This window comes from Alnus glutinosa, chromosome 5, assembly GCF_958979055.1.
Source record: "Alnus glutinosa chromosome 5, dhAlnGlut1.1, whole genome shotgun sequence".
Lineage (NCBI taxonomy): Eukaryota > Viridiplantae > Streptophyta > Magnoliopsida > Fagales > Betulaceae > Alnus > Alnus glutinosa.
The window spans coordinates 7375952-7517926 of record NC_084890.1 but is presented as its reverse complement, the minus strand read 5'-3'; the positions used below and the strand labels follow the sequence as shown (position 1 = coordinate 7517926).

The following is a 141975-nucleotide window of genomic DNA, read 5'->3' as shown; positions in this document are numbered from 1 at the left end:
TGGTCCGTTCCAGATTTTGCAGAAAATTGGTCAGGTTGCTTATCGTCTGGATCTGCCGGTGGGGTCCCTTATTCACCCTGTATTTCATGTATCTCAGTTGAAAGCTAAACTGGGTCGATCTTCCGTTGCAATTCCTCATCTTCCTCCCGTCGACGTTCATGGGGTGATTCAACCGGAACCGGAAGAAATTTTGGATCGTCGTTCTCGGAAGGTCAAAAACCGTGCTATGGTGGAAATTTTGGTCCGCTGGAGTGGCCAGAATCGGGAAGAGGCATCATGGGAAGATTATCACCGTCTGCGAAATTTATACCCACACCTTGTGGGCAAGGTGTTTTAATGGGGAGGGTATTGTAACGGCTATATTGGCTGGAAGGGTTTTTATGGAACTTTGAAAAAGAGCCGTTGATGGAGGGATACAGTAGCGTGCTGAGAGGAGGTGTTAGGGTTTTCAAAGGAGAAAGGAAGAGATGAGTCACAGCAAAGTTGTATGGAAGATGGGCGTGTGAGAAGGCCAAGGTGACAGCTAGAGGAGGGTTAGATGTGGGTTACAGCTGGAGTTAGTTGGCATCTAGATTCATTGTATTTGGAGTCAGTTGAAGGAGACACGTGGATGCATAATCAGGTGTGTGGATTCGAGCTTATTGGGCTAAGGAGCACATGGGTTGAACGGCCAAACTGAATGGGTTGGGCGTTAGAAGTTTGTTGGGCCAGAAACCTTGTATATAATGCAATCCTGTAGAAGTTGGAGGGCATTCAGAATATTGATGTATAATGATAGCTTAGTTCCTGTTAGCTAGCTTAGTTGATAATTGGAGGCCCGGTCTACCTCAAATCAGACCAGTTCTTGTAAAAGAATCATTCTATTCTCAATCAATGCAATTCAGTATTTCTCATTGAGTTCCATTGTTGATTTCTTACAAAAGTTACAGAAAAGCCATATAAAAATAACTGAAGTGTTACATACTAATCTTTTTTCTTCTCAATCCTATCTTCCTTTGACTAAGCTTTTTTGCAGTTAAATTCTCATTAGCTCTTTTTTTTTTTGAAATAAAAATTGGATATATATTTTGTTCAATATTTGTTTCTTTTCCTTCTTAGACAATGGAGAGAAGGCAAAAGAAAAGTTCAGAAAGAAAAAAAAGAAAGATAGATATATATCATTCTCGTAGAAAGGCACAACTTCATTTTCATCTAAAATTTAGCAGACAACCAAGTTTCTTTCTTATTCCTTTAATAGAAAGGAACAATTTCATCAAACATTTAGCAGACACAACAAAGTGTCTTTCTTATTCCTATAATAGAAAGGCACCATTTCATCTAACATTTAGCAGATACACAATACATGCTCTTCTGACAAAACGCTCAGGACACAGACCAAACAATCCTAAAGGATAAACATGAGGACCATAAACCTTACTCTATTCCAAACCCCTTATCTTCCTCAAATCCAAGACAGACTCATAAATCTTCTTCTGGTCAGGAAGAGACTTGGCAACACTCTCCTTTTGCATGCACCTCTTAGCCCATGCAATAATCTTGGGGCACTCTGTCTCCATGTTGAATTTGCCAAAAGTCTCATACACATAGAACCAGCTGTAGAAGGTGATGAGGGCAATGTCGACAAGCCCAAATTTTTCACCCCCAAAGTAAGGCTTGTCACCAAGCTCTCTCTCCAATGTCTTATATATTTCCAAAAAATCCTTCTTTGCTGCCTCCTGCTCTTCTCCATTGATGGCCCATAACTTCCTTGCAGGACCATACACCTGCATTTTGCACTCGCATGAAGTGGTCAAATACAGAGTAGAGTCATCATGCTAAATGAATCTTTCCTATGAAATAGTAAATTCAAATAAATAATCCAGTTATTCAAATCAGAATTTTTAAAATTTCTTAAGTAATTTCATAGTAGAATTATTAACATTTTAATAATTACTCTTAATTAATAGTTTAGATCTTATTATCCCACGTACATATAAATTCTTGAAATTCTAATCATTATAATTAAATAGTTCAGATCTTATTATCCCAAATTCAACAAAAACGTAAGAAATAATGAATTAAAGCTTTAGAACACAGTTTCTCAAGAGCAGTTTGAGGCAATGAAAAAATACCAGTTGATGGGGAAGAGATTAGGAGGACAATTTTTGAGATGAGGAACAATGAGGCCCCAGGTCTAGATGGATTTACAGTAGAATTCTTCAAGAAAGCTTGGCCTATCGTGGGTGGTGATGTGATTTTTGCTATAAAGTCTTTCTTTGAGTCAGGTATGTTGCTTAAGGAGGTTAATGCGACTATTATTACTTTGGTTCCTAAGAAGCTTAACCCTTCAACAATGGGGGATTTTTATTTAATGCTGCAATCTTATGTACAAATGTATCAATGAGATCTTGGCAAATAGGCTGGTTCCTTGTTTTGATGGGTTTATTAATTTGAATCAAACTGCGTTCGTCCCTAACCCAAGCATTTCAGAGAATGTATTTTTGGCTCAAGAAATTCTTAGAGATTATCATAAGAAAGAAGGGAAACCTCTATGTACTTTGAAGATTGATCTCATAAAAGCTTATGATTCTGTAAATTGGGAATTTGTTTTGCATTACCTTTTTTGTTTTGGGATTCCTATTGAGTTCAGCAATTGGGTAAGGTCTTGTATTACTTCTCCTAGGTTTCCGTTGTTAAGTGTCCCCTTTCCTAAGGTGTCTTAGAGACAGGATTGGGCTTTTCCTCCCGCTGCCGCTCTGATGCAATATACGTGTTCGGACAATAGTGACACACGTGAAGGAACGCGTGTTAAGTGTCCCCATTTTCTAAGGCGTTTTTTGAGGATGAATAAGATTCAATGGACTTTAACATGGGCCCATTGATACTCTCAAAAAACGCCTTAGGAAAGAGGGACACTTAACACACCCCCTCACATGTGGCACTATTATCCAAACACGTGTATTGCATCAGAGCGGCAGCGGGAGAGAAGGCTCAATCCTTTCTCTAGGATGCCTTAGGAAATGGGACACTTAGTACGCCCCCTCACGTGTGGTACCAATGTCCAAACACGTGTATAGCACAGAGCAACCGCGGGAGGGAAGGCGCAATCCTCTCTCTAAAACGCCTTAGGAAAGGGGGACACTTCACAATCCCTCATGTGTGGCACTATTGTCCAAACACGTGTATTGCATCAAAGCGGTAGCGAGAGGGAAGACCCAGTACTTTCTCTAAGACGCCAAGAAATGGGAACACTTAACATCCGTGGCTTTAAATGGTATTCTTGAGGGTTATTTTGAAGGAAGGGGCTTTGGCAAGGAGACCCCTTGTCTCCTTACCTATTTGTGATTGCCATGAAAATTTTGACTTGTTTGTTGAAGGAGTGTGCTGAGGAGCAAAGAGGTTTTTAAGTGTCATCCTCGTTGTGCAAGTCTTAAGCTAACACGTGTGCTTCGCAGATGCCTTGTTAGTCTTTACTGAAGGTAATCCCGAGTCTGTAGCTGCTGTGCAGAATGTGCTTACTGAGTTCTGAACTCTTTCAGTTTTGAGATGCAATCTAGCAAAGAGCACAATTTTTGTAATGGTGTTTCTCAGAATATGAAGGATAGAATTCTGGGGTGCCTTCAAATGAAGGAGGGGAGATTGCCGGTACGTTATCTAGGGGTTCATCTAATTTCCACTGGGTTGACAGCAGCTGATTGCTCTTCATTGTTGGAGAAGATAACTAGGCGAATTGACTCTTGGATGTTTAAGAAGTTGTCGTTTGCTGGCAGATTGCAGCTTCTTATGTCAGTCTTATATAGCATTCTAGTGTATTAGACATGTATTTTCAATCTTCCAAAAAGAATCATCAAATTGATTGAACAAAAGCTTTGTCAGTTCCTTTGGAATGGGAACGATGAGGGTGTAGCTCGAGCTAGAGTAGCTTGGAAGTTATTATGTTCTCCGAGAGGGAGGAAGGCTTGGGAAATTAAAAAGTTGGAAGAGTAGAACCGTGCTTCAATTATGTGGGCACATTTGGAACTTGTTTGCCACAGCAGGCTCTCTATGGGTTGCTTGGGCTCATAGTAATATGCTTAAAGGCCGTAGCTTTTGGCTTGTAAATGTTCCTCAATCATGCTCTTGGTTTTGGAGGAAGTTACTGAAGTTAAGAGTGGAAGCAAATTTTTTTTTTTTTGAAATTTCATGTAGGCAATGGTAGGAAGATCCATCTCTGGACTGACTGGTGGCATCCAAGTGGTGTTTTGCTTGATAAGTTTGGTTATCGAGTAATCTATGATGCTCATAGTCGGCTTAATGCTAGACTATCTTCAGTTATAAGGGATAGTAACTGATTTTGGGGGCCGAGAAGGTCTCTGATTCTCTTGTGGAAATTCAAAGCAAGCTGTCCATGGTGGCTTTAGGTGATAATGATGTTCCGAAATGGGTGGTTTCTAAGTCTGGGACTTATTCTAGTGTTGATACTTGGGAAGCTCTTAGAGATAGTCATCATCCGGATGTGGAGTGGTGGCAGATGGTACGGTTTCTTCAGCAATTCCAAAGTATGCATTCATTTTGTGGTTGGTTATATGCAGCCTATGCATACTGCTTAGTTGGGGTCAAGGGGAGACCAAATGTATGTAATGTTAGGTAGGTATGGAGTAGAACGACCTGGGGGTCCATTATGCAGCTATGTGGTATGGCTAGTCCTCCTGTTTGTTGGGATGATGTGATTCTTGAAGGGCTAGCCTGCAGAACTGGAGAAAGGAAAGCTTTTAAAGCTCATGTCTGTAGGCTAGCTTTTGGAGCTACTGTGTACCCTATCTGGAGCAATAGAAATGCTCTAAGACGTGGCAATAAGCCTATGTCTGAAGAACAGCTGCTGCAGAAAATAAAATGGGATGTAAGGTGTCGTGTAATTGGGAAAGGCAAACTTAAAAGGAGTAAGGGAATTGAGAGTTGCTCTGTTTTCTGCTGTTTCAAGTGTAAAGAGTTTTGGTTGTGGTTATGAAATTGGCTCATTCATAAAAAATATATATAAAAAAAAAAATTTAAAGTTATAAGGGAGGTAAATATTGAGATGTTTTATCACTATAAATTAATCAATTACAAAAAAAAAAAAAATGAGCTTCACTAATTTGGGATGAGTTTCTTCGGTTTGAAAAAATTAAAATAACATTAGAAGAAAAAGAAAAGAAAGAAATTGCAGAGACTTTCTACCTTCTGATCAACAAAATCAGCCCAGAACTTGGCGTGAGCTCTGTGGTAAGGATCGGAGGGAAGCAACGGAGACTTGTCGTTCCAGACTTCGTCTATGTACTGAACGATGATGAGGGACTCACAGACCGGCTTCCCATTGTGGATGAGAACCGGGATCTTCTTGTGAACCGGGTTCATCTTGAGAAGCAGATCGCTCTTGTTCCACAAATCGTCCTCCTTAGACTCGTACTTGATCCCCTTCTCAGCCAGCGCGACCCTGACCCTCATCCCAAACATGCTGGGCCAGAAATCAAGCAGAACCACCTCGTCCGCCATTGTCACCCTCACACACCTCAAAAAGATTGAAGCAACTTGGGAAGCAAAGAGAAGTGGGATGGAGCAGCCAAAAAGAAAGGGTTTTGTTGGGCTTTTACTTGTATGAAAGGTTTGCAATGAAGGCGGGTTGTCTTGGGCTTTTCCTTACTTGTGTCGTTTTCTATGCATTTTCTTTCCCAGTGGAGGATTTTTTATGGTCTGTACATCTTTCTAAGCCGTTCCGGCGTGCTGGCGAGTGGCGACGTCAGTGGTTTCGTCATATGGCAAATGCGTCACGTAAGCTTTGATACAGTGCTGCGTGGGGTTTGACCGACGAGAAATGATAAAATTATAATCACCCACAAGTACTATCCCACAATCTCATGACATATAGCAACATTTCTAGACGCTTCATTTTTCTTCCCCTTCATTTTTTCTAAATGTAGGGAATAAAACTACTTTTTACTTCCCTATTAAAAAATACCCCACAACTTCTCTTCATTTTTTCCTATATCATTAAAATTTTATTTTGTTACTTTTACTTTAATTAAAAGTAAGAAAAGAAAGAGATAAAGTAAGAGAGAGATTATATTTTTAGAATAAACAATTGAATGGGAGGTGAACAGATAATTGTAGGGAAGCTGCTGTGGGATAGTTTTTTTGACTTTCTTAAAATTTTCCCTAAAATTTAGGGAACAGATCCCTTGTAGGGAAGCTGCTAGTAATGCTCTTAGATAAGATCCACGTGCATAAATTTGATGTGTCTTGATTGTGGGATAGTTGACAAATATGAATTGTGCATGAATCACTTCTCTTGACCGATTGCTTTTGTTTTTGGAAAAAGATTTTTTCATAACAATTTGGTGTATAATCTTTGCACAACAAGACTCATTGGTGAAATTTATACATGTGAACCCATATGCATGGATCCCACAAATAAGTTTTGTTATGCAAGTGTTGTGTACCAAACAATTCTTTTTGTTTTTTGAGAGCTTTTCCTTTTTTGGGCAAGTAGAAAAATGGTTTTACAGATTAAGAGTCCGTTTGTGTTTTTAAAAACGCAGTTAAGCATTTGGCAAAATCGCAGATTAGCATTTAAAATTCTGCGTTTTAATAAAAAATCACTTTGCATGCGATTTGAAAAAGCAGAAAACCGCGTTTTCAAAACACTATATTTTTAAAACGTAATTCTCAAACGATTTATTTTTTACAATTTAATTTAAAATCACACCTTTTACTTACGAATTCGCAATCTCAAACGCACCATATGAATCTTAGACAAATAAGTTGATTACATCACTACAAAAAAACTTGGTTTTTAGCCACGTGGCTACAGTACCCCAGTACTGTAGCCACGTGGTGATTTTGCTATGTGGGTAATCCACCACGTAGCGAAATGCTTTGCGTTGGTAATTAGCAACGTGTATAATTTCCACGTCACCAATTAGCCACATGGCAAATAAGTCACGTGACTAAAATATTCATTTTCTTTTCTTTTCCAAAAATTGAAATTTTTTTTGAATTTTTTTGAGGTTTGAAATTTTAGAAAAGTGGTTTATTGGCCACGTCACCAATTGGCCATGTGGCACATAAACCATGTTGCTAATTTATTAAAATTATTTTAAATTTTTTTTTTTTTTAGATTTAAAATTTTAGTCATGTGGTTTATTGGCCACGTGGGTAATTAGTTCCCTCCGATCCATTTCTAATTTCCCCACACTCCTTTAACTTTTCATTTCCCCCAGCCCCCCTCCCTTCTTTTTTTTTTTTTTTTTTTAAAAAAAAAAAAAAAAAAAAAAAAAAAAAAAAATTCCCCCTTGCCCCCTTTAACTTTTCTTTTCATTTTCATCTTCTTTAATTTTTTTCTTCCTTCTTCCCCTTTTTCCCATGGACGCCTTTTTTTTTCTTTTTTTCTTTTTTCGCTCGCACATACAGGGAGATGGAAGAGGGAGATTGAGAGAACTGGAGCGATTATGAGAGAGAGACGTGGTCGATGACGGATTTACACGTTGCTAAGTAACTACATGTATAAAAATACATGTTGCTAAGTGACATTTAGCAACAACTAGATTAAGTACGTGGGACCCATGCGGCTAGCAGTTAGCAACGTGGATGAGCCTCATCCACGTGGCTAATTGCATGTGACTAAATACGTGGCCCCAACCAGCATGTTACTTGTTAATTTTGCTTTGGTTTTGAAATTTCGAGGGAACATATTGCACCGTTGGTCTCTGTGTAGTATGCCATAATTATTTTTCACTCCCTATGATTTGAAAAGTGCATGGGAGGTCCTTGTGGTATGCAATAATTACAAATTGATCACTGGCGTCAAATTCTGTTAAAATTGTTAACAGATTCCGTCAAATGTCACGTCAGCGACATAGGTGTCTGGGGGTGGCGCGTGGCCACCCTTTCAGCTTCTTCTTTTTCTTTTTTTTTTTTTTGAATTTTAATTTTAATTTTTTTTTTAAAAAAAAATAAGTATTTTTATTTATTTTTTAATAAATTTATATTTTTTTTATTAAGATGGACACATGTTGCCATCTTATTGGCGACACGTGTCGCTGACGTGGTATTTGACAGAATCTGTTAAAAATTTTAACAGAATTTGACGCCAGGGATCGATTTATAATTATTGCATACAAAAAGGACTTCCCATGCACTTTTTAAACCATAGGGAGTGAAAAATAATTATGGCATACCACAGGGACCAACGGTGCAATTATCCCTTAAATTTATTCTAAGGAAAAAATATAAAAAATTGTGAATAGTGTATGACACTTTTGTAAACATTGTGAATAGTGATTTTTTTAGGGACATGTAATATATATATATATATATATATATATATATATATATATATATATATATATATATATATATATATATATATATATATATATTTATTTATTTATTTATTTTTTATGTATATGTATGAAATATATTCAGTCTAGAGTTATGGCATTCAAATTATGTTTATATATATAACAGGCGGTAAGTTTGTGGTTTCAAAAGGAAAAAATAATTATTATCTTTTCTCCTTTTAAACTATCATTCATTTATGCATTGTTCTTATAAACTATTACCTATTACACTCAACCTTCTTAAACTACAATTTTCTTGTAAAAAAAACCCTTGTCGTTAGTCAAAATCATTAAAAGGACTTGAAATTACAAAAATATCATAAGTATAGAAACTAAATTTACTTAAATACTTTAGAGTTAAAAGGTTCGAAAAAAAATAGGAAAAAACCACCAAAAGATTATTTTTTTAAAGGTTGAAGTTTTATATTTTTATTTAGATTTTATTATTTTTATTTAGTTGTTGATTTTTGTTTCTATTTGAGGTTATTTCTATCCTTTTACTTCTAAAAACGCATATTCTGCTTGATGAACAACCTTGACTATGTTTCAAAAAAAAAAAACCAATCTTAACTAAAGAAGTACATTTTTTGCCAAGAGATGGTAGTTTTGGACGGTTGAGTGTTACATGCATGTGATAGTTCACGAAGGTAATGTTTAAACGAGTGGTAGTTTTGGTGGGGAAACGTAATTAACCTAAAAAGAAAAGATAAACTATTTTTACGCAAGTCTTCTATCAAACAGTATAATTTCAGTTGGGGAATTACATCAACCATATATGAACAACCCTTTTTCGGCTACTGAGGGTAGTTCAATCACATACAAATGTCAGGTTGAGGATGACTGAACCACCCACCTTGGCCACTAAAGATGATTTGACCATAGTGAAGATTTGATCATTTCCAAAGGACAAGTTGGGAGTGGCAGAACCTCTCCCTTGACTTTTAAGAATGATTCAATCAAACGGGAAGTTTGGCCACCCAGCCAACCCCCAAAGGCGAGGTTGGGGATGGCTAATCAACCATGACTTTTGGACATAAGGATTGTTCGGCTACTGCAAATCCGCCCCTTGGGGCAACCCCAAAGCAACTATAACCATCCTATTGTTGCATTCTAAATATTGCACCTGATATCAATCTGTTTTTCCTTATTGCTTCCCAATTCTCGTTTGACTAATCTTTTTTGCACTTAGATTTTCATTAATTCTATTTAAAAAAAATCAAAACTGTATCTCGAGTCTCTTAAAATATTTGTTACTTTTCCTTCTTAGACAATGGAGAAAGGGCAAGAGAAAGGGCAGAAGAAAAGTTCAAAAAGAAAAGAAGATAGATTCTAAGATATATATCATTCCCCTAGTAGAAAGACACAAATTCATTTTCATCAAACATTTAGCATGCGTGCACGTACAACAAAGTGTACGTATTTCTTATTCCAATGGTAGAAAGGCACAATTTCATCTAACATTTAGCAGACACAACGACGTATTCAACGATAAGATCCGTGATATAACGCATAACGCTCAGGACACACATGCACTAAACAATCCAACAAGTTCAGACTTCAGTGGATAAACATATTCACGAGACCACGACCATAACAAAAACCATGCAAATATAAAGCAAGCACTTTTATACCCTATAATTCTGGCCTGCTGAGCTTACTCTAATCCATACCACTTCACGACAAGCTCATAAACCTTCTTCTGGTCAGGAAGAGACTTGGCAACACTCTCCTTTTGCATGCACCTCTTAACCCATGCAATAAACTTGGGGCACTCTGCCTCCATGTTGAATTTGCCAAAAGTCTCATACAGGTAGAACCAGCTGTAAAAAGTGATGAGAGCAATGTCAACCAACCCAAAGTTTTCACCCCCAAAGTAAGGCTTTTCGCCAAGCTCTCCCTCCAATGTCTTGTATATTTCCAAGAAATCATTCTTTGCTGTCTCCAGCTCTTCTCCTTTTGAGGTAAATAACTTCTTTCCAACAGCATACACCTGCATTTTGCACTCGCATTACATAATTTACATTATAACTATTAATTACTACTCTCCGATCAGTAGATTATAAATTGTCTTCAATTCCCAATACTTCGTTGAGAATCCAGAAAGAAAAACTCATCTCAGAAATATGGACCGGACACTTTATAGCATTCAAGTATATATATATTGGACTAAAATCTTTATCTTGCCGATGAAGGCAATTAATTAAATCCATTGAACAAAAATTCAGTAGGTTTCTTTGGAATGGGAAATTAAGAAGATTGAGTTTCTTCTGGTTTTATGATGTACTTTCTGCAGAAGTTGTAAGTAGAGTTGTTTGCTGTCTGTGTTAGAGAGTGTTTAAATGCTGAAGGGTGTTAGTTTATTTATTTATTATTATTCCTAATCCTTATTAATATGGTAGTCCTATAAATTAAAAAAAAAATAAAAAATAATAAGTAAATAAACTAAATTATTTGAGATTGGTTTCTTTGGTTTGAAAAGGTTAAAAATAACATTAGAAGAGAAAGAAAAGAAAAGAAATTACAGAGACGCACTACCTTCTGCTCAATAAAGTCAGCCCAAAACCTGGCGTGAGCTCTCTGGTAAGGATCAGAGGGCAGCAACGGAGACCTGTCGTTCCAGACCTCGTCTATGTACTGAACGATGATGAGGGACTCACAGACCGGTTTCCCGTTGTGGATGAGAACCGGGATCTTCTTGTGAACCGGGTTCATCTTGAGAAGTAGATCGCTCTTGTTCCTCAAGTCGTCTTCCTTAAACTCGTACTTGATCCCCTTCTCAGCGAGCGCGATCCTGACTCTCATCCCAAACATGCTGGGCCAGAAATCCAGAAGAACCACCTCGTCCGCCATTGTCAAACACCTGAAAAAGATTGAAGCAAATTGGGGAGCAAAAAAAAGTGAGACAGTACTCCTCGGAATTCTAGCTCGCTTAATATGTGAAACGGGTTGCGCTGGGCATTTACTTATAGTATTGCATGAAAGGTTTGCAATGAAGGCGGGTTCTAAATTGTGTCGTTTTCAATATTATTTTATTTTTAATTTCTAGGGGTGGCTTTTGATAGTGTGAGTTTTGTGCACTGACTACGTCGTTTCGAAGACCTGACCACGTCAGCTGTTACGTCAGATTTTTTTTTTGGGCAGGTAGGAAAACGATGTTGGATTTTGAAAATGGCGACATCGATCTTCGAAGCAACTAGCAAGTGCTGCGTAGGGTTTGAATGTTGGAATCCATTGCTTTTTGCTTTTTTGTTGCAAGCAAGGAAAAAAAAAAAAGTGGATCTTGAAAATGGCGACACGAGACATCTTCTTCTTCATCTATTTTTTTTTATTTTTTTTTTATTTTTTAATAATTCAAAAAAAACTTAGGAAACTCATAGAAATAAAGCAAGATGCTTTAACAAAATTAAGTTGCGAATACAATTATGAATTTCTTTCATCTATACTTTGATCACTCTAACTTGTTTAACAATTATTTTGACTAATCTATAGGCAGCAGAATTTACCACTCTACTAACTTGGCCAATCTGTCAAGATTGTATACAATTAAGCACTTCATGTATATCATCAATAATATGATCATAGTTGCTCCAATTTCAACCTTAAGATTTGATAGTATTCACCACTTGAAACTTATCACATTCTAAAGAAATATTAAACTGAGTTCTCTGTTGAATTCGATTGCATAAAAAGCCGCCAATGCCAATGCATTTAGTCCGGCTTCTAGCTGCAATGACAAAGCCCTCGTGATCCTTCACTATAAAACTCATTCCCAATTGACCAGTAGTAATGTCCACCACAACATCCTAATTTACCTTTAGAATGCCTATAGGAGGAGCTTTCCATCTAAGAGAGAGCATTTCATCATGCTCTATTGGCATCAGACATCTTCATAGCACGTACTATGTGGTGTTTGATTGCTTTCTCTCTCTCTTTTTTTTTTTTTTTTTTTCTTCTTCTTCTTCTTCTTGCAAGTAGGAAAAAGACTTTGGAGGTTGAAAATGGCGATATCTTCTGAGGGCGTTAATAGAACGGAGACCTATTTAAGAGTCTGTCGGAGATTGTATTAAAAAATATATATTTTATAATTAAAAATGTTTAATTTCTAAGGTTTTTTTTTTTTTTTTTTTTTTTTTTTTTTTTTTTTTTTTTTTCAAAAGTTTGTTTTTTGCATTTTTTATAGTAAAAAAATAAAAAATAAAAATTGAGGTTTATACCAAAGAGATTTATTTTTGCTTTACACAATATATCGTTATTCTCTTTTTTTCATTTTCTTTCCTCTTTTAAAAAATTTAATTAATTATTTACGTTTTAAATTTTTAGGTTTTATATATTTATATTTTTAATATATTAATATTTTTTATTAAGAGTAACACGTGTCATTGTTTTATTGGTGCTGACATGGCACACTAATAGAATCCGTGTGAAGCGTTTTGACAAAATTGGACTGCAGACATTAAAATGTTATTTTAGCTTAACACAAGTATTTTTGAATAATTTTTTAAATCAGAAGAAACAATTTATAACTTAAATAAACTATATAGGCTGATTTTACTTTTATCCTTTTAGATTTGGATAAGAGTGTCCACATTTTTGCCTAAAGAAGTTACTCGGATATGGACACTAACTTCCAGAGGAATTTGTTTACTTTTTTGTATATATCAGAAAGTAAATGCCGTTTGTTGATTGCCATTGAACTTAAGATTTTAAAATATTATTCACTACAACAACTACAATTTTCAGTCTGCAACTTTCAAGAATGGCCCCATTAAAATATAAAGCAATTCCTTTCAAAATAATGGGCTATTATTATATAATATATGTCAATTGTATTATCTTCTCCTTTTAATATATCATTTTAAATATTTAGACATGATTAGACCAATGTGTGTTGGAGTTAAATAGAAGGAGGAATTTGTATACTTTTATATATAAAACTCCAAGATTTGTAGTTAATTTCTGAAAGTAAATGCCGTTCGTTGATTGCCTTTGAATTTCTGGTCTTAAAATATTGTTTACTACTACAACTACAATTTTCAGTCTCTTAGTACTGCTATTTAAGCGGCCAACCCGTTTTCGCAAACTGTGTGCCTGTGTGTTTGTATGTTGAAATTGTTGAATACCATTGCTTATCGATCAGTATTTGCTTGTTAAAATAATTGTTTCTTTTCCTTCTTAGACAATGGATGGAGGGCGAAAGACAAGTTAACAAAGAAAAGAAGATATGTCATTCCTCTCGTGTAAAGGCACAATTTCATTTTCACCAAGCATTTGGCGGACACAACAAAAAAACATGCACATCTATGCTCTTGTGATTCTGGCCGGCTGAGCTTGCTTTAATCCAAAGATCTCCAAAACAAACTCATAAAGCTTCTTCTGGTCAGGAAGAGTCTTGGCGACACTCTCATTCTGCATGCATCTCTTAGCCCATTCAACAATCTTGGGGCACTCTGCCTCCATGCTTAATTCGCCAAAAGTCTCATACACATAGAACTAGCGATAGAAAGTGATGAGAGCAATGTCAACAAACTCGAATCTTTCACCCCCAAAGTAAGGCTTGCCGCCGAGCCCTCCCTCCAATGTCTTATATATTTCCAAGAAATCCTTCTTTGCTGCCTCATGTTCTTCTCCTTTTGTGGTAAATAACTTCGTTTCAACACCATGCACCTGTATTTTGCAATCCCAATATTACATTATAATTACCACTCTCCGTAGATTTTATAAATTGTTTTCAATTCTAAGAGAAATAATTTTTTTATATTTTATTACCTTACATTAATCCTACACCAAGACACATAAGGAGTGTGTGTGACTCATATATGTGGGTTCTATATACATGAGTCCCACACCCAATATGTCTTGATCTAAAATTGATGTAGGATAATGTGACGTAGGAATAACACATTCCCAATTCCAAATATTTCGTTGAAATAGTACCAAATTCTAATAAATATACTATTCACATATCAGAATTTTAAAATTTTCTTAAGTAATTTCACAGTAGATCGAATTATTAAAATTTTTATTAACTATTTTTAATAAATAGCTAGTTCAGATCATATTATCCCAATTACAACAAAAACGAGCGCAAGAAACAATGGATTAAAGTTTTAATGGAGGCAATTATCACTACAAAAAAAACTCAATTATTTATGATTTTTTTCTAGACGGTTTTAAAAACCGTTTAGAATTAAATTTTTACAAACGGATTTTTGAAAACCGTCCCTAAAAAAATAAATTATGACATTTCAATAAAACAGTCTGTAAATCTACAGACGATTTAGATTAACTGTTTGAAAATTCAAGATTCCAGACGGTTTCATTGAAACCGTCTGCAATTTAATTTTTCAAAATACCACTCATCTGTCCAGGTCATGGATCCGCACCACAAAATGAAGTTCACATTTCAACCGTCTCTTTCAAATTTATCAACGACTCATAACACCCTACAATCACACAATCTCTCTCTTTACTTTATTCACAGACTTGGCCAAATAATTCCCAATTTATCCACCTTCAGGACACATAAACCAGATATAATTAAGCAATATTTCAAAGAAAAAGAAAGAAAAACAACTTAGAAACTGCGGGATCGAGACGACGGGAGAGAGTGTCGGAGATGGAGTGCTGGATCTATCAAACTGGCCCACGTTGGTGTGCGTGGGTTTCTGGTTGGATTTGGCAAGGTCGTCGGAGTTTCCGGCCGGATTCGGATACAGAGAGAGATCCGGCCAGAATACCACGTATTTCGGCCGGTTCGCTCTTCCTCTCCCTTTCTTTGTTGTCGGCCAGTGTACGTGGGTGCCGAATCTCAATTCCTCTCTTTCTCTGTCGCCGGCCGAATCTCTCAAACCATAATTTTTTTTTTTGAAAGTTATGATCAGAGCTTCAGACCATCTTAATATCAAAAAAATAATTATATTGATATTAATGATATAAATATATATAAATAAAAAAAAAATATTAATTTTGGATGGTTTGGAAAACCGTTCAGAAATTTTGTAGTGTATTGAGAATCTGAGATGGTTTATCACTTTATTAATTAATCAATAAAAAAAAAAATAAACTAAAATATTTGAGCTCCTACTAATTTTTGATCATTAAGATAGAGATAACAGAGGCGTACTAACTTCTGATCAATAAAGTCAGCCCAGAATCTGGCGTGAGCTCTCTGGTAAGGATCAGAGGGCAGCAACGGAGACTTGTTGTTCCAAACCTCATCTATGTACTGAACGATGATGAGGGACTCACAGACCGGTTTCCCGTTGTGGATGAGAACCGGGACCTTCTTGTGAACCGGGTTCATCTTGAGAAGCAGATCGCTCTTATCGCTCTTGTTCCTCGAGCCCTCCTCCTTGTACTCGTACTTGATCCCCTTCTCAGCCAGCGCGATCCTGACTCTCATCCCGAACACGCTGGGCCAGAAATCCAGAAGAACCACCTCGTCCGCCATTGTCAAACACCTGAAAAAGATTGAAGCAAATTGGGGAGCAAAGAAAACTGAGATGTGGGATAGTTGTCGGAATTCTAGCTTGCTCAGTTTGCCAAAACGGGTTGTGCTGGGCTTTTACTTGTAATGCATGAAACGTTTGCAATGAAGGCGGTTCTAACTTCTAAAACCCCAAGTTTGGTAAATGCCGTTTGTTGATTGCCTTTGAACTTCTGGTTTTAAAATATTGTTTACTACATGCAACAACTACAAGCTGAGTTTCAGTCTCCAACTTTCAAAAAAGGCCCCTGAAACTTTTAACTTGACCAATTTTACGCTCCTATATATTTTGCTTGAAGTTGCAATCAAGACCACCCCCGAGATTACATTGGCACAAATCAATGAAAGTTCAATGCACGAGACTCCTAATACTATTTAAGTGGCCCCCTTACTTATGACTGTTTCTAGCCTTAGAGAGAGAGAGAGAGAGAGAGAGAGAGGCCTTAACGAAACAACCTCCGTGCATTCGTCGATGGCTTTTAATTATTCACCAACGGTAAGAGTGTAGTGTAACTAAGGACAGGTTATAACCGGTCGAAAAACTAGCTTCGTGCACTAATTGGTTTCGGGTAATCGAAAAACCAGTTTGGTACCCAGTTATTTATAACTGATCGAGTTGGGTACCAGGAGTTGAAGTTGGGTATTAATTTTCTAGACACCTGATTATAATTGTGTAACAGGCTCCAAGTGTATATATATATATATATATTGTACATGAGCTTTTCCTTTGAATTAGACAAATGACCATACAATTATTCAATTCTTTGGGCTTTTTACGGTTTACAACACCAATATCTGGAAGATTCAAGAAAACTTCATTTAAGGTTTTTTTTAAAGTTCTGATATTTGATATTCTATTTCATAAAAAAAGAGTAAAAGACGGAGAGTCGAGACAGAGGGAGAAAGAGAAACACAGAGGAAGCCATGGATGATAGCTGTGCGGTGTGCGCCGAGTCCCTGGAATGGGTGAAGGCTGAAACATTTTCCTATTTTTGTATTTTCTTTCCAAAGAAGTAATCGCCATTAGTAAATTATCTAGTACGCACCCAACATCATATGCTCTCATATTAAATAAAATTGAAATAAAATCAGTCACTCAAAATAATGAAAAGTAAAAATGGAAATGAGCAAAAGTTGTTGGACAAATTAGTCTTCTTTGTATTGAGCTTTATTGACTTCAATGCTGAACATGCAAATTTAATATAAGTAAATGTTATTTAATAGCTTATATAATTGTTATAGTATCTCTAATTATTATTTTCTTGGATCATCTAATGCTACCCTGATTTTTTTGATAGGCCAAAAGTGGAATTTGGCTTTTTAATTTTTTGATTAATTTGTCTTGTGTTAGGATTTTATTTCTGGTTAACAAAACAAAAAGTGCCTTAAAACGTAGGGTGACTGTCGTAAAAAAATATTGTATTATAGTGAAACTGTACATTTGTTTGGATATAATATCTAAAAGAGTAAAAGTACAATTCATACAATGACGGAACGACATTAAAACTAAGGAGTATCCAAATTAAAATTTTCATAGATCTCGTAGTAATGTTTAGGCACTATAAATCTTTAATAGATAAAAAGACTTATCCTTATTGTCTTCATTATTATTATGTTAAATACAAGTTCTCTCATGTTCATTTAAACGAGAAGTGTGAACTTTGGTTATTTATTATTAATATATAAATAATAGGGAAGAAAGAGTATGGTGCACATATATTATCAAAATATATAAACATTTATTGAATTGAGTTGAGCTACCTTCACTTTCGGTTTATTTGGTGTTTGTTTAATTTTTTTATTTTTACTTTCATTATATATACATTATATAGGAGAATATATTTAGTTAAAGCCCTAGATCGATTCTACTACTTTGGCTCATCTAATATCTAGACACATGATTTTCAATCAACATATATATTAGTATTATACTATTATTAACGAAAAAATAGACATTTCAATTAAATAAAGAAGACTTTCTCATTCACACTAAATAGTTTGAGAATGAGGCACATAGAGTGCTTTTGGTTTCTTTAGGAGTGGTTGCCCCTCTTTGGAGCCAGTGTTTTCAAGCTTTTGGATGGGTTAAAAACTATGTCAAGGACTATGATCACATGAAATTAATCAACTGGTAGGTAGTGACGTAGGGATATTGGGAAACTAAACAGCCGGGCTGGATGAAATTAAAACGGTCATGCTTGTCAAAGCAAAAGAAAAATATATCGATCCTACTATATATATAATTATAATATATGAAAATTAATTAAGCATGTTAATTACCAAGTAGTCATAAAATAGAAGCTAAACGTTTACCACCTAATACTCCTCGCTTTGGTTGGATGATGACCAAAGTTTCCATTATCTTCCATCATAATTTAAAATCTAAAAGCAGCCTGCAGTTGATCATGTTTAATATTAATGATGAAAAAAATAATGACCTTCTCAATATGTTGTTTACTTTATTTTGTTACTATTTTGTATTGTACGTAGAGAAGAAGATGGACAAGACTTGGATGACAAAGTCTAGGGGTACGAGGGAATATAGAGATGGGTGTAGATTGTTTGTTCACTTCGCAGTTAGTAACTGTAGAATCCCCAATGGAAATATACACTACACTTGTAAGTCGTGTCGAAATAACCAGCGTCACCCGCCCGATGTCGTACTTGCCCACATGACAGGGAGTAAGGGAATAATGACTACATACACTACATGGTTTTGGCACGGTGAGAAGCATGTTCGGGGTCCTGTTGCAGGTTCTTACTCGAATCGCTCAGCCGCAGATGTGGTTAGTGGAAGCACAGAACAGGGTGGCGACATGTACTCAATGTTGCGTGATGCATTCGGCATGCACGAAGTTAGAGAAGAAAATTGTGAGCCTGAGGTCGTGGCTCAGGGAGGTGAAGAAATTGGGTGGAATGGAGAATCAGTTGAAGGGAACGCTCAGAAGTACTACGACATGCTCAAAAAGTCGGAGAAGCCACTTTATGGGGGTACTAAACATAACAAGCTGAGTTCTACTGTACATTTGTACAACTTGAATTGCGTTGGCAGACTTGGCCAAACAACTCCATAAACAACTTTATTTATTTATTTTTATCGTGAACTTAATGAATTACTAAAATTTACTACATTTCAACTTTTGTTGGAAAATATGAAAAATGTGATGGCTAGAAAAAGATAAGTTTTAAAATTTTGACAGCAGAAAAAAGGACAAACTTTCTAGAATCGTTGCAAAATCTTCTATAAAAACTATTTGTTGGATCTTTCCATTCCGTACTTTGCATCTTCTTTGGTTTCAGTATTAGTATTTTGTCTTCTTTTCATAACTGAGCAAAAACTGTTCCTACTCTAAAAGTTAAGATACAACTCACATCAATAATGACAAATATCTCAATGAAAAGATATTTATTATTGAAGATAATAATAACTAGACAAGTAAAAAGTTCTCATGATACATTAAATACAAAATATTAGAAGATGTAAAGTGAGATACGAGCTGAATAATTGTAACCATTTATAATTGTAGTAGGAATTGAATAGTTGTGTAGTTGTTATAAATATGAATACAATGATCCCACAATATTCACGAAAAGAAATATGTAGTTTTTAAATCTTACTAGCTAGATGCATGGGTTGGGGTTTTATTTTATTTTATTTTTCATTTTTTGAACCTTGCATTATCTTTTCTTGTCAGTACGTGGAAGAAAATCACTAATGCACAATTAATAGAAGAAAATCACTAATTGTGTAGTTGTTATAAATATGAATACATATTCCGACGGTCATAAAGCACCAAGAAAACTAAAAAAAAGGTGCCTGTGCATAAGCCGGCTTGCAAACGAAGTGTTGGAAATGAACAAAAGCAACGTATAAATCCATCGCCAAAAACTATTAACAATAATTGGCGCATTTTTTTTTTCAATGTTAAATATTTTTTTAGTACATGAATTTTGACAACTTTATTTTTTGATATTTGAGTTTCAATTTATATCGCAGATGGTACTTGACTTTTGAGAAAAGACGGACTTGGTACCTACATTCATTTTTTGGTCCAATATTTTAATAGTCCGCCACGTGTCAACTTTACTAAGATGACATGTGGCACTATATAAAAAAAATCTTTAAAAATTAATTAAAAATAACAAAATAATAATTTTTTAAAAAAAATTAAAAAAAAAAAAAGTCAACCCCTTAGCCGGTTTGGGTGGCCGAACCACCCCAATCTTCTTTCCTCCCCAATTTGCTTCATTCGTGGTTCTTCTGGATTTCTGGCCCAGCATGTTTGGGATGAGGGTCAGGACGCTGGCTGAGAAAGGGATCGAGTACGTGTACAAGGAGGAGAGCTCGAGGAACAAGAGCGATCTACTTCTCAAGTTGAACCCGGTTCACAAGAAGATCCCAGTTCTCATCGATCCACAACGGGAAACCGGTCTGCGAGTCCATCATCATCGTTCAGTACATAGATGAAGTCTGGAACGACAAGTCTCCGTTTCTGTCCTCTGATCCTTACCAGAGAGCTCACGCCAGGTTCTGGGCTAACTTTGTTGATCAGAAGGTAGTGCGTCTCTGTTATCTCTATCTTAATGAGAAATTAACAGGAGCTCAAATATTTTAGTTTATTTATTTATTTTTATTGATTAATTTTATAGAGTGATAAAACGAGTCAACCTCTTTTTTACTCCATTTGGTTTGACTTTTTTATTTTTTGCTCTACGTGCTTCAATTGATATTACATATGGTACTTGTGCTATTAGAAAAGGCGAAAATGGTACATCCATTCAAATTTCTATCCAAAAAACTAAGGTCTACTCTCAAGTGTTGACATGTGTTTTATGCATTAAAAAAAAAATTTTAAAAAAAAAAGCTTTAAAAATTAATAAATAATAATAAAAAAAAAACTTAAAATATTAAAACTCAAAAAAAAAAAAAAAAAAAAAAAAAAAAAAAAAAAAGAAGAAAAGAAAAGAGAGGAGGAGCCAACCCCTTTTGCCAAAATGGAGGTGGCTGGCCATCCATGGGTAACACAAAAAAGGATCATGGTAGTTGCAGACATTGACAATGAAGCCCACCTTGGCCCCAACCCCCTATAACAAGCACTCAACCCAGCTTCCTTCACCAAGTTCTGAATCGCCGGCACAACCTTCAATGGCCTTCTCCGCCCATTTTCCTCTCCATCCAAAACCTATAATCTTGTCTTATGCTCCGTTTGTTTCGGCGTAAAATGATTTTGGTATTTTACGGTTGGTCAACGAAAATCGTTTTCAGTTTGACAGTAAAAGCTTTTTTAATTTTCGGAAAACGATTTACGATTTTTAAAACCGTAAATTGTTTTCCGAAATTAAACTCTTCGTTCTTACACGCATGTTTGATATCCAATTGTCAAAATTTAGCAATTGTTGATAGTCGGAATCCAACCAACCCCGGAGTTCGACAATATCCGGTCACCGGTATCCTGCCGGCGACAGAATCTGGCTACCTGCGCCGGATTCCGGCCAAGCCGGCTGGATCTGGCCAAAATGGCCGGAATCCGGATCTGGCCAAAACAGCCGGGATCCGGCCACTGATCAGGCCGAATATGGCCAAAACGGCCGGATCCGGCCAGATATGACAGGATTCTGCCATTGATCGGGCCAGATCTGGCCAAAATGGCCTGGTTCCGGTCAAACTGTCTCGCCGGAATCCGGCAACGGCGACCGGACGATTGAATATAGCTGCACTCCTGTGGGCGTAGGCAAATTGCCGAACCACGTAAATCTTGTCTTGTTTTTCTCTTTTCGATTCCTTATTATTAATCATCGTTGTGCATGGTAACAACAGAGAGTTTAGAGGTCTTGGCATTGGATTACATCAATTTGATTGGGTGGATCCTAGATGTTCTCTACTCATTTGCAGGATTGAGCCCAGTTGAGAAATCTCTATTGTATGAGTTGCAATTTGGTGAGTTCGTTACTGTAACGCCTTGCCTTTTACAAAAAGGAGTAAGTGAAAATTTCGATTTTCATGTGACATTGCGACATCATCAAAGTTAAATATTGGCAGCAGAATATATTTTTTTTCTTAACAATAAGGGAACATAACACAAAAGAACTGATGAAATTACCTCATTATATTAAAATATGAACCATGTGTTCTAATATAATAAATACACTCAAAGTAAATCATATGTGCCACATGCGACACTTAATAATAAAAACTATTGTTTTATCCAACATAATAAATATTACATATTAACATAAAAAGTCTCAAATAACATTATCATAAATATCAGCAAATGGTTCCATCCATCCTGCACAAACTTGTATGTGATTGTGGTTAACACTACAATTCCAAACTTTCATCAAGTGAGTCAACAACTCTCAATAACATAAGAAATATTGCTCTATTTAAAAGTGCACTATACAATCGAATGATGATAGTCATATATCCATAATGCAATGACAGTTCATAAACATAGTCTCATATATTTTCTTCTTGCATTCATTCATACTAAAGCCATGTGCATGGTTATTGTTAATCTATGAGCATTATGCCCATTTAACTGTTGAGCCTTGTACTCCTTTAAGCGTAAAGCTTATTGGTCTTCGAGGCCTTGTGCCTCGACTGTGAGTCTTGTGCACGCCAGTCTATTACTATTTATAGGGTCCTTATGCTCCCACTGTGGGCCTTGTGCCCGCCAGCTTTATTATTATTAATCTTTTCGGGGGCTTTGTGCTCTTACTGTGGACCTTGTGCCTGCCAACTTTTTTATTAATCCTGCATACTAACTATTCACCACAGTACGCAACAATCCAAACAAAACATGTTACACATAACTCATGTCAAATGCCAAACAACTTGTATACAATTAAATAAAACAAAAATCACTACGCTAAAGAAAATAATCACATATCATCCTCAGTGAATAAGAAATACTCATAGTTTTTTCTTGCTCCAGAAAGTGTTTCACATACAAACGTTCACTGCAATGTAAATTAATTCAAGCGATAGTGAATTAGTATAATTCATTAAAAATACATTTTAACTCTATTCTCATTTCTGACTTTTTAAACCTTAACTTAATCTCCTATTTAAACATTATCACGGCATATAAAATATGTTTAATTATAATGCCACATATTTTATGCGAGCATTATAACAGTATTTATAAATAATGACCAAAATACCATTTTTTTATTTTTATTTTAAAATGGTTATTTACATAAGGGTCGTTTCAAAAGCATTTTTAATCAATAAAATAACGGCTATTTATATAATAGTTATATATCAAATCGCATAAATATCATAATATCCTTAATACAATTTAGGCGGCGTGTCGGCACTTTTAAAAATAATTACTTTTTACTTGGACATCACAACGATGTATTTATAAAATATTTATTTTACTTTGAAAATATCACTTTTTAAACACAACATTAAAACATCAAATATCAATAATTCATGAAGTAACAAACATTATAAATCAAAGCTATGGGAGAAACTTACTAAAAAATAGATGACTTATATTTTAACCGTGTGTGTGTGCATAATGTGTTAACAAAATAATATAAGTGCAGAATTTAAAAGACATAAGAATTTTGTTAACTAAGTGGAAACTCAATCAAGAGAAAAATCACTCCGAGACAGTCATACCCAGGATATCCACTATTCATAAGACAAAGTTAGTACATAGACACACTACAAAAATTGAAGTAATTTGTGACCAATGTTTAGTGGCCTTTCAGGCACCCTGAAAGGCCACTAAACATTAGTGACATATGATTAGTAGCATTTTTAGAAGGCCACAAATCAGTCAGTCAGCATTTCTGACTTTGTGGCTTGTCATTGGCTGACACGCCACAAATTAGTGGCGTGTCAAACGGACACGCCACTAATTATGGTATTTTTTTTTTTTAAAAAAAAAAAAAAACATAAAAATCCTGCAATCCAAAAAACCTGTAATCCGAAATTTTGTATTGGTTTACAACAATTCTATCAATCCATAATCAACACAATTGCAACAATTTGAATTTTTATCAACAATCACAACTACAAAAAAAAAAATTATTCCAAAAGTTTCACTAAACATATATATATATATATATATATATGACATAGATTCATAATACTCAAACTAAAACTTACAACAAAAAGTCATTCCAAAAGTTTCAATAAAAATGTCATAAATTCATAACAATCAAAACAAAGGTTTCAATAAACAAAATATATAATCAATCTTTGTCATAGATTGATAACAAAACCGAAACAAAAAAAAAAAAAAAAAGGCAAGTACATATTTGCCAACTAAAATAAACCTAAATGTTACCCAATATCAATTGTCAGCAAGATTTTCATGATCGGGTAACTGCATAGCATTTTCCGTAGGATCTGCGAATGATAAAACAAATATAGTATGTTAGCAAACAATATGATCAAATTATATAAAGTCCTAAGCATTTAACAAAGTGTGAATTTAAACAGACGTAATCATACCACGAAAAAAAAAAAAAAAACCCATTAATTATTACCTGATATGCTATCAACAGATGACACATTCATATGATGTGCAGAATTTTTGTCTGGCACTATGTTATCATGAGAGACTCCAGGCACGGATACTGATTGGCGCCACAATGACTCCATTTGGTTAAAACGGGACATAATCTGAGATTGTGCTGCCAACAGCTTATCCATTTGTAACTTGTGTCATGCCCGCTCACCCTCAAGTACTCTCTTGATCTCAGAAGCTTGTCTTGCCCGCTCAGCCTCGAGTGCTCTCTCCATCTCAGAAGCGTGTCGTGCCCTCTCAACCTCGAGTGCTCTCTCCATCTCAGGAGCAAACATTTCTTGCGGAAAGACGGCGTGCCCTTGATTTTGTGAATGCGGCTGTGATGGTGTATGGTAAGAGCGTATGGACCCTCGCACAGGCCAAATATTTGGCCCAACCTACCTAACTCTACCGGCGTACTCTGGCTTGTTGCCAAGCGCCTGGGCATACGCATCGTCATGTCTCCAACGTATCGCTCTTTGTGTTACGCTTGACGAATCGACAAAGTCGGTTGGCATTAGCATCACCATCCTTTCCTGCATGTAGTATTAAATGTTGGTGCGTCAAACTAATGTGCATCGTAAATAAATAATTATACATATAAGTAAAACAATATATGAAAGATGAATAACATACACATCTCTCTTTTACTATATCATTTGGATAGATTCCATCCTTCTTCGTTTGAGTTTTTATATACGCTTGTGCTCGCGTAGAAGGAGTGTCATCCTTGACAGTCTGCCAAAAGAATAAAACATTATAACACATGTTTATATATATAAAATGTTTACATTTATATGTATGGAATAAATTGGTGCACATACTTCTTCGTGTGACAACCTCACATAGCTTTTGGTCCCCGTGCAATGAGAAGTATTTTGCAATGCTCGTAATTGCTTCATATGGTCAGCATACTCCTACACAATTAACATTCTTATTATGTAAACACTAACACAACTAAATGAAATTAATGAAACTACACAAAATAGTAATGTAATTCATGACTAACCTGATACTCTTCGTCACACCATTTATTCAACAACGCATCCACGTCCTCGGGGCGGTAGTTGGAGAGTCTTCTTGCCCCTACTCTTGCTCGTACCGTCTCAGGAGTATCGCCCCGTTGAATGCTTAATTTAACTTTTGTGTTGTGTCTCCAATTCTTGAGCTTTACACCCATATCCCGAAACGCATCTTCTTTTACTTTTTGTAAATCATAACTTGGTGGGATGTAAAAGTCCACCTACACAAGTTGGAAGTTGATAAATAAAAATTAAAAAAAATAATTTTAAAAAAAAGTTTGACTGTACGTAAAAGTCCACTTACCATCAGGGCTTTCCATATATCCTCCTTTATACGAGCCGGTACATGCACCTAATCGTCCCGTAAATGCACATAGTTTCCGCTCCTTATTAGCTTCTCGGTTTGCTTTCTAAATTTATTGGCGCTAAATCCTACGGGTTGTCAACCTGGATTATAATCCATCACGACCCTCTTTCCCGCGGGGATCTCTCATGCCTTGTGCGGGTCCGTAATGGTCATAACTTCAAAACAAGTGCTGCCATCTGGATTAGTACCTATAACATTAATAGATATTGATGTTAATTATTTCGAAATGAATATAAAATGCAAAACAATAAATACGTATATATCCTTTATATTTATAAAAATATGTACTTACTTATCGTCCGGATCTGATTCACGTCCAGCACTTGTGTAGCAAGCTCATCCTCAAGCTGTGCATCATGTAGGCCCTCCGCGGGCTGTGCATCATGCAAGCCCTCTGGAGCTTGTGTCTCATTATAGTTTGAAAGATGTGTCTCCGTATCATGAGAACCCGACATGCTGTAGTCGAATAGCTGCGCCACGTGACCAGGGGAACACGCCTTTAATTGGCTCACTGTCTGCTGCATATGAGGTAGATGACCAAATGTATTATCTTCGATGTTGTATTGGTATCCTGAGTGATCATCTGCGAATACTAGTCTATACCCTGCCTCTGTATGCGTAGGGTCGCTCTCTGTGTGCGTAGGGTCGCTAGATCTCGATCCTTGGCCCTTATTCCTCTTCATAACTCTTGGGATTCTATAACTCATTGTACCCTGCAAAATACATCACGTATTTATACATTATATATCAACCATATGCACTACAGTATTTAAATGAGTCACATATTTAACAATCACCAATCAATGTAGAAATAAATATTTTAAAATATCAAATAGATTTTTATTTTTTTTTGACACATACACTAGGATCGGATCTAAGTCAGGTCGGATGTGATCGAAGTCATCTCGTAGATCATGGTCATTATTACTGGTCAATAGGAGCGGCTCGCACACGTGGTAGTTAGCTCATGCATCATCATGCCCTTCATCACCAACATCATATACGTTCCTAGGTTTAGTTCTTACAGCGCAAGCCTAACCTGGGTCCCGTTCATCTTCAACGTAAAAAACTTGGTCAACTTGTGTGGTTAGCACGTACAGCTCATCAGTGATCAACTTTCCCGTGTGTACAAGTTTTTTGAAATTGACAAGCACTAGCCCATACTCATTCACCTTGTACCCTATGTCCCTCGTGGTGTCCGCCCAATCACATTTGAACAAAACGTACTTGGTCCTATCGTAGTACTCGACCTCAATTATTTCTGTTAACTTCCCGTAGTACATTTCGCCATCAACGGTCGGCACACACACACCGCTATTCTGAGTCCTCTTTCCAGCATCATGTGCTCGAGTGCGAAACAGTTTGTCATTTACAACATATCTATTATATCTTATAGCTGTCTCTTTCGGCCCTCTACAATACATTACCAATTTGTCACCTATTTCCTTCCTACCTCAATCGTCGATTCGATCGACCTACGAGTATATTACGTACAATGTAAAACGCACAAAGTTAGTTTGGTTAGTTTATATGATGTATAAGTTCAACATTTAATAATTAAACATAATGATAATTTGTACATATTCACGGTACCAATCGCAGAACTGTTCATGATGTTGGGCTTCTAACTGACCATCCGTAGTTCGCCCCCTATTATGTGATCGCCTAAGCGTATCCATGTGCATCCTACAATTGGAAATTAGTCGCATTATTATTCACCCTAAGGCTATAACATAATTGAACATACATATTTATGTAACACAACTTACGCTCAGAGCTGAAAGAACTCGTCAGAGTTCTTCGTAATATATCGATGAATCTGTGTCAATGTGATACGGTCGAGGATGACTTGTGTTCCCGCCCCCTTTGAACCATCGGGATTTCTTTGGATTTTGTTGTGAAATGTTGGTACGTTATCTAGATACCTCGAGCAAAATGTCATCAACTCGGTCGCTATATAGCCTTCCGCAATGCAGCCCTCAGGAGCTGCTTTATTGCGTACACTAGATTTAAACCCCCCAAGGCTCCTACATAGGAACATCATTCAAGTAGTGCTAGTTAGCAATTGTATTCTAATATCGCAAAAATTAAAATAATTATTAATCATGCACAAATTTTACCTCTTTGCTGGATACATCCACCTATACTGTACAGGTTCCCCAAGTCGACATTCACAGACAAGATGCACGACCACGTGAACCATGCTAGTAAAAAAATCGGGGGGGAATATCTGTTCCAGCTTGCACAAAGTGACACAGACGTCACCCTCTAGTCGGTCCATATCCTCTTGTGTTAAGTTTGTAGAGCATATCCCCCTAAAGAATGCAGACATCTCAACAAAAGGTCTAACTACGTTATTTGGCAGTGATCGGCGCAATGCAATAGGGAGAAGTTGTTGCATCAGTATATGGCTGTCATGACTCTTTAAGCCTGATATTGTACATTCTTTAAGTTTTACACAATGAGAAACGTTAGAAGCATATCCGTCGGGCACTCTCACATTTCGAATCACTTTCAAAAAATGTGTTTTATCATCTCTAGACATCGTGTGGCATGCTGCGGGCATATAGGTTCTACCATTATCGACCGTGAACGGATGAAGTTTATGTCTCAAACCCATTTCCATCAAGTCTGTGCGGGCTACAAAGTCATCATTTGTCTTACCTGGGATGTCAAGAATTGTGCCAAGTATGTTGTTCATCACATTTTTCTCTATATGCATAACATCAAGGTTGTGCCGCAATAAATTATATTTCCAATACGGCAACCTAAAAAAAATACTTTTCTTCTTCCAAATTACATTTTCAGTCGATGTTTCTCCCTTCTTCCGCTTCCTCCTTTTTTTCTTTTTATCCTTGTTTGCCATGCCCGCGCTCTCATCCCCAAATACCATACCCTCTAATTGTCCCAGAATTTCTTCTCCACTTTGCACATGGGGGGCACATTCTAATTCTTGGATTCCGTCAAATGTTTTTTTGTTTCGCCTCCACGGATGATCCATGGGCAAGTATCGTCTATGTCCCATATAACAATGTTTTTTACCGTGTTTTAACCGTTTAGACCGTATTGAATGCATACAACAAGGACATGCATACTCACCCTTGTTAGGCCATCTGGACAAATATGCGTACGCCGGGAAGTCATTTATTGTCCATATCAATTGCACTCGCATCACAAAATTATTTTTCTTCGAGACATCAAATGTGCGTACCCCTACATTCCATAGTTCTTGTAACTCCCCAATCAATGGCTGAAAGTAGACATCTATATCCATTCCTGGTGAACTTGGGCCCGGGATAATCAGAGATAAAATGAATAATGTTTGTTTCATGCACATTCAATGAGGCAAGTTGTATGGAACAAGCAGGGGGTCGAGAGGGGCCACATGCATGCCCCCCCTCAACCTCCAAAAATGTTTCTTACCCGTGGTAGAAAATCTTCTAAATGCCCTGTTTGTCCCCCCTCAATTGCAAAATCAAGGACAACTGAAACTCAATCACCAAACTTCAAGTGCAAACTTCAGCTGCGGCCTACAGGGATGTCTAAATTTATTTATTTATTTATTTATTTTTTTCTGAATTCTAGGTTTAGGTTAGATGAAAATGGGGAAGAAGAAAATGAGTACTTGAGAAGCACGATGCCCTTTAAATACACCGTTTCAATAAAGTTGTCGTTAAACTGTTTGTGGGCCACGTAATGCCTTAGCTTCTTTCTTCTTCTTTTTTTTGTAATTTCTTTTTGTAAGTTGCATTACCTTGTTTCTTTAGGCGTTAGTGGGCTTAGGAAAAAAAAAAAAAGGTTTGTGGGCAATGGATTTGGTTGAGAGTACAAACTTCAAAGACTTTTCAAAGGTTCAAAAGTTTAAACTCTTATAACAACACAGTGCCAACAGGCTGACACCATTAAAAACAAAAGTCTAAACTCTAAAGCAGATACATAAAAAATAAAAAATAAAAAATAAAAAAGAGGAAAGAAAGAAGAAGAAGAAGCACAAAATAGTACTATATTAAGGCCTAAATCTAGAAGGAAAAGTTGAGCAATAGATAAAGGTCATTGATAGTGAAAAACAAAATTACAAATTGAAAACTGTGATTTTGATTTTTTTCAAAATTTTGAAGTTTTTCTTTCAGTTTGCCAATTATTTTTTATTCAAGCCTTTAACAATTCAAATCAATTGCTTTTTTAAAATTTCCCATTTCTTAAAAAATTCCAAGTATGCAATCAAACTTTAATTTTGATTAAGCTTTTAAATTTAGATTGCTCAATTAAATTAATTGTTATGAATATATATAATTTTTCTTACATATTTTAATTGTATGAAATATATAATTGTAGTTATATGGATTTATGAAAAACAACGATAATTTCATTATGCTCCAATCAAATTCTCAATGAGTTCATGCTGAGGTAGATTTAACAAATATAAAAACATATCTTTGCTTAAGAATTTTTCTATTAATTACGAAGACACGTCGAAGATAATTGAATAAAGTAAAAGGCTAGGATATGCATAACAGAATAAATTGTATGTTACCTTCATATGTTTTAAACAATAATTGAATTTTTTTTAGTTATATTTTGAAAATTTTTTAATTAATTTTTGTTTAACTTTAGTTTTTTTTTTTCATAAAAATATAAAAAATTAAAACATAAAAATCTTGACCCCCTGAACCAAAATCCTAGCTCCGCCACTGCCCACATGTACCAAATATGTCTTTAACCCTTTAAAATATTGTTGATGGCCTTCATGTTGGTTTTTAATTATTTTTTTTATTTATTTTTAACATAATAACTCTGCATCTTCATTAATCAAAAACGTTGAAAAAATTGATCCCAAAACAATAAGGATCTAAGAACAGAGCTTCCCTAAGAACAACGTTGAAAATACTCCTAGGAATATCCTCCAACAAACACATGCACGTCAATCTTATTACAAGCAACCTCTTTAGCTTGACTTTGGGATGCCGAATTTTCCTCTCTAGATACAAAAATTAAATTGCAGGAACGTAAACAGCGCTTCTCCGAGTGAAAACTTTCAATGAAATTGCCAATACTAGAGAGATAAGGTGGGGCTCGAATTAATATCTGAAATAACTTGAACTGCATCCCCTTCAAAAATAGCATAAAAAAATCCAACCTCCTTACTGACTTGAACGGCCCGGTGCAGCTATTGTTTCAGCCAGTTTAGCATCCACCCTTAGCTGATGAAAGCGACTTCGAGCCCCCAAGAATTGTTCCATGTAATCCCTAGCAATACGCCCCACACAGATACACCCATCCTGTTGATTAATAGCAGTGTCCCAGTCAAATTTTATAAAACCAGAGTGGGGAGGGTGCCATACTGCATTCACGTTGCTGGTAGCCGCATTTGCCAATACCTGGTGCACGGGTTGGTCCATCTGCAAGCAAGCTTTATACTAAGTAACTGCACAGCACCAGTATACAAATCATCCGTGTGAGCAAACTCCCCTTCAAACACATATTTATTTCTACGAAACCATATTGCATGAGGCACCACAGTCATTAGTTCAATATTCTCCTTGCTAAACCTCTGAACACAGTGTTCAAATAGCCCCATGAAGTTCAGAACCTCCCAACTACACTTTTGAAAATGAGACAATTTACTGCCCCACACATCATGGGCTGCTGGACAAGTCCAGATGGCGCAAATTAGATTTTCTTCAGCACTCTCACAGCAAGGACAGATTGCAACCTCCACCATCTTCCTTTTCAGCAAGTTTACCCGTGTAGGCAGCACATTATGACCGGCCCTCCTCATAAACAACTTCACTGAGTTCAGAACTTCCATAGCCCACATTGCCTTCCATATGACCTAACCTGCACCAAAGTTTGAACATTGAGCTGTCATTCAGCCATTCTATAAAAAACAACTTCACTGAGTTCGGAACTTCCATAGCCCACATTGCCTTCCATATGCCCTAACCTGCGCCAAAGTTTGAACATTGAGCTGTCATTCAGCCATTCTATAAATCCACCGCCAAAAAACATTGACAATTATCAGCGCATTATATGTTTATCTTATAATATATTTTTACATTTATACACGCATAAAACAACTCATATCTAAATTTAGACTCACAATAACAATAATTCAATTTATATCTATTATATTATGAAGAGCATTTTTTTTTTTTTTTAAATACTTAACATGTTCTCATTAAAAAGTTAAAAATAATAAAAATTGAGTTATACGAGCTTATATGAGTTTATACGAGTTGAACCGAGCTTATACGAGTTGAGCCTAAATTTTTTGTTCAAGCTTTGTTTGTTTATTAAACGAACTGATTCCAAATTGAATCGGAACATATTCACGAGTAGCTCTGCTCGCTTACGGCCCTACTTCTAGCCTTACACAGAGAGATAGAGAGTCCTTCATGTGTTTCGTCTAATGTTGTTTTTTAATAATTCAGCCGCCGCTGAATTAAACGTCGACAAAGTATTTATCGGCATTTGATGACCATCGGTAAATTTTTTCTAAAAAAAAAAATGCGCTGATAATTGTTAATATATTTTGGCGGTGGATTTATACGTTGTCTTTTGTTTATTTCTGACACTTCATTTGCAAGCCTGCTTCTGTGCAGGCATTTTTTTACAGTTTTCTTGGTGCTTTATGACAGTCGGAATATGTGTGTTAACACAGATTCTGGTAGGTGACGTGTCGATCAGTAATTCGCCGAGGTGCTCATTTTTCAAAACCTGCAAGCAAAAGCTGCGTCGGGGGGGTGCCGACAATCCCGCTCTGATGCTTAAGTAAGTGATTTGTTTGAGAATAAATGCTCAGAGTAATGTTAAGGTGATCAAGAGTGTACCCCAACCTTTGAAGAGATCCTGGTATTTATGGGGACTAAGGAGCAGTTAAGATAGTTCCCTGTTCATGCGGGAATTGGTAGTTGAAGAAGACGTGGCTTCGGGCGCATGGATATTTCGGGTCCACGATCACCTATTCTTGGGCGCACGATCCTTTAGGGGTGACATGTCATTGGTGAAGCTTCGGGCGCACGATCTAGATTTGCATCGTGCGTCGTGCTCCTTTGATCCCAGGTCATCTCGAGATATACGCGGGCGTAGGTGTCACTAGGCACCCAGGTCGGGTGAACCGGTTGGGCCCAAATGAACTTGATAGGCTTTTAGTAATTGAAGGTGTGACAAGTGATTTTTCTCGACTGGTTTGGCCCGGTTGGGTGGACCCCCATGGGCCCGTCTAACCGGGTTGGGCCCAGTACCCGAGGAAAGCGATATTCTCCCTAACTGTTACCCCCCAATTCTCTTATGCAAATTTTGTGCGTAAGTGAATTTAGGTACAATCACCCAATCTCAACTTGCGTCGGGGGGGTGCTGACAATCCCGCTTTGATGCTTAAGTAAGTGATTTGTTTGAGAATAAATGCTCAGAGTAATGTTAAGATGATCAAGAGTGTACCCCAACCTCTGAAGAGATCCTGGTATTTATAGGGACTAAGGAGCAGTTAAGATAGTTCCATGTTCATGCGGGAATTGGTAGTTGAAGAAGACGTGGCTTCGGGCGCACGGATATTTCGGGTCCACGATCACCTATTCTTGGGCGCACGATCCTTTAGGGGCTACGTGTCATTGGTGAAGCTTCGGGCGCACGATCTAGATTTGTATCGTGCGTCGTGCTCCTTTGATCCCGGGTCATCCCGAGATATATGCATGCGTAGGTGTCACTAGGCACCCGGGTCGGGTGAACCGGTTGGGCCCAAATGATCTTGATGGGCTTTTAGTAATTGAAGGTGTGACAAGTGATTTTTCTCGACTGGTTTGGCCCGGTTGGGTGGACCCCCATGGGCCCGTCTAACCGGGTTAGGCCCAGTACCCGAGGAGAGCGATATTCTCCCTAACAGTTACCCCCCAATTCTTTTATGCAAATTTTGTGCGTAAGTGAATTTAGGTACAATCACCCAATCTCAACTTGCTTTGGATTTAAAATTGGGTTGAGGACACGTTGCCGAGAGCTGTTGAGAGGCCCTTACTTTATGTAGATTTCAGAACTGACTCGGCGGCATACCTGGAAGGTTTCAATTCGTAAGCCGTTGCTTCACCCGAGGAATGTCGATCCAAGAGCCTCTGGACGTTCCTTTTGAAAAAATCCCACACTTTTCAAAAGAATCCCGCACTTTTTCAAATTCAAATTTCAAACTTTACTTTTAGGATCCCGAGTTTTGGGATTTGCTGATGTAGGCGACAGGTGCATTCAATGCGACTCGACGCCGGTTCAACTTTTGAGGTACATTGCGGCTGTCAGGTGTGAAACCGGAGACCCTTCAGCTGCCGGTTTAGAGGAACGGAAACTGGGCGAGTCCTTTTAGTTCTCGGTCACTGGTGACCGGCGAACCCAGGTCACCTCCTAATATAAATACCCATCCTTCCGCATTCAGCTTTCCCCACTCTCAACTTTTCTCGAACTTGTGAACTTCTTTCTCTCAATCTCTTCTAAAACTTTTCCACACATCCTCCTTTTCTTTCTTACAAAATGTCCAACGCGGAAGAACTCCAAGTGGTCGACATCCTGGAGCTTGATGAAGAGGAAGTTCTATCCGAGGATGATGATGTACCCGATTAGGATGACGATCCGGCTCAGGGAGAGGTGGCTCCCTAGCCCCTTGTGTCTCTCGACCGCCGAGGGGCTTCTAAGATTTGTGTTGGAGATGAGTTTCGTCTCAAGAACAACTACGACATTCTTCCCTCGGTACTCCTTCACTTCCATAACCCAACTACCCGGGAGATTCGTGGCGGTGACATTGTTATCCACGAGCGGATGCTACTGGCCAGGCTTTAATTCCCTTTTCTGGACATTGCTCGGGAGGTATCTCGGAGTCTCCCCGGGTCAGATTGCGCCGAACGCGTGGAGGTACTTCTTTGCATCCTTCATTCTATGGCGCACGGTACTGGAGGCCTGGATGACGATCCCATAATTCTTCAACGTGTACCGGGTGAATTATAAAAGGGAAGGTGTCGTGGAGTTCACCGTCCGGGCAAACCCAAGCTTCATCTTCCTTTCTCTGAATTACTCAAACAATTGGGGGTGGAGATCCGAATTTTTTAGGGTCTCGGGTGAATGAGAGTCAGCTGCACCAGTGGCGGAGGATCAGAGGATGCCCCGGGAGTGGAGACCCCTTCAAATCGATTTGAGGGAGGCCCCAGCCCTAAATGCAACCGGGAGGAGGAGGGTTGCTACCATGTTGACCTTCTCTCAGACCCAGGCAAATGTCTTGAAGATCGACTACGATAACATTGTCATCGACAAGAACATGCGAAGGGTTCTCAAATACCAAATTCCCACCGGCAAGGTTTGGTACGACCGAAAGGGGAAAACATTGGTGAAGAAGTCCAGGAGCGAGGCAGCTACTACCCCCCGGGCCAAAGAAGAGCGTTAAGCCAAAAACGGACACTCCTAAATCGAAAAAGTTCGGCAAGCAGGCCACTATCCCAAGAGCGATGGTTATGCCTCGGGGTGACCATACCCCAACCGTCCATGCCAAAGTAACAGAACCCGAAAGCAAGTCAACTAGAGATTCCGACTGCTTCTTGAGGTAGCACTTGAACCCGCTAAACTTGCGAAGGAGTTGGCGGAAGCATCCGAGAAGAAGGCTCCAAATGCTTCGCTCGGGGATCGCCCTGCTGGAATCACCACTGCACCCGGCTCTGATGTGATCGAAATTGTAGACGAAGCTAAAGAATCGGCGATGGAGACTCCCTTGAATCGGAGTGAGGCCAAGCGTAAAGGGAAGGAGAAAGTGCAAGGGTCCCCGAAAAGGACCCGCTTCGCCTCGGACCCTCGAGAGTACATGCTCACTCGGGTCAGTGAAGCCGAGCTTCTCTTTGGTCGACCGCTTTTCGTATTGCCAGCGGTGTCGGTTACACAGGAGACCCCGGCAAAGCCCTCCCTTCCAGACTCCACCAGTTTAGCCGCGCCAATTACAAGGGAGCCCTTGGATCGTCCCCGATTGCAGAGACCGAGGCCCGCTTGGAGTCTGATGGTGATTTGGTACTCAGAGGCCAACCACCAGCGGAGCCCGAAACATCCCTAAGACCTGGGGATGGCTTAGGGACCGAGGCTGCAGATTTGTTGGAACCGGTCGAAGAAGGCTTAGATTCAACTGAGGTGATAGATTCCCTGGGAGCCGAGAGGCTTGAGGAACACCAGCCCGAGACTCAAAACTCTTTGCTGAGCTGCGAGGAAGCCAGTACCTCCCGACCGGGAGCATTAATTGGCTCTCTAAGGGAGGATTTATTGGCTTGTCCCTTGGAATCTATGATGAAGATACTCCCGGAGGAGTCTTTGTCTGCAGCCGGGACTGGGTCGTCGGGAGAACTCGCGGAGGCGATACTTCATACCCAGCTTCAAGTAAGCTTCATAAGTTAACAATAATCTCTTACTCATTATTTTTCTTCTCACCCCTTCTTTTTTTTTTTTTTTTGTAGGGCAAAGTAAGGTCGGTTGCCTTGTGGCGAAACCACTGGGGAGATACCGTGAGTCAATCTTCTCTGAAGGCCAAGGTTGCCGAGATGCAGTTCCGGATTCAGGAGTTGGAATTCGAGATATCTCGGACCGAGGATTTGGATTCTGAGATCGAGGCCTTAAAAAAGGACATTCAGATCTGAGATCGGACCATTGAGGCTCGGGATAAAGATTTGGCTTTAGCTCAGAAGCTTGTGGAGGAGGCTCGTGCCAAGCTCTTGAAAGTGAGAAGACCCTCGATCGGGTGTTGACCAACCTGACTGAGGCTAACTAAGCCAAGGCAACTCTGATAGGCCCGGGTACCCGAGGTGCAGTTGGAGAAGGACTTGCTGGCAGCCGACAAGTTAGCAATAATCGAGAAGCAAAAGGAGGCTCATGCCCGGTACAAGAAAATTTGGAAGAAGAGCCACCATTACAAGTCTAAGTCCAAGCGCTTGAAGGAGCAACTTGCCTTGGTCGCCTGGCTCCGAGGACTCAGCTGGGGCCGAGGATCAAACTAGGGATTCGAGAGCTTGAGAACTACGCTTCTCCACCCGGAGGTTTTTGAAGTCAATCCGAAGACCGTGACTCCCGATCTTATCGGGATGCCAGAGACTGCCACCGATGAGCTTCAGACTTTGGGAGTGGAGCTTTTTCCGGACGTGGAGGACTGGACCGAAGATGCCCCAAATCGCTATCGAGATGACTTGACATCTGGGACTTCTATCTCGGACTGTACTCCCAGGAATGAAGAAACCGAGGAAGTTGAAGTTGGGGATGAAGGGGAGCCCGGCTTCGTAAATTTTTTTATTTTTTTACTTGGTTGTATTTTGAATTGAGATTTTGAGTTTTACAACTCGGTTAACTTGTAACTAAGAATTACTATTTTCAATTAAAATTATTGTTTAATTTGAATGTGTTGATTGATTTGATCTGGTTTAATTTGAACCAAGTCACGCCAATAACTTAGACAAATTTGAAAATTTGTATGAGTCATTATCGAGGAACATGACCGATGCATGTGTTCCAAGCCGGTTGTGTTTCAAACCGAGTGAAAACAACACTTTGATTTGATTGGTTTGATTTGAACCGAGTCACACCCCAATGACTTAGACAAATTTAGAAATTTGTATGAGTCATTACCGAGGAACATGACCGTTGCTTGTGTTCCGAGCCAGTTGTATTTCAAACCGAGTGGAAACAACACTTTGATTTGATGAATATCGCTCTCCACGGGTACTGGGCCCAACTCGGTCAAATGGGCCCATGGGGGTCCACCCGACCGGGCCGAACCAATCGAGAAAAATACTTGTCACACCTTTAAGTACTAAAAGCCCATCAAGATCACTTCAACTATCGATTCCTGCATGAACAGGGAACTATCTTAACTGCTCCTTAGTCTCTATAAATACCAGGATCTCTTTAGAGGTTGGGATACACTCTTGATCTCCTTAACATTACTCTGAACATTTATTCTCAAACAATTCACTTACTTAAGCATCGGAGCGGGATTGTCGGCACCCCCCGACGCAAGTTTTGAAAAAGGAGCACCTCAGATAATTGCTGATCGACACGCCACCTACCGAAATCTGTGTTAACAGATATTTTTTGTAAAGTTCAAATTTCAATTATATATATCATTAAAAAAAAAAAAAAACTAATAAAGTTAATTAATTAGCTCAAAAAATATGGTAAATAGACTTTTGGTAATCATTTGTTTCTTTTTCTTTTTCTTTCTCTTTCTCTCGGATTAAAGGAATGCTAAAGTTTTTTTTCGTATTCTTTTGATATCCATCTGGATATAATTTTATAATTTTTTATTATATTTTTTTTTTTTTAGATGAACACTAAAAAAAACTATAACATTCTTCCTTTCAACTATGGATAAAGGGCAGAAAAGTTAAAAGTCCAACTAGGAGACGTAGGATTTTCTTCCATTAGTTATGAAATTAGTGATTTTCTTCCATGTAATGACAACTGACAAGAAATAATAAGGGGTAATTACATTTTTCCCCCATGAACTACCAAAAAATGCGCAATGCCCCCATGAACTACCAACTCGACCAAAATAAAGCATTCAACTACCAAAGACAACCATTTTCCCCCCTTCCGTCAGTCAAAGGGGTTAAAACAAACGGTCAACGGGTCATGTGCCGTTTTATATGTGGGCATGTTGGAAGATGATGGTAGTTCATGTGGGGAAAAGAGGAAGATGGTGGTAGTTCATAGGGAGAAAAGAGGAAGAAAATGAGGGTAAAACAGCGTGTGACTGACGGAAGGGGGAAAAATGGTTATCTTTGGTAGTTGAATGCTCTATTTTGGTCGAGTTGGTAGTTCATGGGGGCATCGCGCATTTTTTGGTAGTTCATGGGGGAAAAGGTAATTGCCCCAAATAATAATGCAGGGTTCAGAAAACGAAAAAAAAAAAAAAAAAAAAAAAAAAAAAAAAAAAAAAAAAAAAAGAAAGAAAAAAAAGGGTAAAATGTAGTGAATTTCCCCATTAAGTTCACGATAAATCTTACATCCGGACGTGGTGAAAAACCCTTTATTTACAGCCCTAATTACAATTTGACACATCAACTAAAACCACCAAATACAATACCAGTGAAAACACTGAATCTTAACCTAAAACAAAAATCCACAAAAACCTCTTTTCGCTTTTAATCAAACCCAACCGGATCACTTACAAAAAAGAAAACCCAACCAAATCTGCTTAAAAAAAAAAAAAAAAACCACCAGATCTACGAAACCCCACCGGATCTATGGGAGGTTGAACCACCCCACCTATTTCGCCAGGCGCCGCCGCCGCCGCCTCCGCTGGAATCCGCCCAAGGTGGAGTAGCTCAATGAGTGTTCCTCTCTCTACCTGTCTTTGCAGGAATCCAATCCCAACCCCACAAAATATCTATATATTTTAGTCGAATAATCCATTTGATCATAAAATTTTGCAAGATTGTCTTGTTAAAACTGAAATGAATGGGGAAATCTTGCCAGATGGGTACGCAAACAAGAACAGACTCTGTTTTTTCTGCTCTCTCCCCAACTGCCTCTTCTGCCTTTTTCTCTGCCTCCGCCGGCGACCGAGCTAATTAAGCTCATGTGGGAAGCTTCTTTGCATTTTCGCTTTTGATTTTGCGTTGGCTGCTGCTTAGCGCTGTAAATCGAAAGGTAAGCAGCTCTCTCACATCTAGGCAGGGGATGTGGAAATCTGCAGCAATCAACGCGGTAGTAGTATCATATGGTTCTTCAGGGATAGAGGCCAGGGTTTGGTGATGAAAGTATGCATGAAATGTTCAAAAAGTGCAAGATTGATGGATTGTTCCAAGAGTAAGAGTTAAATTATGGTTGTTGAATACCGTTACTAATCAGTATTTGCTTGTCAAAATAATTGTTTCTTTTCCTTCTTAGACAATGGATAAAGGGTGGAAGAAAAGTTAAGAAGCAAAAGAAGATATGTTATTCCTCTAGTAAAAAGGCACAATTTCATTTTCATCAAACATTTAGCAGACACAACAAAGTGTCTTTCTTATTACTATGCTAGAAACTAGAAAGGCACGTACAATTTCATCAAACATTTGGCGGACACAACGATCAAACATGCACTTCTATATTCTTGTACTTCTGGCCGCTGAGCTTACTCTACTCCAAACCACTTGACCACTCCAAAAAAAGCTTATAAATCTTGTTCTGGTCAGGAAGAGTCTTGGCGACACTCTCCTTGTGCATGCATCTCTTAGCCCATGCTACAATCTTGGGACACTCTGCCTCCATGCTCAATTTTCCAGAAGTCTCAAAGACATAGAACCAACAGTAAAAAGTTATGAGAGCAATGTCGACAAACCCAAATGTTTCTCCCCCAAAGTAAGGCTTGTCGCCAAGCTCTCCCTCCAATGTCTTGTATATTTCCAAGAAATCCTTCTTTGCTGCCTCATGCTCTTCTCCTTTTGCGGTAAATAACTTCTTTCCACTGGGATACACCTGTATTTTGCACTCCCAATATTACATTATAATTACTAATCTCCGTGGATTATAAAGTTTAGTCAAATACATATATAGTAGAGTTATCATTGCTAAATGAATCTTCCCTATGAAATAGTAAATTCTAATAGATAATCTAAATATTCAAATATCAGAATTTTTTAAAAATTTCTTAAGTAATTTCAAAGTAGAATTATTAAAATTCTAATAATTATTTTTAATAAATAGTTTAGATCTTACATATTATCCCACGTACAAATAAATTCTTGAAACTATAATAATCATTTTTAAATTAAATAGTTCAGATCTTATTATCCCAAATACAACAAAGACGTAAGAAATATGGAGATGTTTTATCACTCTACACACAGAAGTTAATGATTACGACCTCAAAATTAAATTATGACTAATTAAATTATCCTAATCCTAAGTAATACAATATTTTTTTAAAAAAATATTGTTACCAAAAAAAATCAAAATGGCCGAAACATAATACACCCATGAAAATCTATAAATTAAACAATAAATAAATAAACTAAATGAATTGAAGTCCTACTAATTTGGGATTAGTTTCTTTGGTTTAAAAAATTTAAAATAAAATTAGAAGAAAAAAGGAAATTGCAGAGACTTACTACGTACCTTTTGTTCAACAAAGTCAGCCCAGAACCTGGCGTGAGCTCTCTGGTAAGGATCAGAGGGAAGCAACGGAGACTCGTTGTTCCAGACCTCGTCAATGTACTGAACGATGATGAGGGACTCACAGACCGGTTTTCCGTTGTGGATGAGAACCGGGATCTTCTTGTGAACCGGGTTCATCTTGAGAAGCAGGTCGCTCTTGTTCCTCAGGTCCTGCTCCTTGTACTCGTACTTGATCCCCTTCTCAGCGAGCGCGATCCTGACCCTCATCCCAAACGCGCTGGCCCAGAAATCCAGCAGAACCACCTCGTCCGCCATTGCCAAACACCTGAAAAAGACTGAACCAAATTGGGGAGCAAAGAAAATTGGGATGTTGGACAGTCGTCAGAATTCTAGCTTGCTCAGTTTGCTAAAATGGGTTTTGCTGGGCTTTACTTTTATAATGTATATATGAAAGATTTGCAAATTACAATGAAGGCAGTTTGCTTGTCGTTTTCTATGACTTGTTTTTTCTTTCCTAGGGATCGCTTTTCGTCGTTTTCAATAGGTTGCGCATCTTTCTATGATTCTACGTGGTTCCGACTTCCAAGTCTTCCGACGTCCTGACGAAAGTGCTTTCGTCATATGGCAAAGGCGTGACGTAAGCACTGACGCAGGAGCTCTTTTTTTTTTTTTTTTTTGGGTCAAGTTTTCGTTCGACCCTAGACCACGTGGTACCATTTTTTTTAATATTAAAAAATACAAAATTCGTAGATTTTTAGAAAAAGTAATTTCCCCTTCCCCTCATTTCAGAAATTATTTTTTCCAAATTTCAAAAAAAATCTTCCAACCAAAGACTTTCCACAAACGTCGCTGCCACTCACCCCCGTAATTTCTCCCTCTCGCGTTGCGTTATGGTTGTTACCACTTAAAATTAAAAAAAAAAAAAAAAAAAAAAAAAAAAAAAAACCCGATTTGTGTCCGTAGAAAGACATAGAGTAGAGTACCACAAGCATTCACAGTAACTTTCCAACTATTTATCCTAAATATAAAGAATAAAATTAATTTTTACTTCTCTATCATAAAACATATTCCAATAGCTTCCTTTCACTTTTTCCTACATTAATTAAATATTATTGCTTTACTCTTTCTTTATACTTTTTTAGTTATGATTATTTATGTGAGAGGAGAGAGAACTTTTTTTTATGATTATAATAATGCTTGAGAATCTTACATGCTTCTTACATGCATTGGGAAGCATTGTAGTATTCTCAAGGAACAAAAAAATATAGAGAAGCTGTTGTGGGTAGGGGTGAAAATAACCGTCCGTAATAACCGCCCGCTAACCGTCCCTAACCGTTAACCAGATAACCGTTAAAACCGCCTAAAAACCGGTAACCGGTAACCGCCTTAAAAAGGCGGTTACCGGTTTTAAGAAAGCCGGTTATCGGTTATAACCGGTAACCGGCTTTCTTATTATATATATATATTTTTTTAAAAAAATTTATATATAAAACGGCGCCGTTTTGGTGTTTAACACCGAAACGGCGCCGTTTCAATTCAGTCTAATAGGCTGACTGGCTGAGTTTCACACTTTCACGCGTTAAGCATTAAGCAAACCCTAAGTCCCGACTCTCTACTCTCATTGCACCCGTGCGCCGCCTCCCTACCTCAGCCCTCAATCTCTCCGAATCTCCCTTCTCGCAACACTCTGCCACTCGCCGACCTTTCTCCGCCACTCGCCGGCCTCTCTCTCTCTCTCCGTACAGAAGCTCCAAAGCCACCATCGACCTCTATCCGCTACTCTCCGTCCTCTCTACGACTTTGCTAGTAAGTTTTATTTCTTCTTCTATCATTAGACTTAATGGTGTCTTCTTCTTCCTTCTGTTCTCGTAGTTATCAATTTTGCGTGAAATGTGTGTTTTGTGTTTGGTGAGTTAAGTGTGTAACACTAGGTGTCAATATGCCTGACTTGTTCTTGTGGTCAGTGTGCAAGTTTGTATTTTAATAAGCTTTTACTACTATAGACTATAGTGTATTGTGTCAAATTTGTGGTGTGTCTGAAGAGACAACTGCATTGTGTGTAGAGTGGCTGTCTCACTCGTTCGGCACTATGTACCTTGATCTAGCATGCGGTGATTTCTCTTATCTGATGGGTTTACCCTCTGTTATTGCATTTACTATTAGCATTTCTTAAGATGTCATTGCTGGAAGAATATTTAATTACTGCAATTTCACTCGCGTCTCTAGTGGCTTACAATTGTAATATTTAGCTTATGTGTGATATATGGACCTGTTTTTTTGTGATGCATCTGTGATAGCTTAGTACCGAACTTTAGGGTGAGCATCTTGTCTTATAAACTTGTTAATTGTAACTGTGCAATGTAATTGCACTTTGAAAGGGTTAGTTGGACTTAATTTTTGAAGACTATTTTGGTATGTTTAGTAAATTTTATGTTTGTAAATATAGACTTTTACGGGTATTCACCTCTACCTCTCAAAACTATGATCTGGGGCTGCCTTTTGAAACTTGGATGAGTGTCGTGTGACCAGGAATTCTCCCACTTTTTCCCATTTTTTCCCTTTTAAGTAACATAAAAATGATGCGAAAAAAAAAAAAACCATGCGTGTGGGTTTTTGAAGTTTGAACATAAAAGATTACATAATATTTTCTCACTTCTTGGAATCAAGTTATAAATCTGATAAATGCCCATTCTAATCCTTCCACAAATATGGTGTACGAGGAGCTGTCTTGAAGGAAATGTCACAAGACATGGCTTCTTTTATCTATGAGATGCTTATTGCATGAAGAAATCATTTTGTAATTAGATCAATGAAGATTTATATTTTTTAGCTTTTTATTTGAGATGAGATTTACTTTTTTTTAGGTGTGATTGAGTGATTCATCTTTCCTTTGGTTATTAAATAAATTTTATTGTTTATCTAATAACAGATGACAGACACTTTGAGTGATGCAACCACCCCTATTATGGTAGATGACAATTCTGAAACACCTTTCACTGCAAATGTTGAAAGCCCCACACCTTCCCAACAGTCACAATGTAAAAAACCACCTGTGAATCAATCCATTGTGTGGAGTCACTTTAAAAAAGTGGAACCGATCGATAAGGAAAACCCTAAAGCTATGTGCAACTATTGCAATAGGTTAATAGGGTGTCATTATAAGAGGAATGGCACTTCAGCCATAATGCACCACCTTACCTATAATTGCCCAGACTCTCCACTTAAGAAATCAAAAGATTCAACACTACCCAAAAACCAAACAATGTTACAAATGTCATTCAAGAAACCGGTAGAAGGTGGTAGTGGTAACCAAATTGGATTCATGAAGTATGATTCAAACAATATAAGAAACTTGATTGTTCGATATTTCATCAAAAGTGAGCTGCCTTTTAGGCATGTGGAGAGTGATGGGTTTAGGGAATTGATAAATGGAATTGAACCTAGGTTCAAAGTGCCATGTCGTATCACTTTACAAAAAGATTATTTGAAACTGTATGAAGAAGAAAAGCTTAGGTTGAGGACTTTTTTGAGCGGTAAAAGGGTATGCATCACTACCGATACATGGACATCCCTGCAAAATATAAACTACATGTGTGTTACCGCTAGCTTCATAGACTCTGATTGGACGATTCATAAAAAAAATTCTCAAGTTTAACCAAATTCCCAATCATAGAGGTGAAACTATTGGAAGAATGATAGAGAGTGCATTGACCTAGTGGGGGATTGATAGTGTGTTCACTATTACAGTCGATAATGCCTCAGCCAATGATGTGGGGATTGAGTATATGAGAAAGAGGATGAAGAACAAAAGTCATACTGTTTTAGGAGGAGATTTTCTTCACATGCGTTGTGCCGCTCATATTTTAAACCTTATTGTGCATGAAGGCTTGAAAGACTTAGGTGACTGTGTTACTAATATAAGGAACGCAGTGAGATATGTGAGGTCTTCACCGGAGAGGATGTCAAAGTTTAAAGATTGTATAGAGCGGGAAAAAATTAAATGTAAAAAAATGGTGTGTTTAGATATTCCAACTAGATGGAACTCTACATATTTGATGTTGACCACTGCTGAGAAGTACCAAAGAGCTTTTGACCTATTGGGGGAGGATGAGCATAATCATTTTGTTGTTCCTCAACCTATTGATTAGGAAAATGCTAGGGCATTTGCGACATTTTTGCAAACTTTTTATGAAGCTACATTGAAGTTCTCTGGTTCAACTCATGTCACCTCCAATTCATATTTTTTGCAACTTTGTATTATTCAAAATACTTTGAATGATGGTTGTCTCAGTGAAGATCAGGTCTTGAGTTCTGTGAGTTTTAGTATGAAACAAAAATATGAAAAGTATTGGGGGACTATGGATATGATCAATTTAATGTTGTATGTTGGTTTTGTTCTTGATCCACGCAACAAGATGAAGGCATTGGTGTTTTGGTTGAAAAAATGTAATGGGCCTATGTGGGCGGATCAAATAGAGGCAAAAGTGAGAGACCTCCTGAATCGTTTAATTGAGCAATACAATAAGTTTCATGGGAGGGGAGTAGGAGAGTCATCTAACATTGTTGAAGATACAAGAAGAGTAGATGTCAATCCTATTTGTGGTGATGAAGATAAAGAGACACAATATAGGAATATGTTTTCCCAACACCTTGTCGCAGAGAATGACTTGGAATGTAGGTCGGATGTGGATCAATATTTGTTGGATGGGTGTGAAGCAAATATTATAGATTTTGACATGTTAATACACCAAAATATCCTACTCTCGCAGCCATAGCTCGTGATGTATTGGCCATCCCTATTTCCACCGTTGCCTCTGAGTCTGCCTTTAGCAACGGAGGACGTGTATTGGATACCTTTAGGAGTTCATTGTCTCCGCTTACCGTTGAGGCCTTGATTTGCACACAAGACTGGTTAAAGAACCGCCCAATGATCTATGAGGAAGTGTTTCAGGACTTTATGGAAAGCTATGATAAACCTGGTAAATTTTTATGAATTAGTTATTTATAAATTCATTTCATTTACTTTTCATTATTTATTTATTTAACTCAAACTTTTTCTATTGTAGATAGGCCTAAGAATCAACATTCTCATTCAATGACGACTAACACATCTTATTCCTAGAAGAAGGTTATCATTTTTTGACTTGTCATTATATTTATATTACAATGCAATTGCTTAGTTTGTCAATTTTTTAAGTTTATAATATTTATTGTTGTTATCTCCACAGGATTTTGCTAGAAGACTGAATAGGAGTTGTGTTGTTATTTCCACAAGATGGTTTTGTTCTTGAGTGTGGACTTATGGACTATGGATATGGTTTGATAATTGATGGGTGTGGGTGTGTGGACTTATGGACTATTTGGATATGGTTTTTTTTTTTATGTTGTGAATCAAACAATGTTGTGAGTGTGGGTGAGTGGACTTGTAGACTATGGACTATGGACTATGGATTATTTGAATATGGTTTGATTTTTTGATGTTGTGAATCAAACAATATTGTGAGTGTGGGTGAATGGACTTGTAGACTATGGACTATGGATTATTTGAATATGGTTTGATTTTTTGATGTTGTGAATCAAACCATATTGTGAGTGTGGGTGTGTGGACTATGAACTATTTGAATATGGTTTGATTTTTTGATATTGTGAATGTAGGGGTCTAAGAGGTGTGTTGATAGTTGACTTGTGTTTTGAATATGGTGTGTCCACTTGTGTTTTGAATTTTTGATTTTATGTAAACGCATAATTGCTTGCAAATTGATTTTATGTAAACGCATAATTGCTTGCAAATTTGTAATTTTGTATTTTAAAAAATAGCCTAATTTAACAAATTGCATAATAGAAAACTAGTAAAAAAAAAAAGGTTCAAAACAAAACAGGTCCAATAACTAAAAAAGAAAACAAAAGAACCAAAAAATAAATAAATAAATAATGAAAAACCGGTTCCCGGTTACCGGTTGGCGGTTGGCGGTTATTTGAAAACCGCCAACCGCCTAGGCAGTTGGCGGAGGTTGCCCAACCGGTTACGGTTGCCGGTTTTGTCCAAAAACCGGTAACCGTAATCGGCTTTTCACCCCTAGTTGTGGGTGGCTTTTTATGACTTTCTTGAAATTTTTCTTAAAATTTAGGGAACAGAATCCTTAGAGCAGTAGCAGCAGATTTCCTACTATTTTTCCAAATTTAGAAAAAAATTAAGAAATCAAACCACATTTTTTTTTCCTATACAAAAACACCTCACAACAGCTTCTCTTTATCTTTCCTTATGTATTAAAATAATATATATATATATATATATATATATATATATATATATATATATATATATATATATATATATATATATATATATATATATATATATATATATATATATATATTTTCATCTTTTCATTTTTTTTTTCCTTTTTCCTTTATCTTTATTCCAAACATCTCTATGCATTTCGGCCTCCCCTGCAACTAAAATGATCCCCTCTCTTCTCCACCTGATCTCTTTGCCCCCCACGCACAACCCACCTCCCAAATCGGTCCAGAGCTTGGGGAGCATTGAAATTTCCGACATAAAATCAAGAACCTCATCTGACATCAATGTAGTTACAAAAGTTGAGATGTATTTGAAAATGACATTGAAGACAAAAACACATGTAAATTTAAGAATTCAATCAGAGAAAAACTTTAATCGCAGATAATGGATAAGTCTTTGTTTATTGATGAGAATCATGCTACTACAATTCTTCGCTTGCTTTGCCTTGAGCCTCTTAATGAGAATCTCCAAGTCATTGACAATCTTCCACGTGTCGTCGAAGACGATCCCGTGGTTGGGCGAGATCGCCCACACAGCAGTCCTGTGGTTCACATCGAATTGCTAGAAAATCCTCTTCACCTTCTCCGATCTACTACTTCTCGTCGCCATTTTTCCTCCTTTCAAGCGACAAACCAAACATTCTCAGGTCGTCTTTTTGTTTGTGGATTTTATTGTTCTTCTCGATGATTTTGTTGTTGCCATTAAAGCAATTGCAGTAGTTCCGGTCGTACTTGGTCGCCCACCATGCCGCTTCGGCTCTGGCTCAACGGCTATGCTCTGCAGTGATGAGGATAGAAGGGAATTTGATGAATTCTTGAGGTTGAGGGTCGAGGATGTGTGAAGAAGAGAGAGTCAGAGAGAGAAGACGTTTTTTTTATTATTATTAAAATAATGTATTTGGTAGCTACAGTGTTACCCAATGTCTATCCAATGTCTATAGCTACCCAAGGATGAAGCCCTAAAATAAGGCAACTGTTGTGACTTGTTTTTTTGTAACCTTTTTCTTATTTTAGGGAAATGAACAATTTAGTGGGCATTTGCTACTAGTACTCTTATAGGGAAGCTGCTATGAATGTTCTAAGCAAGAAAGAAAGGCAAAGTACAAGGGTTTTGGAAATTATAAAAATGGAGCTACTTTTTGGCCTGTGGTGGTGGTGGTTGATGATGTATCCAATCCAATGGCATGTCCTATAAAAATAGCGAATTATTAGCTCATCTTATTTCTTTCTTATGATAAGATATGTATGTTTGTTGTTTTTTCTCTCTATTGGGTGATATGGCTGCTTTTATTCAAATTTACTGAACAATGATAGTTGGTCTTGGTGCTTTAGAGATCTTGCCAAATATTTGATTTGCATATATTATATATATTTTTAGTTTCTACCATATGCTCTATATTTTCTCAAGTGATTAAATAAAATTGAGTCAATTGACTAATTAAACTTTTTTTGAGGAATAGCTTTTAGTTGAACTTGTCACAACCGGCCTTGATTTCACAATGCAAAGATGATTGTTCGTTAACACACGAACAATTTGATAATGTTGTGCCCATCGAAATAGATTCTCAAAATGGTATTAGACATTTTATTTTTACTTTTAATTTTTGAAAAAAAATATCTTAGAATAAATATTATTATTTATAGTTGGGTTCTCTACGCTATACTTGTTAAAATAATTATTTCTTTTCCTTCTTAGACAATGGATAAAGGGCTGAAGAAAAGTTAAAAGAGAAAAGAAGATATATCATTCCTCTTGTAAAAAGACACAATTTCATTTTCATCAAACATTTAGCGGACACAACGAAAAAACATGTAAAGTTAAGACGGAAGAGAAGATATATCATTCCTTTCGTAGAAAAACACAATTTCATTTTCATCAAACATTTGGCGGACACAACGCAAAAACATGCACTTCTATACTGTTGTAATTCTGGCCGGCTGAGCTTGCTCTAATCCAAACCACTCCAAGACAAACTCATAAACTTTCTTCTGGTCAGGAAGAGTGTTAGCGACACTCTCCTTCTGCATGCATCTCTTAGCCCATGCAACAATCTTGGGGCACTCCACCTCCATGCTCAACCTGCCAAAAGTCTCATACACATAGAACCGACTGTAGAAAGTGATGAGAGCAATGTCGACAAACCCAAATGTCTCACCCCCAAAGTAAGGCTTATCCCCAAGCTCTCCCTCCAATGTCTTGAATATTTCCAAGAAGAGGGGTGCTACACATGCACCCCTCATCCACCTTTCATCCTCCATTTATTATAAAAAAATTGATTTTAAGCAAAAAGGTGTCTCTGATGTCACATCAGAGACACTTTTTTGCTTAAAATCAATTTTTTTAAGCAAAAGAGATGGACAAAGGGAGGATGAAGGGAGGATTTTTAGCATTTCCCTTCCAAGAAATCATTCTTTGCCGCCTCCAGCTCTTCTCCTTTTGTGGCCAATTAAATACGTAGTAGAATCATCATGCCAAATGAATCTTTCCTATAAAATAGTAAATTCTAATAAATAATCTAATTAATTATTCAAATATCATATTTCTTTTTTACAATATCTTAAGTAATTTCACAATAAATTATTAAAATTCTAATAATTTTTGATAAATAGCTTAGATCTTATTATCCCATATACAAATAAATTCTTGAAATTCTAATAATTAAAATTAAGGACTTGTTTGGGTGTACATATTTTTTTTTTTTGATGAACAAGGGTGTACATATTTTTGTATTGTATTATATTCTTTACTATATTCAAAATTTTGAATACCAATAAAAATTTTTCACTCTCCCATAAAATATATATATATATATATATATATATATATATATATATATATATACCAAACAGTGTCGTAGAAGTTTTATCACTCTACATTAAACAATAAATAAATAAACTAAATGATTTGAACTCCTATTAATTTGGGATTAGTTTCGTTGGTTTAAAAACAATTATAGAAAATTAGAAGAAAAAAAGAAATTGCAGAGACGCACTACCTTCTGATCAATAAAATCAGCCCAGAACTTGGCGTGAGCTCTCTGGTAAGGATCAGAGGGAAGCAACGGAGACTTATCGTTCCAGACCTCGTCTATGTACTGAACGATGATGAGGGACTCACAGACCGGTTTCCCGTTGTGGATGAAAACCGGGACCTTCTTGTGAACCGGGTTCATCTTGAGAAGCAGGTCGCTTTTGTTCCTCAGGTCCTGCTCCTTGTACTCGTACTTGATCCCCTTCTCAGCGAGCGCGATCCTGACCCTCATCCCAAATACGCTGGCCCAGAAATCCAGAAGAACCACCTCGTCCGCCATTGTCAAACACCTGAAAAAGATCGAAGCAAATTGGGGAGCAAAGAAAATTGGGATGTGGGACAGTCGTCGGAATTCTAGCTTGCTCAGTTTGCGAAAACGGCTTGTGCTGGGCTTTTACTTATACTGTATGAAAGGTTTGCAAATTGCAATGAATCGAAGGTAGTTTGCTTGTCGTTTTCTATGCATTTTTCTCCTTTCGTTCCTAGGGATGGCTTTTCGATGGTGTCGTCATATGGCAAATGCGTCACGTAAGCTCTGACGCAGTACTGCTGCGCGGTGTTGGACTGCTTTTCCTTCTTTTTTTTTTTTTTTTTTTTTGGCCTAAATTGATTACATAAGTGCCCAACTAGGTCGGCAATTTTGACACAATTCGATAATCCGATACGAACACGATACGAAATTAGTAAATTTAAATTTATCTTAAACAGATTTAGGTCATAAACGGATCAACATGTTTATCTTGGCTTGACAGGTCGTGTCACAGCCAAACACGATTTTTTTTTTTAAAAAAAAACTTATTATTATTATTATTAGCTGAACCAAAAAAAAAAAAAAAAAAGAAAAAAGAAAAAAGACTTCTTTTCTTTTTCCTTCAACGCCGCCTCCTCTTCTTCTTCTCCTCGTCTCTATGTTGCGCTGTAGTCCTTGTCGTCCTCAAACCCCCACGGTCTCCCCAATGTGTCCGTCTCTGCTAACTCCCCTCGTCGATCGTGGTCTCTGTCCTCCTCGAACTTGTTCAAGCTTAGGCAACACGAAGAGCTTGGAGGTCAGCGCCACCTCGGTGCTCGAGAGCACTGGCGAGAGTGTAGAATCCAGCAGATTGTTCAAGACGTTGGAGACTTGGAGCTCAGGGAGTTGTTTGGGCTTTGGTACCTCTTGGTCCTATTCAACATCAACTTCAATATCTACAAGAAGCATGTGAAGTTTCTGATGGATTTTGCGATTTGATTTTGTTTTGACTGCTGAAAGTGAAACATTTAGTTGAAATTTGAGGTGCTGATTGTGGATTTTGATTTGGTTTTGAGATAATGGCTTGCCCTTAGCTTTGAATGTTCAAACGGGTCGTGTCGGGTCGTGCTGACTCGATACGACCCATTATACTAAACGGGTTTTATGGGTCGTGTTGAATAACTCGTGAAATTATCGTATTGTGTCGTGTATGGAGCCCGACCCGTTAACATAAACAGGTCGTGTTTGGGTCTAGCTTAAATGGATTGTGGGTCTTAACGGGTCGTGTCGGACACCCGTTTTGCCAGCCCTAGCCCCAACCGCCCGCATGGCATAAAAAACCCTTTCCAAAAAAAAAAAACTGCTCCTGAAATTTATGCGGGGTAAAATTAGAATTTCAAGGGAGAGGTGAAGCTAAGAAGCTTCGGTGCTTCACGCTTCAAACCAATTATTCTGAATAATAATTGATTTGTTTCGAATATTATTTTGAATAATATTCTACTTTTTTAAAAAATAAATTATATTTTATTCAATTTTTTAAATTTTTTTCAAATTTTATCTCACAAAGTCAAACTTCATAATTCACGCAATGAATTCGAATTCAATACCCAAACGGACAGTAAAAGTTTTTTTTCAAAAGTCTGACATTTAGACACGGCAAGTAAAGCTTGCCGTGAAAAAGAGAGGGGAGAGGCGATACTAAACAGGGCCTCAAGCACACTACCATGAAACCTTTTGTCAAGTTATCAAGCTCACAACTGTTAGAGTTCTCTTTGCTCTTCTTGCTTCCAAGAATTGGCATATCCATCAGATCAGTTGTATGTCAACAACGCTTTCTTGCGCGGAGATTTAAACGACATAACAAATAAATTACACTGTTTAGTGTTGCTTATTAGTATCATTTTTGGATTAAAATATATATATATATATATATATATATATATATATATATATATATATTATTCATTTAATGTCGCGTTTAATGCCCCTTCTATACGGTCATGGCAAAAGGCAAGAGGTTTATGCCCACCAATAATCGATCGACACGTCAGCTAAAAACAAAAAACTGAAATGATGTTGAACTACTGGATCACTCTCACAACTCCCATGTTTACCTTCCAAAAAAAAGAACTCCCACACGCCCAAATCAAGATCGGCTAAAGAAAAACTCCCCAATTGGAAGATCTGCAACATCATCGCCCAGGCCGGAAAGCCGCCGCCACCACTGGGCCGGATGCTACAGCCACCGACTGGGCCGGAAGCTACCGCCACTGCCCGGACTAGACCACGCTGAACCCCAACTCCACCGAACGCTGCTACTCCTCCACCGGTAAGTCTCTCAGTCTCAGTTTTTGTCTCTATCTTTCTCTCCCCTGCTTATCACGACTTGTTGGATTTTTTTTTTTTAATTAATTCACTCTTCTGTCCTGATTCAAGTGTAAAAGAATATTTTCATAAGTTTTTGTATAATCTAAAGGAAACAAAAATGCAGATCACACACAAGGTGTATGATGAAATGCCTCAACCGCTTTTTTCAAACGTTGCTTTTTTCTTGCTGGAAAAAAAATGTTGGATGTGATGTTAGAACATGACATGAAAATGAATTTCTTTTCTGGCTATCAAATTCAGACTCCTAAAATCAGGTTCTAGAAAGTGAATGATAGGGTTGGTGCCATCCTTAAAGCTTTCAACTATGCCTACATGGAACGTGAGAATTTGTTAGTTATAAGGTTGTGTTTCAATGTCTAGTAGTTTAAGGTTGTGTTTGTGTTGGTACAGTTTCCGGTATGGTGACGTGTCGCCTAAGGATTCGCTGCCTGATTTTCTACTGAACACTTCAACCCTGCAAAGAGGAACAAACAACTCGCCGGGGGTGCCGACCACGCCCACTCCGATGCCTAAGTCAGTCTAAAAAGTTTTCTGTAGAGAATTCTTAATCTTAATCTCAAGAGCTTAGAGGGTTTTTTTTTTATACCTGGTGTGACGGTCTTTATTTATAGGCCGGACCCTCTTGACATTGAGTTGGATTAGGAGTTTGAGTCCTAGCCTGGTTTGAGTTTTCATCATATCTTCTGGGAATTTGAATAGGAGTGTTGAATCCGCAGTTGATCGCGTTTGTACTTCTTTAAATTCGATTCCATGTCAATAACCATCTTATCCCATAAATCATGGATCTGTAGTTTATCCCTGATCTCCTGGGATTCTATCCTTATCGAATTCTGAGACGGGTGTGGCGCATGGCACCTTCTTAGGAAACTGTAGCACATTTCAGCTGACCTCCGAGGTGATGATATCCGAGACGTTTCTGCTTTTACCTGGAGATCTCGGGATATATCCGCACCATAACAGGGTTGTGTAAGTCCGAGATGTTTATACTCTGAGATGTTGACTCATCCAATGGATATCACCCCGAGAAGATACCGCACCGACTCGATATCATACCGAGGTGTTATTACTCCGAGGCACAAATATCCGAGATATGTTCACTCCATCTTGGCTGGGAGATCTCGGGATATTTTACATACCGTAACCTGGAATGTTAAGACCGAGACATCGTCATATCTCCGAGATGTCTTCGGACCTAAACGTCCTTCCCTTCACTGGATAGAACCATGCGGAACAAGTAGCCGAGACATAACTCCGAGATGTCATTGGATCCACGTGTCTCTAGGGTTGATTTTATCCCTAACAGTTACCCCCCTAATTCTCTAATTTCAGAAATAAACGGAAATAAGAGAATTACTTTCCGGCTGCCAGTCTGTATCTGATGTTTGCGCAGGGCGCGTCTTTTCAACAGTTCAAATTTTGAATTTGACCGCTTCTTTTCCCAACGTCGACGTCATCTCTGCACAGCCGCCTTTTTGTCATCATTAAATGGTATCGTCGAGGCAGCGTATTTAATGCTGAATTTACGGAAGGCGCGCCTTTTCCCCTTCGGAAATTTTGAATCGACAGCGCCCTTTGGCATTTCGGACACGTGGTAGTGGAGGCGTTTAAAGTTGGGATATTGTACTGTTCACTCACTGATACTTCTTTTTCTCGATACTCCATTGTCGTCTTCCTCCCCAAACTTTTCCTTTCTCTGTATTTTTCTGTTTCTGCCTTTCTTCTTTCTTCCATGGCTCCCAAGAAAGCTGTCTCAGCCTCGTCTCGGGCTCGGACAAAGAGACCCGACGGCTCTGTGGATCTTTCTCCTTTGGAGAGCAGGGTCGATTCCATCATCTTCGCGAAGCATGAGGGTGTCCTTCGCTCGAACTATGAAATTTCTCCAACTGTGAAGATGTTCTATCAGGCGCCTGGAGCTCGGTCCATTAATGGCGGCGATATTACCCTTTATGAGAGGATGTTTCTTGCTGGGCTCCGATTACCGTTTCCGGAGATTGCTCGAGACTTCGTTCTTTTTCTGATGATCGCGCCCAGTCAGATAATGCCAAATGCTTGGCGGTACCTGTTCGCCTCTTACATCCTATGGAGGCTTGTGTTGAAGAAGGAGATGAACATCCTGCAATTCTTCAACATCTATAGGCCGAGGCAGACTGCAGAGGGAATGATTGAACTCTGCAGCCGTCACCCGCCTGTTTTCATCAAGCTCAAGAGTGGGCTGACGAACAACAAGTTCTGGGAGATGCAGTTTTTCAGAGTTTCCGGGGAGTGGGAATGCCCCGAAGGTACTCTCCTTCCTGAAGATCGTATGATGCCTCGGACTTGGCAGTTGTTGCGACCTGACCGAAGTGACCCCCCTTCGCTCACTGTATCCGAACTGGAGGATGTTAAGGAGATAAGTGGGTGGTCCGCTGCCAGAGTCAAGGCCGACAAGTTTGAAGAAGTCGATTTTGACAATCTCGTCACCGAGGAGAATATGAGGCAGTTTCTCGGATATGACATTCCGAGAGACAAACAGTTAATCACCAAGAGGGGAGCTGTCAAGAAGAGGAATGAAGCCCCTCCATCCCCGAGACCTATGACTAAGAAGAGGTCACCTGAGGAAGTTCTCGGGGATGTTCCTGCACAAAAGAAACAGAAGATTCCTTTGGCCGCCTCGGGTGCGAGGAGAACTCCTCCTTCGGCTCCATCACCTAGGGTAAGCGTTGAAGAGGGGTCTGCCAGCTTTCGGGGTTTCATTCCCGAGGCTAGTCCTGCTCCTTCCTTTGTTTCACGGGATGAGTCTGGCTCCGAGGCTTCGTTCCATGGTGAACAATGTGCGGTACCTGAGAGGTCTAGAGAAGGAGAAGGAAATGTACCTGAGACCCGAGATGTCCCAGTTGCGCGTAGGGTAAAGCATCCGGCCAGGAAACGGAAGCTTACAGGCCAGGACCGAATGGCTCAAAGACTCGCGGACGCCGGGCGATTGTGGGGTAAAGCGGTTATAATACCTTCCGACAAAGAGGAAGTGCGTCAAGAGCCTGTCGCTTCAAGTGGTGACTTTCTCGAAGAGATGGATGAAGAAGTCGGCACCCCCCGAGACGAGCCTTTGGCTGAAGAGTCTGAAGCAGAAGGTACTCCCCGAACTCCTTCTTTGGAACGTCCAGAAACACCACCACCCCCTGAAGAAAATCGTGAAACGGGGTACTCCACCCCCCGAGTTTCATGTTCTGCGCCTATACAAACCGAGACTCCTACTGGACTGTCCGAGGCTGAGGACGTTGAAGAGCCTTGCCCCTCTCGGGAAGTGATTGATCAGGGGGTGCCGGGATCTGCTCCTGGAACTCAAAGTCCCGGTCAACCCGAAACAACTCCCCATGTTGGAGTGGCTGAGGAGTCTCGGATCGATTCCGAGAACGTTACTCCTGAAGCTGGCGTGCTCCCCGAGACTTCTACTAGGAGCGAGTCTCGTGCTGAGGCCAGCCCAAGCACCGGGGCTGTACCTCAAGTGGGTCCTAGCTCTTCCTCCAGGGTCTCGGCCGGCTTCGAGATTTTGGGCAGGGGTCTTCTGGGTCATCCGATGGAGGCCATAAAGAACTTAATCCCCGAGGGATATCTGGGGAATGCATGGGCGTCTTCTCCCGAGAAGATCGCCCAAGGCATTCTCATCTCTCATTATCAGGTAAGTTTCTGGAGCTAGGACTTTTTATTCTGTTTGCATCCCGATTCTGACTTTGCTTACTTTTTTCTTGACAGCTTCTTGTGAAGATGACTGCCCTCTGGCAGAAGTGCGAAAATTGTCCTGCGTCTCCGCCCACTCCTTCCTCCGAAGTTCAAGCCCGCATCTCGGGTTTAGAGGATGAAGTTGCGGCGCTGAAGTCTCTTCTTCAGTCCAAGGACGAGGAACTCGCGTCCCGGGACTCAATTATATCCGAGATGCGTTCTGCTAACGCTCGTTTGAGTAACGAAGTGGCGGAGGCCAACGGTCGATACGCTCGCTCTATTGAAAGTCTTTCTTCCGAGCTGGATCGTGCGGATCAATTGTCTATCCGTTTGTCGGCTGTGCAGAATGAATGCTCCGAGGCGTGCAAGAATGCGTTGAGTGCCGAGGCTGAAAAGGACAAACTCAAAGATGAGGTTGAAAGACTTACAGCCGAGAGGGATAAAGCTCTCAAGGCGCAGGATCACTCGGAGAGTCTCTTGATTCGTCTCAGGGCTAGATATGACGCCGATCGGGCAAAGCTTAAACGTTATCAGAAGCAGTTGAGCTATGCGCCTTATCTTCGGGATCAGAGTTGGGGTCGGGGTTGTCATTGGGGTTTCGAAAATTTTCGAACTTTGGTGACAAATCCTCAATATAAATTTGATCCCGAGACGGTTGATCCGATGTTGGTGGGTTTTCCCGAAGAAGCCATTGATGAGATGGAGGAGTTTGGTAAGGACTTCATGCCCGACGTTCCGAATTGGGGTCTTGACGCGCCAGTTCCCGAAGAAGACCCTCTTGACGATCCTGCTAGCTAGAAGCTGTTTTCTTGAATTTTTATCTTCTCTTTTCTTTACCTGTACATTTTTCTTTGTATAAAACTTAGAATATGATATCTTTTGAATGAAATTTCTACCTTTTACTTAGGCATTTTCTTTTCTGTTTTCGGTGTCGGACAAACCGAAAAACCTTTTCTGCTCTCGGTGTTTGACAGACTTTCCTGCTTACCTTAATGAGTTACCCCCCACAACCTTAGTCTGCGACCGCAGGCTAAGTCGTTTGAGGTGGGTAGTCAGGTTGTTGAGCTTTACCTTTCTTTTAATTTCTTTATCTTTGAAGGCTTCAATCTTTCAACATTTGGAGACCTCCAACCGAGAGGTTTTCTTGTCTTAGTGTTCTTTTCATGACCACTTCGGGTTGTCTAAGGAAAGGACGTGGGCAGATTCTTTCCTGGATGCTCTTGTCCTTCCGAAAACCTGCAATCCTGCATTGATAGCCTTTATTGGACTGACCTTTAGGTTTTCCTTGCTCTCGGTTTTGGAAAGACCGAGAGACTTTTCCTGTTCTTGGTGTCGAACAAACCGAGAGACTTGTCCTGCTCTTGGTGTTGAATGACCAAGAGACTTTTCTTGCTCTCAATTTTGGACAAACCGAGAGGCTTTTCCTGCTCTCGGTTTTGGACAAACCGAGAGACTTTTCCTGCTCTCGGTGCTGAGTGACCAAGAGACTTTTCCTGCTCTCGGTGCTGAGTGACCGAGAGACTTTTCCTGCTCTTGGTGTTGAATGACCAAGAGACTTTTCTTGCTCTCGGTGCTGAGTGACCGAGAGACTTTTCCTGCTCTCGGTGCTGAGTGACCGAGAGACTTGTCCTGCTCTTGGTGTTGAATGACCAAGAGACTTTTCTTGCTCTCAATTTTGGACAAACCGAGAGGCTTTTCCTGCTCTCGGTTTTGGACAAACCGAGAGACTTTTCCTGCTCTCGGTGCTGAGTGACCAAGAGACTTTTCCTGCTCTCGGTGCTGAGTGACCGAGAGACTTTTCCTGCTCTTGGTGTTGAATGACCAAGAGACTTTTCTTGCTCTCGGTGCTGAGTGACCGAGAGACTTTTCCTGCTCTCGGTGCTGAGTGACCGAGAGACTTTTCCTGCTCTTGGTGTTGAATGACCAAGAGACTTTTCTTGCTCTCAATTTTGGACAAACCGAGAGGCTTTTCCTGCTCTCGGTTTTGGACAAACCGAGAGACTTTTCCTGCTCTCGGTGCTGAGTGACCAAGAGACTTTTCCTGCTCTCGGTGCTGAGTGACCGAGAGACTTTTCCTGCTCTTGGTGTTGAATGACCAAGAGACTTTTCTTGCTCTCGGTGCTGAGTGACCGAGAGACTTTTCCTGCTCTCGGTGCTGAGTGACCGAGAGACTTTTCCTGCTCTTGGTGTTGAATGACCAAGAGACTTTTCTTGCTCTCGGTTTTGGACAAACCGAGAGGCTTTTCCTGCTCTCGGTTTTGAACAAACCGAGAGGCTTTTCCTGCTCTCGGTTTTGGACAAACCGAGAGACTTTTCCTGCTCTCGGTGCTGAGTGACCAAGAGACTTTTCCTGCTCTCGGTGCTGAGTGACCGAGAGACTTTTCCTGCTCTTGGTGTTGAATGACCAAGAGACTTTTCTTGCTCTCGGTGCTGAGTGACCGAGAGACTTTTCCTGCTCTTGGTGTTGAATGACCAAGAGACTTTTCTTGCTCTCGGTTTTGGACAAGCCGAGAGGCTTTTCCTGCTCTCGATTTTGTACAAACCGAGAGGCTTTTCCTGCTCTCGGTGCTGAGTGACCGAGAGACTTTTCCTGCTCTCGGTGCTGAGTGACCGAGAAACTTTTCCTAAGTATATAGATCGGATTGATTCTTGGATTTCTGTGATTGTCAGTAGATACTGGAGATAGACATTCTTTATTGAATATGAAATTGTTTGTAAAAAACTGAAAAGAGAGAACAATGAACTACATGAAATATTTTTTTAGGTGCTCGGCATTCCATGATCTTGGAAGTATCTTTCCGGTCTCGGTCATCAAGCGATAAGCTCCCTTCTGATGGCATCCTATTACCTTGTAGGGGCCTTCCCATCCGGGTCCCATTTTGCCTTCCGTTGGATCTTTCGTCATCAAGCTCACCTTCCTGAGTACCCAATCTCCGATTTGGAACTTTCTGGGCACCACCTGTTTGTTAAAGTACCGAGCCGTTCGATTCTGATATGCCGCCCATGTGACATGAGCGTCGTCTCTTTTCTCCTGCAACAGGTCCAGGTGTATCTTAGCATTCTCGTCGTTGAGTCCTGGATTGTAGTGAGCCACCTGGAAGCTTGGAGATCCTACTTCCACAGGAATCACCGCCTCGGTTCCATATGTAAGTGAGAATGGTGTCTCGCCCGTTGGAGTTCTTCTGGTGGTTCGGTACGACCACAGCACCTCCGGAACGTAATCAACCCATGCTCCTTTCTTCTTATCAAGCTTTTTCTTCAGGATCTTTACCAAGGTCTTGTTTGTCGCCTCTACTTGACCATTCGCCTTTGGGTATTGTACCGAAGCATAATGGTTTCGGATACGGAGCTCCGAACACCACTTCCGAAACGGTTCACAGTCAAACTGCTTCCCATTATCTGTGACGAAAGCATGTGGAATCCCGAACCGGCACACCACTGACTTCCAGAGGAAGGTTATGGCATTCGCAGTGGTTATAGCTGCTAATGCCTCTGCTTCCGCCCATTTAGTAAAGTAGTCTACAGCTGCAATCAAGAACTTCCGTCCGCCTTTTCCTACCGGCATCGGACCAACTATATCCACCCCCCATTTTGCAAATGGCCATGGAGAAGTGAGGGGGATGAGCTTCTCGGGACTTGCTTTCATGATTCTTGCGAATCTCTGGCATTTATCACAGGCTTTGACAAGAAGAGCGGAGTCTTTTTTGATCGTGGGCCAATAGTAACCCGCTCGGATGGTTTTTTGCGCCAGCATCCTTCCTCCTGAGTGGTCTCCGCACACTCCTTCATGAATTTCCCTGAGGACATAATTCGACTCGGCCTTGGAGAGGCATTTGAGAAGGGGTTCGGAATATCCCCTTTTGTACAGTGTCTCCCCGAGAAGGCAAAACCGTGCTGCTTGTATCTTCACCCTCCGAGCTGCAACCTTATCTTCGGGCAACAACCCATGTCTAAGGAACTGGATAATGTCCCTAGCCCACTCTGGCTCCTCCGGTGCTGAGTCTACTTCCATAACCTTGGTCCTCGGACCTATTGAAGGCTCGGTCAGAACAATAATTTGCCTTCTTGATGCTTCCATCTCTTCCTCTGTTCCCGACGCGATTTTTGAGAATTCATCAGCTCGAATGTTTTCCTCCCGAGGTATTTTTGTGATGACAAACCTTTCAAAATAGGAATGGAATCTCCGTACTTCTTCCAAATACCTGGCCATTCTATCTTCTTGTGCTTCGAATTGCCCTTGGACTTGGCCTACGACCACCTGAGAGTCACTCCGGATTTCGACATTGGTTGCCCCCATCTCTCGGGATAATGCCAAACCTGCTATCACCGCTTCGTACTCAGCTTCATTGTTTGTTGTAACGAAGTCCAGTTTCACAGCAAAACCGAACTCTTGCCCTTCGGGATTCCTGAGGAGGACTCCTACTCCGCTTCTGCTCTGTGTAGAGGAGCCATCTACAAACACAACCCAGGTTGACTCCTTAGGAAGTTCTTCTGCTTCAGGAATGTTACAGAATTCTACCAGGAAATCTGCTAGAGCCTGTCCTTTAATAGCCGTCCGAGGATGAAACTCGATATCAAATTGTCCGAGTTCCACCGCCCAGTTGACTAATCTTCCCGAGAGGTCAGGCTTTTGCAACACCTTCTTCATTGGATACTCGGTTAAAACTCGGATAGCGTGAGCTTGAAAGTATGGCCTCAATCTTCTGGCTGAAATGATTAAAGCGAACGCCAACTTCTCGATCCGAGGGTACCTCCCCTCCGCACCATGAAGTGCTTTGCTTGTAAAGTAGACCGGTTTCTGAACCCCTGAATCTTCTCGGACTAGCACCGAGCTTACTGCTGAGGGAGAGACTGCCAGATAGAGATAAAGAATCTCCCCTTCGGTTGGGCAGCTCAACAGTGGTGGGTTGGCCAGATATTCCTTCAATTTTTCGAAAGCTTCTTCACAATCCTCACTCCATATAAATGCTTTTCGTAAAATTTTAAAGAAGGGAAGGCACTTATCTGTCGACCGTGATATGAAACGGTTCAAGGCCGCAATTCTCCCTGTCAGTCGTTGAAGTTGTTTTGTTGTTCTCGGGGCCTCCATCTCGAGGACAGCTCTGACCTTCTCTGGATTAGCTTCAATGCCCCTTTGTGATACCATAAACCCCAGGAACTTGCCTGAAGAAACTCCGAAAGCGCACTTTGCAGGGTTGAGCTTCATGTTGTATTTTCTTAGAGTCCGAAAAGTTTCTCGGAGGTCTTCTATGTGTTTGTTTGCCCGAACACTCTTAACCAGTATGTCATCTACGTATGCCTCAACGTTTCGGCCAATTTGACTTTGAAACATCCGGTTCACCAGTCGTTGATATGTGGCTCCAGCATTCTTCAATCCGAAGGGCATCATCTTATAGCAGTAGAGTCCTCGGTCTGTGATGAAAGCAGTTTTCTCCTGGTCTGTTTCTTCCATGCAGATCTGATTGTACCCCGAGAAGGCATCCATGAAGCTCAAGAGCTCATGCCCGGCCGTCGAATCCACCAATAAATCAATCCGAGGCAGGGGAAAGCTATCCTTCGGACATGCTTTATTCAGGTCGGTGAAGTCTACACACATCCTCCACTTCCCGTTAGACTTCTTTACCAGCACTACATTGGCCAGCCACTCGGGATAATCCACCTCTCGGATGAATCCAGCTTTCAGCAACTTCTCTACTTCTTCAGCAACTACCGTGTTTCGTTCGGCAGCAAAAGCTCTTCTTCTCTGCTTCACAGGGCGATAATTTGGGTCTACATTCAGCTTATGGACTATAACCGAGGGATCAATCCCCGGCATGTCTTCATGGCTCCAGGCAAATACATCTTTGTTGCGCCTCAAGAACGCCACCAGATCTTCCTTCAGGGGTTGAGGGAGTTGTGAGCCTATATGAATTTTGTTTCCCGAGTCGCCTATCTCGAACTCCTCCAAGGCTTCCACAGGCTCCCCCAACGGTGATTGCTATTTTCCATCCTCCTTAGTTTTCTCCCCCCGACCGTGCTGCCTCGGGGTATCTTTCAAGGACAGATTGTAGCATCTCCTAGCCTCCTTCTGGTCTCCTTTTACCTCTCCAACTCTTTCTTCTGTTGGAAACTTCATGCTGAGATGTGGTGTTGAAGTCACCGCTTTGAAATCGTTGAGAGCCGTACGTCCTATAATTGCATTGTAGGCCGAGACCTTATCAACTATTAGGAATTTCACCATAATGACTTTTTGCCTTGGATAAGTCCCGGCTGTCACAGGTAAATCGATAGAACCGAGAGGCAACACCTTCTCTCCGGCAAAACCCTGTAGCTGGCACGAGACCGGAACCAACTTCTCTAATGGAACACCCATGTGATCGAAAGCTGATTTAAACAGAATATCAGCCGAGCTCCCAGTGTCAATGAGGATCCGCCGGGTCTGATAGTTTGCTATGGTCAAGGTGACCACGAGGGCGTCTGTGTGCGGAAGCGAGACTCCAGCATAATCATCATCAGAAAACCCTATAACCAGAGGGTTATACTTCCGAGATTTTGGGGGCCTCTGGACCGAGTAAACTTCGAAATCATCGAGCTGCCTGGCGTATGCTTTTCCGAGCTGAGTTGGACTCGCCTCCTCCTCCGAATCCTCCCGAGATGGTGTGGATGATAGGGATATTGCCTTGCTGTGCCCCCCGAGGCCTGCTTCTACTTCTCTCCCTTCTTTCATCCCTCCGAGGCCGAGGTGCTGGCTCTCGGCTTCTTTCTCTTCTTTCATCTTGTCTCGGTTGATAGTTTCTTCTATTATCCCGATCTTCTTCCCTCCTAGGCCTCGGATAGTGATCTCGCTCCTGTTGATTCCTCTCATTGGCGAGGAATCGGACTAGCTTCCCATTCTCAATGAATTTCTCGATCAACTGCCTCAATGAAACACACTGCTCGATCAGATGACCGTGTGAATCGTGGAAGGCGCAGTACTTGTGAGCCAAGTACGGAGGGGGATTTCCTTGAATGGGTCTCGGTTTCTGGTAATTCGGATCTTTCTTGAGTTCCATGAGCACCTCGGTGATGGAGGTGTTCAACGGTGTCCACTTATAACCTCCGAAATTTTTCTTCACCTTCTTATATTCTGCGGGACCAGCATCCTGTACTGGCTCAGGATTCTTCTTTTTCTTAGGCTTCTCGGTGGACGGCTGCTGTTGTTGCTGGGAATTACTGAGGAGGGCTCGGAGCGTTTCTTCCTGGTTGATGTACCTGTCCATCTTCACCATAAAGGTTTGAAGATCTTTCGGCGGTTTCAACGCCAATTCCGCCATCAGAGGTCCATCTTTTTTCAAGCCTTGAAAAATTGCACCGTAAATGAAATCGTCTGGTGCACTCTCTGTGTTCAGCTTCTCCTGGTTGAACCTCCACAGATAGTCTTTTAGAGACTCATTTGGTCCCTGCTGCACAGAGAGTAAGTACCCTCGGGGTTTCCTTCTAGCTCTCCCGGATACGAACTGGGCCAGGAATTTTCGTCCAAGGGTGTCGAAGCAATCAATCGACCTTGGTGCGAGATTCCTGAGCCAGTCTCGGGCTTTTCCTGACAGGGTGAGAGGAAAAGCTCGGCAAGCCACAGCATCTGGTGTCTTGTGCAGGGAGACATGGGACCTGAAATTGTCCAGATGCTCCACTGGATCTTCGCTGCCTGAGAAGACAGGAATGTCAGGTACCTTGAATCTTCCAGGTAAGTCGCAGTTGGACACTTCTTCGGTGAATATGGATTCCTTGTGCTGGAAGAGGTTGTCAACAAGGGACTCCTTCCCATCACGCCTCTGGTCAATCGTCTTTGACAGCATATCATATTTCGCGCCCAGATCCTGGACCATCTTCTGCAACCTCCTTTCTGCCTCCGTGGGTGGAACCGGATTGATGGGCTCTCCACGATTCTCGTTCCGCCCGGCTCTCTCTTCATGGTTCTCGTTCTGCCCGTCATGATTCTCGTTCCGCCCGTTTCTCTCTCCTGAACCTTCGTGGTTTGTCCCATCGGCTACATCATGATTGGGCGGCGGAGTTCGTGCGGCTAGGAGCACAGCGTTCTGAGCCAACAAATCCTCCACATTCTTCTGCGCCTGGGCTAACTGTTGACTCAGTTGGGTTATCCGAGCCTCTGGATCCGCAGATTCTGCTTCTCCACGAGCATCGTCTCGGCTGGTTGGCGGCACTTCGTTTAAGATCGATTTGGAACGTCTCGTCGTCACCATTGCGGATTTGTTTTTTTTTTGTAAGAACAATTGATCGTTCCCACAGACGGCGCCAAACTGTTGGTACAGTTTCCGGTATGGTGACGTGTCGCCTAAGGATTCGCTGCCTGATTTTCTACTGAACACTTCAACCCTGCAAAGAGGAACAAACAACTCGCCGGGGGTGCCGACCACGCCCACTCCGATGCCTAAGTCAGTCTAAAAAGTTTTCTGTAGAGAATTCTTAATCTTAATCTCAAGAGCTTAGAGGGTTTTTTTTTTATACCTGGTGTGACGGTCTTTATTTATAGGCCGGACCCTCTTGACATTGAGTTGGATTAGGAGTTTGAGTCCTAGCCTGGTTTGAGTTTTCATCATATCTTCTGGGAATTTGAATAGGAGTGTTGAATCCGCAGTTGATCGCGTTTGTACTTCTTTAAATTCGATTTCATGTCAATAACCATCTTATCCCATAAATCATGGATCTGTAGTTTATCCCTGATCTCCTGGGATTCTATCCTTATCGAATTCTGAGACGGGTGTGGCGCATGGCACCTTCTTAGGAAACTGTAGCACATTTCAGCTGACCTCCGAGGTGATGATATCCGAGACGTTTCTGCTTTTACCTGGAGATCTCGGGATATATCCGCACCATAACAGGGTTGTGTAAGTCCGAGATGTTTATACTCTGAGATGTTGACTCATCCAATGGATATCACCCCGAGAAGATACCGCACCGACTCGATATCATACCGAGGTGTTATTACTCCGAGGCACAAATATCCGAGATATGTTCACTCCATCTTGGCTGGGAGATCTCGGGATATTTTACATACCGTAACCTGGAATGTTAAGACCGAGACATCGTCATATCTCCGAGATGTCTTCGGACCTAAACGTCCTTCCCTTCACTGGATAGAACCATGCGGAACAAGTAGCCGAGACATAACTCCGAGATGTCATTGGATCCACGTGTCTCTAGGGTTGATTTTATCCCTAACAGTTTGTATTTAGAGATTTCAGTAGTTATAGTTGAAGGATATTGTTATCCTCTTGCAAGATCGCTAAAATTTTGTAGTATTTGTAAATCCATTTTAATGAGTAGTTACTTAATTGTAGTTGAAGATTATATTGTTTGTGTTAAATTTTTTTCAACATAAATCTATTTTTACCCTGCTAAATTCTTTCGAAATATAAGTAAGGGACACAACACTTGCTTATGCAACATCCGTATGCAATCCATTTTGCACAAAAAGAATTGAGCTCCATCTACCCTATAGCGCTCAAATTATCTACCCTTTACCTTTCCAATATATAAGTGCTAATAGAGCTCTTGAAATTGTAGATCACTTGATATGATTGACTGAATTGGAAACAAACTTTTATTTTTATCTTTGTTCTCTTGTTTGAGAAACCCTTATTTAAGGTCCTTGATTGTAAGATTCGCATTCCAAAAATTTGCTTAACTTGGAAAGCTTGTGATGCTCTTGTAGAAAAAACAATGAAAAAGATGTGGTTGCAAAATGAATTTGTTTATGTTAAATAGCAAAAATTAACAATGTAATTGATGGTCCTTAAGATCTCTCCCTCCCTCTCTCTCTCTCTCTCTCTCTCTCTCTCTCTCACACACACACACACACACACACAAACACATTTCTTAGTGTTTGTGAAATGACTTCTATGCCAATCAGAAGATGTGAACCTGTATTAATTTGAGTTATATGCATAGTTTTAATCAAAAAAGAAAGAAAAGAAAATATTAGATTATAGTTGAAGATGTTAATGACTGGTTGACAACACTTAAGTAAGCTAATAGAAGTAAGGACTGTTAAAACAGATATTCTAGACCTGCTTTTCTTTCATGCTTTCCTTGTCTCTTCCTATGGGGGACTGCGAAGGATATTTATGTATGTTCCTGCTGCTATGGTAAACTTATTTTCTGGTTAATATGCAGGAATTGGGTTCAAGAGTGTCTTTCTAGTTACTTCTCGGCCATACATATTCAGCAATGGATATAAGATACGGCTCAATGAAGTGCCTTGCCCACATTGCAATCTTGGGTACGTAGTTCCTGAATGGGTGGAGGAGAGAATCCAACTCTTTCTGACATCAGACAAATATATGGTGCTACCACTCTTCCAACGACAACAATAGTCTCACCTCTGAAGCCTGATTAGGTCAAACCTGTGAAGCAGCAGCTCTCAAGCATTCATCCTGAAGTTCTGTTGTTCCTTTCAAAAATTTTATGAAACAAGTTGCTTAATTCTTTGAAAACTGTTTCAAATTCAAATAAATGAAGAAAAGGACATGTACCATTTGCAAGAAAACAGGACATGTGAGAACCAATTGCCCTTCACATAAGCAAACATTGTATTCTTATACATTTTTTTTTATTTACAACAATTTACATTATTATTGTGAATTCTTATTAATGATAAACTCATAGTATAATGGCCAAAAAATGGCATTAGACATACTGCACAATGATTCTTTAGAGAAGACTTGTTTTTTTATTTTTTTTGAAGACTTGTTTGATCCTTGATAAAACATGACAAATCTTGTTGCCTTTTGTGCTACTCACGTGAGGGCCAACATACACCATTAATGTTTTACAAGAAAAAAAATGCTTCATTGCATCTCAGAGCACCCAAAAGAACTACTTCGCTTCATTCCTCGTTAAATACACAGATTTCTTGACCAAGATAAAGACTAAAAAGCATCAAAAAGATTTTTTACAAATGCCTGAAAGAAACGTTTGTTTCGTGGACGACCATGATTTCAGCTTACACTAATGCTAAGCACAATGACAAGGCCCTGGAGTTCTTGATAATGATGCTTAGACAAGGCGTCATGCCTAATATGTTCACTTACTCTTCGGTTTTGAGAGCCTGCGATGAGCTATCAAATCTCAGCCAATTATGAGAGTAGTTCATGGGACCAAGCAAGCAGGCACCATAGCAGGCACTTACTCTTCGGTTTTGCTGCTTGATTCCATACCAGCAAGCAGGCACCAAGCAAGCCACAATACTGAGAGCCTTAAAGTTCATGGGAGTAGTTCTTATCAACTCAGCATTGGATAAAGAGAGGAGACCCATGATAGACAATTATAGACAATTATATAGATTCATTCCTCTGTAATACTTGAGTCATAAATACAACAGAGCCTCCCATAATTCGGCAGATTGGTTGAGGCATTTCATCATACACCTTGTGTGCAATTTGCACCATCAGATCTCTGATTCGGCTACTAATGGTAGCGAATGCGTGTGTCACAGATATCAGAGAGTAAGTAGCCCAGATTGTGTTCCTTTGAGCAGTGGAAAAAAGTCCCAACATCAGTGGCAGAATTCTCCACACAACTACCAATATAGCAGGTGCAAGAACAATGTGAGTGGCAGCGGCTTTTCTACTTTGGAAGGCAAAGGCTACAGATTCCGATCCCCATCTATAACTCACGACAATAATAACCTTGAGGCTGCATCCGCTTCTCCCAACTCTGAGAACCACCACCACCATGATTCTCCACCTCCTCAACCAGCAGCAGCAAAGAACCACCAGCGCAACAGGAGTCCGAGTCCCAGCCCCAGCCGTGGTGGTCTGGGCAGCGTTCGTCTGGGGCGGCGTATGGGAACAATGGCATTCGGGCGAATCGGGCCGGGTAAACGTTGAAGAGGTAATTAGGAGAATGACAAAGAGGGATCGGGTGTTCTGATTCTATTTGATATTTTGTTCCAGGCTTACGTGTCAAATTATCATTAGTGGGCAAAAAAGGCCTAGATTCTGCCCTGGCCGAATAGAAGTTATACTCTTCACCTTAAATATGCTCATGGTAAAGCTCATAGCACAATATTCATATTAATTACCTATTGGAATTGCTAGCCATTTGAACTGCGAATCCTTGTCAAACTTACTCTCGTTCATCTCTACCACAAAAGATCATAAACTTTCTTCTGGTCAGGAAGAGTGTTGGCGACACTCTCCTTCTGCATGCATCTCTTAGCCCATGCAATAATCTCAGGGCACTCTGCCTCTATGCTGAATTTGCCATAAGTCTCATACACATAGAACCAGCTGTAGAAAGTGATGAGAGCAATGTCGACAAACCCAAATGTTTCTCCCCCGAAGTAAGGCTTGTCACCAAGCTCTCTCACCAATGTCTTTAAGCTTTCAAAGAAATCCTTCTTTGCTGCCTCCTGCTCTTCTCCTTTAGTCCTCCATACCCTCCTTGAAGCATCATACACCTGCATTTTGCACTCACATTTCAACCAGTTTTAATATTTAATCTAAACATGTTATATATAGTTTAGCACTATTAGTAAATTTTAATAAAGTTTATTAAATATGTATTAATATATATATATATATATATATATATATATATATATATATATATATATATATATATATATATATATATATTCTTAAATTTTTGGAATAAGCATAATAAGAGTCGTCTGAGTTTGGGATAAATGATAATTTACCTATACGTACGATGCTAATTGAATCTTTTGTACGGAATTGATAAATAGTCTGCTCATTAACATGATGCTTTTTTTTTCTTCATAAAAAATAAAATTGAGAGCTGTCTACCAATAATTAAACCTCTTACCAGAGCTCTTCAAAAAAAAAAAAAAAAAAAAAAAAAAAAAAAAAAAACCCTCTTACTAGAGAAATTATCATTCTCAAAGCCCAAATAAGCCCATGACCAAGCCTATGAGCCCAGTTGGTATATTCAACCCAAAAAAAAGCCCATGAAGATTGTGTTGGTCATAACTATCTCGGATACTCCTTACAAAAACTTATGAATATCCTCAGCTATCAGAGCCAGAGATAAGCATAGTTGATACCTCTTGGAACCATCACTGTCCCGAGGACATGAGAATAATACGCACAGAATACTGATATCACGTCGGAAGCCTTATCCCAGAATTATAGCAAGAGGTTATGGGAAGATCTGATCCATAATCCTTGAAAAGGGGTAGAAGGACTCTATTCCAAAATTTTCGGGATAACCTCTTATCTCACAAGATATGGGATAAGAGACTTGTTTGAATTAGACTGAAGACTAGTCCTACCTAAACTGGACACCTCAATAGATAAGGTCTAATCCCATACGGTCTAGAGATTAGAACCCTAATTGAAAATCAGAGCACTCATAATGTATTAGGATTACATGCTTATACATAGGCTGCTACCTCAAGTATCAAAATTCTTTGACTTTACATTGCTCTTATTATATTCCTTGATATTTTGTCTAAAAAAATGCAACAGAGTGAGACCCATCAGAATATTCAACAAGCTCCTGTGTTTAATCTTAGACCCATTGGCATACCTGACAAGCTCATGTGTTTAATCTTTTTGTCTTGTAAGTCATGGAGAGAGTGCATCTCAAGGCAACACCGTAGAAGAAATTGTACCAACACCACTTAAAACTAAGATGGCCAAAAATATGTCACACCCATGAAAACTGAGAAATTTAAAAATAAATAATAAATAAACAAATAGACTAAACTCCTTTTAACTAAATGGATCACTATTGGATCGCAGATAAGGCATAGAGTAGAGTACTACGAGCATTCACAATAACTTTCTAACCATTTTTCCTAAATATAAAGAATAAAACTAATTTTTACTTCTCTATCATAAAACACATCACAATAGCTTCCATTCACCTTTTCCTATATTAATTAAATATTATTTCTTTACTCTTTCTTTATACATTTTTAGTTATGATTATTTATGTGAGAGGAGAGAGAACTTTTTTTATGATTATAATAATGCTTGAGAATGTTACATGCATTGAGAAGCATTGTAGTATTCTCAAGGAATAGAAAAATATAGGGAAACTGTTGTGAGTGGCTTTTTATGACTTTATTGAAATTTTTCCTAAAATTTAGATAACAGAATCCTTAGAGCAGTAGCAGCAAATTTCCTACCATTTTTCCAAATTTAGAAAAAAATTAGGAAATCAAACCACCTTTTTTTTTTCCTATACAAAAACACCACACAACAGCTTCTCTTTATCTTTCCTTATGTATTAAAATAATATATATATATATATATATATATATTTTCATCTTTTCATTTTTTTTCCTTTTTCCTTAATCTTTATTCCAAAAATCTGTCTGCATTTCGGCCTCCCCTGCAACTAAAATGATCCCCCCAACGCACCCCCTCTCTTCTCCACCTGATCTCTTTGCCCCCACGCATAGCCCACCTCCCAAATCGGTCCAGAGCTTGGGGAGTGTTGAAATCTCCGACACAAAATCAAGAACCTCATCTAACATCAGTGTAGTTGCAAAAGCTGAGATGTATTTGAAAATGACATTGAAGACGGAAACACATGTAAATTTAAGAATTCAATTAGAGGAAAACTTTAATCGCAGATGATGGATAAGTCTTTGTTTATTGATGAGAATCATGCTGCTGCAATTCTTAGGACCTTTTTTTTTCTTTTCTTTTTTTTCTTTTTCTTTTTCCTTCTTGAGACGATTATGAACGTTCTTGAATTCTGTTCTCAATTTCTCTCTCTCCAACGCAAAAACAAACCACCATGGAGACCTTTGCTTGCTTTGCTTTGAGCCTCTTGATGAGAATCTCCAAGTCATTGACAATCTTCCACGTGTCGTCGAAGATGATCCCGTGGTTGGGCGAGATCGCCCACACAGCGGTCCCGTGGTTCTCATCGAATTGCTAGAAAATCCTCTTCACCTTCTCCGATCTGCTACTTCTCGTCGCCATATTTCCTCATTTCAAGCGACGAAACCAAACATTCACAGGTTGTATTTTCGTTTGTTGATTTTATTGTTCTTCTCGATGATTTTGTTGTTGCCATTAAAGCAATTGCAGTGGTTCCGGCAGTTTGGCAGCCCACCATGCTGCTTAGGCTCTGGCTCAACGGCTATGCTCTGCAGTAATGAGGATAGAAGGGGATTTGATGAATTCTTGAGGTTGAGGGTTGAGGATGTATGAAGAAGAGAGAGTCAGAGAGAGAAGGGGTTTTTTTTTTTTATTATTATTATTAAAATAGTGTATTGGGTAGCTACAATGTTACCCAATGTCTATAGCTACCCAATGATGAAGCCCTAAAATAAGGCAACTGTTGTGGCTTTTTTTTGTAACTTTTTTCAAATTTTTCTTATTTTAAGGAAATGAACTACTTATAGGGCATTTGCTACTAATGCTCTTATAGGGAAGTTGCTATGAATGCTCTAAGCAAAAAAGAAAGGCAGAGTACGAGGGTTTTGGAAATTATAAAAATGGAGCTACTTTTTGGCCTGTGGTGGTGGTGGTTGATGATGTATCCAATCCAATGGCATGTCCTATAAAAATAGCGAATCATTAGCTCATCTTATTTCTTTCTTATGATAAGATATGTATGTTTGTTGTTTTTTCTCTCTATTGGGTGATATGGCTGCTTTTATTCAAATTAACTTAACAATGATAGTTGGTCTTGGTGCTTTAGAGATCTTGCCAAATATTTGATTTGCATATATTATATATATTTTTAGTTTCTATCATATGCTCTATATTTTCTCAAGTGATTAAATAAAATTGAGTCAATTGACTAATTAAACTTTTTTTGAGGAATAACTTTTAGACAGACTTTTCACAACCGGCCTTGATTTCACAATGCGAAGATGATTGTTCGTTAACACACGAACAATTTGATAATGTTGTGCCCATCGAAATAGATCCTCAAAATGGTATTAGGCATTTCATTTTTTACTTTTAATTTTTGAAAAAAAATATCTTAGAATAAATATTATTATTCATAGTTAGGTTCTTTACATTATACTTGCTAAAATAATTGTTTCTTTTCCTTCTTAGACAATGGATAAAGGGCAAAGGAAAAGTTAAGAAAGAAAAGAAGATATATCATTCCTCTCGTAAAAGACACAATTTCATTTTCATCAAACATTTAGCGAACACAACGAAAAAACATGTAAAAGTTAAGACAGAAGAGAAGATATATCATTCCTTTCGTAGAAAAACACAATTTCATTTTCATCAAACATTTGGCGGACACAACGCAAAAACATGCACTTCTATACTGTTGTAATTCTGGCCGGCTGAGCTTGCTCTAATCCAAACCACTCCAAGGCAAACTCATAAACTTTCTTCTGGTCAGGAAGAGTGTTGGCGACACTCTCCTTTTGCATGCATCTCTTAGCCCATGCAACAATCTTGGGGCACTCCACCTCCATGCTCAATTTGCCAACAGTCTCAAACACAGAGAACCAGCTGTAAAAAGTAATGAAAGCAATGTCGACAAACCCAAATGTCTCACCCCCAAAGTAAGGCTTGTCGCCAAGCTCTCCCTCCAATGTCTTATGTATTTCCAAAAACTCCTTCTTTGCTGCTTCCAACTCTTCTCCTTTTGTGGCCATTAACTTCTGTCTAGCACCATGTACCTTCATGTCAAATAAATAGTAGAATCATCATGCTAAATGAATATTTCCTATGAAATATTAAATTACAATAAATAATCTAATTAATTATTCAAATGTCATATTTTTATACAATTTCTTAAGTAATTTCACAGTAGAATTATTAAAATTCTATTATTTATTTTTGATAAATAGCTTAGATCTTCTTATCGTACATACAAATAAATAATGAAAATTCTAATAATTAAAATTAAGGGCTCATTTGGTTGTGAATTTTTTTTGTATTGTATTCTATTATTTTTTACTATATTTAAATTGCAAATATCGAAAAAAAAAAATTATTTTTTGAAAATTATGTTAGGATGGTTTAAAGAACATGATACAAAATTGAAAAAAAAAATTGATAAAATTTGAGTAAAATGTAAATTTAAAAAATTTACCCAAACATGTTTTCCAAAAATAATAAAATATAATAAAAAAAAAATCTCAAACCCAACACATAATACACCCATGAAAACCTATAAATTAAACAATAAACTAATTGATTTGAACTCCTATTAATTAAAGAAAAAGAAAAAAGAAATTGCAGAGACGCACGCATGCACTACCTTCTGATCAACAAAATCAGCCCAGAACCTGGCGTGAGCTCTCTGGTAAGGATCAGAGGGCAGCAACGGAGAGCTGTCGTTCCAGACCTCGTCTATGTACTGAACGATGATGAGGGACTCACAGACCGGTTTCCCGTTGTGGATGAGAACCGGAACTTTCTTGTGAACCGGGTTCATCTTGAGAAGCAGATCGCTCTTGTTCCTCAAGTCCTCTTCCTTAGACTCGTACTTGATCCCTTTCTCAGCGAGCGCGATCCTGACCCTCATCCCAAATACGCTGGCCCAGAAATCCAGAAGAACCACCTCTTCCGCCATTGTCAAACACCTGAAAAAGATTGAAGCAAAGAAAATTGGGATGTGGGACAGTCGTCGGAATTCTAGCTTGCTCAGTCTGCGAAATCGGCTTGTGCTGGGCTTTTACTTATACTGTATGAAAGGTTTGCAAATTGCAATGAATTGAAGGCAGTTTGCTTGTCGTTCTGTATGCATTTTTCTCCTTTCGTTCCTAACTTCCTAGGGATGGCTTTTCGATGGTGTCGTCATATGACAAATGGGTCGCGTAAGCTCTGACGCAGTACTGCTGCGCGGTGTTGGACTGCTTCTCCTTTTTTTTGGCCTAAATTGATTACATACGTGGCCCCAGCCGCCAGCATGTTACTTTGGCTTTGGTTTTGGAATTTCAAGCGCACTACCATGAAAACTTTTTCTCAAGTTATCAAGCTCACAACGGTCAGATTTCTCTTTGCTCTTCTTGCTTCCAAGAATTGGCATATCCATCAGATCAGTTGTATGTCACCAACGCTTTCTTGCGTTGAGATTTAAACGACATAACAAATAAATACCCATATATTTATTTATCAAAGTGGATATCTTTATCAAAGTGGATAGTGTTTTCTTCCCTTCTGATTTTTTTTTTTTCAATTAAATACCTTTTAATATTTGATTAATAACTACTAGAATGAGGGTGGCCGCAAATGAGAAAGCCAAAGCAAATACAATAGAACCTACCGCATGAAACTCACCTATGTCTTTAAAAAAGAGCACAATAATTGCACACTCCCAACAAAATATTGCAGATCAAGCGTGCTGAGGGGGATGCTGAGTCGAAATATCTGACAGGGTTTGGCATAGCTCGACAACGTCAGGTCATTATAGATGGGCAAAGGGACAGTGTGTTGCAGTGCTGGCTTTAATTTCTCTGTGAATGTAAAGTGGCCCCCCGTTTGTCAAATCCTTTCTCTCGTATTTGTGGATGATTTTTTTTTTTTTTTTAAATAAAATGTGGCTGATGTAATATAAAATTAAAATAATTTTTATAGAAAGTGAAAAAAATTTGTATTGTAGTAATTTTTTTATTTAAATAATAACAAAAAAGTGTTCATGTGATATAAAAAGTGAAAAATAAAAAAATAAAAAGATTTAAAAATGTTTTGAAGTTAATTTTTTTTATAGAGAAATAAAAGTAAGAGAATAATGAGAGGAGGAGATTACCAAATGAACCAAGTGCTGTGAGAGACGTGGCGGCACAAATTAGAGACGGCCTCCTTCAAGCAAATGCAACCCAGGATGCATAATAAGGGACCCCAACCCCAGCTGGTTGAAGGAGGACATAAAGAGGAGGGGAAGACCGGAAATAGAAGAAAGAGGGGAAGGATAATATATAAATAGGACAAAGTACACATATTTTTTTCAAATTACTGTTTAATTGTCAATATTTTTTTCTAATTAAACTATCAATTTTGTCAATTGTGTCAATGGCCCCACTCATACTACTAAAAAATGTCAATATTTTTCTAATAACAAAAATATCCTTCATAAATTTATTAAAATTAAAAAAAAAAATTATTAGAAAAAAAAATAAGAAAAAGTTATTAAAAAAATAAGAAAAAGTTTTTCTTTAATTTTTTTAATTTGTTTTCTAAAAAAATAATTGTTTTAGTTTTTTTTTTTTTTTTTCGAATTCACAAGGACATTTTTGTCATATTAAAAAAATTATGGTCATTTTTGTCTTTTTGTTAGTTTTAAGGGGGACATTAACATTTTTTTATGGTTTGAATGAGGAAATTGACACAATTGATAGTTTGGGAGAACATTGACAAATGAATGGTAGTTTAAAGGGAATATGTGTACTTTTCTCATATAAATATGAAGGATTTTAGTGGCGTTTGAATAGTAAACAACTCTAAATTCAATTTTTTTAATGTCGTTTACTGTTCAAATACCGCTATTTAGCACCATTTTGTACAAGCACCATTAACCTAAATGACACTAAAGAGGATTTTTTTTTTTGGTAGCATGAGGAGGTTTATATGGCTTTACTACCCAAGTTTGCTAGTAAGGAGAAGTCTTGTGTTTGTACATTGAATAAGTCATTGTAAAGATTGAAGCAAGCTTCTTGTCAATGGTTCTCAAAATTCTCTAACACCTTGAGCACAATTTTATCCAAACAAAATCAAACTATTCACTTTTTACTCGTCTATAAGGAACTACTTATATGGCTTTCATTGTTTATGTTGACAACATCATTTTTGCGAGTAATAATGCAAATGCCTTTTCTAATTTAAATTTGTTCCTTCACTCCTAATTGTCGAAAATTAATTCATGAACATTTAAGTTTCCTTCCATACTGGATTGGATTTTGAGCACACACACTAGTTGTGTCACCAAGTGTAAAGCACTGATAGTTGCAAGCACGCGTATCGCATATTCACTTTAGACACACTTAGCAGATCGCATTGTCGCAAGCGAGCTTATTATTTACATGCATTTTCTTGACGTGTATAACTGCTAATCAAACAATCATATTTTTGAATATTTAACTATTTTTTTAACCATCAGAAACTACATTTTCTAACTACTTTTCCAAAAGTCAGAAACTGTTTTTTCACTAGTTAGAAACTGTAATAAACTACTACAATTTAAAAAATATATTTTTTCCTGCATATTTGAGTAATCTTTTTTCCTTCTCTTATTCTTCTTCGCTATTACAAAATTTCTTATTCAAAGTAGTATTCAAATTTGCAATCTACACTCTGAATTCGGGCAACATTGTATCATGAGGACAATGTTGTATTCCCTTTTGCAAAACTTATTGTATAAGTGAGAGATAATATTTGTCTAAAAGAGATTAATATTCTCCTTATTGTCCTAGAGTTCAATAATTTTTCATACAATTTTTATGTTTCTTTCATTAATTTATGTACTTCCATATCTTTATTTCTAACAATTTCGTCTCAAAGATTTGGGGTTTGTCAAGAACTTTCTTGGTTGGAGGTTGCTCGAGTAACAAGGGTATTTCTATCTCTCAGCAAAAATATACTCTGGAAATTATCCTCAAGACTCTGGGTTTTTGGCAACCAAACCTACTTCTTTTCCCATGGATTCCAATATAAAACTGACCAAACATGATTGTGTTATCATTGAAGATTATACTACTTATCACATACTAATTGGACGTCTCATTTACTTGACTATTATGTGCTTGATATTGTGTATTCCATACATATCCTAAGTCAATATATGGATTGTCCTCGTGAGCTTCATCTTGATGCTGCTTGTCAAGTTCTCAGATACCTTAAATATGCTCCACATTAATTACCTATTCATCTTAAATATGCTCATGGTAAAGCTCATAGCACAATATTCACATTAATTACCTATTCGAATTGCTAGCCATTCGAACAGCAAATCATTATCAAACTTACTTCCGTTCATCTCTACCATAAAAGATCATAAACTTTCTTCTGGTCAAGAAGAGTGTTGGCGACACTCTCCTTCTGCATGCATCTCTTAGCCCATGCAATAATTTTGGGGCACTCCGCCTCTATGCTGAATTTGCCATAAGTCTCATACACATAGAACCAACTGTAGAAAGTGATGAGAGCAATGTCGACAAACCCAAATGTTTCTCCCCCGAAGTAAGGCTTGTCGCCAAGCTCTCTCTCCAATATCTTAAAGCTTTTAAAGAAATCATTCTTTGCTGCCTCCTGCTCTTCTCCTTTAGTCCTCCATACCCTCCTCGAAGCATCATACACCTGCATTTTGCACTCACATTTCAACCAGTTTTAATATTTATTCTAAACATGTATATAGTTTCACACTATTAGTAAATTTTAATAAAGTTTATTAAATACGTATTAATATGTATATATATATATATATATTTCTTAAATTTTTGGGATAAGCCTAATAAGAGTCGTCTGAGTTTGGGATAAATGGTCATTTACCTATACGTACGATGCTATTTGAATCTTTTGTACGGAATTGATAAATAGCCTGCTTATTAACATGATGCTTTTAAAAAAAGAAAAAAAAAAATTGAAAGCTGTCTACTAATAATTAAACCTCTTACTAGAGAAATTATCATTCTTAAAGCCCAAATAACCCCATGACCAAGCCTGTGGGTTCAGTCAATATATCTGACCTGAAAAAAAGCCTATGAAGATCGTGTCGGTCATAACTGTCTCGGATACTCCTTACAGAAATTTATGAATATCCTCTGCTATCAGAGTCGAAGATAAGCATAGTTGATACCTCTCGGGACCATCATTGTCCCGGGGACACAAGATGATATAGCGGAAGACTAAGGTAACTAATCAAAGAACAGCGTCTTCGATTTTGCAAGGAGAAGCATCTTCGTCTTCTACCCCAAAAGATAAAACAAGCCCGCAGGCTAAAAGAAATATAAAACTCCGCAGAGTATTTGAGAGAGAATTCTCTGATTTTATAACAATTCAATTGATTGAGTTTTTACATAACAAGCAAGCCTATTTATAGAAGAGAAATACTTGTAGAGAAAGTAATCCTAATCCTAATAGTAATAGTAAACTTTATTCTAATAACAATAGTAAACCTTATCCTAGTAGTAAAAGTAAACCTTATTCTAAAAGGAAATCAAATAAAGAAAAACTATTTATTAGGGACCTTCTAGAAACTTCTAGGGACCTTCATGTTCTACATCACAAGAATAATACGCACAACATACTGATATCACATCGGAAGCCTTATCCCGAAATTTTCGTAGGAGTTTATGGGAAGATCTGATCTATAATCTTTGAAAATGCGTAGAAGGACTCTATCTCGAAATTTTCAGGATAACCTCTTATCTCACAATATATGGGATAAGAGACTTGTTTAAATTAGACTGAAGACTAGTCCTACCCGAACTGGACTCCTATTTAAATAAGGTCTAATCCCATACGGTCTAGAGATTAGAATATTAATCGAACTACAATCAGAGCACTCCTAATGTATCAAGATTACATGCCTATACATAGGCTACTATCTCAGGTATCAAAACTCTCTGATCTCTCTGACTTTACTGTGCTCTAATTATATTCCCTGATATTTTGTCTAAAAAAATGCATCAGAGTGAGACTCGCCGGCATATCCGACAAGCTCCTATGTTTAATCTTAGACCCGTCGGCATATCCGACAAGCTCTTGTGTTTAATCTTTTTATATTGTAAGTTGTGGAGACTCAGAAAGAATACATCTAAAGACGACACGTTACCATACAGGAAATTATACTAACACCTCTAAAAACTAAGATGGCCAAAAAAATGAGACACCCATGAAAACTGAGAAATTTAAAAATAAATAATAAATAAACAAATAGACTAAACTCCTTTTAATTAAATGGATCACCATTGGATTAGTTGCTTGCTTCAAGGAAAAAATAAAATAAAACTGCTAAGAAAGAATGCTAAGCTTATTCAAATTTGCCAACCAAAAGAAACCGAAAAAGAAATTAAAATAGCATTAGAAAAAGAAAATAAATTGCAGAGACGTGCGTGCTACCTTCTGATCAACAAAATCAGCCCAGAACCTGGCATGAGATCTCTGGTAAGGATCAGATGGCAGCAACGGAGACTTGTCGTTCCAGACCTCGTCTATGTACTGAACGATGATGAGGGACTCACATACCGGTTTCCCGTTGTGGATGAGAACCGGGATCTTCTTGTGAACCGGGTTCATCTTGTGAAGCAGATCGGTCTTGTGCCTCAAGTCCTCCTCCTTGTACTCGTACTTAATCCCCTTCTCAGCCAAAGCGATCCTGACTCTCATCCCAAACATGCTGGCCAAGGAATCCAGCAGAACCACCTCCTCCGCCATTCTCACAACCTTTCAAAGAAGATCAGTGAGATAAAGGATAAAGGACAAAGGTGAATGCGAATATGCCAGGTATATATAGACGACAAAAATATGCACATCAAATCACATTAGGGTGAGATTTTATATTGGACTTTTATTTATAGTTTTAAAATTTTATTTTATTTCTTTATATTTTTCAAAATACGCTTCCCCCAACTTTTACAAGCGCTTCTGTCGGTAAAATCGCTAAACTTTAAAAACGATAATTAATCAATTTAACTACTATTTTTTTATAAGTTACACCCAGAGATAGTTTTTGGATCAAATATTTAAAAGGGAAGTCCTTCCTTCGTCCTTGGTTTTTAATTATTCACCCACGGTTGAATAATAAATCGACAAAGTATTTACCGGCATTTTACGAGCACTTTATGGCCGTTGGAATATATTATTATTATTATTTTAATTTTAGTGTCACAAGTTTTTTTTTTTTTTTTATATATTTTGATCTATTTAGTGTCACAAGTTGGCTACAACTCTTCTAAAATTTTAATTATATAATGAAAAACAAAATTTAATGAATTAATGGAATTGGTAGTGTTTATTTTATGAACCAAATTTAAAATTGTTATATTTAATGACATAATAATGTCATGTTAACACGTCCTCTTTTTTCAAAATAGAAATAAAAATAATATATAATTATATATTGTCATTAAATAGCAGCTAATTTTAAATTCTGAATATAAATTAGATACTAATTAATTTAAATGAAATGGTGGGCTGTCCCTTTCACCCCTTTAAAAAAGGGCGCCACTTGGCCAGGACTCCTTGACTCCTTGTGAAGGACGTGGATCACATATTTTTTTTTTTTTTTTTTTTATTGAGGAATGCGGTGTGTTTGGATAGTAAGAAGAATCTTATGATCCCTTTTGGTGTTGAATTCGAATATTATTTGAATTTATTGTGCGAATTACGAAGTTTGACTTTGTGAAAAAAAAATTTGAAAAAAATTTAAAATTTTTTTAAAAAGTTAAATAAAATATAATTTATTTTTAAAAAAAGTTGAATATTATTCTTAATATTATTCAAAACAAATACACCATTAATTCTTCTCAGGTTAGAATTCAGGCAAAACTCAAGTGAATTTTGGATCTTTGATGACCGGGACCCACGCGTGAGACAATCTGTCTCCAAAGTCAAACAAAAACGCATGGGTCCCACATTTAAATAATAAAATAAAATAAATTTAAATCAACAAAAAAAAAAAAAAAAAAAAAATTTTAAAAAAAAGTAGAGGGTGGCCGCGCGGCCTCCCCCAACCCTTGGGGGTGGCCGCGCGGTCACCTCAGACTCTTAGTGTCACGCCCCCGTTTTGGTATATAAGGAGAAACGCGAACCTGAGTGCTAACAACTTGTACATTTACAATATAGAGATTTGAAATTCTTATTTTATTATTATAGTCTATAATTAATTAATTAATTACAAGCCATAAACCCCAAAAAGGGATATACTATACAATAGTTGGTCCACAACGATCCATTTCTCTTAGCGAGATATACACCTTTACAAGAAATACCCTCGCTGTATCATCTAAAAAAAAATTTGGAGAGAAAGGGGTGAGTTTGACAACTCAGTAAGGTAAACACAACAAACAAAAGTATGATATTTTTCAGAAATTCTAAATAAAATTCACATATAATTAGCAGGTAAAGAAAGAGTTAAATAACATATAAATAGATCTAATGCAGCATGGTGCTTGAATCATTTATATAGTGTGTCAGTTTTACCCTCCACCGGCCCACCTCCGCAATTTAACTATGTGCGGCGCACGTTATGTTTGGCACGTCCAAAAGGACCAATCCCGAATGACCTAATCGCTCATCCTGTCGTCACAGAGAAGAGTCGACGGATTAGGAACTTCCCTAGGTGAAGCCCTCCCAACCGATAGCCCACACTTTTGATGTGGTTGCCACGCTACCCAAATGGATCCGGATCAAAACACGATGCAGCCGTGTTGTAAAACTTTGTGGAACATATGCACATATAATTATGATAATATCATCATTATCCGCTCACATGGAGCACATGCAGCATATACGATATGATGCACAAATACAACTATACAGAATCTCATGAAATCATCATATAGCTCATATACATTTTGAGAACCATAGTTCCATTATCTTAATTCACAATTTATACTTTGAAAGCTATAATCATATAATCACATGATTTCCCAATCACATTTGATAATGAGAGTAATATCACGACAGAATTTAAAGTGATAATCAATATAGAGAAGTGAAGGAGTTTTAGGAAAATCCCCGACTTTTTCTTTTGAAAAGTTTTATTAAAATTTTGCCGGGGTTTTTAGGTAGTGTTCCCTTACTTGGATTTGCAATTAGCGTCAAGGTCGAGCTTTTACCTAATAAATTGAAAGAATAAGCTTAGAAGAATATTCTAAAATTTGAAGCCTACAACTTAATTAAAATAACATGTAACAAGAGGTCTCCAAATTGTACTACCCAAAACAACTCCCTTAAATTTACTAATCCTTAGTCCGAAACTTCATATCCAAACAAACCAATTTTTAAGTTGAACTCATTAAAGTTTATGGCATTAAAATAGACTTTATCCAAAACATAAATATCATCCAATCATCAAGAGAAAACTCAATTCTCATCAATTTGTCCAAAACATGATAAGTCCTCAAGCCTTTAAGCAAAAACTCATTGTACTAAAATTCATTCAATAATAAATCGTAATTTTACTAATTTCAAAAACAACTTCACTTTCATCCGAAGTCGGTAAATCCAAAATATTGTACATGGTCAAAACTCATCAAAATAATATTTAGTCCTTTAACCAAAATCTCGTACTCAATTACATACTCAACAAGCTACTTCAAATAAAACATCTCAACCGGAAATTGCACCCCAAATTATAAATACTCCAAAATTACTCATAATTAACACACAGGAAATCACAATTCCTTTCTAACCAAAATCATTACACACGTACAACCAACCCAACAACACTAAAATCCCTACCAAGCTTCAATCGGCCAGTAGCAAAAACTCACCAAAAGTCTCCATCACATCACTGACCGATATAAACCAAAACACAACTCAATTCAACACAATCGAATAAAACTCATAAACTCAAGATATCACAGCACCAAGACCAATCAGTCACTAAAATCATTCACAACAATTACATACTCACAACTTAATAATCAAACAACACAAGAATACTTAAGAAATTACCCCTTTGAAAGTTTCTATTTAGGCTAAGGGAAACCACCGGAAATTCCCCCTAGGTTTCGCCGAAAAATCAGCCTTCAAGCCACCGGGTCTCGGGTCAACGGGTCACTGAGTCACGGGTTCACCGGAATCGCCACCGGAACCGCCAAAAATCGTGCCTCCGATGACCCATGGAGGCACGGCCTCCTCTGGTTTCACAACCCGCCGGACCTCTCCCTGCCTCGCCGGATTTCGGTTCTGGCCACAGGAATCGCGCCACCTAGGTCGACGGGTCGCCGGTTCTCTCCTCTCCCGTCGATCTCTCTCTCTGTCTCCTGATCTCTCACTTCCCCTCTCTCAGCATCTCTCTCCCTATTTCACTCTCTCTCTCTCCGGTCTCACTCTCTGTTCCTCTCCTCTCTCTCTCATTTGAACTCTCTCTTTCTCTCTCTCTCTCTCTCGCTCGGTGGGTCTGCTTCGGCGAGAAGTAGAAGAACAGAAGAAGGAAAAATGAAAGAAGAAAGAAGAAAGAAGAAGAATAACAATAAATGAAGAAGGAGACAACTTGCTTGTTGTTGTTTTTTTTTTTTTCTTACTTGTATAATAAGTTAACGAAACTTACTTAATAAGTTTTATTATTATTATTATTATAAATATTATTAATATTTTGTGTCTAATAAAAAAAATCTGAAATATTACACTTAGGGGTGGCCGCGCGGCCTCCCTCGACCACTGGGGGGTGGCCACGCGCCACCCCTGGTCACCTCAGGGGGTGGCGCGCGGCCACCCCCTTCATCCAATTTTTTTTCTATTTTTATTTTAATTTTTTTTAAAAAAAAATTATTTATTTATTTTTTAATTAAACAATCAATATATAATAAATTATTATTATTTAAATATTATTTCACACAACTTTTCACAATACTAATCATTATACACAACTTTTTAAACTTCCAATCATTTCTTACCATTAAAAAATAATATTTTTCAATCGAAAAATTCAACACTCAAACACATTTTTTTACCTTGAAATTTGTAAATAGAATTAGAATTCGGGATAATTGCACCGTTGGTCCCTGTAGTATGCCATAATTATTTTTCACTCCCTATGATTTAAAAAGTTAATGGGAGGTCCTCGTGGTATGCAATAATTACAAATCGATTCCTGGCGTTAAATTCTGTTAAATTTTTTAACATATTTCGTCAAATGCCACGTCAGCAACACATGTCGCCAGTAAGATGGCGACACGTGTCCATCTTAATAAAAAAAAATATAAATTTATTAAAAACTAAATAAAAATACTTTTTTTAAAAAAATAAAAATTTCAAAAAAAAAAAAAAAAAAAAAAAGCTGAAAGGGTGGTTGGGCCACCCCCGTGCGCCGCCCCCAGCCACTGGGGGTGGCCGCGCGCCACCCCCAGTGGCCGCAGGGGGTGGCCTTTTTTTTAAAATAAAAAGTATTTTTATTTATGTTTTAGTAAATTTATATCTTTTTATTAAGATGGACACGTGTCGCCATCTTATTGGCGACACATGTCGCTAACGTGGTATTTGACGGAATCTGTTAAAAATTTTAACAGAATTTGACATTAATGATCGATTTGTAATTATTGCATACCACGAGGATCTTCAATGAACTTTTTTTTTTTTTTTTTTTTTCATTATCCTCATAATCCATTTGTTCTTTTTTGTAAATTCTAAATTTAAAATTGGATACTTTGTTCAACTATTTATTTCTTTTCCTTCTTCCCTGGCCTTTTTAAAACTATAAATACAGGGCAGAAAAGTTTGACAAACGAAAAGAAGAGAGACTTCTCATTCTTCTGCATACACACACCAAAACTTGCGTACACTCCAAACGGTGGAAGGCCACAATTTCACCCAACATTTGGCAGACACAACAAAGTGTACTGCAGCTTATTCATGATAATTTACATGCCATTTTTACATAAAGGTAGGAGACCCAGACCGAACAGAGAGAGCAGCACAGTTTCTAGACTTACTCCAAGCCAAGACTCTTCCTCTTCTCCACGAGGAACTCATAAACCTTCTTCTGGGCGGGAAGGGTCTTGGCGACACTCTCCCTTTGCAGGTACCTTTTAGCCCATGAAATAATCTTGGGGCACTTCCCTTCTATGCTGAATTTGCCAAATGTTTCGTAGGCGTAGAACCAGCTGTAAAAAGTGATGAGAGCAAGGTCGACAAACCCAAAACTCCCACCCCCAAAGTAAGGCTTGTCACCAAGCTCCCCTTCCAATATCTTGAAGGTTTCGAAGAACTCCTCCTTTGCTGCCTCCTGCTCTTCTCCTTTTGTCCCCCATACCCTCCTTGAAACATCGTACACCTAATTAAGCACATTCAAATTTGTCAAACAGTACTGAAAGAAATTAAAAATAAAAGAAAGGAAAATGAAGAGATGTACATGTACGTACCTTCTTATCGACGAAATCAGCCCAGAACCTGGCTTGAGCTCTCTGGTAAGGATCAGATGGCAGCAGCGGAGACCTGTCCCTCCAGACCTCGTCTATGTACTGAACGATGATGAGGGACTCGCAGACCGGTTTCCCGTTGTGGATGAGAACCGGGATCTTCTTGTGAACCGGGTTCATCTTGAGAAGCAGGTCGCTCTTGTTGCTCAGGTCCTGCTCCTTGTACTCGTACTTGATTCCCTTCTCAGCCAGCGCGATCCTCACCCTCATCCCAAACATGCTGATCCAGGTATCCAGCACAACCACCTCGCCCGCCATTTTCTCACACAAGCTCAACAAAAGACCAGAGCAAAGCAAAGCAAGTATGCGGAGGTGGGTTGTGTGTAGCTTGCGCTTTTAAAGGCTTGGAATTATCAAAAGCTTGCCGCGTTTCGAGGGTAATTCCGTCGTTGCCATAGACTCTAGGACCTTCCGGAGTTTGTTCAAAAAAAAAAAAAAAACAGGTCCTTCCGGAGTCTGGACGAATCGATGTCATTGCTTTCGTCAGAATCAGATGACTCATAAAAAATATAAATTAAACTATTATTCTGAGATAAACGACCAGTCCCTCTTCTAGCTTCTTCGCGTCGCTTTTGGGTAAGAGTTTTTTTTTTTTTTTTTTTTAAAAAAAATATTTAAAATTGTGAAGAAAAAAAAAATTACGTTTAGATGATTTAAAAAATTTAATACAAAATTAAAAAAAAAAAATTAGGTGAAATTTGAATTCTTAAAAACAATATTTTAAAAAATAATTGCCACTCAAATATGCTCATACTATTAGAAAGAAATTTTAATTCATTTTAAGAATGTGAATTTATGCCCTTTTTCTTCTTTTTTTTTTTTTCTTTTTTCTTTTTTCTTTTTTTTTTTGTCTTGAACAATATGAAAAATATTATATATTAAAAATGAGATATCATTAATAAGAATTCAATATATTTTTATCTAGTTTTTACTTTGCTTTTTAATTTAATAAAAAAATTATAAAAATATAAAAAAAACTTTTTAAAATGATATATATTTTTTTAATTACCTTGCTTATGGTCCTCTGGACATGGTGAAGGAAAAATGCTCAAAATACTTATAGTGAGTGCTAGGGATGTAAATAAGCCAGTCCGTTCGACAGTCCGCTCGATACCTGCTCGGTTTAGCCCGATCCGAACTCGAGCTCGATACTGTAGAAACTCGATCGTTACTGTTGAAATCCGCTCGATTAGTAAGTGATACATACCCGACTCGCTTGACAAAACTCGATAGGGGCTCGCGAGCTTAACTCGTTTAAAGCTCGACCGGATCGCTCGCCCGACTCGTTAGCTCGTTCATATCTTACATATATATTAGTAAATAGTAAACATAGTATAATATATATATATATATATATATATAATATTACATATTAATTATAATACTTTGATAACAATATTTAGTATATTAAATTAACATATTAAGTTATTAATAGTTAGTATATAACAATATTAAATAGTTAGCATATATATATAAACACATATATCACATCACACATGGTTAACAATAGTTATATATTATACTTATATTATAGTTACTTAGTTATATAGAATATATTAGACTTACTATTTGTTCACATTATACATATACCATTGTTTATACTCTGTAGTTATATATAATAACATATTATTAATTTGTTACTTATAAACTATAGTTATGTAATATATTTTATAATATGCCTTATATACTTACATATTATATATTTATGTTATTAATAAATGCATAGAGGTTGTTCATAAATTTGGGCTTGAATTCTGCTTTGATCACTCATTGAAAAATTTAATAGTTTACATCGAGCTCTAATTGAGCCGAGCTTGTCCAGTAACCCGGCTCGGCTCGGCTCGAATGTCATTTTCAACGAACTCGAGCTTGAGCTCGAGCTCGCCCGAGTTTTAAACGAGCCGAGCTTGAACATGTAATTTATAGCTCGGCTCGAATTCGAGCTCGACTATTTAGGCTCGACTCATAAACGAGTCAGTCTTGAAATCTTCGAACTCGGCTCGATTACATCCCTAGTGAGTGCACATGAAATGCACTACCATACGACACATTATGATGGGACCCACACATTGGGTCTCACCCCTTTGTACTTTGTGGTAGTGCATTTATTTTTAAGAATATTTGCAAAAACAGTTTTGGCTTCTCAGTTATCATTCAAGAAATTGTTGTTGTATAATTTTTGAATAATTTTAATATTTTTTTAATTAACTATTAAATCTGTTTTCTTATATGTGGTTTTTAAATATTCAATGATTAATTTTTTATTTTTTATTTTTAAAAAAAGTTCTTATCATATCTCTATCCATAAGGATTTTTGCACTCACCATTAATACACTTTTTTTTTTTTTTTTTAAATGAATCATAAAACTCTTTTCAAAAACTAGAAAATACTTCCCAAAAAATAAAAAATAACTACACACACCTTTTCTTTTCTTTTTTTTTCTTTTTTTTTTTTTCCTTTTTAGGTTTGAGGATTGCCTCTATATATATATATATATATATATATATATATATATATATATATATATATATATATATATATATATATATATATATATATTCCAAGTGTTGAGATTGTCACAATGCCGCCAATGGGTTAGCGGCTGCGTAACCCAGCGGCCAAAATTTAGCAGCTACGCAATGGCCGGTAGAACCTAGGATCATCTGTTGATCAACTTTGTGCCGATAACCCCACAATAGCTGTTAGGACTGTTTGGCGACCACATGGTAGCCATGGTTGTCGAGGCCATTAGGCGTGGTCACTGTAGACTCTAACAGTTTTTATTTTATTTTGTGGAAACATTTTTCTGTTTTCTACTTTTCAGAATCAATCCTGAAAATTTAACCAAATAAATTTTCTTTTATACATTCCACACGTATAACACTTTTTTCCATTGTGATTTTCACCAAATCAATTTTCAATCTTTTCAACTCTTTTCAAAACTCAAAACAAACCCGTTTGATAAACTTTTCAAGTACTAATCAACAAAATAAATTTTCATATGCGGCCTACTTTTCAAAACAAACTACAAAACTTTTTTCAAAAACACTTCCAAAAAATCCTTAATAGTATATGCTTTCATAGAAGAGATTGTACTCTTTTCAAAACCTACACAAACATTGATCACATATAATTAGTATTATATGTTTTCATAGAGGAGATTGTTTATATAAAATAAAAACAATAAATATTTAAAAAGAAAGTTGGGTTTGTATTGCAGTCGCCAATGGTGACAGCTACAATCAGGTAGCCTGAAGGTGGCCACCATACTACCACCACAGTGGTTGGTGGCCACCTTGGAGCAACACTCTTTTCTTCAGATTTGGATGTCTTACAGAGAGCAATGCTAAAGACTAGGCTTTGAATAAATTTAGTGGCAATTTGTGTATTATTTCTTGTTTTAACCAAATTTATGAATCAGCATCCAGAAAGCAGGTAAAAATTTAGTCCAAGAATACAGCAACTTTGTTGCCCAAAAGAGCAAAGAGAATTTGAAACAGAACAACAATGGAGGAACATGTACTAGAATATGCTTATCTGTCTGGCTAGATACACGATTGTTTTACTAGTTTGATGGAATCAATGCAATCTGTACTCGATCTCCACAAGACTGTAAGACAAAGAATCACGGAGGAAGACTGTAAGACAAAAGAATCATAGAGGAGCTATTGCACACATTAAGCTCCCAATAATTAAGTCCAAGCACATTGGTGTGCAACTCTTATCCATGGCATCATGGAGTTTTAGAAGAATATTCCATCTTGGGAATTTAGAAGAATCCTCTGTAATCACCTCCCACTACCTGAAGGAGTTTTAGAATTTGGAGCTTCTTGTTCGAAGTTTGTGGTTTAGGAATCAGACATGCCACCCACTTGTTCTCTCTGCACCAGACGCTCTGCATCTCCCATTTCAACCTCGCCTCCTCTCCATGCTCCCTCGTTTTGAAAGAGCAGTTCAATTTGCTCTAAAGACTTTCCTTTGGTTTCTGGAACGCATGTATGGACAAAAACAATGGCGAAAACTGAAATTACAGCAAAAATTAAGAAGGTTCCCGCTACTGTAATTGCACGGGACACGGAGAGGAAGGACATAGCAACCACGCCACTGCTGACCCTACTACCCACTGCCCCAAGGGCTGATGCTTGAGCTCTAAGCCTTAGAGGGAAGATTTCAGATGACAACACCCAACAAATCGGGCCGAGTCCTACTGAGAAGAATGCTACATTCCCACAAACTGCTAAAATCGCCATTCCAATCCCGATCTTTTCATTCCCCATGAAAGCTAGAGTAAGGCTGAGACCCAATAAGCAAGTAGTCATTCCGATTGTGCTTATGTAAAGTAAAGGCTTTCTCCCCACCTTGTCAATAAGAAATATGGCTACCAAGATGAACAGAGTTTTGGTCAACCCAACAGCAACGGTTGCTGCAAGAAGCTGAGTATTGCCTTCAATTCCAGCTTCTTTGAAGATTGTGGGACTATAATAAACAGTTGCATCTATACCTGTAATCTGTTGGAAACACTGGATTCCGCAACCAGTGATTAGCATCCGCCGCACTGGAGGAGAAGGATTTAATATTTCGCGCCAGACAGCTTTTGCTTCATACTTCTCTGCATTAGCTGTCCCGGCAGCTAGCTGTATTTCTGCTAGTCTCTCTTCCACTTCTGTTTCACTCTCATTTATCTTTAAAAGCACTGCTCTTGCTTCTTCAACCCTGTTCTGCATAATTAGCCACCTCGGGGATTCAGGGATCACAAACAGAGCAAACCCAATAAAAACTGAGGGAAGGGTTCCCACGCCAAGCATGATCCTCCAGCTTATATGTGCGGGCAGCCCTGAAAAAGTATAGTTCGATACATATCCGAGAAGGATTCCTAGATTTATAAATATCTCAGGGAAGGAGGTAAGAGATCCTCTGGCAATGGCAGGTGCTATCTCAGCAATATATACAGGAGCAATCATGACTCCAAAGCCAATTCCCACTCCAGCCAAGAGCCTACCTACCATCAGTATTCCAAAATTTGGAGCAAGAGTCATTACAACAGCACCTGTCTGAAACACAATGGCTGCAAATGCAATTGTCCACTTTCTACCAATAGCATCTGATGTTTTTCCACCAGCTAAACTACCCAATAGGGAAATTATGCTCAGAATTCCAACAAGAACTTCTTCCTGTACCTCTGTTATCTTCAGATCCTCCTGAATGAATAAAATTGCTCCACTCATAACACCCACGTCTGCAGAGTGATATGATAAGTACACGTTGTAAGCCATGGATTCGGAATACTCAAGCAACTAAGCCAATACAACAAAGATATATATTAACAACATTATAACTATCATTTTCACATTTACATATACAGCCGAAAAGCAATAACTTTAATTTGCTTTAAGTAGAATTTTTCAACTCATCGTGCTAATTTCAACAATTTAAAGCAATTATGGCGAAATGATTGCAAGATAAAAATTTTATGTTGTCAAGAAAGATTGTTACTCTACAGTTTTGTGCTTAAACTTAAAACGGGATAAATATTTTCTCCATGTGCATTCATTCGCATCTAAATGGAGCACAGCAAAGTCCTTTAATCCATGAAGCAGATAAGTAAAGTGCAAAAATGGTATATGAGCCAACCGCCTTCACGGGTCCACGACAACTAAATTGGAAATTAGTCATCTTCAGACATTGAGTGGAATTTGCACCTAAATTTCCCTCTACCTTTTATCCCCAACGAGCATTTTCCTCCCTTAAATTCATTTTCAAGCGCTTACCAAAGAATCCGTATTACTTACATGAAGTATACGCCATTCCAATTTGAACAACTATCGATGCATTGAATATCCAATCACAGACATAAGACATTTTCTAAAAGCCATATGATCTCGATAGTTCAAATTCCAAAACTATAGAATATTTAGATTTACATCAGATGGAATTCTACCAAATAAGCAGATCAAAGAGAGAACATTAAACATTTTTTTTTTTTAAAAGAAAAAAGAAAAAGGGAATATAATTCAAATCCAGAAAAAATATCATTTGTGGGGTTCTAATAATCAATCAGATAAAACCAAAACCAAAGAGATCATGTTCAAAAGTGATGTAAAAGAAAGACTAACCGTATCCAAGAAGCACGGAGTTGAGGGAGGCAAAGATGGCACAGACAAAGACAAATCTCCTGGTGTTATGGTTCTTTTTTGCTATGCCTTCATTGGACAATGCCTCATCCTCCTCGGTGCCATCAGAATCCATCCTCTTGTACTTGTTTTTGCTTCCCATATGAATCTCTACCACCCCCTCTCCCTTCCCATTTTCCTCACCACCCATCAACCCCATCTCTCTCTCTCTCTCTCTCTCTCTCTCTCTCTGTTTATATATATAAATATATGTATTTGTTCTTTATATTTGTGTATGTAAATGGAGAAACATTAATGGGTCTCTATCTCTCTCCTCCTTTTGATGCTTGGCATCGAATGGGAAGAGAAAGCCAAAGACTTTGGTCTTGGGCGGAATTGGCGGTGATGTTCTGGTCTCAGCTATAGAATATTCAGACACAAAATATTTTCGTGGTTTCAGATCTGAAATGGCAGAACAAGTAAAATTCTTCAAACTTGGGGGCGTCTATGTATTACGTGGGCCCCAGATTCTGTTTTCCTGTTCTTTTCCGGAGGAAGCAATAGAGATTCCGGCAGGAGGAAGCAAAGCCACCCGGTGTACGGTGACAATTGAACCCTACGGTTCCTTGCTCTTGTTTTCCCCAAACGCCAAATGATTTTGCGCCACGTCGCTATCCGGTAGGTCAAGCCCCAGTATTTGCTGAAAAAGGATTATTTCAACGGACAAATATATTACACCCTATCTTATTATTAGGTTGATACGACAGTATACATAAACTTTTAATTTTTCTATTAATAAAAATTAATAGGTACGGTCATATTAACTTAATAAATAGTAAATTTAAAATAAAAGAAAAGGTATATATATCATATTCAAACTATCACGTCCATCGTTAATGTATCCCAAAACTATTAATTCTATCAATGTTTTTCTTAAACTTCAAAAAAATGTCGATGTCCACCTCAAATTAACAAAAAAACAAACACAACCCGAAAAAAAGTTTTAATAAGACAAATATATCCTTATAAATTTGAAAAAAAAAATGAAAACTATAAAAACAATTTTAAAAGAACAAAAAATAGGAGAAAGAAATGAAAATCCAAGCTTGGCTTATTTCTTAAAATTTTAGTTTTTTTTTTTTTTTTTGTTTTGTTTTTATATAATTTTAAGAATTTTTATAATTTTATAAAGAGTATTTTTGTCATCGAAGGATATGGACACTGTTTAGTAGTTTGAGAAACACATTGACAATTATATAGTAGTTTAAGGAGAATATGTGGAGGCTTTATGGCAATCTGATTGAAAATTCTAAGGCTATTCTCTTGGCTTTTAATTCTTCTGTGGTCCAACATGTAAGTTGTCTGGCAAATAATGTTGCGCACTACTTAGCTAAAGTAACTTTAATTCAAAGGCTAGAACAGGTGTGGATGGGTGGATGCCCTCCTCCCATTCAGAGTATTGTACTTGCTACACAAGAATTTTTGTCTCTATAATTTATAAAATTCATCACTATTTTCTCAAAAAAGAAGAAGAATGTGTGTACTTTTTTATAGTATAAAATATAGTGTAATATATAGCATTATTCTTTCGAGAGATGCTTATCAAAACTCGACTTATCACTTCAATTTGTTTTTTTAACTTTTAATTATGGATGGTTTTTTTTTTAATAAATATAATTATGGATGTTAGATTGCAAGTATATGTGCCAAATTTATGGATATTAATGATGAAATGTATAAAAGAGGATAAAAGAGCAGAATGAATGGTTGAAATCTTTTTAATTACTTGGGAAAAATATATATTAGCCCCCCAAACTACCACCCTTTCTCCGGATGACACCCCGAACTACCAACACTTGCACTCTGACCCTCCAAACTACCACTTTCTGATTTTTTGGTCACGTCCGTCTATTTATACCGTTAATTCTAACAGAAATTGGCCAACAACCCGAAAATACCCCTCCCTTAACCATAAGAATTTCAAAGTGTAGGAGGGGTATTTTCGGAATTCTGTTTAGAATTGACTGCATAAATGGACGGATGGGGCCCAAAAATCAAAAAGTGGTAGTTTGGGGGCCAGAATCTAAGCATTGATAGTTTGGGGAGCCATCCGAAGAAATGATGATAGTTTGAGGGCTAATATATATTTTTCCCTAATTACTTTCATTTGACAGTAGTTAATGTCCACACAAGGATATTTTACCTTTTCAAGAAATTAATACGTTACTTCATTATTTTGTCTAGGAACAGAAATTTTTTATAAATCGGTTTGTAGAAAATTTCATACAACCCGTATATAAGAGTGACATATGTCCTTTAAACATGTGAGAATAATATGTTTTTCTATTAATACTATTAAAATAGCATACGAGAAGCACATTCTATTAAAACAACACGTACTTCGCACATGTCAAGGGACACATGTTAATCTTATATGTGAGTTGTAAGAAATTTCTACCATTTCTCTAAACAAGTGTTTAGGCGCTTTAAAGAAAATTACAATATATTTTTTAAATAATTTAATTTAATTTTCTATTTTTTCATTAAAAAAATTAAAATTAAATATAAACCATTTAAAAAAACAACCGCCATATTTTTTTTACCGCACCTAAACTAAGTCCGCACATATAGATAGAGCAGTTGATAACAGCCTCAAATCTCATTCTATTGTTGACTTCTGTCATGCAACGTGAACAAGGGGGCTGGAATCATTGGATGGACTCTGGTTGTCTAGGCCCATGCTTGGTTTATTGGATCAAACTGAACCAATAATAGCGTGGATTTGCTAGTGAGTTTGTTAATATAGAACCTTAGCAAAACTTGATCAATTCAAATTCTATTTCATCAATAAAAAAATAAAAATAAATTAAATTAGATTTCAACCCGTTTTCGCATCATAAAATTTTGGAAAAAATGTAAAACTAGTTAATGCGGTTATACTGATTTGTAATAAGCTTTATAGGGCATAAAGATTTGCTGAGTGTTCACTTTAGTATGCAAAAATAACAAATAAGTCAATGCACCAACCTCCGTCTAATTTTTTTTTTTATGAAAACTGTCAAATGCCATGTCACCATCAATCAGATTACGACATGTGTCATTTATAATAAAAATATAAAAAATTAGAACTATCCAAATTTTTTTAAAAATGAAATTATATGTGCTCGGAAAATGTGATCAAACCATCCTCATTGACCATGGGTTAGTAGTTAAAAAAGCTCATATGGAAAAGCTTTAAAAAACACAACATGCCCATATAAAGTAAGTTAATAGTAAAAAGAATAAATGAATAAATCTTAGAAAGAGCCCAAATGCAAAAAAGTAAGCGGTTAATACAAAACAAAATTGCTCACCCGTGAATAGTTATGGACGGATTTCCGTTGCCTTGGATAAGCAGTCATAGAGTGTGAATACGAATGTAAAATAAGGGCATTATCCGTCCATATAGTGTGGTTTACACTAGGGTTAAGTATCCGTAAAATCGGTGTTGGTAGACCTAGCCATTTTCGTTTGCCGGATTGACCAAGTTGGTTAAATTGGTAATTAATCGACTTTATACTCATATATATTAATTTCAACAACTTCAGTTAATTCGGTTATTTCACTAAAGTCAGTTAATCTTTATGGGCCAGATCCCAAATTGGTTGTTTTTTTGGCCCAAATAATTTATTTATTTTTTAACCAACTTCTAATAGTGACATGTATCATTTACATGTAAGAAGCACTTGTTCTTTTAATTGCATGTTGTTAGGGAGAATATTGGCTTCTCGGGTGTTCGGCCCAACCCGAACACCAAGCCCACCTTCTCGGGTGTTCGGCCCAACCCGAACACCAGGCCCATCGGGGTCCACCCAGCCAAGTCAAAATGGATCAAGAGAAATTAATCTATCCGAGCCCATCAAAATCATTAAGGCCTAACCGGTTCAACCGACCCGGGTAACCGAATTGGGTACTCAGTGGCACCTGCGCCCACGCCTATCGCGGAGAAATCGGGATCTAAGGAGCACGATGCACAATATGAAGCTAGATCGTGCGCCTGGAGCTTCGTCAACGACATGTCGCCCGTATAAGATCGTGTGCCTGAAACCACGTCTTCTTCAATTGCTGATCACCGCATATCCCGATAGCAATCTCAACTGCTCCTCGATCTCTATAAATACCTGAGACTCTTTATATGTTAAGGTACGCTGATTAATCTTTATAACCTTACTCTGCACATTTACTCTCAAACAATACACTTACTTAAGCATCGGAGTGGGGTTGTCGGCATCCCCCCGACGCAGTGTTTGTTCTTGTTTGCAGCGAGAAGGAGTACTCTGACGAATCACTGATCTACACGTCACCTACCGGAAAACTGTATCAACAGCTTGGCGCCGTCTGTGGTACGACATTTGTTGTTTTTCTACTAAAAATCCGCTATGGTGAACACTAAATCAGAAGCAAACAGAATGCCTCAGGATGACAGAAATGCCTGAGAAAAAGGAAACTCAAACGATCCCCAACTCACTCGGCTGAACAAAAGGATAGAGCAGATGGCCAAAAGTATCGAGGATTTGGCTACCATGAATGCCATACTCCAAGCTCGGGTTCCGGAACTCCATCGGACAGCAACAAATCCAGAAAACCGAGAGGCCCGTGATAGTCACATCAGCGAACGTCGGGAGGAAGAAAGACACGAAGGCAACCACGTTGAGGGGTCCGAGGAGAGAAATGACCGCGAGGAAGAAATCCCCGGCAATCTACCCCCTCCTCAAACTGAGACCAAAAGGGCGGTGCAGGGTATGGTTGCCCGGTTGGAACAAAGATGCAACGTTCTAACTGCAGCCATCCAACGAAACGACAAGGGAAAAGCTTCCCTAGTTGAAAATCTGTTACAAAAAACTACCTCTCCTTTCACCGAGGAGGTGGCCAACATTTGTCTTCCTGAGAAGTTCAAAATCCCGGAAATCCCATTTTATACAGGCCTTAAAGATCCTGTGGAGCATCTGGATAATTTCGTGCTCACATGGACCTCCACCGAACACCCGAGATGATAGCGTGCCGAGCCTTCCCACTTACCCTCTCGGGCAATGCTCGCGATTGGTTCACGAAACTTTCGCCGAACTCCATTCGTCACTTCGACGACCTCGGAAGGATGTTCCTAACGTAGTTCATGGCCGGGAGGGTTAGGAGAAAGCCATTCGGATCCTTGATGTCATTACATCAGGGACCTGAGGAGTCTCTCAAAGACTTTTTCATGCAATTCAACCAGGCACGGCTCGAAGCTGAGCCAGCAACCGATGACTTCATATACGGAGCCCTTTTTTCAGGGAATCCGAAAGGACGGAGCTCTCATGGCTGACATAGCCTGAAAACCCCCTCAGAATATAGACTGTTTCATGAGAAAGCCGAGAAGTATATTAATCAGGAGGAAACGCTCCGAGCCCTATTGGGATCCGAGTAGACTCACCCGTCCACTTCCGAGCGTCAGAAAAAGAAAAAGGACACTCGGCAAGAAGAACGTGGGCGTGTTCCGAAAAGAGAGGAGGCCAGACCAAAGCGACACCGGGAGTCGCTCCGAGATCACAACTGGACTCCCCTCAACGCTCCTACCATGGATGTTCTCATGGAGATAAAGCGAGATCCCATGTACTGAAAGCCTAGGCCAGTACTCGTGAACCCAAATTCACCATATGCAGATCAGTATTGTGTTTTCCACGATACCATCGGACATCGCACCGAAGCTCATATTTCCTTGAGAATCTTGATAGAACACTTCATAGAGAATGGGAAACTTGTCCGATTCCTTGCAAATCAAAGGATTCTACCGGACCCAAGGCACGGCAACCGCCTTCAGGAAGATCACAATCGGTTCCACCAAAATCAGAACAATCCTCGGACTGACCGAGGAAGAGATCGGGAAAGAGGCAGGGAACCAGAACGCAGGCCAAATCCTCGGGTCGCACAAGAAAGAAGCAAGAGCCGAGCCCCACCAGCACTTCAGGAAAACCTTCCGGAGATACAGACGATTTCGGGGGGTTTCGGAGGAGGAGAAGAGTCCAGCTCGGCTAGGAAAGCATATGCAAGGCAGATAAGGGATTTCGAGGTATACTCGGTTCAAAAACCTCTAAAGTCTTGGAAACGAGACGCCCAGGTGATTGGGTTCTCGGACGATGATTATGCAGGGGTATCTCTCCCGCATACCGATGCTTTGGTATTAAGCTTGGCTATTGCCATCCACAAGATTCACCGCATCCTAATCGACACGGGAAGCTCAGCTAACATCCTCTATAAGTCAGCCTTTGAATTCATGAAGATCGATCGAAGAAAAGTGATTCCAGCTAGGCATTCGCTAGTGGGATTCACATGAGAACAGGTGCTCCCGTTCGGGTCGATCGAGGTCCCGGTCATGGCTAGAGCATACCCGAGGCAAAGGACTATAATGGTCCGGTTCATAATAATAGATCGACCTTCAGCTTATAATGTCATCCTCGGAAGAACGACACTCAATGATCTCCAAGCAGTAACGTCAACCTCGCACTTGAGCATGAAATTCCCCACCGAGGAAGGGATCGGCGTTGAAAAGGGAAATCAACGGATGGCCCGAGAATGCTATAATACTAGCTTGAAGAAGCTCCCTGAAGCTACGGGACGTGGAGAGAGGACCAAAGATGAAGGAAAGTAGAAATCGTAGTTGGGGGAACCGGTCGAGGAATTAGAAGATTTCGAGCTCGGTGACTCAAAGAAGAAGATCCGGGTAGGCTCGCAGCTTTCCCCATAAATAAAGGAGGCCTTGGTAGCATTCCTTAAACAAAATGAAGACGTTTTTGCATGGAGCCATGAGGACATGCCTAAGATACCTTCTTCCGTGATTGTCCACAAGCTAATGGTTGACCCGAGTCATCGACCGGTCAAACAGCAAAGAAGAAGCTTCGCTCTTGAGCGGAATTAGGCTGTAGCCGAGGAGGTGTAGAAGCTCCTGGAGGCCGGGTTTATCTGAGAAGTAAATTACCCTGAGTGGTTGGCCAACGTGGTGTTAGTAAAAAAGGCTACCGAAAAATGGAGAATGTGCGTCGATTTCACCGACCTCAACAGAGCATGTCCCAAAGATAGCTTCCCCTTGCCTCAGATCGACCTGCTGGTAGACTCTACATCCAGGCACGAACTCCTCACGTTCATGGACGCCTTCTTGGGGTACAACCAGATTCACATGGATGAAGTCGACCAAGAAAAGATATCTTTCATCACAGACCGAGGCCTTTATTGCTACAAGATGATGTCGTTCAGTCTAAAAAATGCTGGGGCCACGTACCAGAGGCTGGTTAACAAGATGTTTCGAGATCAGATCGGATGAAATGTAGAAGTTTATGTTGACGATATGCTAGTCAAGAGCATCCGAGCCTCCGGCCACATAGCAGATATGAGGGGGACCTTCGAGACGCTGAGGAGTCATAAGATGAAGCTCAATCCGGCGAAGTGCACTTTCGGCGTCTCCTCTGGGAAGTTCTTGGGGTTTATGGTATCGCAGAAAGGAATCGAGGCAAATCCCGAGAAGGTGAGTTCTGTCTTAGAGATGCAATCTCCACAGACCACGAAGCAACTGCAGCAGCTTACCTGGAGAATAGCGGCCTTGAATCGGTTCATCTCCTGATCCACAGATAAATGTCTCCCGTTTTTTAAGATTTTAAAGAAAGCATTCGAATGGAATAACGAGTGCGAGGAAGCCTTCGGGAAGTTAAAAGAATACCTAACTAATCCCCCGCTCTTGAGCCGCCCGGATGAAGGGGAAATACTATATCTCTACATGACAGTATCTCCCTCGGCTGTCAGCTCGGCTTTGGTCCGCAAAGACTCAGGAATCCAAAAACCGGTGTATTTCACCAGCAAAGCACTTCATGGAGCCGGGGAGAGGTACCCCCGGATTGAAAAGTTAGCCTTCGCCTTAATTGTCTCGGCACGAAGACTTAGGCCATACTTTCAAGCACATGTCATACGGGTACTGACCGAGTATCCAATGAAAAAGATATTGCAAAAACCAGACCTCTCGGGGCAGGTTGGTGAACTGGTCGGTAGAGCTGGGACAATTCGACATAGAATTCTATCCCCGAACTTCCATCAAGGGCCAGGTCTTAGATGACTTCCTTTTGGAATTCAAAAATACACCAGAAAGCAAAGAACTGCCTAAGAAGGAGACTTGGGTAACTCATGTAGATGGTTCCTCAACTAACCGGAAGAGCGGAGTCGGTGTCACTCTTGCAAGCCCAGATGGAGAAAATTTTAGATATGCAATCAAGTTGGATTTCGCGACCACCAACAATGAAGCAAAGTATAAGGCCGTGTTGGCCGGGCTGTCTATAGCCCGAGAGATGGGAGCAAAGAACGTCGAAGTCAGAAGCGATTCTCAGGTGGTAGTAAGCCACGTGCAGGGACTTGTCGAGGCCCAAGGTGAAAAGATGATCCAATATCTCAACAAGGTACGTGAATATCAGGCTAACTTTGACAGGACGACTATGACAAAAATCCCTCGGGAGGAAAATGTCTAGGCTGATTCCCTCTCCAAAATGGGCTCTGGTACCGGGCTCAATGTCAAAACATCCACCAACGAAGTGGTGGTGCAAATCGAATCCTCAATCATCCTGAAGTTAGAAATGATGGAAGTTGAGGAAGGATCAACCGATCCAGAGTGGGCCACTGATGTTGTTCAGTACCTCCGAAAACGGATCCTTACCCGAGGACAAGTTGTTGTCTCGAAAGGTAAAAATGCACTCAACTCGATACATTCTTATTGGAGGAGTACTTTATCGAAGAGGTTATACCGAGCCACTTCTTAAGTGTCTCACGAACTCGGAGGCGGAATATGTGCTCAAAGAAATACACGAAGGGGTCTGCGAGAACCATTCAGGATCTCGGATGCTAGCACACAAGGCAACGAGAGCCAGATATTACTGGCCAACGATGAACAAGGACTCTGTCAGGCTGGTTCGACAGTGCGACAAGTGCCAAAGGTTCGCTCGGGTGATGAGGAACCCCCTTGAAAAGCTCAGTTCGTTCACTTCGCCCTGGCCATTCGCGAAATGGGGGGTTGACATCGTTAGACCCATGCCACCGGGAAAAGGAAAGCGGAGATTCCTTCTTGTCACAGTAGACTATTTCACCAAATGGGCTGAAGCCGAGGCATTCACTACTATTACCACCGATAATGTGATAAAATTTCTTTGGAGCTTGGTAATACGCCGATTCGGTATCCCACATGCATTTGTTACTGACAACGGAAAGCAGTTTGACTGCGAATTGTTTCGTAAATGGTGTGCCGAACTTCAAATTCGAAATTATTACTCCACTCCGATTCACGCACCGACAAATGGGCAAGTGGAAGCCACAAACAAAACACTTCTCAAAATACTGAAGAAGAAGCTCGGCAGGAAGAAGGGAGCTTGGCCCGAGTATGTCCCCGATGTACTATGGGCCTATCGTACCACAACACGCACTCCCACAGGTGCTACTCCATTCTCTTTAACATACGGTTCCGAGGCAGTCATCCCTACAAAAGTCGGGTCACCAAGCTTTCAGGTGTCGCACTACAATCCGGGACTCAATAACGAAGGAATCAAGCTCAATCTGGACTTGTTACAAGAAAGAAGAGATGAAGCACAGGTCACATGGGCAACAAACCAGGACCGAGCTGCCCGTTACTTCAATAAAACAGTGAATCCACGGAAGTTCCAACTCGGAGATTGGGTCTTGAGGAAAGTAAGCCCGATTACTAAAGATCCAACTGAAGGAAAACTCGGACCCCAATGGGAAGGCCCATACAAAGTAATACGATGTCACGACAAGGAGGCATATCATCTGATCGATACAACCGACATGAAACTACCGAGAGCATGGAATGCCGAGCATTTGAAGAAGTACTTTATGTGATTCACATGTAACCAATTATGCATTCAGTAAATTCAATTATTTCGGAGTTTGTACAGGTCAAATTTATCTAGCTTATTTCTCAAATCAAATCAAACCAGATCAAATCAAAAGTGTTGTTTACACTCGGTTTGAAACAAAACCGACTTGAAACACACGCATCGGTCATGTTCCTCGGTAATGACTCAGACATTCTCAAATTTGTCTAAGTCATTGAGGGGTGACTCGGTTCAAATCAAACCAGATCAAATCAAAAGTGTTGTTTCCACTCGGTTTGAAACATAACCGACTTGGAACACACGCACCGGTCATGTTCCTCAGTAATGACTCAGACAAATTCTCAAATTTGTCTAAGTCATTGGGAGGTGACTCGGTTCAAATCAACCCAGATCAAATCAAAAGTGTTGTTTCCACTCGGTTTGAGACACAATTGACTCGGAACACATGCACTGGTCATGTTCCTCGGTAATGACTCAGACAAATTCCCAAAGTTGTCTAAGTCATTGGGGGTGACTCGGTTCAAATCAAACCAGATCAAATCAAAAGTGTTGTTTTCACTCGGTTTGAAACACAACCGACTCGGAACACACGCACTGGTCATGTTCCTCGGTAATGACTCAGACAAATTCCCAAATTTGTCTAAGTCATTGGGGGGTGACTTGGTTCGAACAAACCAGCTCAAATCAACCTAGACAAACTGACGGTAGTACAAGCAGCAACTCAACACAAGTAGCAGTTGAACACTTTCAAGTTAAAACAATTATTTTTAAATAGTAATTATGGTTAAAAACTGAAAATATCAGTTCAAAATACAACCGGGTAAAAAAAAAAAAAAAACTCCCTGCTGAGTCCCCCTCATCACCAACTTCTACCTCTTCGGTTTCTTCTTTCCCAGGAGTACAGTCTGAGATAGAAGGCCCGGATGTCAAGTCGTCTCGATAGGGATTTGGAGCATCTTCGGTCCAGTCCTCCACATCCGGAAAGAACTCTACTCTCAGAGTCTGAAGCTTGTCGGTGGCAGCCTCTGGCATCCCGATAAGATCAGGGGTCACGGTCTCCGGATCGACCTCGAAAACTTCCGGGTGGAGAAGCATAGTTCTTAAACTCTCAAATCCCCAGTTTGATGCCCGGCCCCAGCTGAGACCTCGGAGCCAGGGGACCAAGGCAAGTTGCTTCTTCAGGCGCTTGGACTTGGACTTGTAATGATGGCTCTTCTTCCAAAGCTTCTTGTACCGGGCAAGAGCCTCGTTTTGCTTCTCGGTTAAAGCCTGCTTATCTGCTGCCAGCGAGTCCTTCTCCAATTGCACCTCGGCCACCCGAGCAGTCAGATCTGTCTTGGCTTCATTAGCCTCAGTCAGGTTGATCAACACCCGATCGAGGGTCTTCTCACTTTCAAGCTCCTGGGAACGAGCCTCTTCCGCTTGCTTCCGAGCCAAAGCCAAATCCTTGTCTCGAGCCTCGATGGTCCGATCTCGGATCTGAATATCCTTTTTTAGGGTCTCGATCTCAGACTCCAAATCCTCAGTCCGAGACACCTCAAATTCCAGCTCCTGAATCCGGAACTGCATCTCGTTAACTTTGGTCTTCAGAGAGGTTTGGCTTTCGATAGCTCATCGGTGGTTTCGCCATAAGGCAACCGATCTTATTATGCCCTAAAAAAAAAAAAAAAAAAAAAAAGAGAGATAAGAAAAAGAATGGGTATAAGAGATTATTTTCAACTCAAGAAACTTACTTGAAGCTGGGCATGAAATATCGATTCTGCAAGTTCTCCTAAGGACCTAGTCTCGGCCGCAGATGAAGACTCCTCCGGGAGTATCTCCAACAGAACCTCCAAGGGAGATGCCAGTAAACCCTCCTTTAGAGAATCTATTAGTGCTCCTGGTCGGGAGGTGCTGGCCTCCCCGGGAACCGGCAAAGAGTTTCGAGTCTCGGGCTGGTGTCCCTCAAGCCTCTCGGCTTTCAGGGAGTTTAGCACCTCAGTCTGATCTAAGCCTCCTCCGCCAGGTTCCAACAAATCCGTAGCCCTGGTTTCTGGATGACCATGCGGCATCTCCACCGTGCGATCCCTGGTCCCCAAGCCGTTCTCAGGTTCCAGGGAGGTTTCAAAATCTACTGGCAGTTGGTCTCCGGATAGCAAGCCAGCATCGGACGCCAAGCAAACCTCAGTCTCTTCTATCGAAGATCGCTCCAAGAGCCCCCCGGTAGTTGACACGACCAAAGTGGTGGAATCCGGAAGGGAGGGTTTTGCCGGAACGTCCTGTGTAACCGTCACTGTGGGCAATATAAAACGCAGGCGACCAAAGAGAAGCTCAGCTTCAGTGGCTCGAGTGAGCGCGTATTCTAAAGGATCCGAGGTGAAGCGAGCCCTCTTCGGTGACCCTTGCACTTTCTCCTTCCCTTTATGCTTGGCCACATCTGGAACCGAGGAAGCCTCCATGCCCGATTCCTCAGGATCGTCTCCAATTTCGATCACAACAGAGCCAGGTGCAGGGGTGAGTCCAGCCGGACGATTCTCAGGCGAAGTAGTTGGAGCCCCTTTCTCGGCTGCTTCTACCGACACATTCGGAAGTTTAACAGGTTCAAGTGGGGCGGTTGAGGCAGAAGTTGTTGGCGTCTTTTGTCCGGAAGCTCCAATTGACCCGCTCTCGGGTTCGAATACTTTGGCAAGGACGGCTGAGGCACGGTCACCTCGAGGCATTACTATTGCTTTTGGAATAGTGGTTGACTTGCTAACCTTTCTCGGTAGAGGAGCTGCTGTTTTCGGCTTAACGCTCTTCCTCGGCCCGAGAGCCACCCCTGAGGCCTTAACCCGTGGGGTAGCGGCTGCTTCGCTCCCGGTTTTCCTCACCAATGTTTTCCCTTTCCTGTCATACCAAACCTTGTCGGTCGGAATATGGTATTTGAGAATCTTCCGCATGTTCTCATCGGTGACAATATTGTCATAGTCGATCTTAAAGACATTTGATAGAGTCTGAGAAAAGGTTAACATGGTAGCAACCCACCTCCTCCCGGTTGCATTTAGGGTCGGGGCCTCCCTTAAATCGATTTGAAGGGGTCTCCACTCCCTGGACATCCTTTGGCCCTCTGCCATGGGTGTAGTTGACTCCCATTCACCCGAGATCCTAAAGAATTCAGATCTCCACCCCCGGTTGTTTGAATAACTCTGGGAAAGGTAAATAAAAATCGGGTTCTCCCGGACGGTGAACTCTACAACACCTTCCCTTTTATAGTTGACCATGTACACATTGAAGAACTGCGGAATTGTCATCCGGGCCTCTAGCACCGTACGCCATAAGATGAAAGATGCGAAGAGGTATCTCCACGCATTCGGCGCGATCTGACTCTGGGAAACCCCGAGGTACAACACCAGCTCCCGAGCAATGTCCGGAAAGGGGAGCCGAAGCCCGGCCAGAAGCATCCGCTCGTAAAATAACGATGTCACCCCTTTGGATCTCCAGGGTGATTGAATTTTGAAAGTGTAGAAGAACTGGGTGAAGAATGTCATAGTTGTTCCGAAGACGGAACTCGTCCCCGATATGAATCCTCGAAGCCCCTCGACGATCGAGAGGCACAAGAGGCCGGTGGACCATCTCTCCCTGAACCGGATCGTCACCCAGTTCGGGCATCACATCATCGTCGGACAGAGCTTCTTCTTCTTCAAGCTTTGGGACGTCGACCGTTTCGAATTCTTCCGCGTCAGACATTTGGTAAGAGAAAATGAGAAAATGATGTGCGGGCAAGTTTCGAGGGAAATTGAGAGAGGTTTGAAAGTTCAAAGAAAATTCGAGGAGAATTTATACTGCGGGGTGACCCGGGTTAGCCGGTCTCCAGTAACCGGGAGCTAAAAGGACTCGTCCAGTTTTTGTCTTTCCAAACCGGCAGTCGAAGGGTCTCCGGTTTCACACCTGACAGCCGCAATATGTCTCAAAAGTTGAACCGGCGCCGAATTGCATAAATACACCTGTCGTCTACGTCAGCAAATCCTGAAACTCGGGATCCGAGAGAGCGAAGTTTAAAATTCAAATTTGAAAAAGTGCGGGATTTTCAAAAATGACGACAGAGGCTTTCGGTTGAAGCAATAAATAAAGTGTAACCTTCTAGGTATGCCACAGACTCAATTTTGAAGTATACAAAATGAAGGCCAATTAATTATTCTCGGCTGTATGCATCCGACCCCGTTGTAAGGCATAAAGCAAGTTAAAATCGGTTAATTGTTCTTAAATTCTCTTAAGCACAAAATTTGCATAAGAGAATTGGGGGGTAGCTGTTAGGGAGAATATTGGCTTATCGGGTGTTCGGCCCAACCCAAACACAAGGCCCATCGGGTCCACCCGGCCAGGTCAAAATGGATCAAGAGAAATTAATCTATCCGAGCCCATCAAAATCATTAAGGCATAACCGGTTCACCCGACCTGATTTCCCGACCTAGGTAACCGAATTGGGTACTCAGTAGCACCTGCGCCCACGCCTATCTCGGAGAAATCGGGATCTAAGGAGCACGATGCACAATACGAAGCTAGATCGTGCGCCTGGAGCTTCGTCAACGACATGTCACCCATATAAGATCGTGCGCCCGAAACCACGTCTTCTTCAACTGCCGATCACCACATATTCCGGGAGCAATCTCAACTGCTCCTCGATCTCTATAAATACCTGAGACTCTTTGGATGTTGAGGTACACTGATTAATCTTTATAACCTTACTCTGTGCATTTACTCTCAAACAATACACTTACTTAAGCATCGGAGCGAGGTTGTCGGCATCCCCCCGATGCAGTGTTTGTTCTTGTTTGCAGCGAGAAGAAGGAGTACTCTGACGAATCACTGATCTACACGTCACCTACCGGAAAACTGTATCAACGCATGTGCTTCTCATATGATTTTTTAATAGCTTAAACAACACATGTTACTTTTAAAGGCTGATTTGTATAACCAGTTTATAAGAAATTAATGTCTTTTTTTTTTGGGCTAAACAAATGTTTATTGGACATGTTTATAAACACCCTTAACATATTCATTACCTTAAATTATTACAAATTGTCACTAATATAGATGAAATTAAGTGAGAACCGATTAATATTTCTTACCATTCTTTGGCCTTTCTCCAGATAAAGATACTAAAAACTATATGTTTAAGTCAGTCCGGTTTGGTTAATCGATGAAATAAAAACTATATCAATTAATTGAACTTAACCGACGTTGGTATAAATATTTTATTTCGACTATTGACAATCGTAAGTTAATAGAGGTGCTATGCAGTCGATGTTGGTTTGGTGACCGCCGGTTGATAAGCAGTAATCGAATGTTTTGCCCGACCTTTAGTTTAGACAACATGTTCACTAAATGAACCGACAACTGACTATCACGTGCCAAAAATAGTCACACGTGCTTATCTTCTGGGATATTTATAATCGACTCCAACGCCCCCTCCTTCATCGTGCCGTTCTTTGTCATCCAATCTCTTCTTCTTCTTCCACGCATTTTCTCAGAAACCCTTCGATTCATACCCGTACCTGCAAAGATGGTCGCGGATACTCTTCCGCTCCCTAACGGCGTCGTTGCAAACGGAGATCTGGGATCAAACCCTAACCCTAGCGCTGCTAAGAAGTCGCGCGAGAGCGAACGGCGTCGTCGCCGGCGGAAGCAGAAGAAGAACAACAAGGCCTCTCAGGCTGCCGACCCATCTTCCGTATACGATAACTACGCCGAGGATGAAGATGCCAAGGAGAACAGCGATACTCAACAGGTTTTCGCTCTTTCTCTCTCCGTGTCTCCCTGTGATATCCTATTTGGTTAGGGTTCATGATAGATTTCTAGGGTTTTGATTCTATGTGCTTTGGTGTGATTGCTATGTGGCCTATAAGAACTCAGAAAAAAGCTTGAATTGAAGATTATCTAGTAGATTTTGGTGATCGATAGTTGAGATTAGGGCTTTTGTCTTGATTTGATTGAGCATTGAGTTTTGGCTCGTGTGCGTGCTGTATTTATTTGTTTAGAAACTGGAGTAAAATGAAAGAGAGAGTAAAGGAAATTTTAGGGATATATTTTCAATCATGTCGAGCACATTTCTTGGGTTTTTGTGAACTAGAAGAAAATACAGGGAAAGACATGTAAGCTTGAACTCTCACTCCAATCAACATTTTTCAGCACTTCCGTAATTTTTCTATTTGGGTTCAGAGTCTCGTGATGTGTCTTTCAATCGTGTATTTGTGTTCAACATTTACTTCTAGAATCTGCAGACAAAGAAAGTGAAAGCGATTAGGTTCTAAACAAAGTAGTCTATGTTGTTTCTTTCTATTGCAGACCTCGGTCAAGTGGTTTTTCTTGAAAAAAATAAGTTTTTTACATTACCAGAGAAGACGAATAACTGAATAGCATAGATGAAATTTCACTTTCAATATAGGCTAATTTTGCATTAGCTTGAAAAGCTCGTTAAGCTCTTATGATAGAAACAGTAATTTTAGAACATGGATCTGAACATGTGAATTCTTTTTTTTTTTGAAACCATGCAGCTTGTGGTTGAAGTGGAGTATGTCCCGGAGGAGGCAGAGCTTGATGGTAGCATGTATGAAGAATTTAGAAAAATTTTCGATAGATTCAATTTCCATGAAACTGCCGGAACTCAGGTAAAATGATTTCTTTTTTCCTCTTATGTAATTTTACATTATTCATTCTAATTGTTTGTTAGAAAAAGTATGACGTGATACATTAATTTTTCTACTCATCCAGGAGAATGATAACAAGGACGAGTCTGCCCAAAATGCAGCCTTGAGCAAGAAGTCTGACTCAGACTCAGAAGAGGAAGAACAGGATAACCAACAAAAAGAGAAAGGCGTGTCAAATAAGAAGAAAAAGGTATTATTAATATTTTATTTTAGATTTTTTAAAGTTTTTTTAATATTATTATGTCATCATCATAATTGCAGCAGTTTGTGTTAAAAAGGCTAAAGGATTTCTGGTTGTCTTTCAGCTTCAACGGCGGATGAAGATTGCTGAACTGAAGCAAATTTGCTCAAGGCCTGATGTTGTTGAGGTAGTGATATTTAATTGTGCTTTGCTTGCTTCTTATATTTGATTGTGCTCAAGGCCTGTGTACCACGGTTGCGCTCTGCGCTTTTCAATGAAATGAATTACATATATATAAAAAGTCTTCTTGTTATTGTTCTTTACTTATACACATTCCTTTATTCACTTCCAGGTGTGGGATGCAACTGCTGCAGACCCGAAGTTACTAGTGTTTTTGAAGTCATACCGAAATTCTGTGCCTGTTCCTAGGCATTGGTGTCAGAAAAGGAAATTTTTGCAGGTTAGTAAGCCTCACTAGCATTGATGCTATGGGTTAAAATGTGCATAGATGACTGATGGATATAGTGAACATGTGGGGATTTAGGGAATAGGGTGTGGGAAGATAACGTCGATAAGGTTTCTCTTATATGTATATATGTGGTTCTTGCAGGGGAGCGGCTGTGACAATCATGGAGCCTGGACTTGTAGGTGTTTGGCAATGGGCACCCTTAAATGATTTCTCTTTTTATTATTTGCTAGTGTGGGTGGGGGGTGTAGACAATTATATGATGCCATTTATGGGGAAATTTATTTGTAATTTTGTCATAGAGTACATTTGCATGATAGATGTTGGGGATTTGTTTACGATTAAGGTGCTAATTAATTTGCTTTGGATTTACAGATGACTTTCCATTGTGCTTAGTGCTGGGGCTGAATTCCTCTTAAATTTGAAAAAATTAAATACTGGCCTGATTTGGATGCAGAATTTTCATCATATTTTGTTAGTGTTATTACTTGTATCTCATTGCGGATTGGATATTATTTTGCAGGGAAAGCGTGGTATTGAGAAACAGCCTTTTCAGCTTCCTGATTTTATTGCTGCAACAGGAATTGAGAAAATCAGACAGGTAAGTTCAATTTTATGAGTTTCTTACAGTTAAAAATTTGTTTTCTATGTTTCCTTTTAGCCTTCAGGCTTTTCTGAAATGAAGAATAAATCATGTGTAGCTCCAAAGCTACCTTATGTCAAAAACAGTGAGTCCGTTTGGCAATGCTTTTTGCACAATATTTTTGCTTTCTACCAAAAAGGCAAAAGCATTAATTAACAACTCAAAACACAAAATGCTCAAAACTACTTTCACAATCAAAACACTTTTCAAACAAAAAACAAAAAGCATCGTCTAAACAGTTTTGTCAAACAAACTCATTTTATTTTTTACAAGTAAAATACGTTCATTAAAAAATGCAAGAGGCGCAACCCAAGTACATAAGGTAGTATATAAGAGAAAATATCTAACAAATCAAGAACGAGAAAAGAGAGTACAAAATTCTACAAAGATAGAGATATTGAGAAAGGCGTTAGCAAAGAACCACTTACATAGGGATTTAAGAAAATAAAGTTGTAGATACAAATTCTGTCAAAAACATTTTATTGGTGGGTAGTAGCTGTTTTTACCCACCTCTATGGTCCTTGGTGTAGCTGTTCTTCTATTGTTAATCTTGAAAATTGCTTTTCTCAAAAGGCCTGACCAAGTGCAACTTAAATATCACATTCCTAATCCCTTGTGTTGTTTGAGTCAACTATATCAATTAAGATCTAAATTCTAATCGGTTTCTTTAATCCCGGTTTGCATTTTATCTTGACTTATCTGCCAGTGTATGCATCTCGCCACTGCTGCCAATGACCTGTTGCATCGTTTCCTGATTGTATTATACAGGCTTACATTGAAAAAGAGGATAGTAAGAAGTTAAAGCAGAAGCAACGGGAGCGGATGCAGCCTAAGATGGGAAAGATGGATATTGACTATCAGGTTATCTTACTTCATTTTTTATTTTTTAAATTTGTCCTACCCAAGTATTTTGTGAGCTGCGGTGTTTCTTCAGAATGATTTTTTCCTTTGTCTAATGAATGAGTCTGTTTCCTGTTTGTTAGGTTCTCCATGATGCTTTTTTTAAATACCAAACTAAGCCAAAGCTTACAAGTCTTGGAGATCTGTATCATGAAGGCAAAGAGTTTGAGGTATTTATTTTTTTTATTCTAGAGTTTGAGGTATTATTTTTATGTTAATATGTTAAATCACCAATTATCCCAAAAACTTGAGCCGATAGAAAATTATGAATTTATTCATTTAATTAATATTTTAACATGGTATTCACCATTTCACACACAAAAGTGTTTTGATGTTTTCTTACTATTTTCTGTCTTTGTTGGAGCTTTTAGATTCAATGTATCCGTAGCTTTCTGATACCGACAAAATATAAATGTTTTATTATCTCAGATTCTTTTTTTGTTTGGTTATTTATTTATTTATTTCTGTGTTCAGGATTTGGGTGAATGAATTATATTCTTGATGTGTATGTAACAAGATAATAGGTGTGCTATAATCATAGGAAAATTTATTAGAAAATTATGAATTTAATCATTTAATTAATATTTTAACATGGTATTCACCATTTCACACACTAAAGTGTTTTGATGTTTTCTTACTATTTTCTGTTTCTTTGTTGGAGCTTTTAGATTTAATGTATCTGTAGCTTTTTGATACCGACAAAATATAAATGTTTTATGATCTCAGATTGTTTTTTTGGTTATTCATTTATTTATTTGTGTCCAGGTTTGGGTGAATGAATTATATTCTTGATGTGTATGTAACAATATAATAGGTGTGCTATAATCATAGGAAAATATATTATTATTAGGACATTAATTAATGATTTTAAAGATACTCATTAGGGTCTTATTTTTTAAAAAATACTTTTTTTTTTTCCATAGAATGAAGCTTAATTTGAACTTCACATTGTATTTTCTTTCCTGGTATATAGGTGAAGTTAAGAGAAATGAAGCCAGGCATGCTGTCGCAAGAACTAAAAGAAGCTCTTGGTATGCCAGAGGGTGCTCCTCCCCCATGGCTTATCAATATGCAGGTGAGACATTGAGATTACCGAATATCTTGTGCTTGGTATTGACCTCGGGGTTTGTTAATTTATTTTTAACCATTTTAATATTTTTTAATGGTTGATTTCCTGTCAGAGATACGGTCCTCCACCATCATACCCACATCTGAAAATTCCTGGGCTGAATGCTCCTATCCCTCCTGGAGCTAGCTTTGGTTACCATCCTGGTGGCTGGGGCAAGCCTCCTGTTGATGAAGTAAGTTTATCATCATTGATATCTTCCTATGTGCTCTTTTTTTTTTTTTTTGGTACATTGTTGTGTAGAGCTGCTTTTGGTAAAGTTGGTCAGCATTTTAACCATTTTACTTCTTTGTGTTCATGAACAGCTTGGACGTCCTTTATATGGAGATGTGTTTGGTGTTCATCAACAAGAACAACCTAACTATGAGGTACTTTAACATAGATGTTATCTTGCTTGTGATTGGATTATTTAATTCTGTAATTCTAATTTTTAAAAAGTATTTTGAGCTGACGAAGATAGCCATAGCGTTGGATGCATTAAATGTGAAGTTGAATTAGAATCTTGATTCCTATTTAGATTATTGACTGATCAGATTGGTTTTACATTATTAGATTGAATATTGCATATGTTTTAATTATACATTGTCTTCTCATTTAGGAAGAGCCAGTTGATAAGACCAAGCATTGGGGCGATTTGGAGGAGGAGGAAGAGGAAGAGGAAGAGGAGGAAGAGGAAGAACAGATTGAGGAAGAAGAATTAGAGGACGGTATTCAATCTGTAGATAGCCTTTCAAGGTAAATAGTATTTTCTTTCATCACCAGTGTTCCTGATTCCTGTTTTCACATGCATTATCTAACCTTTGGGAGTATTTATCCTCTTGAGATTTAATGGTTGGGTGCCTCAGCTTTATCGGATTAGGCTCTTCACATTTGTGTACCTGACTTAGATTATTGTTGGGTCCTGTATTGTATATTGCATTTTCCTTTGTTTATTTGCTTTCTTCTTTTTTCAGTACTCCTACTGGTGTTGAGACACCTGATGTTATTGACCTTCGAAAGCAGCAGAGAAAGGAACCTGAAAGGCCTCTTTACCAAGTCAGTGTTGTGATTTAAGACTCTGGTTCTGCTATTTTAACTTTTTGTTTGTATTAATGTTCCCATTGATGTCATGACCTGAACTTTGTCTTTGGTTTTTTGTAGGTACTTGAAGAAAAAGAAGAGAAAATTGCTCCTGGGACTCTGCTTGGAACAACACACACGTACGCAGTGTCTTCTTGTTTTATATATTTTTTCTTTATGTTTATTACCTCACTGGTTTTAGTTCGTAAGCTTATCTTGGTCCAAATTTCTGCATACAGATACGTTGTTAACACTGGAACACAAGACAAGACAGCTGCCAAAAGGGTAAGGAAGTGTGTTTTTTGTCTTGCAAGGAAGTTGTTGACCTTGGTTACTAAGCTCTTGTGGTTCTTTTATGGAAGTAGCTGATGTGCTTGATTTTAACCTCTAGCAGTATAGTATAATGAACTCATGCGTTATTGATTCTGGTAAAAGAAATAATTTTCCTTTGCTTTCTTGATATGATATGTGTAAATTCGATGGTGTGAATGAGAGATCTGCTGTAACTAATAATGATGGAAAATAGCAGAAGAGAAGTACACGCAGGGCCAAAATCTTATAGGTGGTGTTACCTCTTAAGGACTGACCCTTTTGATTTGAGAAGGCATGTCCTTAAAAGAAAAGGAATGTATACTTTATGACTCTGAATGAACAGTGCATGGTAACTAGCATAAAAAACTCAGGGTGATTAACGTACACAATAAAATAATTGAAACTCTGATTATTTGTTTCGGCTTTAATAGACTTTTCACCTTTATACATGGATAATAAAATGCTAGACAAGGACCCCGGTAACTAGTTACTTATAGGATAACCTAATTGGAAGGTGTTTGTGATAGATGAGATGTGCAAAGTTTAAGGTAGGACTTGACACCTTTGCTAATTGTAATAGAATAGTTACAATTACGATCTTGATTTATCAGTCTATAAGAGTATATAGTTAACTGAATCGTAATTGCATATTCTTGCAGGTTGATCTGCTTAGAGGTCAGAAATCAGATAAAGTGGATGTCACTCTACAACCAGAAGAGTTGGAACTCATGGAGAATGTTTTGCCAGCGAAGTATGCGTTGTGTTTGTTTTTACTATTATTATTGTTAACAAGTGTTGTGAGGTAGAATGAGTTGCCGACTTTTTTGTTGTATTCTGCTAGGTATGAGGAAGCAAGAGAGGAAGAGAAGCAGCGGAGTCAGCGGGAAGATTTCAGTGACATGGTTGCAGAGGTATGCCTCTTATATATGTATGTTAACAAAAAATTAAATTGAAAATTGGGATTTTTATAAACTTTGTCCGATTCAATTTGTGCAGAATGAGAAGAAAAGGAAGCGGAAGATGCAAGACAAGGAGGGGAAGTCGAAGAAGAAGGATTTCAAGTTCTAGGGGATGTCGAAATAGCGTTGTTTCTGATACTTGAGGGTTATGTTTGAGTTGAAGCTGGCATTAATTTGAGATGGGGTGTTAACAGAATGTGTTGCCAATTTGTGGTGTTTGAAGCTCTCCGTTGTCTCATGGCTTCTTTCTAGTAATGATGACCACTCTTAGGTGTATGACATAAATTTTGCCACTAATCTTTACATGGCATGATGGATTGAGAGGGTGGGTCCTGATCCATATAATTTCTGTGTTAGTTTGCAGTTCCTACCTGTACGTGCTGCACTGACCTTATGGAAAATTACTATGGGACTTCTGATTTATCGTGGGTCATTCAGTGAAATGCTATAGATTCCATAGGGGGAGAGGGGGAGGGTCGTTGAATGCGGGTTAGAACAACATATCAAGATGACTGTCAATGGTCCGTTTGGGTGTTGAATTTAAATATTATTCGAATTTACTGTTTAAATTACGAGGTTTGACTTTGTGAGATAAAATTTGAAAAATTTGAATAAAATATGATTTATTTTTGAAAAAAAAAGTAGAATATTAGATGCATAAACCCGAGTGTTTTGAGGGACAAAAATGTCTTCAAATTATCCCTAATACAATAATAATAAAAAAAAAATGAAAACAATTTTCTTTTTATTTAAAATTATATATATATATATACAGATGTTGGAGGTGGCCAAAATCACCTTGAGTGGTCGAAACTATGGACAAAGAATTTGGTGGTGGCCGTGGCTCGTGGCCAGTTGAATTGGTGTGGCTCGTCTATTATGGGATGGTTTCGGTTACTTCACTTGAATTTTTTATTTTAGAAAAAAAAAAGTTGTATTTTTCTGTAGAAATATTTTGGTGAGATTTGTTTCTAAAAACCTACGTGCGATACATGTGGGTTGATTTTTGTCGAATAAGACAGATTAAGTAATGGATATGTAATATTGAAATTTTTAAAACTTGGTTGGGTATATTGCTAATTTTTAACCATCGAAGGTAAAATTAAAAAAAAAAAAAAAAAAAAAAAAATGTAAAACCCTTTACGGAGTAAAATGTATTTTTCCAAACAAAACATACGTAGGGAACGAAATAGTAACAATGCAACAACAAAAATTATGCAGAATACGAAATATTAACAACACACAATGGAGTCTCACCATTGGTTAAGGAGGACTCTCATCTCACCATATTTACTAAAATTGATAATAATTCATTTGATCATTTCATAGAACTTGAATACAATACTTATAGTTCACCACCTGCTTATTGAAGATAAAGATAAGAATTTAAAGGATTACAAAAGAAGTTATAAACATAAACTAAAAGATAACCACTCTCAATCTCCATACCTGCTGATTGAAACAATTGTAGTCGTTGATCCAGAATTCTAAACACATAAGATAGCGTTGGTGTTCGAATTAATAGAATTCTAGAACTCATGAAGCAGAACACTTCTCTCCCACGACAATTGACACTACAAGTCTACAATGCAGCATAATGAATACTTATCTCCCACGATAGTTGACACCCATAATTAAGACAATAACATATTAGACACAAACACTAATGCAAGTAGTTAATTAAAGATAGCTAGCTTTGTCACCCACTCTAGACAATTGGGGGTTGGGCGACCACTCCCCCAACCCCATTATTATTATTTTTTTTAATAATATATTTATATTAATTATATTTTATGGTTTTATTATAGATGACGTACATGCCAGTTTATTATTGGCGGTTTTTGTCAAAGTTATAGTCGAAAGTTTATTTTGCTTATTACAGGGGGAGTTTTATGCCAATTTTTATACCTAGGGAACTATTTGCAAATGAGTGAAACAACATAAATTAAATTAATTTTGGATTTAAGTGGGTGGGGCGGCTTAACCTCGATTAATTTAGAAGAGTCTTCAATCTTCACCAAATTTTACTGGCCGGAGAACTTTATTTGTTAACCTTTGATGGGTAATATGGGTAAATCTTTAACAGTAAAATGGTTGGAATAAAGAGTAAGACAAGTCATTTATTGGTCACATTAAAAGTTAGAACTTTATAAAAAATAATTAGTAAGCTAGCTTTACACTTAAGGTTTTAAATACTTGACGTGATTCTCATGTTCATTAATTAGACTGGTCTATCTATTCAGTAATGAACGTTCATAAAGTTTAGTAATCACATCATAACTAGATCATAGAGATATTAAAAAGAGATTAAATAGTAAAATTAATCATCTTAATTAGGTCAATTAAGCTCTACGTGGGCAGTCATAACGGCTATTATTGGACGTTGGAGGCACATGCGATGATCGAAGCACGTATGAGTCGAGGAGGCCCATCATGATTCATGGCACGAGGACCACATTCGATCGGTTTCAAAGCTTTGATAATAGTAAGGTTGTCGAGAGGAAGAGGTTGTTGAATTGAAGTGCACTTTGATATTGCAATTCGTGGGAGCTTATAATTCGTTCACTTTTTTGCATTAAAAGAGTATCCAAAGCCCAAAAGTTGAAAAAAGATTGAAGATTCAAAAGTTAATCGTCGTCATCATCCATTCATCCATGACCAACTGTAGAACTATTGTTGTTGTCTAACGACTGCTTCTCCACTAAGAAATATGATCACAGAGAGAGAGAGAGAGAAGGGGGCGCTTCGAATTTCATGGCCGGCCACTCCATTTTATTGAGCTCAAAAAAGAACCAAAAAAAAAAAAATTGAATCCAACAATACTAAGCAGGTTAATTTAATTTACTAGTCTCTATTTTTTTTTTTTTGGTTTAATAGAATGGACAGTATCTTTACTAGGAATTAGGTGAAACGCAAATTGTTAATGTCGAAAAATTAATAGTGATTACCTAAACCTAGTCCTCGATCTGAGATTTTTACAAGACAGCTAAAGGTCAGAGTGACACGTTTCGAAAGAGGGTGGGGGGCGGCGGCGCCACCTCCGATGCTTAAGTAAGGGCATAAGGGATGATAATGAGAAAATAGATGAAAATCAGGACATGAGAGCATCTTTAGTCTAGTTTTCTATTGACCTTTTATAGACGAAATGCCATTTATATTGTGTGCTTTCATTAGGTAATTTGTTATTAATGGCGTCACCCATTAATGAGTGACCTTTCTATAATTTTCGTTATACGATGCTTTCCATATATGCTCCTTCCGAAGGTGTGCTCTAAGTGTGTGCGCTTCAAGGAATTAAGCTGCGCTTTGAGCTGGACCTTCATTTGAAATTCTCAATTCTAGCAGCCTCTCATTTCCTTGGGCCATAAGTGAGGGCCAATTGGAATGAGAGTAAAAGATTCATTCTAGCAGTCCCCAATTCTCTTGGGTCACAGGTGTGGGCTAACAGGAATAAAAGTAAAAGATGCATATATGCTTTCCATATATGCTCCTTCCGAAGGTGTGCTCTAAGTGTGTGCGCTTCAAGGAATTAAGCTGCGCTTTGAGCTGGACCTTCATTTGAAATTCTCAATTCTAGCAGCCTCTCATTTCCTTGGGCCATAAGTGAGGGCCAATTGGAATGAGAGTAAAAGATTCATTCTAGCAGTCTCCCATTCTCTTGGGTCACAGGTGTGGGCTAACAAGAATAAAAGTAAAAGATCCATTCCAGCAGTCTCCCATTCCCTTGGACCACAGGTGTGGGCCAACGGGAATAAGAGTAAAAGATTCATTCCACATAAGATTAATTTTACAGATTATATTATATTTAATAGTGTTTATACTGATACATAATAAATAATTCTAAATGACGTAATGTTATATATGTACACCATTAAACTTAACAAAATATACTTTGAACTATAGGAAGGACTGAAGTTGAGATGGTGAGGATTCTATTTCCTTTGAGAGGCGGCCAGATTATCATCGATCGTTACAAGATTGATCCGTAAGGCCTGAATTTATTCATATTATGCTTCCTTGTGAACAGCTCAATCAACAACGTGTGGAATAAAAAATAGTGGTCTATGGAGAAAGACGAAGATTTGTGTGAAATCTCTAGGAATTTGCATAAGGTTCTTCATCATGCCTTGGACAAGAAACATCTATATCAATCGGTTCGTGGGTTTTACTTCAAAAGAAAGAAAGAGACAAAAAAAATAAAATAGAAAAAGAGTAAAGCCTACGTTTCACCCAAGTGACAATGTCCTTCCAAACTTTTAATTTTGATAATGTCCCCTCCCCTGGGGCGCCTTACAATTATTAAAAATTGTCAATGTTCTTCCAATGACGAAAATACCCTTTATAAAACCCCGAAGACCACTCCGGGGTGGCCGAAGCGAATCGGTGGGAGACCGACCACCCCAATGGGTGGTCGGCCACCCATGGGTTTTCTTCTTCTTTTTTTGTTTTGTTTTGTTTTGTTTTTTTTAATAATTTGATTTTCTTTTCAATTTTTTTTTTTTTTAAAATGTAAAGTTTTTTTTAGTAATTTTGATTGAATTCCAATTAAAATCTATGTATTCTTACCAAACTAAAGATTAAGAATAGTCATTCTATTCCGCCACATTCTATTCCTAGGAATGACTATTCATTTTCCTAATGAAATAGTCATTCCGCAAATCAAACGAGGCCTAATTGAATGATAGTTTGAAGAGGTACGTGAATTTTTTAATTTTTTTTTTTTAAAAAAAAAAAGAAAAAAAGAAAAAAGAAGAAGCTGGTGGCCTGGGTTTTAATTTTAAGGTAATCTTTAACCCTAAAGTTAAACTTGGTATAATGGTGGCAACGAATTTGTAGATAATCAAGGTCGTACGTTTTGAATGGACACATCGACATCAGCGGCGGCATGCCATGCCAAGCCGACTGCCATGAAAGACGACCCACTTGTGTTGTGTCGAAGTCCATTTTGTTCGAAGCCATAATTGGTCTGCTGGAGAGGGGTTGCTGTCAAAGGGTTTATTCATTTATTTATTATAATTAATTATTTCTGCTATGAATTAGAATCCAAGTTTTTGTACTTGTGCGTGACTCTTTAATTTGACGTGCATGCAGCTTGACTAGACGACCTAAAATCTTTTTATTTATTTATATATATATATATATATTCGTTACTTCTTGGACACGTATTTCTGGAATAATGGACCTACCACTACAAGTCTCAACCTCAAGTGGAGGGATCAATCGATCTGATGGATATATAATATTATATACCATTTTTTGTTTATTCAATTTGATAGGTGACTGTTTTTCATACTTTATAAGCAAAATTCAAAAATCATACATCACAATGTGATCGTTAATATAAGAAAGACTCAATTATCATTCTTATAAAAATTGTATTTTTGCTTTGGCAGCTGTTTATTAAGCTAGATTTTTTTAGTTTAAAGAATACGAGGCTTATCCCTTATTTTCAAGATGTAAGTCTCGGGCTTTTTATCATATCAATAAAAAATTACTGTTTCCGTTAAAAATAAAAAAATAAAAAAAATGATGGGACATTATATTATTGTTCCTCGATGTCCTTAATTAATTAGGCTGTGGTCAATTCACTAGAGGTGATAGATTCATGTACGTGCGTGCCCGGCCCAAATAATTATTCATTAATTCCATTGATTAATTTCCATTAACAAGATGTTTATCTCGCTAATTAAAAACAAGTCATTTCAATAATGACTGCCACAACCACTAATTAATTCATGGGCGCTAATTAATGAATAAAATACAAAACATTCTTTTTCATCTTTATCCTCTTTTCAGGATCGAGCTAAGCTTTAATTTATATACTTAATCCCTTTTTTAAGTGTTGAAATTTCTTCACTAAAAGTGCAAAGGTGATCGTGAGTTCAATTGTTGGATAAATTGAATTGATGATCAGAGTATTCGCACCAGCAGCAAATTAAGTTAAATATTAAACTTATCAATTAATTAATAATTTAATATATACAGTTCTCAATGGAGAAGAAACTTATCAATTAATTAACATCTTTAAGTCCAGATAGCACATGATAGGAAAGCTCTACTTTTAGTTTATCAATTAATTAATGACACCATTAAGTCCATCAAGCACATGAGATGATGTGAGTTATTAACATATAAATTAAGTAGTTAATATATATATTTTGGTATTAGCATAAGTTTTTGAAAAATTAAGAATGATGATTTAATATGGTATCGGAGTAAATGTTCTGACTATTGGGTTCAAATATTGTCTTAATCATTTATATCACAATTTAATTATATATTCTACGTGTCAAATTTCATTTATTATGAAATTTTTTGAGTCAATACTTGAAAAATAGTGTTAGAATATAAATTAAACAAGAAAAAAAAGGCCGCCTAGACTTTTCTATTGAAGTACCTGGTCATATTAAATGAGAGTTATAAAGGTGCATTCAGCTGTTAGTTTTGGACATAATATAATGTGTGCTTTGGTCACTCGACCTGGTCCTAGCATTGTCTTGGACTTTCTCAATTGTCAGCCCTAAAAACATGTTGGTAGGTAATATGATTCTCAACAACACAAATTAAAGCATAAATTGACGAGTAAATGAAAATGCTAAATTATTACTTGTTTTATAAGCTTAAGTTATTTAATTAATACTTTAACATTTTCACTCACTTGTGGGTTTAAACTCTATTTTTTTTAATAAATGAAGCCCAACACGTAGAATATAAGGTGAATGACGAAGTCAATGTTCAAACTCAAAATATTTAACTTTGATACCATGTTAAATTACTACATATTTTAATCACTATTATACCCTGTAGTTATTAGGAATATATTGTGTACTTCAAGGCCTGAAATCATTATATTATAAATTAATTTGGATTGTCAAAAAAATAGAAAAAAAAAAAAAAAAAAAAAAAAAAAAACACGCTCAACATTACTGATCTACACATGTGAGGAACCTTTCTTTTGTTTTGTTAAATTGGTTCATGTAGTGTGCCCCGATGACAAACTGGTATTTGGAGTTTAAAGTGTGAATAAACACTCGTCGTGGTAAGAAAAAAAATGTCACTACCTTTATAAAAATTAACAAAATCCGAACTGAACTTGAACCGCATGAATTTGTTTGTTTCTTTTGCTTATATCATAGAATGTCTAGTCACTTTTTAAAACTTAATTATTTAATATTTTAATTAAATAAAAATAAATTTAATTATTTAATTAATATTTTAATCATATGAATATCTGCTTTTGTTTCCGCATTAATAATTTCTTGTGAACTTGTAAATCTTTGATGTTGTGATATTGGTAGCTAAATTAAAGACGCAGTGGTCTACAAACGCCCAAAAAGAAGTCCAAAACTTCATCTGACTGGATCGGGTACGTACAGACACAGTCTCGGTAAAAACATGAACATGCATGTTCTGACAGATCAATATGATGTGTGCATCATTACAGGCATTTGATGTGTCATTGTCCTGCATTTTCCACGTACACTTTGATGTTTCTTTCTGCTGAAGTCTCATTTTGATGTTTCACTCAAAGTTTGGCTCTATATATATATGTTTGGAAATATATTTCCATGTTGATTTTAGTTTTGGTAGTTTTCTTTAGAGAAAATACTTTTGTATAGTTGTTGTGCACTTTTATAGACACATAGAGTGGGATTCATCCCACTACATGAGTCTTACATCAAGTGTTTACAAAAGTATATAACTGTTGTGCACCAATCAGATATATTTTCTTTATGCGATTCCGTGCATGGATGAATAACGTATAAATGTGTTCTTTATTAACTCTTTCAGGGGGAGCAAATGCACTTATGAACAACAAAATAATGAAAATTCCACTTTTCTTTGTGCCGTTCTGATTGGTTTAGTTGTTTGAAAAAATAATAATCTTAGTTAGTAAATAAGTTTAATTTCTTTAAGGACTTGGCATAAAACATATTTTTTGTGCCCTAGTCCAATAACAGTTAATTGCCGCATCAGAATGGATCATTGGAACACCGGTCAAAACACTTTAAACTGAATACATCTTATCACACCAAACCCATCAACCAAAAATCTGAACAAACATTCATAGTGTACATCAGGGGCGCGCACGGTGCTGCAGTGCGCCGAGGCAAAAGCTGGTGACAATGGTCGAGTCGAATTTATTTTTAATATTCTAAAATATTATTGTGTTCAATCATGAAAGACTCATTTATTATTCGAACTGATACTAAATCGAGTTTAAGTGAGTCAAGTTCACAATTGATTGGGCTCATCTTACACCTCTAGCAGCATGATCTCACGCTGCAAAGTGTGATAGATCTGCAATAGGCTTGTTGTGCACGTGGCATGGTGCATCGGGCTCTGTTGTCACCTCTAACTTTTTCATGCTGCATATGGTAGCGCCGGTCAACGGCATAAACAAACGCTTTCATTCACGCCGTTCAACTCCAGGAGGAGATCCATTGTATTATTTGATTTCGATCGATCAGAATGAATGTGATAACTATATATGTTCAAAAGTCCATGTTCCGACCTGGAACCATCATGATCGATTGCACAAGTGGTCAAGGGGTCACATTGCCCCATTATGCAGCAACACGTGCGAGAATGTTTGGATGATTATTTAAATTAATAATGATAAGTTTCCATTAATTATAATGGTAGTAAGCTGATCGAGGGTCTGCCAGTTCTAAGCCACCCAAGAGCCACCAATGACCAAACATATATCGGCATATTTAAAACTATATATATATATATATATATATATATATATATATATATATATTTGTACGTTCTGGATTCGATCGGTGAGAATGAATTCTTAATATATATGAAGTGTCAATTTGGTATATTGGAGTTGGCCTTTGATAAGAGGTGGACATCTTAGAATCTTTCTTTAGAAGATTATGTCTAATTATCAAGTTGTATTCACCAAGTCATATTCTAAGTACTTGTTGTGCGACAGACATTCTGTTTTGTCCTTTTGAAAATTCAGAAAACGACCTTTCACACAAACTTTACCTAACCAACCGACCAACTTTGATTTCCAATTTAGATCAACATCTCATAAATAATATATGTATATATACATATTAAGCTTATGCTTCCACCACGGCTTAATAATATGCACGTGTCTCTCCTGGTCCTAATTGGTGTCCTTCAACTTGTGTTTGCTAGCTTCATTCACCATTTTAAAAAATAAATTTTAAGAAAATACATCGTTCGAAAAGCATCTGGCATTAAACTAGACGGAAAATATATACCACCGTGACACGCATGTGATTTTTTTTTTTTTTTTTTTTACTTGAAAACTACACAAATTACCCCTAACCACAAAAATAAAAATAATTAAAAATAAAATAAAATGAAGACGTGGTCGAACCACCCCCAACTATGAGAGGTTGTTCCTATGACCGATTTGAGGGTGGTTGAACAATTTCTTGAGGCTGTGTGTGGTTCGATCACTCTTTGAACCATTTTTAATGGTTCTCGAATTACTCCATAGATCAATCAATCCGTTTGACCCTTTTTGGAGGTAGTCAAACCACATCTTTAATAAAAAAAAAAAAGTTCATGTGCATTCACATGTGATATTTTTTCTTTCATTTTAAGGTCAAATACTAATGGTGAGTGTAACTTGTAACAATATAGTAATTTAAAGTTACTTTTTCAAGGTTGGCGGCTTAAATGCTTTTTTAAAAAAATAAAAATAAAATAAAAAGAAGGTTTGAAAAGACCAATGAAACTAAGTGTATTTTCGTTGAAAAAAAAAAAAAAAAAAAAACTCTAGTATCTTTCAATGGGGTTATCAATACTCATGATGGAATTTTCCATAAGATTTCCATTGAAAAGTGGAACCGAAATCATCCAATAGATCGAGTTCTTTCCTACAAGGCTCTGCAATTTCGTATGTCTTGCATATATGTAGAAATCTTGAATTGTTTGCTAAACATGATTTGGTTGATATGAACTATTAACATTACCTTACAATATTTAGGGCTCGTTATAATGTGTATATGTACTTTGGAACAATACTATATATATATATATATATAGAGAGAGAGAGAGAGAGAGAGAGAGAGAGAGAGAGAGAGGTTTAACATTTTCTTAAATCACTTTTTATGCTTCTTTATCAAATGGGTCATTTCATATACTCGCAGTTAGGGTTTTTAACAAATTGTGACATATAGGTCTAAGATCATACCAAACCCAATTTATAGCTTTAATTGTGCGGATAGAAATGTCATTGATCTTAACTTAACACATAACAAATAAGAAAAAAAAAAAAACACAAAAAAGGGGAGGGGGGAGGTGGGTGGGTGGCCTCTCCAACCAATAGAGTGGCATGCTTAGGTGACCTACCCATACTCTTTACTCGCCATTAGATATGGGTGGGTCGCCCCACTTACATCCAGATTTGGTGGTAGATAGAGCGGAGGGGCAACTCAAGCTCTACTCAATCATTCCATCCGCTAGTGGAGTTTTTCCATGCACTTCTCCGAGCAGAAGGGTAATAAAGAAATAACTACCTCGGCCACCACTCTGTTGGTGGGGTGGCCACCCACCTATCTCTCTCTCTCATTCTTCTTTTTATTTTATTCTTTAAACCCATTTTTGTATTTAAGTTGAAGTATAAGTTTTTTTTTTTTGATATGTCTACATAAGAGGGGGAGGGAGATTCGAACTAGTAACTTTCGCTGCATGAGGCGTGGTCCCTAACTAATTGAGATACTCCTTAAGGACAAGTTGAAGTGACAGTAATTTACACATTGAGCTATTTTATTGAGCATGACATAGTCTTAACAAACGTCACATAAAAAAAAAATAATAATAAAAAAGAATGCTTAAATATATATCCAATATTAGCTTAAACTTTTGAAATGAAGCAGTGTCAAATGTGCATATTAGTATCTTATCGATATACTTCTTTGACGATTCTCTTCCCAATATAATACTTACTTACCACATAAAAAAAAAAAAAAAAAAAAAAAAAAAAAAAAAAAAAAAACTAGCAACAATCCTCATTGCTAATCGATATATAAAACGGTGCCAGCCAAAAAAGAAAACCAAACCTCATTGCTAATCGATATATAAAACGGTGCCAGCCAAAAAAGAAAACCAAATATATATATATATCCAAAGACACAAAATCTACTTTAATTATAATGTATGGTCATAGAAAAATACTCACCCGTGCGAACAACACAGTACCCAATTAAGTTGTAGTTTTTGTAGCATGTAATCACATGTATATAGGCCCATAGGATCATCACCACATCTATTCTACTACCCCACTGGTAACCACGTGATGCCAACTGTTTTTAGTCATAAAAATTCCAATGTCCCAAAATAAAACCTCTAATATGTATAAACCTATAAAGAAACAAGATCGAGGATTGTAAAGGTATTATAAATTCCTTAGAAGCTGGCATAGTAGTCTATATATGTAGTACTTACTATGTCGCTCACTAAACATTTAAATTTGAGTAATGTTATATATCGCATTTTTATCTTACAATTATTATACAATGTTAACGTGACAGTCTCAACTAACCATTGATTTTATTTTTAACAATTAACTATTGGCTGAGACCACTACGTCAGCATTGTGAAATAAAAATGTAAGTTTTAGCATTACTCATTCAATTTAGAGTAATGTGATATAACACACCAGTATCTAACTACTATTTTACAATGCTGACAGGGTATTATCAATCTGCCATTGAATTTTTTTTTGTTTTAACAAATGCTCATCATATGAGGGTGTATTGAAAGCAAGGCTGAAAAAAAGTGACATGTTTAACCTGTTTAACCCATTTCAATTTGTATAGAAATAATATATATGATTTCATAAACGAGTTGACCCGTGTTTTTAACCCGAATCCGTTTATGTCAAACCCTGTCCCTTTAATGCCGTGTCGGATTTGTAGGTTGTGTAGAATTGATAACCCTAGCTAATTGAAAGTGTGATCATGTCAATATAATGGAATATTGTTATGATATATATATAGCATTACACTTCAATTTATCTGTTAAATTTTGTTTCTTAATTTTTTATAACGATATCTAGCTACCATATTTTTTATCCCACAAGATTGAATTACTCTTAATTTTTTCACTGTTAAAATAATGATTACAGTTTGGTCTGAACTTGGCTACACACCTTAATGGTGTTATTCTGTTGATGGTGATTTGTACTTATTTTAAATGTTTAATGAAAGTTTCACGTTCGTCTAAAAATAAATAAATAAATAAATAAATTACAGTAAAAAGAGAGTAATAAGTCAAGAGCATTTTCCAAGAAACAATTATATAATTTTAGCGAAAAAAAGATGAGCCCATGGAGTGTAGTGTACTTGCATTCCTTGGTGCCAACTTTATACTCAATGGTGAAGTCTGCTTAAAATACTTTTTATCAGGGCATGCACATCTACGTTCTTTTTCAACCCAAGAACACGAGGCCACTATCAACGGTGTAGGTCCATCCACGCGTTACCAACACTTAGGGGCTAAGCAACTCTCTCTCCTCCCTTATTTCCTTGAGTCTTCCTTCCTGCTATAAAATTGAGTTGTCACCAAAGCTGCATAATTCAATAGGTTTGCCACCACTAGTACGCCCCCACACGTATCAATCACAACCCTCTTGGCCCATACAAGATTAGCTCGAGTAATTTTGATTATTATCTTTTATTCATGCTATAATTATTGTTCCTTCTTCAGGGATTATTGAAAGCCATAGATACATAGGGGCTGTTGCTTTAGAGAGCTTAGATAAAAAGAATAGAGACTCAGAGACATGCTTGCTTCTCACCAACTTCCTAGGCATTCCCTTGAATCTAACAAGATTGTTCACTCATCGATTTCCTCACAGCAGCAGACTGTTTGGTTTATAAGCAACAATCTCATCCTCTTGCTTTTCTTCAGATTGATCTCTCTTGTTGCTCCTCGATCCAAAGGCTAGAAAGTACTATTTTTTTTTTGGTTTTGGGTTTTCCCTGAGATTCTCAGTTAGAAGATATCTTTGCTTGTTTTTAGGTTTGTTTTTAAGAGATGGGGTTGAGTTCTAAGCAGGTTTCTAGTGATGGGCTTGATTGGACCCAGAACTTGTTGCAGGAGCTGCCAAAACCTCCACTGAGGCGGCAACAGCAACAAAATCAGCAGCAGCAATCCGAGCCATTGAAGTGTCCAAGGTGTGATTCTGCGAACACAAAGTTCTGTTACTACAACAACTACAACAAGTCCCAGCCTCGCCATTTTTGCAGAACTTGTAAAAGGCACTGGACTAAGGGCGGAACTCTACGCAACGTTCCTGTTGGCGGCGGCCGCAAGAATAAGAGGATAAAGAAGGCGACCGCCGCGGCATCTGCCAGCACAGCAGCCACCACCAGCAATACCATGGAGGCAATTCAAGGTCAGCACCAGAGGCAGACCCTTCCTGTTCCACTTGGTGATCAGAGATCGTGCATGTCTGAAATTCTGTACCAGTCGTTGCTTCGTCCGCCCTCTTCTCTGCCGCAGAAGAATCTGATCAACTCTGGCAACAACAACAGCAACATCTGTTTGGGTTCAACTCTGCCTCTTTCTGTGGACCAAAACATACAGTTTCCCTTCTCTAGCTCGAGCTCTTTTAACACAAATCCATTCTCAGTTTCAGCTTCTTTCCCCTCCTCAAACGTTTATAATTACTCTGAAGAAATCAATACCAAGGAGGTCCAGGAGCCAACCATTACCAGCATCATGGCCAACACAAGCAGCACTGCCACTCAGCCATGGCAAATACCCACAACAACCAGTGGCATGGACATATCAACTTACTGGAATTGGGAGGATATTGACCCCTTTGCCTCCACTGATCTCAATCTACCTTGGGATGATTCTGAAATCAAACCATAAAGGAGTTTAACCATGTTAGCAGTGTCTATAAGTATGTAATTTCAATGTGGTGTTTATGTGTGATAAAAGTTGGTTCTCTTTCAATGTCACAGTTTTTTTTTTTTTCGTTTAATTCCAGGTGATAAACTCTATAGCCTCTCTCAATATGCAAGTGTTATAGGGAGATGTAGACTGTTTGAAGTTGTCCTTATTAGTTTCAGCTTCAGGCTAATTAAGGTGTCCATCTGTAACTCTTTCTGTCCCTGTCTGTCTTTAATTTCCTCGATCCGATGGAATAGTACTATCCTGTGAATGTATGACAGCTTAGTTTCCTTCTTCGCCATAGATCATGTTGTTAGAATTTTGGGTGCTTTATGATCATCAGGATGATCAGAGTAATGGGGTCTCCAGCAGGACTGATCTAATTTGAATGATATTGGATGGATTTTATTTGTTTGCTCATGATTCGTGACCACTTGTTGAGAATCATTCTTTCCTCGTCTTGATGGTATTTTCGTTGTAAAGTAGTTCTCTCTCTCTCTCTCTCTCTCTCTCTCTCTCTCTCTATATATATATATATATATAATATTGTTTTCATCTGGAATCATATTGTGGTTTAGACGGTTTGACAGGCTCTTAGTTTGAGCACTAAAATTTCTGTCATGACTCGATCGGCCTCCCCTTCCAGTTTAACTGAGCATGTGCATTTTGGGGGCCACCATTCCAAGGTGTGTTCCTCTGTCCTTGTATTATTTGCGATAGGCCGGCTTCAATGGTTGAACTTGAACCCCCTACATTAGGGAGGATTTCTTGTGTACAAATTCAGTTTTGTAGCAAACTTAAAGAGACTTTTTGAAGAGTAACAAATTAATTTTGGGGGGTATATCTCAAAATAAATAAATAAATAAAACTAGAATGAATTTTTAAAATTGTCAGGGTGGTAAGTACCCCAAGCTTGTGAGTGGTGCCTCCCCTAAATTCGACCTCCTCAACTCTCTGTTTGTTTCGGCGAAAAATATTGGTCAACCTGACAATGTCTTCAGTTGACCAAAAAAAATAACCGAGGCGTAAAATATTGCATGGTTTATGCTTCTCATATACATGCGTAAATAATTTTTTGCCGCTCTTCCATACCCCAGAACAAGCAATTATGAGATCGGACCCCCTTAAGGGGCCTACCTGCCCTAGTATCTGGCAGGTGGGCCCCACAAGAGTCTACTCATAGTTGTCTGTCCAAATGACAAATGCTATGGGTAGACAATTGCATTGGATCTCAATCATATTTTCAAAAGCCTTCTATTCTCACACACTCTGCTGCTTCTCTATAGTTCCACTTCGCCGTCTCTCTTTTTTCTTCGCAACTTTTAAGATTATATAAAAACATTTTAGGTCGAAACAAATAAATGGGTTAAAAGTAAAAAAAAATGAGCAAATAGACCCGGGACATTCAATAAATGGGTTCATCAAGCAAGATCATATATATGTCGACTATGTTTCAATTAATATAATCATTTATTACCTGCATTATAGCTTAAGCAACGGAGAGGATCCTTGTCCCACAAGCATACCGTTGTATAAATATGGAACACATTTTATTCATTAATGGTTATGGAACACAAATATCCTTAGGGTTAGGGTTTCCTTGATGGTTAGCTAGGGAGCTTATTTAATGGCAGAGAGGGTTAAGGTTCTCACCTTCAATTATTAACGTACACTTCCAACAATCAGGCCGGAGACACTGTTAGATGAAAGGCCGAAAGGGCGATCCGGCCGCCTCTCGCCACCGCAAAGGTATAATTCTCATTACTTGGTTAGATTCAACTTTGTGAAGCATAGATCATCGAATATCTTGTTGAGAGATTCATGATCTCATAGTCATAGACGTCTTCAGTGATGTTGCGATGGGAAAAAAAAATAAACCGTTTGGTCATAAACTTGATTTCCTCAGGAAAATTACCACGCACTAAACAATTGTCATAGCCATTTTTATTTTTATTTTTTAAACAAAAAATAAAAAAATTCTAGGGGTTTAACCTAGTTGCAACAACCATCCTGCCCCATTAGCGAACATATTTTGCAATTATTTGGTTCTATGAGCTTCTAATTGAATAGTTTCCAGCCACACGAGGGATGAGGGACGAGGATCCTCTCTAGTTGAATGCAACTGAAGAGGAGCTGGTTCCTTATAATATACGGATAGAATTGTCCAAATAAAATGTGAAATTACAATTCTACCCTCATATTATAAGGAATCAGCTCTTCCCAACTGGAGAGGATCCTAGGCTGGGGATGAGAACTTGCGCAAAGGGCTGACGTCTGTTTGTGCACTGAAGAAAAGTGATTTCTGATGTTTTGATTTGCATAGAAAAAGAGAAAGGTTATTTTGATTCTATAAGACTGTTATATGATTGGGATGATGTGACAGTGAAAATTAGTCCATGATTATTCTTTTTACAAGTCCTTATTGATTCAAAACCTGATTTTTTGTGTCACATCATCTAAGTAATGCTAGAAGTCACTTTTTTGTCACTCTTGTGTCCCTCCAAGAATAATGTAGCTTTTAAAATCATCATTGAGCTTGTGATTGATCACTGTTGAATTTTGATCAAGTTGTGATTTTAAACGCCACATCATTCTTGGAAGGACACAAGAGTGACTTCTAAAATTACTTCACATCATTCTAGTTATATGACAGTTATATAACAATCTACTGAATAGCATTGGTGATAGAAAAATTAATGAGAAAAAGTGAGGCAAGACAATGAACAATGCCTATGCCTTTGTGAATTCGATGGTGTCTTGATCAGTAGGATTCAGAAACCTTCAGGTCTTTGCAATTTAACTAAACATGTTTAGGGGGACCAGTTTGGCTAAGGCTCAAAGTCAGATTGCAAATAATTCAGTCGTTACTATTTTCTGTTTGCCCATTTGGAGGTATCTGTTCAAAGTCAAGGCCTAAATAGATCATCAGAAAAAAGAAGCCCAGAAGGTATGGACCAACTTATTCATGAATTATAGCATAACCCATCAACTCTAAATAGATACCTAAATGCATGTCCAGTCATAGGTACAATAATTTCAACGTGGAATCAAAAAAATAAGTCTCCTACCTATGCATTAGATTGGGGAAAGTAAAAGAGTATTCAAGGTAGCAACGTTGATGGGCTTCTTGGTGTCTTCAGAGAAACAAAAATGGGGGCTTTTTTTTTGGATGCAGAATAAGCATGGCGAGAGAAAAAAAAGAAACAGAAAAAGAAAAAGGGCGTTGATAAGCAAATACCGTTGATTTCTTTCATTTTCAAAGGGACTTAACACTCATGAGCACTTTCATAATTCACTCAGTCAATATAGTTAATGTTTTCCTCAAAGCAACCAACAATCTCGCCCCTAGCTAAGACATCTTCACCTGAGTTCGCACCGACACTTTCAAAGGACCACATAAAGCTGCCATGAAATGTCTTCCCCTATAGCCGAGAGGGGAGCTTAATAGTTCCTGGCAAGAACCTCCCATGCTCGGAGGAGGAAAGCAATGGAAGAAGAGATGGTTGCACTTCAAGCAAATAATACTCTAGAGTTATCAGAATTGTCAGCTCGAAAGCAGGCTGTTGGCAATTCATCATCCCAATATGGGATTAGCTTTCTGGGATGTCACAAATATTATTCAAATTTAGGTGGGTGCTCGAACTAATTCCTCCTCTTTTCTTTGACAAGTTTAAAAGAGTTTCTCTGATGTACAAAAGCCATTATACTAGCACAATGTTTGGGGGCTTAACAGAACATGTACCAAGCCAAAAACAGGCCTACTCAGTAAAATCCCCACGCAAACTCCATATCACACGTAGATATGCATACCCAATAACATAATTAGCTAAATTTGTTTCAATATTTAAGATATAAAAAACCAATTAAGTGAACCATTACATATTAGAATCTAAGTCTCTCTCTAAGAGAGGTCAACTATAGGTTCCCCATCCTCACACCAGCGTCCCTGGCATAGAGAGCCTTATCATCGTTAGCCTTGGAATAGCTAACATAATAAAGTTCGGAGAATATCCCTGTCAAGACCACGAAAGCAGCCCCAGCCCCAAAGACTCCCTTTCTCAAATTCTCGCATGAAGGATTGCTTTTCAAGACAGTCCTGTACTTGGTGTGGTATGCATTCCTCACAGAACCAGCCAGTAAGCACGCCTCAGCAATGGCGAATGTCACCCTGAAATATAAATACAAGTCGGTCTTTGGAATAAGGATTTGGCTTAGGTGTCGTAAAAAATAACTATAGTACATTTCTTGAACAAAATTCAGAAGCACACTAAGGCTCATCAAGCCATTGTAGATTTTGTATATTTAAACGAAGTCATATCTGTGAGCAAGACCAAATCCTTCAATATAAATATGTTGGTAAGCACGTACCAGCAAGTGATAAATAAGCAAATGGCCCATGCCCTGGCGCCACTTGGTCTCAAAGCTTTTCCGCAGCACAAGCAACGACTAGCCACCACTATCAGGATTTGGCTAGCCAGTAGGAACAGGAAGGACCCCACACCAAACCCGGTTGCGATGTCAGAATCATAAACACAATAATTGAATTGTCCATCTGTTGTTAGTTGGGCCTGTCAGAAGAAAGCAACAGTTGAGTTAGGACCTTCTCCTACAAGAGTACACAAAATCTATCCCGGTTTCCAATTGCTCACAAGCAGGTAGATGAGTCCATTTTAACAAACTCTGGGTTTTAATTTTTGGGTCTGCAACTGCTGTTAACATTGCGTCAAACCACTGGTACACCCCTCTCAAGAGAGAAACAAAAAAAGAAAGAAAATTTGGTGGGTGTGCAGGAACAACAAAACAGAGTCAATGATATTTGTATGCCAAACATCCTGGAAATTCATCCCCAAACTGAAGACAAGACACAAGAAACTACGATATGAACACCAAAAAAAACCCACTTCTTTTTTGTCCCTTAGTTCACTCAAATTCAAGCATATTCATATTCAGTATGTTTCAGTATTTCAGGGTATCATTTGAAGTATTGCAACTTATGATCTTCCAAATGAAAGAGTAGCCAGATTTTATTATTCTATTTAACTTTTATAATGTGTTTCCTACCAGTACAATTTGATGTCAAACAGCAAGTACAATATATTGCGACTCTTGTCAATGTTAACTAAAGACTAGATGAGATGATAATCTTCTCTCCTTGCAGATTCAAGGATTTCAAGGGAGAAGAAGATGCTCCTCTTCTCTTCACTCACCTTCCATTATATCAGAAGGTAAGCGGATGGAGGATTGTTCGAACATTAATTAAATGACTAAATTTATCATCTCCTATAAGTTTAAGCATTTGAGACAACTGATGATTAAACATGATATCAAAACAGAGGTATTAAGATCAAAACTAGACTCTACGATTCTCTCTATTTCAACTAAATATTTTATGTCTCAGGCCTTATTTATTGAGAGGGAGTGTTAAAAATCAATTAAATGATTAAATTTACCATTTCTTATAAGCTCAAACTTTTGGGACAGCAGGTGATTTGACAAGGATAAGATACTGATGTTGAAGCGTATTGAAAACAAAGATGAAGCAATGTACAAAATATACATTGGCATGGCTGCTCCAACTCTATACATATCTTTTGAATTGCATTATCTTTTCCTACTTGCTTAGCCCTTCCTCTACGGGGTTGCTGTGTAACAAGTGCTTAATGTCTATTGAAACGTCCATGCATTTTTAAAATCATGAGAATGTTATAATGGCCAAATTTATGTGCAAATTATCATCAACTTGATGAATTAATTTCAAGATATATAGCTTTCCTATTATTACAGGTTGTTTAAAAGGATTCCCCGTTTCTCCATCAAATATTCGGCTTATTTTTTTCTTAATAATTTGGTTCAAATACCTATGGATTCCCTATTTGCTTACTGGCTTCATAGTAATTTACTAATATATTAAATGCCCTATTTTCCGCAAAAAAAGAAAGTTTACTAAATCTCCCACAACCCAACAAATTAATTGATGTAAGAATCTGTTCCCCAGTTTGGTTTGGATCCATGCCTAAATTCAAACTGTACCCTGAGGTCAAAAGTCAAAACCATTAAGAGCCTTTGGCAAGGCAGTGTTGACGACTGTATATCATAATGGGCTCTATGTTTCTAATCTATCAATTTTCTTTGTGATTGTTAAGAGTTGAGGCTAAGACCTATCTCAACCGCAACCCATAAGCCGAAGGCATGCTGTACACACACACACATCGAATAAATCTTCTTTGTATCATTTTTCTTATTGAAGTATTAATTAAATAATTAAATTCACAATTTTTTATTAATTGAAGCTTTTGGAAAGTGATGATTTAACATCATGATTTTACTATTTCAGTCAAATATTTTATGCGTTGAACCTCACTTGCGGAGGAAAAGTTTAAGCTTACATGGGGCAGAACTACCCTTAGGGGGGGCACTAGCCACTCTAAAATTTTATGTTTCTTCATGAGTTGGACCCCCACAATATTAATTTTTTACCTAAAAAATCTTCTCTTTATAGTTTTGTCCCCTCTCATCTAAAATCCTGGTTCTGCCCCTGCTTATGCATGAGGAATATTAAAGTGTTAATTAAATAATTAAATTCATCGTTTGTTATTAGTTTTTGGAATAAGCTATGATTTATTAGTCATGTTCAAGAATATAGCAGTTACATACCGAGGTTGTAATTGAGGATTGGTAGAACTGTCCTAATTTCTGATATTAAGGAAGTTAATCTCAGATCCAGTGCAGAAAGAGTTGAGACAGAAAATTAACTTGACTTTTACAAAGCAAGATATTCTCAGCAAACACTATGTACTATGACCTAACCTTCCAAGAAAGACATAATACTTAATAAACCTATCTCAGCAACTGGGCATATTTTATTCTATTTTTTTTAGAAACTGGGTGACCCTAATTTGCAGCAGATCCTAAAGCAGAGAAACTGAAGTAACTCAAACCAAGACAACCCCTTTAACAAAACCCCCACAAAACATGTCAAAGAAGAAACAGTTTCAAATTAAGAAACGAACAAGTTCATAAGCAAGAACAAACTCACTTTGGTCCTTCTTTGCTCAGCAGCAACAGCAAGAGCAAAAGCTATCAGATCCAACACAAACACCACGACCAGTAACAGCTTGGAAGCCATGCCTTACAAACAACCCAGAAATCTCTCTCTCTCTCTGGTCGCACACAGTCACTAAAAGAGATATACAAAGGTAGCGTGTATAGAACGTTAAAAGGAAGCTGAACTGAAAGAAAAATAAAGAAATGTGGAATTAATGCAAATGATATATATTTATGTATATACACGCACATAAAACGATTAAATAAATGCTCCCCAGTTCTCTGTTTCATCTCTTTAATCCGATAAAGAATAGGAAAGAACTTCCTCTTGGCATTCTTTTTCCGTTATTGAATATAAAATAAATAAATAAATAAATGCACAAGGTATCTGGACGGGTTTACCTTTACCCGAGGGACAGGTAAAGTGCACTGGGCACAAGATCTCCACTATGATGAGGAATCAGCCTCTTTTCCCGTTGATATTTAATCAGAGAGAAGTTGATCCTTTATATATAGAAATAATTTTATAATTTTAGATCATGTTAAAAATGATTTTAAAAATATTACATGATAAAAATGTGACATGTTTTTGAAGCAGCCAAAAAAAAGTTCCTCTCAAAAGTTTTTTTTTTTTTTTTTTTTATTTGAACATTTTCTTCTTTAAAAATCAGAAAACAGCTTTTTGACTCCAAACTTTTTTATAACATAAAGCTCATGAACTTGATAAAAATGTACTAAATTTTTATTAATAATATACTACATTTTTAATAAGTAGCATTTTCTAAATCGTTCAATATAAGGAATGAACATGAATTCTCATCATTTTAAAATTTAAAATTTATTTAAAAATTATAGGAAATCATTATAATCGCCTTATCCATTTAAAATGGTTTTTGGTCCTCCATTATTGTGGAAAAATCCATTGCGGGGGCTAAAAATTCAAGGTTGGAATTAAAGAATCCACTAACCTAGAAAGTGGACAGCTGCACAAACATGAAATTGGAGCATAATGGTTTCGTATCCAACAAACAGTTTAAGACATGCAGTTCAATAATGCCTCGTTACACTTGGACCAATAGCCGTTGCCTGTCGCCTTCACCACACCATAAGAAAGTGGATTCACCCCAAACGATGTCACGTGTATGACATGGGATCCGATTTCAGTGCTGTAAAACGAAATCACATAATATTTGCTGTTAAAAAATGGATAACCAAGATTAAATGAGAAAAATTTTAAGTAGACGACGTCATGTTTTAAAATTCACCTAATGTCTCCGTCTAATTTTTAAACTAACGTCCAACTTCCTACCACTCAGAACACGAAGGTAAAACAGGGACCCAAGCTCATGATTTCCATGGTTGAGCTTGGCAAGCTCATCCTCCACCTTAACTTCGGAGCCACCCCGTCATGCCAAAACATTGATGTTTATGGTTGGCCAACCACCTTTGGCATCAACTCTTTCATTGAACCAAACTCATCAACATTGTCAGGTCCACTACCAAGCCAGTACTCAAACCACGATCACAAAGAAACCCAACAAAGCCCGGTGCTTCAAGCATCAGAGGCATAACCAAGCTTATTAAAATCTGTACGATCACCATCACCAAACCATATGAAGAACTAACTCTCACTTTTAACTCTACCAAATCGTGGCTCAAATAAATAAAACGTAGCAAACACAACAGCCAACCAGGCAAACCTTTTACCCACCAGCACAACTCTTGATGCCATCTCTTAGTTGAGATGGAAAATGCCTTCAAAAAATACCTCGTTGGATTCATGATTGCATTTTGTGGTGCCACTTGTTTCCACTCTTCTTTTACTAATAGCGATAGGTTGCGTCGTACAGGAAGACCCAGTCCCAAATACGTGGGATAATTGACGTGGGAGTAGAGAGAGGCGGGAGAGGAGTTGTCCCATGAGCAAAGGAGGACCGGTGCACGTAAAAAAGCAGTTCGGCCTGTTCCTCTGTTTTAACTTTAAAAAACAGAGTGTAACAGAGCATAAGTGATGGGTTGCCCACATTGACAACATGTGCTATGGGTGTGTGTCGTGTGGTGTGTGTCATGTTTAATATTGTTCTATATATATTGTTTAGTAGAGTAGCAGCAACTAGCAAAGTGTCGTGTATTGTAGAGTCAAATCATGGTAAAACTCCAACCAAAAGTGGAGTTCATTGTGTATCGTCTTTCTCATTTTAGTGAACTCTTATTTGATTAAATTTTCTTCTCTGATTGAGACCCAAAAGATAGCTTCCAATTTGACCAAAACCAAAAGCTCTATTATGGTTTTGCCACATGCAAAGGCCTTTGTATCTTTAACTAGGAATCATTAATTTCTTTCACTACTGCTGGCAATGCTTTCTGGGATTCTGAGCAAGTGGGCAGTGAAGCTGAGAGCCACCTTGCTCAACTACGAAATCATCATTTGAGTACTAGTTTAGTGGTGGTGTGATGTCTTGATGAGTTGGTTTAATAAAAGAATGGATGCCAAAGGTGGTTGGCCAGCCATACGAAAGACAACGTTATGGTAGGGTGGGTTCGAGTTGGGGTGGAGGAGGAGCTTGCCAAGCTCAACGTCCATGGAGATAATTAGCTGGGTCCCTTTTTTTGCTTCGTGTTCTAAGTGGTAGGAAGTTGGACGTTAGTTTAAAAATTAGACGTTAGAATGAAACGTTAAATGAACTTTAAAATACGACATCGCGTGTTTAAAATTTCTCCCATTTCATCTTGGCCGTCTGTTTTTTAACAGCAGATATGTTGTTATTTTGTTCTACAGCATTGAAGCCGGGTCCGTATGACATGAATGTACGTTAAAGACAGTATTGTGAAGACAAGATTATATAATATAAGAGTGATTTTCTTAAATTATTTGGTCGAATTTAAAAGATTTTGAACAGGTGAGTATGAGAGATCATTTATGAGATCATTTGACTAAATAAGAGGTTTGACAGCTGAATTTTTATTTGATCAGGTGGGTCCAGGCCATAAGTAGATTCTCACAATCACTTGCTCGAAATCTCTCAAATTCGGACAACTAATTTGAAAAAATTTCATTTAACATTTTAAAATTGTTCACTTTTTACAATTATTTCTCTAAACTTCAAGTTAAAATTGTTCATATTTGTAATTATCCTTTTGAAGTTAGATCACATTTGTAATTATTTATTTCAATTTTAAAAATTCTTAATTTAGTGTATCAATCTTTCAATTTTTTTCAATTTCACACGCCTGTTATGATTTTTCATTAAATCCTATTAAAATTTCAAAATACCCGTTTTTTTAATTATTTATATATATATATATATATATATATATATATATATATATAAATTTCAAATATTCAAGCGTGAGTATTTTTACAAATTCCATTAAATCTTTGAATTTTTTTCTAAAGAAAAGAAATTTTAATACCCTCTGTTATGATTTAACAAAAAAAAATCTTAATAGAAATGTAAAATTAAAAAAAAAAAAAATTAATTTTTTTTAAAATTTTTTTAACTTCAGTGTTAAGTTAAGCTCTCCTATCTTTATATATATATATATATATATATATATAAATAGATTATATCTTGGTACGTGAACAAGAGGGGGAGTGCTTCTTGGACAGTGGGATTCAACAAGTGGCCGGCTTTTAGCATTAAAGCAGCATTATTTTGAAAAAGAAAAAAATAATTATTTTTTACTAAGACGAAAGCAGGCAAAAGTCGAGTAGGACTGTAGGACTTCCATCTTTTAGCCTACCCATTTCACTATGATTATATATTGCATGTGGACGATCAAATTCAATCTAGGATATATTTATTAACCATCGATCATACTAACAATTATTGAGCAGATAAATGCTGATAATACGTACGTAACGTAAAAAACGTTACCAACTTTGATTTGTTTAATATAGAGTTTCTGTCAACCAATTCAGTTTTCGTTTTGTTCTGTTGTTTACGGTCTATGCAGGGCAATAGGCCAACTTGAATTGGAATACAAACACAGCACGTGTTTGAAAATAAAAGAATCAATAATCATGTCACAACAGGACAACCATCATACCAGCTAAATAGTACAAAGTTTTTTCCTCCAAACTTCAATTCGATCCGATAACATGATACGTGTCTTTAGAACATGTATTTCTCGTATTTTTAATTCTTACACGTATTTTTAATATGGTATGTGCATTTCTAAAAATACATGAAAAAATTATATACTTTAATAATACATGTAAATTTAATAGATTGTGGTAATACAAAATATTAGAGCCTGATACCCCTTGGACCATAAAGGCCCCTACACCTTCAAGATGGATTGAGCGTCCTGCTAGTATGGGCCTCCTCGGATGGATCATTGATCAATGGAACCTTGACTAACAGACAACCCATCAAAAGGTTCACTGACCGACGGTCCCTAATTGATCGTCGGTCCCCCAAGAGATTCATGAATGGAAGATGTCCTGACCGTTAGTACGTTACATGCCCAGTAGATCTATGGCAAGGAGACTATAGAAGGAAATGTATCCCCCCATTAACGGTCCTGCCTATTTGGACTTAGCCCTATAAAAGAAGGATTGACTTTATAAGGAAAAGATCTGCTTGAGCATATCAAAAAAGAAAGTCATTCACTATCACCTTCCATGCTGGATCCTTGACCTCTGATGCTTGCCATATTAAACCTATTTGTCTTACCTACGACAATTCTATATATACATATAAAAGCTAAGGTGGCAAACCCTAATATGAGGTATATATGCATTATCTTCCCCTCTCATTATTTTGCTTCTTGGCCTTTCAAAGATCACCCTAGCTACTTAGACACTATAGTGTCCTCCACTAGCATCTCCAACGAGTTACCCATGTCTTTTTTTGTAGGTATTCTTGGCTGGCTTACTAGGATGTGGTCAATTGTATTAACAATTTGGCGCTATCTATGGGAACATCAAATCATTTACAGCACCCCTAGACCAAAGACTCATGTCGCGAACCCAATCAAGAAGCGCCTAGGTGGATGGTGCCACCACCTCTCAAGACAGTAGTTTGCAGTGCTGGAAGCTCAATTACAAGCTCTTGCCCAGAACAAGAACCTTGTGCTAAAACTGAACAATGAACTCTAGTAACAACTCAACCAGCATAACAATGTCTATATTCACAACGAGGAGCAACAACCCACTCAACCTCGAGAAGAAGAGGTAGAAGGTGGAGTAGCACTAGGGCTAAAAGGGAGGCCCATTTGCCGTAGCCACATGGCTTGATGATGAAGGAGTACTCTGAGGGCTGGGTAAAGATGCCCATGAGAATGGTTGTAACACTCCGGTCCCATATTGGGAAGGGATAAATAACTCATATAGAGTGAGTGGTTTATATATAAGAGATATATAGATGAGTACTTAAGTCCCACATTACCTAGTTATTAGATGAAATTGAGCTTTATAAATGATTCTAGGGAAAGCTTCAAATTGACTAGCTCTTTTGGAGTGATAGTGCAGATATGGCTAGCGTTTTTTCTTGGGTCGTTACAAATGATATCAAAGCCACCTAGTAACGCCAGGTCATGTGGTACTGAAACATTGCATGATATGGCATTGACGAGGACGTCAGGAATTTAAGTAGGGGAGTTTGTAACACCCTGGTCCCATATTAGGAATGAATAAATAACTCATATAGAGTGAGTAGTTTATAAGAGATAGATAAGTAATTAAGTCTCATATTGCCTAGTTACTAGGTGAAACTGGGCTTTATAAGTGATTTTAGATAAAGTTTCAAATTGACTAGTCTTTTTGGAGTGATAATGCAGATATGGCTAGCGCTTTTCTTTGGGTTGTTACACCTTACTTGATGTGAAGGTCGGTTATACTATAAGGCACCTAATGAGACATGTTGACAAGCCGATCTAATCAAAAGTCAAACCTTATCATATCCTGGACACACTCATTTGATACTCTGATCCCCTTAAACCTTAACACAAAGCTATATATATCGATTTCTTTTATTGACCGTTTGTTTCCACAATGAATTGATCGCTAATTGATTCGATAAGGACATGACAAGCACATTTAGACACAGTTGTATCACTATTTTTCCAATTTTTGGAATTGCCTTTTAACTCAATGGTGCTTAAGGTCAAACAATATGGTACCAAAGTTTTTAAGTAGTAGGTTTAACTTGTTTAGTTCCTGAATCAACAATAATTTATTCTTCACCCGGAGATGAAGCACGCTACTAGACCAATATCCACGATTTAAATGCCTTATCACACTCTTAGGAAAATGAGAGAGAGAGAGAGAGAGGGAGAGAGAGATGTTCACCTCGCCGATGACATGTGTAGAGAGCAAAATGCCAAGATTTACTGCATTTAATTAGTTTACTTTAGCATTTACTGCATCTTTAATATTGTGGACGTACAAAACTTTACTCCACTGTGCACCATTTGGGCTGCCACTGTTGGGCGCCATCATTGATTACAAAACTAATATCAGTCCACTGGGAGGAAGTGAAAATCCTAAACATTATCAAGTAAAGAGATTTAAGGAAATAGCTAGTCTCATTCAAATTCTACGGAAAACAAAATAGTCAAGTTTCATACAAAGTGAAACCAAATTAAATGATTTCATTCGTATGTGCACATTACACATCTTAATTGAAATTTACATACATTAGTCAAAATAACTGCACTACATCTTTATTTAGCAAGTGCCATAGCTTTCTGTGGATCAGTGTTTTCTAGTGCAGCTTTAGGCTTCGTTTGTTTCGGTGTATTTTCCATCGAAAAATATTTTCATATGATTTTTTTTTTTTTTTTTTGGAAAAATAGCTATTTTTTGCTATTTGTTTGCCACCCTGAAAATTGTTCAAAATTTTTTTTCGGCGTTTGAGGAATTGCAAAGAAGAGAGAGAGAGAGAGAGAGAGAGAGAGAGAGAGAGACGGCGAAGATGAGCTACGGAGGAAAAGAGTGTGAGAATAGAAGGTGTTTGGAGGTGGGATTGAGATCTAATGCAATTGTTGGTCCACATTGCTTGCAATTTAGGTAGACAATTATGAGAGGCCTTTGTGAGGCCGACCTACCTGGGTAGGTGTTTGGGAAGGTAGGCCCATAGGGGGCCATATAACAATTTCCTCCTCGGTGGTGTGAGATAGTAATGAAAAATGGTTTATATAGATGAGAAGCGTAAATCAATTTACACCCCTTAAATGTTATTTTCCTTGGTTAATTGAAAACATTTTCAGGTTGACCAA

General features: G+C 38.2%; 14 protein-coding genes and 2 long non-coding RNA genes across 18 annotated transcripts; 3 read left to right on the top strand and 13 right to left on the bottom strand.

Moving 5' to 3' along the window:
* Positions 1–1160: 1160 nt before the first annotated feature.
* Positions 1161–5711, bottom strand: LOC133868739 (probable glutathione S-transferase parC). The gene is made up of 2 exons (XM_062305724.1): positions 5176–5711; positions 1161–1763 (listed from the first exon to the last, which is right to left on the bottom strand). Exons 1-2 carry the CDS (start codon positions 5488–5490, stop codon positions 1419–1421), a joined length of 660 nt encoding a protein of 219 aa, XP_062161708.1. The 5' UTR covers positions 5491–5711; the 3' UTR covers positions 1161–1418.
* Positions 5712–9704: 3993 nt separating this feature from the next.
* LOC133869954 (probable glutathione S-transferase) lies at positions 9705–11279 on the bottom strand. The gene is made up of 2 exons (XM_062307054.1): positions 10869–11279; positions 9705–10323 (listed from the first exon to the last, which is right to left on the bottom strand). The coding sequence occupies exons 1-2, from the start codon at positions 11181–11183 to the stop codon at positions 9988–9990; spliced, it is 651 nt and encodes a 216-aa protein (XP_062163038.1). The 5' UTR covers positions 11184–11279; the 3' UTR covers positions 9705–9987.
* Positions 11280–14723: 3444 nt separating this feature from the next.
* Positions 14724–16161, bottom strand: LOC133868696 (glutathione S-transferase U22-like). Its single transcript, XM_062305674.1, has one exon. The coding sequence runs from the start codon at positions 15781–15783 to the stop codon at positions 15397–15399; it is 387 nt and encodes a 128-aa protein (XP_062161658.1). The 5' UTR covers positions 15784–16161; the 3' UTR covers positions 14724–15396.
* A 14713-nt stretch (positions 16162–30874) lies between these two features.
* Positions 30875–31551, bottom strand: LOC133868909 (uncharacterized). Its single transcript, XM_062305908.1, has 2 exons — positions 31249–31551; positions 30875–31132 (listed from the first exon to the last, which is right to left on the bottom strand). Exons 1-2 carry the CDS (start codon positions 31549–31551, stop codon positions 30875–30877), a joined length of 561 nt encoding a protein of 186 aa, XP_062161892.1.
* An 8095-nt stretch (positions 31552–39646) lies between these two features.
* Positions 39647–41257, bottom strand: LOC133868378 (probable glutathione S-transferase). Its single transcript, XM_062305266.1, has 2 exons — positions 40830–41257; positions 39647–40190 (listed from the first exon to the last, which is right to left on the bottom strand). The coding sequence occupies exons 1-2, from the start codon at positions 41142–41144 to the stop codon at positions 39852–39854; spliced, it is 654 nt and encodes a 217-aa protein (XP_062161250.1). The 5' UTR covers positions 41145–41257; the 3' UTR covers positions 39647–39851.
* Positions 41258–48947: 7690 nt separating this feature from the next.
* LOC133869702 (probable glutathione S-transferase parC) lies at positions 48948–49421 on the bottom strand. The gene has a single exon (XM_062306766.1). It carries the CDS (start codon positions 49386–49388, stop codon positions 49044–49046), a length of 345 nt encoding a protein of 114 aa, XP_062162750.1. The 5' UTR covers positions 49389–49421; the 3' UTR covers positions 48948–49043.
* A 35-nt stretch (positions 49422–49456) lies between these two features.
* On the bottom strand, positions 49457–50614 carry LOC133869701 (glutathione S-transferase U24-like). Of its 2 annotated transcripts, none has more exons than XM_062306764.1 (2): positions 50126–50614; positions 49457–49616 (listed from the first exon to the last, which is right to left on the bottom strand). In XM_062306764.1, the coding sequence occupies exons 1-2, from the start codon at positions 50438–50440 to the stop codon at positions 49536–49538; spliced, it is 396 nt and encodes a 131-aa protein (XP_062162748.1). In that variant the 5' UTR covers positions 50441–50614; the 3' UTR covers positions 49457–49535. The 2 variants fall into 2 exon arrangements, with proteins under 2 accessions (XP_062162748.1, XP_062162749.1); XM_062306765.1 differs by having other exon boundaries at positions 49494–49611; positions 50126–50611.
* A 1777-nt stretch (positions 50615–52391) lies between these two features.
* Positions 52392–67155, top strand: LOC133868469 (uncharacterized). Its single transcript, XR_009900342.1, has 2 exons — positions 52392–52718; positions 66626–67155. It is a non-coding gene; the product is annotated as an uncharacterized LOC133868469 (long non-coding RNA).
* Positions 67156–68572: 1417 nt separating this feature from the next.
* On the bottom strand, positions 68573–74492 carry LOC133868468 (probable glutathione S-transferase). Of its 2 annotated transcripts, none has more exons than XM_062305369.1 (2): positions 73670–74492; positions 68573–68912 (listed from the first exon to the last, which is right to left on the bottom strand). In XM_062305369.1, the coding sequence occupies exons 1-2, from the start codon at positions 73982–73984 to the stop codon at positions 68595–68597; spliced, it is 633 nt and encodes a 210-aa protein (XP_062161353.1). In that variant the 5' UTR covers positions 73985–74492; the 3' UTR covers positions 68573–68594. The 2 variants fall into 2 exon arrangements, with proteins under 2 accessions (XP_062161353.1, XP_062161352.1); XM_062305368.1 differs by lacking the exon at positions 68573–68912 and adding an exon at positions 72624–73085 and having other exon boundaries at positions 73670–74406.
* A 2747-nt stretch (positions 74493–77239) lies between these two features.
* On the bottom strand, positions 77240–79836 carry LOC133869440 (probable glutathione S-transferase). The gene is made up of 2 exons (XM_062306433.1): positions 79468–79836; positions 77240–77703 (listed from the first exon to the last, which is right to left on the bottom strand). Exons 1-2 carry the CDS (start codon positions 79780–79782, stop codon positions 77386–77388), a joined length of 633 nt encoding a protein of 210 aa, XP_062162417.1. The 5' UTR covers positions 79783–79836; the 3' UTR covers positions 77240–77385.
* A 1568-nt stretch (positions 79837–81404) lies between these two features.
* On the bottom strand, positions 81405–83490 carry LOC133869710 (uncharacterized). The gene is made up of 2 exons (XR_009900505.1): positions 83029–83490; positions 81405–81645 (listed from the first exon to the last, which is right to left on the bottom strand). It is a non-coding gene; the product is annotated as an uncharacterized LOC133869710 (long non-coding RNA).
* A 1301-nt stretch (positions 83491–84791) lies between these two features.
* LOC133869598 (probable glutathione S-transferase) lies at positions 84792–85816 on the bottom strand. The gene is made up of 2 exons (XM_062306638.1): positions 85437–85816; positions 84792–85348 (listed from the first exon to the last, which is right to left on the bottom strand). The coding sequence occupies exons 1-2, from the start codon at positions 85749–85751 to the stop codon at positions 85004–85006; spliced, it is 660 nt and encodes a 219-aa protein (XP_062162622.1). The 5' UTR covers positions 85752–85816; the 3' UTR covers positions 84792–85003.
* Positions 85817–88853: 3037 nt separating this feature from the next.
* LOC133869880 (probable polyol transporter 4) lies at positions 88854–92029 on the bottom strand. The gene is made up of 2 exons (XM_062306975.1): positions 91608–92029; positions 88854–90730 (listed from the first exon to the last, which is right to left on the bottom strand). The coding sequence occupies exons 1-2, from the start codon at positions 91822–91824 to the stop codon at positions 89343–89345; spliced, it is 1605 nt and encodes a 534-aa protein (XP_062162959.1). The 5' UTR covers positions 91825–92029; the 3' UTR covers positions 88854–89342.
* Positions 92030–106923: 14894 nt separating this feature from the next.
* LOC133868500 (uncharacterized) lies at positions 106924–114234 on the top strand. Its single transcript, XM_062305408.1, has 18 exons — positions 106924–107246; positions 108013–108126; positions 108230–108355; positions 108471–108533; positions 108699–108806; positions 109336–109413; positions 110224–110316; positions 110439–110525; positions 111329–111430; positions 111537–111656; positions 111787–111849; positions 112080–112216; positions 112435–112516; positions 112622–112680; positions 112780–112825; positions 113512–113603; positions 113694–113763; positions 113849–114234. Exons 1-18 carry the CDS (start codon positions 107022–107024, stop codon positions 113918–113920), a joined length of 1737 nt encoding a protein of 578 aa, XP_062161392.1. The 5' UTR covers positions 106924–107021; the 3' UTR covers positions 113921–114234.
* A 12134-nt stretch (positions 114235–126368) lies between these two features.
* LOC133868362 (dof zinc finger protein DOF1.4-like) lies at positions 126369–128127 on the top strand. Its single transcript, XM_062305243.1, has 2 exons — positions 126369–126730; positions 126865–128127. The coding sequence occupies exons 1-2, from the start codon at positions 126590–126592 to the stop codon at positions 127684–127686; spliced, it is 963 nt and encodes a 320-aa protein (XP_062161227.1). The 5' UTR covers positions 126369–126589; the 3' UTR covers positions 127687–128127.
* A 3217-nt stretch (positions 128128–131344) lies between these two features.
* LOC133868361 (uncharacterized) lies at positions 131345–135221 on the bottom strand. Its single transcript, XM_062305242.1, has 4 exons — positions 135154–135221; positions 134744–134936; positions 132076–132275; positions 131345–131875 (listed from the first exon to the last, which is right to left on the bottom strand). Exons 2-4 carry the CDS (start codon positions 134831–134833, stop codon positions 131623–131625), a joined length of 543 nt encoding a protein of 180 aa, XP_062161226.1. The 5' UTR covers positions 134834–134936; positions 135154–135221; the 3' UTR covers positions 131345–131622.
* Between the last annotated feature and the right edge of the window lie 6754 nt (positions 135222–141975).

Excerpts from the sequence above, each read along its gene's own strand:
- LOC133868739 (XM_062305724.1), bottom strand. The coding sequence starts at position 5,490 with ATGGCGGACGAGGTGGTTCTGCTTGATTTCTGGCCCAGCATGTTTGGG. Across the intron at positions 1,764-5,175 it reads CTGATTTTGTTGATCAGAAG|GTGTATGGTCCTGCAAGGAA; the intron begins GTAGAAAGTCTC and ends TGCAAAATGCAG.
- LOC133869954 (XM_062307054.1), bottom strand. The coding sequence starts at position 11,183 with ATGGCGGACGAGGTGGTTCTTCTGGATTTCTGGCCCAGCATGTTTGGG. Across the intron at positions 10,324-10,868 it reads CTGACTTTATTGAGCAGAAG|GTGTATGCTGTTGGAAAGAA; the intron begins GTAGTGCGTCTC and ends TGCAAAATGCAG.
- LOC133868696 (XM_062305674.1), bottom strand. The coding sequence starts at position 15,783 with ATGGCGGACGAGGTGGTTCTTCTGGATTTCTGGCCCAGCGTGTTCGGG.
- LOC133868909 (XM_062305908.1), bottom strand. The coding sequence starts at position 31,551 with ATGTGGGCTATGGAAGTTCTGAACTCAGTGAAGTTGTTTATGAGGAGG. Across the intron at positions 31,133-31,248 it reads ATATTGAACTAATGACTGTG|ATGGACCAACCCGTGCACCA; the intron begins GTGCCTCATGCA and ends GCTTGCTTGCAG.
- LOC133868378 (XM_062305266.1), bottom strand. The coding sequence starts at position 41,144 with ATGGCGGACGAGGTGGTTCTGCTGGATTTCTGGGCCAGCGCGTTTGGG. Across the intron at positions 40,191-40,829 it reads CTGACTTTGTTGAACAAAAG|GTGTATCCCAGTGGAAAGAA; the intron begins GTACGTAGTAAG and ends TGCAAAATACAG.
- LOC133869702 (XM_062306766.1), bottom strand. The coding sequence starts at position 49,388 with ATGGAGGATGAAAGGTGGATGAGGGGTGCATGTGTAGCACCCCTCTTC.
- LOC133869701 (XM_062306764.1), bottom strand. The coding sequence starts at position 50,440 with ATGGCGGACGAGGTGGTTCTTCTGGATTTCTGGGCCAGCGTATTTGGG. Across the intron at positions 49,617-50,125 it reads CTGATTTTATTGATCAGAAG|GAAAGATTCATTTGGCATGA; the intron begins GTAGTGCGTCTC and ends ACTATTTTATAG.
- LOC133868468 (XM_062305368.1), bottom strand. The coding sequence starts at position 73,984 with ATGGCGGAAGAGGTGGTTCTTCTGGATTTCTGGGCCAGCGTATTTGGG. Across the intron at positions 73,086-73,669 it reads CTGATTTTGTTGATCAGAAG|GTACATGGTGCTAGACAGAA; the intron begins GTAGTGCATGCG and ends TTTGACATGAAG.
- LOC133869440 (XM_062306433.1), bottom strand. The coding sequence starts at position 79,782 with ATGGCGGAGGAGGTGGTTCTGCTGGATTCCTTGGCCAGCATGTTTGGG. Across the intron at positions 77,704-79,467 it reads CTGATTTTGTTGATCAGAAG|GTGTATGATGCTTCGAGGAG; the intron begins GTAGCACGCACG and ends TGCAAAATGCAG.
- LOC133869598 (XM_062306638.1), bottom strand. The coding sequence starts at position 85,751 with ATGGCGGGCGAGGTGGTTGTGCTGGATACCTGGATCAGCATGTTTGGG. Across the intron at positions 85,349-85,436 it reads CTGATTTCGTCGATAAGAAG|GTGTACGATGTTTCAAGGAG; the intron begins GTACGTACATGT and ends GTGCTTAATTAG.
- LOC133869880 (XM_062306975.1), bottom strand. The coding sequence starts at position 91,824 with ATGGGGTTGATGGGTGGTGAGGAAAATGGGAAGGGAGAGGGGGTGGTA. Across the intron at positions 90,731-91,607 it reads CTCCGTGCTTCTTGGATACG|ACGTGGGTGTTATGAGTGGA; the intron begins GTTAGTCTTTCT and ends ATCACTCTGCAG.
- LOC133868500 (XM_062305408.1), top strand. The coding sequence starts at position 107,022 with ATGGTCGCGGATACTCTTCCGCTCCCTAACGGCGTCGTTGCAAACGGA. Across the intron at positions 108,534-108,698 it reads CAAGGCCTGATGTTGTTGAG|GTGTGGGATGCAACTGCTGC; the intron begins GTAGTGATATTT and ends ATTCACTTCCAG. Across the intron at positions 111,657-111,786 it reads GCAAGCCTCCTGTTGATGAA|CTTGGACGTCCTTTATATGG; the intron begins GTAAGTTTATCA and ends GTTCATGAACAG.
- LOC133868362 (XM_062305243.1), top strand. The coding sequence starts at position 126,590 with ATGCTTGCTTCTCACCAACTTCCTAGGCATTCCCTTGAATCTAACAAG. Across the intron at positions 126,731-126,864 it reads TCTTCAGATTGATCTCTCTT|GTTTCTAGTGATGGGCTTGA; the intron begins GTTGCTCCTCGA and ends AGTTCTAAGCAG.
- LOC133868361 (XM_062305242.1), bottom strand. The coding sequence starts at position 134,833 with ATGGCTTCCAAGCTGTTACTGGTCGTGGTGTTTGTGTTGGATCTGATA. Across the intron at positions 132,276-134,743 it reads CTGAGCAAAGAAGGACCAAA|GCCCAACTAACAACAGATGG; the intron begins GTGAGTTTGTTC and ends TTCTTCTGACAG. Across the intron at positions 131,876-132,075 it reads TGCTTATTTATCACTTGCTG|GGTGACATTCGCCATTGCTG; the intron begins GTACGTGCTTAC and ends TTTATATTTCAG.